General features: G+C 43.1%; 1 protein-coding gene across 1 annotated transcript; it reads right to left on the reverse strand.

Moving 5' to 3' along the window:
• Window positions 1-37,507: 37,507 nt before the first annotated feature.
• Window positions 37,508-92,473, reverse strand: LOC124765611 (potassium channel subfamily K member 18-like). Its single transcript, XM_047249139.1, has 6 exons — window positions 92,377-92,473; window positions 78,716-78,871; window positions 64,868-65,004; window positions 64,740-64,801; window positions 50,717-50,993; window positions 37,508-37,846 (listed from the first exon to the last, which is right to left on the reverse strand). The coding sequence occupies exons 1-6, from the start codon at window positions 92,471-92,473 to the stop codon at window positions 37,508-37,510; spliced, it is 1,068 nt and encodes a 355-aa protein (XP_047105095.1).
• Window positions 92,474-144,179: the final 51,706 nt, after the last annotated feature.

Below are 144,179 nucleotides of genomic sequence, written 5' to 3' on the forward strand. Positions count from 1 at the left end.
CAATGATACGATTCGCTGATGATATTGCTATCCTGAGTGAAAGTGAAGAAGAATTAAATGATCTGCTGAACGGAATGAACAGTCTAATGAGTACACAGTATGGTTTGAGAGTAAATCGGAGAAAGACGAAGGTAATGAGAAGTAGTAGAAATGAGAACAGCGACAAACATCAGGATTGATGGTCACAAAGTCAATTAAGTTAAGGAATTCTGCTACCTAGGCAGTAAAATAACCCATGACGGACGAAGCAAGGAGGACATCAAAAGGCATTTCTGGCCAAGAGAAGTCTACTAATATCAAATACCGGCCTTAATTTGAGGAAGAAATTTCTGAGGATGTACGTCTGGACTACAGCATTGTATGGTAGTGAAACATGGACTGTGGAAAAACCGGAACAGAAGAGAATCGGAGCATTTGAGATGAGGTGCTATAGACGAATGTTGAAAATTAGGTGGACTGATAAGGTAAGGAATGAGGGGTTCTACGCAGAATCGGAGAGGAAAGGAATATGTGGAAAACACTGATAAGGAGAAGGGACAGGATGATAGGACATCTGCTAAGACATGAGGGAATGACTTCCGTGGTATTAGAGGGAGCTGTAGAGGGCAAAAACTGTAGAGGAAGACAGAGATTGGAATCCGTCAAGCAAATAATTGAGGACGTAGGTTGCAAGTGCTACTCTGAGATGAAGAGGTTAGCACAGGAAAGGAATTTGTGGCGGGCCGCATCAAACCAGTCAGTAGACTGATGACTAAAAAAAAAAAAAAATAGTTAAAATATGGCTACCCGGCCACTGACCTTCTTGCGTGAACGCACACGCTGTGCTCCATCTCGTACGGGACTTGGTAGATTAATCTCCCACGAGTAATGAGTATGATGTGTAAACATCTATTAGGCGCACTACGAATGTAGTGGTGTGGACACGTTGGGAATGTGGGTCTCACGGGGAGCGTGCATGGGATAAGTCCCTGCAGGCGCACCACCCTCTGTGCCCTGTAAGTAGGAGATCATGGGTTCGAGTCCCGGTCGGGGCACACATTTTCAACATGTCCCCAATGATGTATATCAACGCCTGTTTGCAGGTAAGGTGTCGATTTTATTATTATTTCATTGTAAAGAAGCTGTACGGTCATCAATGGTATCTGTTCTCGTGGGAAGAGATACTACTTCCGTATACACATTATTGTATCACCAGATGTTACCACATTAAAACAGATTTTCCACTTATGGGCTACCTCATCTCTACGAATGTTAAACTCGATGTGCGACATCCTATAGCTCTATCTGGCATTTTAATCTGTCGTGATAGATTTATAAAAATATCCACAGAGATTTTGTCTTGTTTGAAAACGTCTTTAAGATGCGATTAAATGCGTTGTATTGCCACGTTTCGCCACAATTATTTCTATATTAATAGCAACAAAGTCTTTTTCGATTTCAGTAAATGCTAAATATTTTTCTCCATTAAAGGAATGATGGGTTTAATTAAACTGCATTGTTGCCGGCCGGCGTGGCTGAGCGGTTCTAGGCGCTTCAGTCTGGAACCGCGCGACCGCTACGGTCGCAGGTTCGAATCCTGCCTCGGGCATGAATGTGTGTGATGTCCTTAGGTTAGTTAGGTTTAAGTAGTTCTAAGTTCTAGAGGAACTCATGACCTCAGATGTTAAGTCCCATAGTGCTCAGAGCCATTTGAACCATTTTTTTTTTTTTTGAAATGCCTTGTTTTCTCCATTGCTGAACTGCCTATCCTAAATCGTAAATAGTAAGTTCTCACATAACATCTTCTATGTTGTTCACAGTTTAATACGTAGTATAATGTTCCGATTCCTTCGTAATTTCGTAGTTCTTACGATCTGGTGTTGAAAATTACGACACGCGTGTTTCCGGTTCTCATACTTTTCCAGTATCGAATAAATAAATATTTTGTAAGATTCAGAACTATTACTCCATACGCTATATTTCCCTAGGGCACCAGTAACGTCTATAACCATTGGTAAAGCAGTCTGTAGTGCTTACTGAATATATTTCTTCTACTTTTATAGTGGTAAATTTCATTTTCTGCGGAGTTAATTTCTTCAGGTCATTAATATTTACAATTGTTTATTCGTCTCATCCTTTACGTTGCAAATTATTCAGCATAGCTAAACATTTGTATGATTGCTATTCTTAATTGTACTAATGAACTTTTCTCACTATGCTAGGCAGGTATCTTTTACTACTCCCTTAGCAATTTTTCTCTACCTGTCTTGAACAATTACTCATGTTACACATCCTTAAATGTGGCCACTTATTGCGTTTCACATCAAAATGGGCTTCCTGCGTTAATATTGTCATTCTGAGGATATGTTGCAACAGCAAACTGAATTCTTATGACACTGTTCGTTTCATTGACATATTGGTGCGCTGCACCACTCCATAGTCTCTTACTCGCTATAGTTTTTCTCTTAAAACTTGCCCAATTAGCTGTGGACTTCATTTCAAATACATTTGTACAACGTGGGTCACTATTTCGTACTGAAGTCAGCTGCTGCTCATATTACCATCTTACCTAGCAGAAGGTTCGTTCTTCACAGCTATGTTTACGGAATCGTTGTTGTTTCTGTTATTGTATATTTTACCCTGTCACTTTCTGTCTGTTAATTACAGTGTATATAGCGTAGGACGGTTACAAATGCATATATTTTTATGTGTGGTACCTTGATATGTACGCATACGAGTGTTCTTGTTTTGTCTCTGTGTCGAACTGTCTTCCCCAAACACATCATAAGCTTTACGACCTGATGTTTCCTGCACTGACCTATCTGCATCACTAAGTGGTCTACGCCTATCAGTATAGACTAAACGTGTTTCGTCCACATATTCACACTTCAACGCCTGAACTGCTGACCAGGGTACAGTAAGCATTAATAGCTAGTATTTGGAGATATTAACCAACTTAAAAATATACGACCCGTAATAGCTATACTTATTAATCTTCAGATTACGTAAATATTGATGTAATGTTGTTCAGTACAGTCTCCTCGGTCATTAGTAGCAATATCTGAACATACATCTGTTACACCCTAAACATACAGGGAACTATAAATGATTCATTCGTTTTCAAAGCTCTATATTTTCCGAAGTATTACATCTACAAATATGGTTGACATCACCGACTTTGCGTTGTGCCCACCAGCTGCCGTTATGAGTGCAGTGCCTTCACAAAATGGCGCCAAAGTAAGAAAAGAGTTTTTGCGCGTTGGAATATGGGAGATGTTTGTTACAAAAGTGCAGCGTGCGTTGAGAATTAATTATTGAAAAGCACCGCCATGTAAACAGAGCATTGTGTGTTGTTATCGACAATTCATGGACGCTGGTTATCTCTCTAAACATTAATTTACCGATCGACCAAGTTTGTCAAACGCAGAGTGGAGAGAGTGAGGGAAAGTCCCAAACGTAGTTCAAAAAAGTAAATGGTCCGTACGAGCAACGAAAGTGGAACATCGCAGCAAACGCTGTGGACGATTTTTCAACGGCAGTTGAATTAAAAAAAAAAAAGTCTGCATCTCGTGCGACAACTAAAACCAGAAGACTGCGGCCGGCACCTTCAATTTTGCATCGTAATGCAGTAAACGCTTGAGAATGAACATTTCGCCTCCAAGTTGTTAATCAGTGACTAAGTAACAATGCATTTATCTCGAAATGTTAATCGCTACAATGTGAAACTATGGGGCACCGAAAATCCTCACGAAACTGAACGAGATTTGCCAGTGGTTCATGTACTCTCTGCTATGTCACTGCCGAAGATGTTTGGGCTACTTTTTTTTTCAAACAATGGAAGATCCAGGATGGAATTTAACAATATTATGAAAAGGAAAGATACTACTCACCATACAGCGGAGATGCTGAGTCGCTGATAGGCACAATAAAAAACCTGTCACAAACAAAGCTTTCAGCCTTTAAGCCTTAGTCAACAATAGACGTACACACACACACACACACACACACACACACATACACACTCACACACACACACACGCATATCAGACTGACACACAAGAGTGCAATCTCAGGCGACTGGTTTCAGTTGCCTGAGACTTCAGTCGTGTGTGTGAGTTGCATTTGCGCGCGCACGCATGTGTGTGTGTGTGTGTGTGTGTGTGTGTGTGTGTGTGTGTGCGTGTGTGTGTGTGTGTGTGTGTGTGTGTCTACGTCTTTATATTTTTAGTTATTTATTTTTGTGAGAAGTCTATATTGGATATATGGATATCTCTTACACTCGAAATGCTAATGTCTTTTTTTTTTGTGAGAAGTCTCTGACGGAAAAATCTTCCATTTTATTTTTTTGAGAAGATTGTGACGTATACCTAATGCTTCGAAATGTTGCTAACGTTGTTGTTTCCACAAATGACTTCTTATTCCGATAATTACATCTTCCATCAAGATGGGACAACCCCTCACTAGAGCATCGATGTTTGTCACTACCTAAACGACGAACTTCCGCACCCTGGACTGGGCTTGGTGATGAAGATGATGTGGCTCTGCTCCCTTGGCTACCCAGGTTGCCAGACCTAACGTCTTGTGGCTTTTTCCTTTCGCGGTACATTAAGGGATGTGCCAAGAACACTGAACAGCTCAGAGAATGCATCAGTGCTGCTGTAATGACCACTGATGAGATATTCTGTAAGGTTTCAGTGGGGACTACTAGTCTTTTCATTTCTATATTGTGAAATAACAATATAGAAATGCAACTAATGAGGAGGTATCCAATAGAGTTGGAGAGAAGAGAAATTTGTGGCACAACTTGACTAGAAGAAGGGATCGGTTGGTAGGACATGTTCTGAGGCATCAAGGGATCACCAATTTAGTATTGGAGGGCAGCGTGGAGGGTAAAAATTGTAGAGGGAGACCAATAGATGAATACACTAAGCAGATTCAGAGGGATGTAGGTTGCAGTAGGTACTGGGAGATGAAGAAGCTTGCACAGGGTAGGGTAGCATGGAGAGCTGCATCAAACTAGTCTCTGGACTGAAGACCACAACAACAACAATTATTATTTCATAAAAAAATGGTTAAAATGGCTCTGAGCACTATAGGACTTAACTGCTGTGGTCATCAGTCCCCTAGAACTTAGAACTACTTAAACCTAACTAACCTAAGGACATCACACACATCCATGCCCGAGGCAGGATTCGAACCTGCGACCGCAGCGGTCGCGCGGTTCCAAACTGTAGCGCCTAGAACCGCTCGGCCATTCCGGCCGGCATTATTTCATACCCTTGCCCATGTGAGCAGGGGTGGGCTGGCAGTGACACTGTCGCCGCTCTTCAGGCAAGAGACTGTATAAAATAAAACGTTACATAGATAAGAGACGAGGACAAAAGATGATGTTCACACATGACAAGAGGAAACAGTAGAAGTTAAAATATACAATTAATGTATAGTATCCCAAAGCACATTTACGTAAAATCCACATATAATTAAAATGACACTCGACAAAGATGTAGCACATAAGCACTGATGGCACTAATGAGAGCCACTTGGGACGATGATTCTAAACACACTGCACTTATATATGCAGAGCACTAAAACATGACTAACTGGATTAAAATTGGACCTGGCAAGAGATAGGACGTCAGAGAGGAGGAAGAGAGGAAATAGAGAACGGGGTTAGGCGGAGGAGGGGGACAGGAAGGAATAGTACACCAAGGGCAGGAGATGGGGTGGGGAGGTAGCAGCCCAGGAAGAAGCACAGGTACTGCAAAATGGATATGTGAGAAGGACTGAAGGGTTAGGGAAGACGAAACAGCAGATGGGAAGGGGAAGGAGAGAGAGCTCTAGGGAGGAGGGCAGGGGAAGAGGAGGGTCAAAGTTGGAAGGAAGTATAAATATCAGGGTGAAGCACATCATCTGGGATGGGAAAACGTCGAAAGTTTGTTTGGCAGAGGAGGTGAAGGGCGTGGAGAGAGAGAAAGAGTGCTGCACATTGGTAGAGGTGCGGCAGCAAGTGGGGAGTCGAGAGAAAACGAGACCCCTGGGGGTGAGGGGGATCAAGGCGGTGGTTGGTGTAGAGGATACAGATGCGTTCAAGGAAAAGAAGGAGATTTGGAAAGAGAATCGGGTCATAAACAGTCCTTGTGGGGGACCAGAGACATACAGAAAGTAGGTGGAGTGCTTGGCATTCATCGATTTGGTGCGCTTTATAGAATTTAGGAGGGACGGAGATCCAGGCAACACTGTCTTAATAAAGGATGGGACAGATCAAGGATTTGTAGGTATGAATGATGGTGGACGGATGCAACCCCATGTCCAGCAGGAGAGGAATTTCAGGAGGCAGAGTCTTCTGTGGGCTTTGCATTGCATGGTAAGGAGATGGCGAGTCTAGGTGAGGTGACAGTCTAGGGTGAGGCCAAGGAATTTCATTCTGGGGGTAAGTTGGGCAGGATGGTCATCGGTAGTGAGGTAGAAACCATGAACCAAAAAGAGGTGGTACATTCTGTAATGATTGCCTGGGTTTTGGACAGATTGATTCAAAGGAGCCACTGGTTACAACAAGTGGTAAACTGGTCTAGGTGAGTTTGGAGGGAGCGCTGGGACCGCTGAACAGTAGGGTAGAGGGCAAGAATGGCAGTGTCATCAGCATGTTGAAGGAGATGGATAGGTGTGGTAGGGTAGAAGGTATGGGAATTAGTATTACAAATTATGACATAGCAAGGATGGTGGGAGAGGAAAGAGGAAGGAGGCAGTGATACAGCTGAAGTTGATGGGAAGGACATAGGTCTGGGGCTTGAAAAGGAGTGAGGAATGCCATACAGGGTCACAGGCATTCTGGAGGTCGAGGGCAACAAAAATAGCAAGTGATGGGAGTTAAGTTGGAGAGAGAGGACACGGGTAAGGTTAAGGAGCTGGTTGTCAGTGAGGTAGGAGGACAGAAAACCACACTGTGTGAGACTGAGGGACTGGTGTTGAGTTACATGGTGATGGACACTGAATATGGAGATGAGGCATATGGAGCGATGGGAGAAGGTGTCAGAATGGGGTCTGTTGGGTGTAAGGAACATGATGTGAGAGATCTTCCACAAGCTGGGATAAAAGGCAATGGAGAGGAAGGTGGCAACGGCGGTGAGGAAGGAGAGAGGGAGTTCCTTGTGGTGGTGGTAGGTAATGCAATCATGACCAGGGGCAGTGTTCCATTTGGAACGGACGATGACTTTAATGTCTTAATGGTGCCAGTCCCTGCGTTTATTTGCTGTCAGAAGCTTTAGAACATGTCTTTGTAATTGTCAGTGGCAGTGGAATGTGTCCTGGTCACGAGTGCAGCCAGATTCACCGAGAAGGAGGACTGTGGAGGAATGGTAGGATGGTGAGGACGGATAGGTTTGGTGGGAATATGGGCCACGAGACCTTCAGAGACGGCCTTGAGGAGGAAGGACAAAGCGTGTGCGATGATATCAGAATGGGGAAGGGGGTGGCTTCAGACCTCGGTGTCGATGATTCCTGGTAAGCATTCCAGCTGGCGTGGCAGTAGCCGTGAGTGACCTTGGGAAAGGCGACAGAATGGGGAGCTGGGGAATGGTGAGGTGCAAAGGAGGTGGTGAGGAAGTAGTCACTGTCAATGGGATGAGGCGTTCCACAGTGATATACACAAGCAGGGTGGGGCAAGCGAAGATGAGATAGGGTATGCTGAGGCAGAGGGACAAGATTGCCTTGGAGGGTCGAAGGGAGGTAATGCCACCCATGGAGTGTGGCAGGGTTGCAGCTATGAGTGTTAAGGTCTGCAGCAGTCACGTAGGTGGAGAACATGTGGTCAAAGAGTAAGTCATATGGGATAGGAACAGCAACACAGACATATATGGTGGCACTGGTGACAGTGAGGGTGGGGAAAAAAGCTGAGTATAAGGTGTTTTGTAAGATCATACATCAGGGGTTATGGCCAGATGAAGCTAAAGGGTGGGGAGTATCGGTACAGTGAAAGGGATAGGGAGAGGTGTGGACCATGTGGTGAGGTTGGAGGAAGGTTTAATTGAGGATGAAGCATCGATCTGGTGCTGCGACAGGGTATGCATGAATAAGGGCTTATTGGCAGGAAAGGAGCGGATGTTTTGATGAGAGATATGACACTGTCGTTGTTTGAGGACAGAGAAATAGGAAGGAGAAAGAGGGGGACTGAGAGAAGCTCAGACGATGGTGTCGAGGTGAGTAAAGATGTAGTGGGCTTGGTTCTGGGAGTAGATGGCGTAGGCGTTCAGGTGGAAAACGGAACAGGCGGCGAGGGAGATCTGCTGGAGGGTGTGTGGGCATCAGGAGGGGTGAATGCTTTGAAGGACAATGGTAAGGAACCGGATGATGTTTTCAGTTGTGCGAGGGTGGCCAGAAGGAATTGTTGGAGTGAGGGTTTGATCAATGGGACAAATGGGGATGGTGAGCTCTGGTTTGGTGGGAGGAGGTTTTGCCTTACATTTAGTGGAAAAGGTGGAGGGAACTTCATAACATGTAGTACAGGAAGGAGGGGAGGCAAGGTTGGAACACTGTTTGAGTAAGTGACAGGCTTTGCAATTGGGGACAGGTGGAAGGATTTTTACAGGCGCAGATAAGGTGATCTTTATAGACCAGACACTTTTGGCGCCAGTAGGGGAGCAGGAAGGGTCAACAGGGTGGTGGCAGTTATAAATAAGGGCTCCCTGGGTAAACAGGTGGTCGATGGAGGAGGGAGATATGGTGAAGACATGCATAAGGAAGGTGGGCCCGGAGTCATTATAGATACAGTGGGTGGAACGGATTTCGAGGGAGGGATGGCATTCATATTCGTCAGCACCTCCACCTCTGTGGCCACAGGGTTGAGCTTTCTGATCACGGTAGTGAAGATTGGAGGATGACAAGGATGTTGGAGCTGCTGTAGAGAGGAGGGGGTGAGGAAGGATGCAAGAGTGTGAAAGGAGGGATTCCAACCCCCTGGATGGAGACTGCTATTTCATGGTGCCGGCTTTATAGCAAAAATTGGCGTGGAAATGAATGCGCATTGGCGGCTTTCATAGGATCGTCCTCTATCGAAATCCGCGCCCTCTGCAAATGCCGATCCATTTGTGGTCCTCAGGCGCATGTGTAAAGATTAGACTACATGTCCGCCCTGCAACGGAATGCGCGCTCGCGTCGCTAAAAATATGATGTCATTATGACTAAAATGTTTTCTCTCAGAAGAAATTAAAGAGATCACTGTGTCCCATGCCTTGTCCAGCTGAAATTAGCTGTCACGATTTATTTTGTGCTAGATATATTTGCACAGATTCTTTAATTACTGGATCCCAAGAGGATCACCCCAGGGCCAAGATTTTTGTGACAGAATAATCCATAGAGGGTCCCGTGGAAACTGATTGCGAAAGGTGAGTGTGGCGCTAATGTTCAACGTGGCTTTCGTGTATTGTGGTACGCTTTGCCGCACTGGCAAGGAATTTTGTAAATCCCGCCCTTCAGCAGACTCAGATCGTCCTCTACTGAACCGAGAAGGGCAATGATCTTCGCCGGTGGCCAGAAATTATTTTAACTTGGTGTTTCCATTGATTCCTGCCTACTTTAGACGTATGGCTACCGACGGTTGGAAGGAACGCTCCTTATCCTCTTATTGTTGTGGGTTGTCACGTTTTCTCCTTCTTAGTGCTGTAGTAATCTGCTGTGGAGTGTAACTATTGTAGATGTTCTAGCTCCTTTGTAAGCCTGTATCCATCACAGCTTTCGTAGTGCAGCCCTTTCCATGGCAGAAGAGTTTTTTATGGAAGACTCTGAGGAAGCAGAACTTGATTCGACAAAACTTAAACCGAACATCGATTTTGCGATGGAAATAGAGAAGGATGGTGGCTTATCGTTTCTCGACGTCTTAGTTACTAGTAGAGTGGATGGCTCATTAAGTCATCCTGTTTGTCCTCAACCTACGCATACTGACCTTTATATGCAAGCGTCGAGCTGCCCTCACACTGGAAAAGCTACTGGCGTCGTCAGAACGTTGGTAAACTGGGCTCATGTTACTTCTGATGGAGACAGTCTTACATAGGAGCTACAACTTCTACAGTCGATATTCAATAATAATTGTTACTCTCCACATCAGATTAGTCCAGCGCTAAGGAGGAAGAGACGTGATCACCCAGAAGATAAGGAGCTGTTGTAGTCCAGAGCATTCCTTCCATACGTCGGCAACCATTCCTCTAAATTAGGCAAGATTCTAAGGAAACATCAAGTTAAAGTAATCTTTCGGCCACCAGCGACGATTAGTGCCCTTCTCGGTTCGGTAAAGGACGGACTGGGTCTGCAGAAGGCCGGAACTTACAAAATTCCTTACCAGTGTGGTAAACTATACATAGGTCAGAGGATATGCACAGTACAATTCTTTTAGGATTCAGTAATAAAAGAATCTGTGGAAATACGCCTAGCAAAAAATCTTATAAATCGTGACAATGGCATTTAACTGGACAAGGCATGAGACCGTGTGATCTCTTTAATTTCTTCTGAGAGAAAACGTTTTATTCATAATGACACGTCTGACGACATCTGACGGTTGTTTTTAGCAACCCGAGTCGCATTTCGACAGAGGGCGGACACAGATGAAACAGTATTTGGAGAGGACGCGGATTGCGATAGAGGACGCTCTTGGGACGGCAGCCAATGCGCATGCGTTTCCGCGCCAAGTTTGCTATAAAGCCTACACCGTGAACTAGCAGCCTCTCTCCTCTTCCAGCTCAAAACCTTCGCCCTTCCTATTAACTACATCTGTCTGACCGAGTCCTTTCTTTCCCAACGTCCTTCCTACGTCTCCGTCCATAACACGGATTCCTACACCTTTTCCCCTCTGCCAGTGTGCCCCAAGGTCCCGTCCTCTCCCCTCTTCTGTACCTTTTCTTTACGGCGGAAATGCCGCCGCCTTCACCCCCCATCCACCTCCTCCAGTATGCCGATGACACCGCCTTCCTTGCCCTCATCCCCACCCTGCAGCGCTCCCCAATCCCATCTTGACCTGTTCACCATTTAGTGCAACTAGTGGTTGCTCAAGGTCAATCCTTTCAAAACCCAGGCGATCATTGTAGGCAAAACCACCCCTTCCTTCCGCCTCCTCGACTTCTATATCACCATCTAAGGCCATCCTATCGCCCTAAACCTCACCCTTAAGTACCTTGGCGTCACCCTTGACCGTCGCCTCTCCTGGACTCCCCATCTCCGGACGATCCAAGACAAGGCACGCTCCTGACTCTGTCTCCTCAAGCTCCTTTCAGGCCTTACATGTGGTCTGGAACCCTCCACCATCTTCCACACCTATAAATCCCTCATGCGCCCTACCCTCTGCTAAGCCGACCCTGCATGGATCTCCACCCCTCCTACCTTTTACAAATCCCTTCAAATCCTCGAATGCCATGCTGTTTGCCTCGCCTATCCCATCCATCTCCTCTCCCCCATGTGGATCCTGTACGGCCTTATCCCATTCCCCCACCTCCTCCTTTTCCTCGAACGGATACGGATCCTCTACACCTCCTGTAAACTAGATCCCCTTCACCCACTTGTCTCTCACATCCTCAACCACCCCCATCCACTGCCGTGCCTGTACTTCCACATCCCACCTGCTCTCCATCTCTCCACTTTCCTTACCCTCTCCCAAGGTGGCTTCCGCCAGTTCCCTCTCCCTGATGATGCCCTCCTCCCCTCCATCTACCCCTCCTATCAACTTTTATCCTCCCCTCCCATTTCCTGTTTTTTTTTCCTTAGGGCATCCTCTATCCCCTCTCTCTCCCTTCCCTCCCTCCTCCCTTCCTCCCCCCTCCTCCCCCAGGCTTCCCCTACCCCCCATACTTTCATTCCTCCCCCCATCTCCTCTGCTCCTCTGCCATTGGCATCTCTGCTCTCCCCTCTCCCTCCCCCACCACCTTCTTTCCCTCTTGGCAGGTTCCCGGACTCGCACACGTTAAGTGGACATTCGCGCGCCGGAGATCATCGCCATCAGTTTTTCGTGCATGTGCCATCGTGTTTGTGATTGTTTTTCGCCGCCCACGCTCCTTCGTTCACGTGTGTCGTCTAAATCATCAGTGTTTGTGCACAGTGCCGAGTGTGAACGGCTTCATTTTTTTTAATTATTGTATCTACTGCTTTTTAACTGCCATCGTGTTACTTTTCTGTCTTCATTGGTTTTCTATTTTATTGCATTTCTTGTGGCTAAAGAGCGGAGTAAAATTTTCTGCTGCCAGCCCACCTTGTATGAGGTGCAAAGTAACAATAAAGAAAAAAAAAACTAGCAGTCTCCAGTGGTGGACACTCACCTGATTGCGACAAGAAGTCAACAATATCCGGGTGCAATCCCGAAACCTCAAAGAATAGTCGGTACGACGAGAAAACTTCAAGATCCACACTGATAAGATGTTGCTATATGACGTTTGGAACGAGCTTGACAATCACTTGGGCGTGTCGTATGCAAAATGCAAACTTGATGAGTTTACAGTTCTATTCATACACAGATCGTAATTGTGTATTCAGTACTTTGGAAAACGTAGAATTATAAGACGAATGAATTATTTATAGCACCCTTGTATATATGGACCGAAAAGTAATGACCATTATCTACTGCGAGATCGAGTGCCGCCTGATGATATTGTCAGACCGTGCTGTGGAGCGGAGACAAATGGGGACTCATTCCACCACAGCATTATACGAGATCGATGATTGTGGCTGTCATCAGTCTGCTGAGTCCGGTATCCGAGGTAGAGATGAAGCGTGGATTTTCCCGTATGACCATTTCACGAGTGTACCGTGAATATCAGGAATCCGGTAAAACGTCAAGTCTCCGACATCGCTGCGGCGGGAAAAAGATCCCGCAAGTTTGTGGATGGTTTACGTTCAGCTGTTTGGTTCCCAGTCATTACAAACGGCAGAGTGTAAGGCTCGTATAGTAATATGGTCTCCTTCTCACACTCTTTTGTAGATAAGCAGCAGCTGTATACCCAATTACGTTATTGTTTTCTTCATCAACCATTCATATGCGGATTTTGAATGTACATTTTTTTTATTTTTTCTGAAAGGAAATTTTACTACCTCTGATGCAGCTTGTGTCTATGGATAGTAGAGTAAACATATATTTGGTAATATAATTCATTATCGGCCGAGAAAGTAAATGATAGTATAAACTATATTATCGATTATCGTATTAGAGATAATAAACTGCTGTTCTTGTGCCAGCTTCGGAGCTGTATTCTTCCATGCCAGTCCAAAATTTAAATATATGGACAATGATCCTGACTGTGAGCTGTTCAGAAATTTAGGATGGGCTGCACAGTATGAGATGTTTCTAGAACAACATAGTGGCCGGAAAGGTGATGATGACGATGGAAATTGCCGTGAATGAAACGGATAGGAAGAAATAATCTGTTTTTGTAAACTGTTCCACCTTTCAATGCTTCAAAATTATGAATACATTCCACAAGTATTAACATCGAACAGGTGTGACTACAAAGTGTCATTTAACAAACGAATTCATTAAGACTAACTTGATTTAATTTTTCTCTCCAACATACATCTTTCGAGTGCATGTGTTACGCCAGCGGCATTGTGTTCAGTAATAGAGTAACTGAACCGCATTCGACAAAGCTACGACTGAATGCAAGACAATGGTAGATAATATGGACACAAAAGCTCGTTTTAAAGTTACTTTGACAACAGACCTTAACAGGGAAGATATATTGTGGGAGTTATATGCATTCAGTACTCGGAATCATGTGACAGGCTACATGTCAGCCGTGCCTAGATAAAATGCTTGGACTTCACTCACTTGTTTAATTTTGCAGTAGCTACCAAAATTTTACGTTTCGTATTTGCTTTGCTTTGACTTGCCTTCATTTTCCTCATATCGCAAGGGCAGAGTGTCATCCACGTTTCTGGAGTTAGATCCTTATCCGTTGTAGCTACTTCGAAACCAGACGTCAAGGTAAATCAACATGAACGTTCTGTAGAATAAAGTGGACCATAGGGAAAATACTGTTTACTCAGTAGTTGTTATGTGAAATACAGAAGGATGGGAACGACAGGTACCAACCAACCTACAGGTGTACAAAGGAGAGCCAGTTACAGGCCGGAACCGCTCCGCAGACAGAATCGCGAGTTTCCTGCGCGGGCAATATAATGAGCCTCTTCTCCGCTACGGACGTCATTTTCCTCAGAGGTTGCCGCTAAACCGCCCCTGTGTCGCAGAAGGCAATGTACTTTTGCGCTGGCGGTCCCTACTGAGCTTTTAACTGAAATACAAAACAGAACCCCTATCACTTTCCCCTCTAGTAACCATTTTACAGTAATATACAGCGTATAACATGTAAGAAACGTTCCTCACGAACAAAACAAAATGTTCTTATATGTACATGGGTATGTAAACGCCATATTCCCAAATGATAATATAGTTTCTACAACTCTTCCTAGTAATTAATCAAGGAAAACAGAAAGACACCGAAAAAATATGAGTAAGGAACGATCGGTCACGAAGTGTAAACCACAATGAAAATCAAAACTGTTTCCTTTGCACATTTAGCTACACCTTCCAGGTACTTCTCTACATAGACTTAGACATTTGTCGGAGCGTTATACCAAATTTCCAACACCATCGTCATAAAAGGCAGCCACCTGTGCTTTCCGATAATTCTCTACGCTGGTCTATAGCGTGTAGTCTGCGCCAGAGTGTTGTTTTCGTATCCAGCTTTTCATATGAACAGAGATGATACTCAGGACGAGCCAATTAGGGCTGTTTTGTAGGTGATCGAACATTTCCCATCGAAAAGGCTGCAGGCTCGTCTTCACTGCCCCTGCAGAGTGTGGCTGAGAATTGCCATGAAGAAGGAAGTGCGTGGCAGTTGTATTAGGTGGGCTGCGTTCATTAAGGCGAAGCCTTTCATCGCGCCCACCTACTTGGTGGGAGACATTGTTGTTCTAGGCACCTTTACACGCTCACAACTGAAAAGAGCGTCTTGATGCGATCGACGTGCATACTAGAGACACTGCCCAAAACGTCTGTGAAAAGCCTCGTCAGATTGTCACAGTGGTTTCCATTTCATGAACAATGGTTCCCCACTTTCGGAATAGCACTCGTATAACAAAAGCTTTCTTATATGATATGTTCAAAATGCTCTTCGTTAGCAGTGATACATAAATCAGTCCGACGTCTCAATGAAACCTACATGCTTTAATGTAGTGCTGAAGTTCTGGCTATGATTTCGCAGCCTTCCAAAATGCCAAAATAAAGACACTCTGTATTTGGTGCCAGAGTTCAAAATGCAAGAACTTTCAAATGTCGCTTTAGATCTGGCGAACACGTAGGTCAGGAAATCTGCCTATATATTTGTGGTGTCACCGCCAGACACCACACTTGCTAGGTGGTAGCCTTTAAATCGGCCACGGTCCGTTAGTATACGTCTGACCCGCGTGTCGCCACACGGCAGGTCTAGAGAGACTTCCTAGCACTCGCCCAGTTGTACAACCGACTTTGCTAGCGATGGTTCACTGACAAAATACGCTCTCATTTGCTGAAACGATAGTTTAACATAGCCTTCAGCTATGTCATTTGCTACGACCTAGCAAGGCGCCATTATCAGTTAACTGATATTGATTCATGTACCGTCAAGACCAACGTTCTTCATTAACGGATTAAAGTTAAGTATTCCACCAGCTACGTCCGTTTTTCCAAATTCTAATTTCCTTGTCCTGTTCCAGACCTCACGCCAGCCTGCGTGAGCTAAAACGCGTGCCTTTCGGCCTCCTCTAGTAACACGGTGTTGGCTCTCCTGCCAACCAAAACAATATTATCTATCTGTCACGCAAACTGTTTCATAGAAGGGTACGGGCAATTTACTGAAATCTGGGCATCTTAAACATTCCATGTCACAAAGAGTTTTGCACGGTATGCTCAACGTTTTAAAGGAGACCGTTTCGGAAGAAGCCTTTCATATATCGCAGACCTCCACCACACTTGGCGTAAGTCATTTGTTGATCATAGACTGTTAGTCACAATCTTTTTTCTAGAAAGTAGGAGAGAGAGAGTGTCGCAGAGATACTGAAAGATCTCGACTTACACATTTTTGAAGACTGACGTAAACTATACCGACTGAGAAACATTCGAGAAATGGCTCTCAACGATGGCTCTATAAATATACTACGACCACCTACATGTCACTCTCACAGGGATCACGAGCACAGGATCACACTAATTACAGCATGAAGAGACGTTCAATAAATCACTCTTACCGCTCTCCGTACGTAAATGGCACGGGAAAAGAACTAATAAATAATACAAAGGGTCATACCCTCTGTCATGTACTTCACAGTTACTGTTATGGCCGTTATCCCGTACGCGCATACTAGCCACACTAGAGTATTGCGCGTACGGCCAAAATGTTCGTCAAGTTCGATCATGTTGCGTCATCATAGTAGATATGGTGTGGGGGTAGTATGCGGTGCCCCCCCCCCCCAACCCCCCAACCCCCCACACACTATTTCACTTGTAAATTGATCAGTATTATCGATTAAACATGCTGTTGCATCCTTGAGCACCCCGGTTCTAGATGTACCCTTGTCCGGTTCCCAGCTACGCTACAGATCAATGACTTGGTCAATGATCATGATATTGGATATTTGTCATCTGCGGACAAGAGTACATCATATGGTATGGTTATTTGATGGATTTGTGAAGTTTGATTTCTGGCGGTTTCGAACTTAGAATAGTTGGGTTTAGATTAAGCAACGAAAGTTAAAGTCCGTCAACATGGAATTCCGTATGGGACTTAGTGCAATTTTTAATCAGTCTTGAATCAGTTCGTCAATTGTTGATCAAATATGGTAATATTGCATATATCAATTACGGGGTGCTCAAGGGTTGTAATGGTGTTGTCATTTAATGTTAATTCAATTTTTCAATTTTGGCCGTTATCCCGTACGCGCATACTAGCCACACTAGAGTATTGCCATTTAATGTTACTTCAATTTTTCAATTTTGGCCGTTATCCCGTACGCGCATACTAGCCACACTAGAGTATTGCGCGTACGGCCAAAATGTTCGTCAAGTTCGATCAATATATAAAACAATATATAAAACAATTGAGGACGTCGAAATGACTACATCAGCTGCCGACAAGAAAAGGAATGTCATCAAATCTGTCGCTACACATTCGCTAGTGGATGGACCAGCTGTCTTCTGTGGTTGCAGACTCAACTTCAGCATCGACATCAATGATTCCTTTACCCATGGGAACGGATGGTTAACAGTTGCTATTGTACGTGGTGGTACAGGCGTACCTAATGTATCTGGACTGGAAAGCTTCGTGGATCGTGATATCATAGCCTATCGCACATATCATGTTACAGAAAAGTCGATGCTGAAGTTGAGTCTGAACCACAGAAGACAGCGGGTCCATCCAATAGCGAATGTGCAGCGACAGATTTGATGACATTCCTTTTCTTGTCGGCAGCTGATGTAGTCATTTCGATGTCCTCAATTGTTTTATATATTGTCTGTCTTGCACGACGACGATATCTTCTGTAAGGCATCTTGGCAGCGTTCAATGCAGTTGCCTGTGCAGCAGCAGCAACGCGAATGATCGGCTCCGCCGGCTGCGCTCGCTTTTATAGCCGCGCGATAGCGCGTGACCTTGATTCAGACTTTGAATATTTCACAGTGCCAGCCGAGCTTTATCCCGTTATCTGAAATAGTGTGTGGGGGGTTGGGGGGGGGGGGCACTATACACTACCCCCACACCATATCTACACTGATGAAGCAACAACAGCTAACTTGACGAACATCCCGCCGAACATCAGTCTTGAATCAGTTCGTCAATTGTTGATCAAATATGGTAATATTGCATATATCAATTACGGGGTGCTCAAGGGTTGTAATGGTGTTGTCATTTAATGTTAATTCAATTTTTCAATTTTGGCCGTTATCCCGTACGCGCATACTAGCCACACTAGAGTATTGCGCGTACGGCCAAAATGTTCGTCAAGTTCGATGTAAATGTGCTGCTATATCTTATCGAAAGGCTAAAACTTTCACCGAAGCCGGCCAGTATAAACGCTTGGTGTCAGAACTCGTTTCGGTTCCAGGATGCTTTGACGCAGAAGACGTTCTCTTCCGGAATATCGCCTAAGACAGCATACTACAGCAAGCATCGTTTGAGACATTTGTATTTTGTTAACGTGGGCTCATTCAGCCGGCAATCTTTGCTGCAAAGGTGAGACCGAAGCAAACCTCGAGCATTGTGTTTGTTTTCAGATGGTTAGGATCTATGATAATATTCAAATTAGGTAAAATCGTTTTCTTTTTGGATTCTATTTTACATGTGGATTTCGTATACAGAATACCTGGACTTTTTTACACTTTCAACTGACTCAGAACGCGTGGTAATCTGTATCCATTCCGGTGTCAGTCATCTGTAATTTCAAGTGACTTACAAGCAGCTCTTCCCACTCAGAATAACATTTTCAAGTGATTTGTAAGACCATTTGTTTTGTGATTCTAAGATATTGAGGGGCAGTATGAATTTGTTGGTTATTGAAGGTAATTTGATGATTGTTCTTTCCATTTTTGTGTTAATTTGTGGTGAAATCAGACTTTGGAGGCTTTTTTGAACTCATCTATAATTACTTAGTCTACTGTTTTCTGAAAAACCATACCTGCTATAGTTATTTAATAATCTTCTTTCATGGTGAGATACAGACATTCTTGTCATACATTGGTATGTTATTTTTCGTTATTTGATGTAATTATTGTGGTATAGTAAGTCAGTATAATAGATTTTTTCGTTTTGTTGTAATTTTTCTTTGTGATTACGTTGGGCAGCAGGTATTTGCATTAACCTAAATTGAACAGGTTCCGAGTTACCTATCATTACAGCTTTTGTATGAATATGAGAAAAACTTTAGGTTAATACAGAAGAACGTAGATCGACGCAAATAAATTAAGAAAGTCGTAGAGGACTAATACTGATCAAATGAAAGATGAGTATAAAATTTTAGGAGGAACATAGAAAATCAGTCAAAACGTAAAGCTTATGAGCTGAAAGAACAGATTGATGTAGGAGGTCAGGTCACAATCATTCAGGGAAAACCTGTACTTGAATTTAAAGACCACACAGTACAGATCATCCAAAAGACGAGGGGTGAGTCTGAGCTTGGGTTCCTTAAAGTAAATGAACAAATAAAGTAACTAAAGAGGAACAGAATATACAAGGTTTGGCTTTTGTCACGAATATTGCTGAAGTTGAATTAGTGGCAAAAAGGAGGAAAGGATGTAATTTCAGAAAAGGTGTATATATTTGCAGCTATTGTAACACAACTGTCTGAAAGTAAGATAGGAAACCCTGCTTGTACAGTGCCTGCGAGGGACAGAATTTTATAAAGAGCCAGCTCATTGTTAAAGGTTAATGTATGTCTGTCTCTCACTACTAATGAGCATAAAACAATAACTCATGTTTCCTTTGAGAAAATGTAGTATCACCAGTTTCTATAAAATCACTGTGCCCAGGATGAAGTATCCAGAGTCTCTGCCTGTGTGTTGTTGATAGTTTTCCTTGTGTAACCAGATAACCCCTGTGCACTCTTATTTTGTGTGACTTCTTTTCCGATAGGATCTTTACTGTTGATGAGCCGTCTGTCATTAGTTTCTCTATGTGAATGGCACATAAAGAAATAAAGGGTGTGTACTTCTCTTGTAGTGCTATTTTTCCATCTTTAAGAAGCAGTTTTCATGCTGTACGATTCTCCTTTATGAAAATGTTCCTTATATGATATGAGGAATACATACGGTTTTCTTCCTCATGGTTATTGAGGAAGAAATTTATGAGAATGTACATTTGGATCACGGTATTGTATTGTAGTGAAACATGGACTGTGGGAAAACCGGAACAGAAGAGAATCGAAGCATTTGAGATGGGGTGCTACAAACGGATGTCGAAAATTAGATGCATTGACAAGGTAAGGAATGAGGAGGTGCTGTGCAGAATCGGGGAGGGAAGGGATATGTGGAAAACACTGTCAACGAGAAGAGACAAGATGATGGCACGTCTGCTAAGACATTAGGGAATGATCTCTGTGGTACCAGAAGGAGCTGTAAATCGCATAAACTGTAGTAAAAGACAGAGATTGGAATACATTCAGGAAATAATTGAGGACGTAGGCTATTAGTGCTACTCTGAGATGAAGAGACTGGCGCAGAAGATGAAATTGTGGCAGGCCACATAACACCAATCACAAGACAGATGACTCAAAAAAAAAACATGATTGATTAGGAAGTGCCCAGTGCTCTTCCATGTAATAATTGATGAGTAACGTGCTTAGTGATTTTTCATGTGATAGTAGGTGTCCGCAGCTAGTAATGGTTATGCTTACTATCCGTTATTTCGTGTATTTTCCCTGTATTTATGCTTTCCTCTTTGCTGAAATAATTTTCTCTTGTGCCATTTTTCTGAGTGTTATGTCTGATGTAAGAAATCTGCAGTGGTTTGAGTATGGACAATTTGCCAAAAATGCATTTCCTAATGTATTCATTTGATTCTCGTTTTTCTCTAATAGTACCAGCTTTCTCTCATCATTATTTAATATATGGAGCTGATAATTCCTGCCTTGTGCTTGAAGAACTTTTATTAATGTTCACATGAGCGGATGTATCCTACAGACTGATTAGACTGACTTGTGTGTAGATTTGTTCAGTTTTTTTCTTGATACTTTATGAAATTATTACTTTTGCAGTAAATAAGTGAATTTTCTCAAGCAGAAACCAGTCCTTACTGGAAGTTATATTTAAGCATAATTTGAAATGCTGGACTGGATGAAGCAGTTCGTTATTCTGGATATTTATATTTTTCTTGATGTTTCTGTTCTGGCTTATGTGTACGCATCTGTTACAAGAGATTATTGTTCGTTCCTGTGTTCTGTCAAGTCAGTTCTGAATTTTAGAGATTGGAGCCCACTGGTCAGTGTGGCGTAAGTACATGACATGAAAAATGTCTTCTACAGTCCATTGTTATTTTCTCAGTAAGATTAAACTGTCAGGATGAATTTGTGCTATTGATATGATGGGAGGATACCATTTAATCCTCATGGGGATAATCCAGCTTCATATGTCATGGTTGCAGCAAATCTAAGGATGCCAGCTGTTAACAGTGTTGTTCAGATTTTCAGTTTCTAGCTCTATTCCTATTACGAGTACGTGTGTTAACATAGGTTCCTAAAATCAGCATCTTGCTGTTGAGTGTTCTGAAAAAGCTAAAGCCATCTGAAAATGTGATATATCAATGATAAATGGAAATGAAGTGTTGTTTATGACGATTTTATCTGAGTTGTTGTAACAGGCAAGGACTAATTTATGAGCTCTATCTTGCAATAATATTTCTCTTCCAGTGAAATTTCTTATGTATTATGATTGTTTTTCCAAGCTTTGATGGAACTGAATATAATTATTTGCAAACTTATTAGACCTGAGTCGAAACAAGGCCCCCGGAGTAGACAATATTCCATTGGAACTACTGACGGCCGTGGGAGAGCCAGTCCTGACAAAACTCTGCCATCTGGTGAGCAAGATGTATGAAACAGGCGAAATACCCTCAGACTTCAAGAAGAATATAATAATTCCAATCCCAAAGAAAGCAGATGTTGACAGATGTGAAAATTACCGAACTATCAGCTTAATAAGTCACAGCTGCAAAATACTAACACGAATTCTTTACAGACGAATGGAAAAACTAGTAGAAGCCAACCTCGGGGAAGATCAGTTTGGATTCCGTAGAAACACTGGAACACGTGAGGCAATACTGACCTTACGACTTATCTTAGAAGAAAGATTAAGGAAAGGCAAACCTACGTTTCTAGCATTTGTAGACTTAGAGAAAGCTTTTGACAATGTTGACTGGAATACTCTCTTTCAAATTCTAAAGGTGGCAGGGGTAAAATACAGGGAGCGAAAGGCTATTTACAATTTGTACAGAAAGCAGATGGCAGTTATAAGAGTCGAGGGACATGAAAGGGAAGCAGTGGTTGGGAAGGGAGTAAGACAGGGTTGTAGCCTCTCCCCGATGTTGTTCAATCTGTATATTGAGCAAGCAGTAAAGGAAACAAAAGAAAAATTCGGAGTAGGTATTAAAATTCATGGAGAAGAAATAAAAACTTTGAGGTTCGCCGATGACATTGTAATTCTGTCAGAGACAGCAAAGGACTTGGAAGAGCAGTTGAATGGAATGGACAGTGTCTTGAAAGGAGGATATAAGATGAACATCAACAAAAGCAAAACAAGGATAATGGAATGTAGTCTAATTAAGTCGGGTGATGCTGAGGGAATTAGATTAGGAAATGAGGCACTTAAAGTAGTAAAGGAGTTTTGCTATTTGGGGAGCAAAATAACTGATGATGGTCGAAGTAGAGAGGATATAAAATGTAGGCTGGCAATGGCAAGGAAAGCGTTTCTGAAGAAGAGAAATTTGTTAACATCCAGTATTGATTTAAGTGTCAGGAAGTCATTTCTGAAAGTATTCGTATGGAGTGTAGCCATGTATGGAAGTGAAACATGGACGATAAATAGTTTGGACAAGAAGGGAATAGAAGCTTTCGAAATGTGGTGCTATAGAAGAATGCTGAAGATTAGATGGGTAGATCACATAACTAATGAGGAAGTATTGAATAGGATTGGGGAGAAGAGAAGTTTGTGGCACAACTTGACCAGAAGAAGGGATCGATTGGTAGGACATGTTCTAAGGCATCAAGGGATCACCAATTTAGTATTGGAGGGCAGCGTGGAGGGTAAAAATCGTAGAGGGAGACCAAGAGATGAATACACTAAGCAGATTCAGAAGGATGTAGGTTGCAGTAGGTACTGGGAGATGAAAAAGCTTGCACAGGATACAGTAGCATGGAGAACTGCATCAAACCAGTCTCAGGACTGAAGACCACAACAACAACAACAACATTCATAGGTGAATGATGCGATTACCTTTTGTATTTGTACTGAATACTGCTGTCTCTAGGATTAATACAGAGGTGAATTAGTCTGATTGTTGATCCCCTCCAGATGGATAACGTGCCATTGCGACTCTGCAGTTTTGTTAATGTTAATTAGTAGGAAGTGTATGATTCCTTTACTTCTTTTCTCAAGGTGGGGGAAGTTACTGAGTAATTTTTTTCTTTTTTTGTTTTTTTTTTTTTTTGTTTTGTTTTTGCTGTGCTTGTTGAGTAAAATAGGGAAGTAGCCGAAAAGGCCACTCAGTGCTTAGGCATGTTCTAGGGTTCTCATGGATTAATGACTGATGAAATTGATGTAACCAGGAACTTGTGAAGTAATGTAGATTTATGAATTTTACCCAGTGTCTGTAATGATAGGACAATTCAAAGATTAGGATTTTTGTACTTCTCTAATGCTGGGAAGCACACAGCAGGGAAGAGAACAGCCCAGTTATTATTTGAGATGAGAAAAGAGGAGATATATGTTGAATGAACATGAGTGAGTAAACCCTTTTCTCAAATAAGCCACAATAAGGTTAAGAGCTTCTGCAACACAGAAATTGGATGGAGACTAATATTTATTTTGCAAAGCATACAAAGTCACACTTCTTATGTTTAGATATCGAGAAACTAATGTAAAATGACCAGGGAGTTGGCAAACTAAGATCTTGCTTCTGGAAACAAGTAATTGTTAAGAACAGCAACAATGAGGAGAGTATGAGGATTCTCCTTCCTCTGTGAATTTTGCTAAGTGATCATGATAACTGTTTTGAAGATAATAAGGTATGTAAATTTTGGATTAACCAAGAGGCGAGACATTCTAATTAACATATTCTAAATGATTTCCAAAATTTTTTGGAAATCTCCAGAGTGAATATTGATGTACCAAGGAACTTGTGAAATAATGTAGATTTATGAGTTTTTCCCAGTGTCTGTAATGATAGGACAATTCAAAGGTTTGGATTTTTGTAGTTTTCTAATGCAGGGAAGCACGCAATTGATGATTTAGGTTTTGAATGCTTTTGGGTATTTTTCTTTCCTTCTCCTTATAGTGACGCAGTTGAGAGTGATCTGAACCGGCCAATGTACCAGGGTGTCAGATTCTTTTTATTAGTTACCTTTTGCAGCTGTTCGCTGAGGACCTCGCCGCTGTGGTAAAACAAATTCCCGTCAGGTCACCGAAGTTAAGCGCTGTCGATCTGGGCTAGTACTTCAATGGGAGACTCCCGGTTTGCCAAGCGCTGTTGGTAAGCGAGGTGCGCTCAGCCCTTGTGAGGCAAACTTAGGGGCTACTTGATTGAGGAGTAGCGGCTGCAGTCTCGTAAACTGATATACTGCAGGGAGAGCGGTGTGCTGACTACATGCCCCTCCATATCCGCATCCAGTGACGCCTGTGGGCTGAGGACTACACAGCGGCCGGTTGGTACCGCTGGACCTTCATGGCCTGTTTGGGCGGAGACCTTTTGCAGTTGTTCAGCAAATGTGATTCAATGTTAATCTTAGAACTTTCATAGCGAAGCTCTGATAATAATTTTTCTTTTAGTTGTGTTAATGTTTGTCTTTGCTATAAAGTCTGTTAACATTTGAAAATGCACTAATCAGAGAATAATGCAGATGGAGAGGTAAAACTTGAGACATGGAGTTTTATTGGAAACGAGAAAGAGTGCAAAATCTGACCAACAGATGGTGCTGGACATCAAGTCAGTGAGACCCACAACTGCAGTATTTGGGCTACAGAAAATCTTAGAAATGTGAAAAGCCAATTCCCTGATGAGAAAGTTATGGTGTGGTCTGGGTTCACTACACGAATAGTGATCGGACCTTTTTCCTGAATTTTGAAACTGTCAGCATGATGGGCTGCGAGGAACGTCGATACGTTGCAGAATAGCATCATTCGTAGCCTGGCTGATGAACATGTGCTGGAAGGTGAGGGTTTTGCGGAGGATGGCAATCCACCCGATATTGCTACACATGTGAAAGATATCTTGCTCGTATCGTTTGGTGAGGATCTCTTGCTCAGCTGCCACTTCCATCATGCTTGGCCTCCCAGATCCCTAGACCTCAAGCCATGTGATTATTGTTATTGGGTTACCTAAGGTAGCAAGTCTACCGCGATCGTCCGACCTCACTAGGGATGCTAAAAGCCAAAATCCAACGGCAGTTTCTCACCATACCTACTGATATGCTGAGTGCTGCCTACATCATTGACCCACGGCTACAAGTATTGGTGATGAATGACGGCCGACATGTTGAGCATTTGATATAAAGAACATCCTCTTTGGTAAAAATCAATTGCTGTGCTAATTATTGCTTTTTTTATCATATGAAGCAACATCTGTTGGTCATTTTTTCCCCATTTTATTTGTTTCAATAAAACCCCATGTCATATTAGGCATGTGTCTCCTTTCTGCATATATTATTTCGTGAAGAACTGAATTTTCAAATGGTAATGAACTTTTGGGTCACCTTGTATTTTTTTGTATCTAGGCTTGAACTTACACGACTTCTTGGTTTCCTACAAGGCATATTCATGTTGTTTTGCCCGCGAAAGGCAAAGGTTCCGAGTTCGAGTCTCGGTCGGGCACACAGTTTTAATCTGCTAGGAAGTTTCATATCAGCGCACACTCCGCTGCAGAGTGAAAATCTCATTCTGGAATTTGGAGTTTATCGAAAGCCCACAACAACATATACGGTAGTTAACAGCCGCTCTTCTCATTCTACCGTTTTTCTGCTCCATGTTGCATCGCATTACAAGACCTTCAGTTAGAAAAAGACGAAGTTGATGAAGAAGTAAGAATAATAGGATCTGTTGTTACAAATAAAGCCGCAAGGAGTGGCTGCGTAGTTGGAGCGCCATGTCACGAATTGCGCGGCCTCTCACGCCGGTGGTTCGAGTCTTCCCTCAGCATGGGTGTGTGTGTTGTCCTTAGCGTAGGTTAGTTTAAGTAGTATGTACGTCCAGGGACCGACGACCTCAGCAGTTTGGCCCCTTAGGAATTCACACACATTTGAACATTTATAAATAACCTTTACAATCCAAACACGGCTAACCAAATGCACCAGAAGAAGCTGAATCCGAAACAATTAACAAAAAATAACTAAATCACGCTAGCTACAAACATCAAAGAAGAAAATCACAAATACACTGTCATGCCATACATCGGAACGATCTCAGATAAAGCAGAATGTAAGTTTCGTAAGCTCAACTTTCAGATTAGTTTCCAGCACGATGAGTGACATTATACGTCGCAAAATGGAGAATGAGCCCCATTTCTGTAAATCCGGAATTTACAAAATGAATTACGGAGATTACTATGATTTTACATTGGCCTAATGGGGCGAAATTTTAACGCGCGGTTTAAAGATCGCATCACACAGGGTGTAAGTAGTTCGTCCAAGTTTCGCATACGTTTGAGAGAAAGCATTCGCTCCGCATTAGTCATAACAAAACATTTTTTTAATCAGAGCAGGTAAGGAAAAAAAAGTTGACGAGGTGCGAGTAGGACTCGCGCACTCAGGGTTCGTACAAATTTAATTATGTACATTCTGTTAACTCATTCCTGGAATCGAGATTTCAAAGATTTTTGCGTGTTATCGATATCGATACTGACAAGATATTGGTCCCAGGAATTCCAAGACCGTATCAAAATCTCTACAGTAGTTCCTCAAACTAACTCAGACACACAAACAAACGCGAGCAGGGGATTTCAGCTTATATGTGTAGAGAGAGAAGATTTAATAAAATATTTTATTTGCTAGCTAAAACATGACTACAACTTACATTTTATGTTTACAAGCAATGAGTTCGTCTAGTATACTTTTGACGGATGATGAATACAACGAATGTTATGCAGGCAAAAGTTATTTCTTATATGATATAATCACTATTTAACAAGTTTCAGATTTTTTTACTTTACTTGTATTGAAACCCTTTCTTCCTGCCGAATGTGTTGATTCTAGGTCAATGGGAAATACGCTATAGGTTTTGATGAGAGAGTTTGTGTTAAAACGTGTGAATAAATGGCCGTATCTTTTGATTGCATTGACTAAGAAGCTTACAATTTTTTATGCCAGCAACGGTCCATAGGTTTTAGTAAGCGACAGATTTGAACTTGATACGCCTAAATATTTAAGAGAAAGAGGGCCTTGACAGACGGACAGACAGACAAGCTGATAAAAAATGAGAATAAAAATATTTTTTCTTGGTATGTAATAAAAGTTAGCGATTTTCGGATTTTTTTCATTTACCTACACTGAAATTTTGCTTATTGTCAAATTTAGTGATTCTGTGTCACAGGGAAGCATCCTGTAGGCTTTACTGAGAGAGTTTTCGAGTATAAAAATATGTGACATAAACTGTCGTATCGTTTCATTTAGAATCTTTAATTATTTACACCTGTAAGGCACTATAGACCTTAGTATGTGACATAACTTTGAACTTCATACGTCTAATCGCTTGTCAGAAATAGGCTTCTTAACAGCTAGACATATAGACAGAGGGCCAACAAAGCGATCCTCTAAAGGTGCCGATTTTACAGGTTATGCATGGAACCCTGAAAACCATAGATATCTTGGAAGAGGTTGAATTATATCTCAAAAAAATGGCTCTGAGCACTATGGGACTTAACTTCTAAGGTCATCAGTCCCCTAGAACTTAGAACTACTTAAACCTAACTAACCTAAGGACATCACACACATCCATGCCCGAGACAGGATTCGAACCTGCGACTGTAGCGGTCTCGCGGTTCCAGACTATAGCGCCTAGAACCGCACGGCCACCCACGCCGGCAATTATATCTCACAATGAGTACCTCATAAAGCAGCCAATACAATTTTTAAATGAGCATACAGAATTCTGAAATAGATTTTTAGGCAATTTTAATGGTATTTTACGTTCTATGTGAATTAGGTAACATGAGTGACTGATCTTATTGCCACACTGGACTCGCATTCAGGAGAACAACGGTTTAAACTTGCGTCCGGCCATCCTGATTTCCCTAAATCCCTTCAGGAAAATTCCGGGATAGTCCCTTTGAAAGGGTACAGCCGACTTCCTTCCTCATCCTTCTTTAATCCGATGAGACCGATACCGCGCCGTTTGGTCTCCTCCCCCAAATCAACCAACCAACATATTACCAGAGCGACACTTATTTTATACTGTAATAACGAATGTAAATTATTTTAGTATTTAACAATACTGTAAACATTTGTACAGTACTGTAATAATTTTAAGACTTTACTGATTTATGTGACATAGGATATTCAAATATCAGTATCGTTTAACTACAGTGGCGAGGGGCAGTAATGGTGTACCACTTCATGATTTGTGTAATGAACAGTAGTGGGATTTATGATTTCTGTAATAACAATAAGCATGAGTCTATTTTCAGCAAAGCCACACAAAAATGTGGCCTATAAGAAAAGGGTGTAATGCGACAACCTAGCATCAATGCAACAATTAGAATAAGAAACAACACTCGTCTTGCGTTAAAAAGTTGAAATGATGGAACCATTCTAACCACCGAAGATGTCAGTTTTATTCCATTAATGAACCATGCATATAAATTACATTATTCGCAAGTTTCAGCCTTACGTCATTTTCAAATATCTGCAATATAATATAAAAAGTATAGTAAATAGGTGAGACACACTAGTGGACGACATTACACTTGCTTATTACAGTTGCTGTTTAAATTCCTGATGTGATATTGGTGATGTGTGAGTCACATTTAAAAATTTTGTTTCTTGTTATTTTGCGACACATCTTCCCACATATACACATGTTGAATGTTACCATTACCAATCAACTTAAAAACGTAACATTCATAGCAAGTCATTTAGACAAAAACTTTACTAACAGGTAGCTTACTAGTCCTTGCACATTCATTTTAACAGCATACCGTGTACCTTACCGCACTCATACATAGATATCACTGTTAAAAATAACGGAAACCTACCATAAGCTGAAGAGAATGTTAGGACCTGCCATTTTGCAGACAGAAAGTTGCCGCCAGATGGAGCTCCAGTCTTGTGATCAGAGTTTATCGTTTCTGTCTATGTCATTATTTATTGTTAAACTTCTTACGCAAGAGACTTTTATAATACTTATAACGATCATAGGTAATTTGTTCCACGAAGTTTTTGCTCAAAAAATATCAACACGAGTTTAATCAGAGACCTAAACTCGAAAAAAGGAGCTTTAGTAATCACTATGTGGAGTATTCCTTTGGTGTCAGCAAGGGGCCGACATTGTAAGTTGGTAAGATATCTCACACAAGTCGTTTGCGAGAAGATTTAAACTTTTCCGTATGTGCGTTAATCTCTGTTCTATAATACTGTGATACCTGTTTCACCAAATGTTACATTAGAGCAACATTATTTTAGGGATATTTCTTCTAAACATTCAACCAAACATAATTACTGTCTAGGTAGCACAATACAGAGAAACTTTATCACGCTAAAACACTTACCTCGATTCTGAAGCACATGCTCCTTCGTATATACAAGAAAAAATTCTTATTAATCTTGGTGTCGTTTTTATGAGGAACTCTGTCTTGTAGTTCGTGACTTATTTCCACAAATTTCAGCAAATATTTTGCACAAAATTTACAGTTTTGGGATAGGACATACAAATGCAACTTAAAAGTAAAAATCCAAGAGACTTTTTTTCTTTTCTCACGTTTATTAAGGCGGTGCCAGTAATGACGATACAATGTCGATACAAAATACTTGTGTAACAACAGCAAAAGCATCAAAGAGCAGACTTACTACCAGCACACTTTTGGTTTTTCACATACAGTTAGCTTCTTAGGGCTGAATAATCTTGCCAGAATCATGATAACGTAACAGTTATACAGCCTATAAGTCTGCAAGCGCAGCCTGTTGTTGTTGCTGAAAAGGTTTAACGAAGGAAACAAGTATCAATCACGCAGTTATTCCAGATAAGATAAGAGCAGTTCTATAGCCTACTGAACATCTTTAGACATGTTAGCAAAATCAGAGTACTTAAGGCAAAGGAGTTTTCGTTGGCAACCAAGTACATTAGTGTTTTGTTTAGGATCACACAATATGCATAAAGCAAAAATGTTTATTGTTCCGGACTATATTTTCTCCTTTCCCTGATAATTTTCATTGGATAAATTACTGTTTTAGAGTTACAGGTCAACCAGTTTCTGGGTAGAGCAACATACAGTAGGAACACGAAATCAGTAGTGTATGCCGACATTCATTATTATGAAACTGAACAGAAAGACATACGTCCTTTAACACTGAATGCTGTTAGCAACAGTAGTGTTATGCTATTGATTTGTCACTTAATACTCAACGTTCTAATTAGCACGTAGCTTAATTAGAACTTTTTAATGCATTTGGCAATTATCAGAGTTGCTGAAGATATTACTGTTGTTAGTGTATTCTACATACTACATAGCTAGTGACACTTATTATTAATACATGCGATAACGTATTTTGCTTACAAAAATACTTGTCACAAAGCACTTACATCAATATTATTTCCATTGCATTCGCTCTGAAGCTGTAGCAGTTTATTACACACGAAACAGACGTTGAGCTGTACCACAAAGTCTTCAATGGGTTCTCAGATGAACCACTGTTTTGGTTAAACATTCGGCACACCGGACATTTTTAAGAGTTCTGTCTCGCAGGCACAGGGAAAATAAACCTTCCCTTGGACAATTGAGTTTGTTTGAGTTCTAATTCTTTCGGACTCCGTATTGAGGAACTTTGGCTTAATGTATTCCATTTTCTTCCTAGAAACAGTAGAAATCTTATTCTAAGCGCAGATATCTGTTACCTCCAGATGAAATTATTCAAAATATGTTGAATATTTTAAACCTGCACACCGAAAGTTAGCGTTTTGTGTTTAAAACTTTAACGAGATAGTTTGTTTTGTTCTATTAATAGCAGGTATAGATGAATGGAAGGTTCTGAATGTACAACAGAAGCAGTGTAGCTCTGAAAGGAAAAACCTTGTTAAATTTCTTTAAATGATTTCATGGCACTCGAATGAAGAATGGATAGTTAAGTTGTCCACTGCAGCTGCATCATTCAATGTTTAAAATTCGCAGGAGAATCAAGATTATTTTACCATTCCTCAACTATATTCAAAGGAACAACTACTCAGAGAAATTAGGGAAAGACATTTGCTGTGTTGAATGTAATTTAAATATCGTATAAGTTTGTGTACGTGTTGTAGAGAGGGAGACAGAAAGGTGGCAGGGGAGGGGGGGAGGATGGGATGGGTGAGAGATCGTGGTTTTATGTATGGATAAAAAGTTAGAAAATAATTCGACGGAAACTACTACCAGTACTTAAGAGTAGCTGTCTATTGCTTTTAATTGATAATGGACGGAGAAACTGACATATTTGTGAGAAGGTAACCATTATTTCAGATCAAGAATAAAAGTCGGTATCTTTCGTATTTAGCAACTCCTACCGGTATCAGCCATAAAGATCAGATAATTGCATCCCGAAAGGTATGGAAAATTACGATTAACAGCTCAAACGAAAGCTCACTGAAATTTCCTGGCAAACTGCGCGAGGAAGTGGGATTCGAAACTGGGACCATTGCCTTTCATCGGCAGTTGCTCTAGAGATAGAATTATCCATGCATGACTCACGACTAGCTCTACAACTCTATTACCGCCTGGACCTCACCTCCTGCCTTCCCCCGACGTCACAGAAGCTCCCTTGCACTGCTTGTGAGAACAGCACTCGTGAAGGAAAGGAACTGCCAGGATATTTTAAATCAGCGCACCTCTGTTACAGAGTGAGAAGACATTCTGGAAAGCTTACTGTCTTCTGAAATGGGCACTTTTCTTGTGCGGAAAAATATCCTGGAGGTAACCCACCATTCTAGTAACAGAAAGCAGAACGAGTCACATCAGACTCTTGTCCAGAGCTATTTAAAGGGCCCGGAAATTTCCTTGCACGTAAGTTTATAGTGCAGTGTATAGACATTTTCTCTCAGAGTTCCAGGAAACAAAATTTACAGAGATGACAATTAACGGTTCAGATTAACAGCTTGCATGCCACCTGAGAACTATTATTTGAGGCTGTACATGGTGCATCGAGCAGAACACTTCGCAGCCGTAACTGATATAATCCTCAAATAGTGCCTTCCACAACACAATGGTGGTGTTAAAAGCAAGCTGGCGTGGTATTGCAAGTAATCCTGGAGCAATAACTAAATCTGATACACCGCAGTACTGGTGTTACCCAATAATGTGACAAAATATACTGCCCAACAATGAAAATGTTTCGGACTATTCTCATTTATTTCCTACTGCTCATTTCAGAAATCACTGTAGAAATGACAGGTTAGCTCTTGCATTCCAGATACAATGACATGCCATTTTTCCCGATCAACATTTTTAGTTTGGAAATAATTTTGTTTCTGGAATTGTCACATCAGTTAAATGATAAAACACAACTCTCTCCAGCTGCTTGTAGTTTATCAACACCACTACTGTTGCTTTTACTTTCAGTTCGTATTGTTTGCGTTCCAGTTAGTGCAGAATTTCTAGTTCTAGAGTGCTTTTGAAGTGTAAAACTTGTTAAATCAAAACGACACGAAAATGCGTAAATTTAGTGAATAGTTTTTTTATATATTTGTGAAGGAATAACATTTTCGTCACAGAAACGCAATATGACGCCTCTTGTGAAGCATTATTTTTGTACGAAGGTATGGGACCGGGATAAATCATAAACTCTGCATATTGTTGCAACTCTTCCTCAGTTATACTGCGACAATGGATGAAAAATAAAAGAAAACCACCTATTGCTTGTGCTGCGCCTGTGGTTTGACGAGAGTCCACAAACCATACAGATAACTGCTATTTCTGCTTGATTCCACTTATAAAGATAGGACTGTCAATGAACAAAAGACGAGGTGTTCCATTCAGATGGTTTACCAGCTCTTACTCCACCTCAAAACTACGCACTCGAAGCAGAAAATTAAGACACCGTGGAAGAAGAAAAACTTTGTTTTCTTCTTAAAAAAGTTAAAAAAATAAAAAATCTCGTTGTTTGCTGCGACGTTAATGGACTGTTAAAAAACTTGAATTTTTATCATGATCCAACTGACTGGAAGCTATTCAAAGAGCCCTCCAAGCTTAGTCTGCAAGGTGTGATACTTCACAATGGCTACCGACTTTCTCGTTTACCTGTTCGTGATGCAGTTCACATGAAGGAGACTTGCCCCAGAATTTCAGTCCTCCTTGACTCCATCATATACTCTGAATACAACTGGGAACTCTGTCACAGTCTCAATGTCATCGCTGTTCACTACATTGTGATGCTTCTTATGTGCGTTCTACATCACACTATATTCAGTCAGACTCACCTATAAGAAACGCAGCGAGAAAAATGGCGTTGCCCAGTCTTTGGTGGACCCAAAAGATGTTCTTATTCGATCCCTTTCCGCAGAGCTAGGGTTCATGAAAAATTTTGTCTTAAGTATGATCCGAGACGGACGGGCGTTTGGAGACAATTTTTCTACATTAATTGTTGCAAAAGCCATAGAAGGTATTTTCGTTGGAACACAAATTAGACATCATGTAGGATCTTGAATTTGACCAAATTTTGGAATACAAAGGAAAGGAAGTTCAGGAAACCTTCATGCTATTGATGGATTTTCAGACATCAAAGGAGATGAAAATTACAGTGAGTGACAATACTTCTGCGAAAATAACATCAACTTGAATGCAACATGTCGCCTAAAGTCCATTTACTCCATTAACATCTAGACTTTTCCCTCTTATTTGACGAGTTGTTAGTGATGAATACAGAGAAAGATTGAAACAGGATATTTTTGTAATGGAACAAATATATCAGAGTGACTGATTACTTGTAATCTGTGTGTAGGAATTCTCTGGAAGCCACAACAGTCAAGTCAAAAGACAACGCTCTCATAAAGCCACCACATGATTATCTTCAGATCCAACCAGTTGCAGGATATTCTCCCTCCAGCTAAGAATTCCTAGAATGTACCTGTCATTAAAAATGTCAAATGTACTTTCAATTTTGCTGGCAAGTATAATCAAAATGTATCACTTGCTCTTAATCTATTAAAATAATACACTTACACGTGTAGTATATAATAGAAATTAAACACTTTTATGTACGCAAAATTCATTTTTCTCACCCCAAAGTTATTAGGATTTGGCTCATGAACTAAAGGAAACGAAAAAAAAGAAAAAATGTAAAGCAGTGAGCTCAGCATTAGATTCACTAATCAGATTTCCAGTAATTAGCGAAACTTATGTACATTGTACACAACTACATTGCTAAATGAAGGGTGACTATATTTAAACTTTCACTAATAGAACCAGAGTAGACAGAAAAGTATATCCAGTACGGGTACCCAATTTTATACGAATGATGGTCAGACTGTGCGCTGCAGGATTTTCATTGTTGGTAGTGTTCAATTTCATGGCTTGCTGTTGGGCGCTGACACTGATACGGTGACGAAGAAAGAAGTGGGACCTCCAGGACCAAGGACATACATCGTGAATGGCACAAGTTAGTGTGACCTGCTTCGCCAACTTTCAACCCCCCTTGTGTACAGGAAAAAAGTGGTTTGGAATCAATAGTTTTGATGCACGATGGAGTACCACCTCAAATTGCTCATGAGATCACTCGGTGACTGCGTAAAGCATTTGGAGCAAAATAAATCACTGGGCGATCATTCCGAACTACATGGCCACCAAGACCACCACATTTGAAATCGTGTGATATCTGGCGGTGGTCTTACATGAAAGTTAGGGTTTATGAACGAGACACTAACACACGTTGGTGGTCGTAGACGAGGAGAGCGTAAGAGATGACCAAAATCCCACCTGTGATTTTTCGGCCAGCAGTAAAGCAATCTCTAGTGATGTTCCTGGGTGTCGTGGATGCAGATGATCGCCGCATTAAACAGCAGTTGTAACCTGCGACGTAAACATGGTACAGAATTAACAAATGTTAGCCTCTCATGCGGAAATTAAGATGTGTCCATTTCAGTATATTAGATTTGCTGATGACATCATGAGAGTTGCATGCTCCGAAAAAGAAATGAATAGCATATTGCAAACATTATCAGATATTCAGAAATTAAAAGTGAACACATGTAAAACAAAAGTAATATTAGTAAAGAAAAATATGAGAGAAATTGAAGCCAACATGGAAATTGACAAGGTCAGATTTGAGCAGGTGAATCAACTTTGTTATCTTGGTAGTACAGTCACAAAGGAAAATGCATGATTAACTGAAGTGAAGAAAACGATAGCATTGGCAAAGCAGACATTAATGACTAAGAAAAACATTTTAACCAGCAAACTTATGAAAACATATGTAAGATGTTAAAAAGTCCTTGCAATATCATTTGAATGGAGTACTCTGCTCTAGGAAGTGAAAGCTGAATTCTGGATGGATTTGAAAGGAATCGACCTGAAACTGGTGCTATGTAGATTTGGTGGAAAATAACGAGAACTATCTGCACGGAGAGAAAAACCAACTGGGTGTCTTGGAGGAAGTCGGCGAAGGGAGAAGATTATTAAAGAAACCAGAAAAGCGACAAATAAAATTTCTTGGACATATATGAGACAAAAATCATTATCACTCATTTTCTTCAAGGGTAAGAAAGGTTGAGGAGGGCTTAGAATGAAGTATTTGAAAGGCATCGAGAAGATAGTAGGATGAGACAATTACGAGGAACTGAAACGAACAGCCAGTGACAGAAGAAAATGGTTGCACCGACAAGGCATTAGCCTTTAGAATGTGCGCGTACTTGATGACATCTTGAATTAAAGCATCATTGCCGTAAGACAGGGCTGAAAGAAAAAGCAAGAAATAACATCGCAATAAACTTATTCGGCTCTCACCGACAAATTTTAAGAACAACGGCATTACAAGTCTGTCAGACCGTCTGGTAGAAGTATGGCCACAACAAAAAAGTCGAATAGGCGGTAAAAGAAACTTTGAGGCTTATTACTGGATGTCTGAGTCCAACACTACTTGCCAAGGTATATCATCTTTCAAGGATTGCACCTCCAGACATTTTTAGTGAGGTTGATGCAAGTGCAGAAACTAAAAATCTGAAACTTCCTGGCTGATTAAAACTGTGTGCCGGACCGAGACTCGAACTCGGGACCATTGCCTTTCGCGGGCAAGCGCTCTACCAACTGAGCTACCCAAGCACGACTGACGCCCCGTCCTCACAGCTTTACTTCTGCCAGTACCTCGTCTCCTACCTTCCAAACTTTACAGAAGCGAGCTTCGCAGGAAAGCTTCTGTAAAGTTTGGAAGGTAGGAGACGAGGTACTGGCAGAAGTAAGGCTGTGAGGACGGGGTGTCAGTCGTGCTTGGGTAGCTCAGTTGGTAGAGCGCTTGCCCGCGAAAGGCAAAGGTCCCTTGTTCGATTCTCGGTCCAGCACACAGTTTCAATCTGCGAGGAAGTTTCATATCGGCGCACACTCCGCTGCAGAGTGAAAATCTCATTCTGTCAACTAAAAATCTGTTCTGAAAGCTAGTTGTCCATTGCATGATTATATACCAACCTTCCACAGATGGAGGTCAAGTAAAAACTTCACAAGAAGTATCGTCATCATCTTTCAAACTATTACATCCTAAATAAGAATAGAAATGTGTAGATCACGAGCTAAAAGCTTCTCCATTGGCCTCAGTCACCTGAAAATCTCTCCGCTCCCCACCAAGAAAATATGACTACACTGCTTGCTCTCAATATTTTACGCTGTGAGTCGAATAATCCGCACCAGAAATGGGATTTCCTGTCACTACGAGCGGGAACTCGCAGAAAGGCGGACCAGGGACAACTTGCATTGCACCTGGTTTTGCCCCCTACCCCGAAATGAGGAAGGTCATGTTCAGGCAGATCCAAATGCTCTTGAGACAACCTGCTTTTGGTCATCCATAGTGTCATCTCTGACGAATTTTTAGAAATGTTTTCATTAAGTTACTTGTTTTGAATTCTGTGATTTCTTGTTGAGATTCTCTGTGTTCATGCCACTGACACGAATAAAAAACTGTGCATAAAAGTGAAAGTAAAAAATGTAGCGTCAAAACTTGTCTTACAGCAAACAAGACCAAACAGGGAACACTTACAACATACTTAAAGAGGCCGAGCGACATTTTGGTGCGGAACAGATCCAAATACTGATCCCTGATGTTAGTTACGTCCTCATATGTTAACTGTGTGCTCTCTGGACACAGTCTAGATACGGCCTGCGTGAGGATTAACATTTAATGACAACCAATACATCAATCCATTTGGAACAAGATTCAATAAAGACCTCTCTTAAATGAGGGAAGACATTGATCTCGACAGTATTTTGATCCAACTGAAGCATGAGGGTGTGTAGATCTTCCTTATATGAGAAGATATATTTCAAATTGGAACAAAGTCAAGTAATCTCGCCGGCACTTCACTTGCATCCGGCGAGTGCTGGTGGGGTCTGAGAACTTGGGCGCCCTAGAGCCACTGGTCGGTGGGCGACCGTGTGACGGGGCGCGGGGGCCGGCGCTACCGCTTGAGCAGCCCCAGCGAGGCGGCGGCCTGGCGGCAGCGCGCCACCACCTCGGCCTGCACCAGGCTGAACGACATGGCGATCAGCACGAGGCCCAGCAGCAGGTAGGCGCAGCACGCCACCAGCTGCAGCTCGGCGCGCTGCTGGAACGTGCGCAGCGACTTGCCCGGCACCAGGTCGCCGAAGCCGATGGTGGACAGCGTGATGAAGCAGAAGTAGGCGCCGTCCAGGAAGCTCCAGTCCTCCCAGCGCGCGAAGATGGCGGCGCCCAGGCAGATGTAGCCCGTCAGCACGACCAGCACCAGCCACACCGGCACCCGGCTCTGCAGCGCCTCCTGCCCACACCACAACCACTCACATTACAGTCTACACATATACATATAGCTCTCCAATAGTCACCTGCTTTAATTACTTTCCGAACAGCGTTAGGCACAGGGAAAAAGTTCTCTTTGTGGATGAACGCAACATTGTTGACCTGTGTATCGACTCGTGCTACACCTTTTATTTAGATTGCATTGGTTTTCCTTTTCTTCCCCTGACATGTTTGTTTGATATGTTGTCTGTCATTAAGTGGCTGCTTGGTTGTCTTTTCCCTCTGCTATCAATATCTGCGTTTGATTCCGGGAAACTGCTATGGAGGAAGTGAGATCTTTGACCGGTTGTAACCTCGTGTGGTGGCGCGGAAGTAGGGGCGTGCGCTCAGACACGGGAGGGCAGTGTGGCTCGCCAGCGTGGACCAGGCGTGGTCGGTGGTACCGAGCCGCCGCGTAATGTATATCGGTTGTGTGTAACGAGCGGGTGGAGTTGACGGAAGAGCTCCCCGCGGGTTGGTTGTATACAGAATCGACACACGAGTAGTTGCTGTTCTTTTCACCTTGGTGGGACGTTGACAAGCTTCTTTAAGTCCTCCGTTTCAACACTGGAGTTTAAAAAGGAGACAACTAACATGAAGGAGCGGTCACTACCCGTCAACGTTGCAGAGAAGACCTGAACTCCGGTGGCAGAGCATGTTGTCGCGTGACCGTGGCGTGTTGGGTACACTGGCGACGCGTGCGCGGTCGGAGGTGTGGATCCTTGCCATTGGAGGTCGTGTACTGCCTGTTCGAGCATAATTGCAAGCTAAGTTAGTGGAAGTTTTAATCATTAAGTAATAAGTTTGCGTAACCAGTGTCTCTTCTGCCTTGTGGCCTCCGGCGATCGGGTTTCCTGTCCCCGGCACCGGTGTAATTGAAGACAGTATCTTTCCTCCTCCTCTCGTTACTGCCGGATGGGAGGTGTAGTTTTGGCAGTTTAATTGTTTCGCTATTCTGTCATGTGTTATGAGTAAATTCATGCTTCTTGTTGGTTGATCATGTGGTCGCTCATTCAGGACTGTGTGGTGTAACGTTTCCTTGCACGAGGTTAGCTCTAATTCTGTCAGCAAGTTAAGCCATCTTATAACAAGTTTCAGCTGGATAAAAGTCGGTGCAGTGACCAGCCTGAGAGTGTCAATGGTGTTTACGGGCGTATTTAAATTGGTTAGCATTTTGCCTAGCCTGAGCATCCCTGAGCGGATGAATTGTGGCCGCCTTATACGGGTCCGTCATATCTGTTATGTTCTAATGATATTCCAGGACACTCTTGTTTAAAAATCTTTTAAATCCCTCCATTCCTTTATTGCCATTAATCGTGTGTTTGCTGAGACCTTAGATTTTTTTTAATGGCGGTGTTGGTAGCTTCACTACCTCACCGTACTTTATTAACAAAGTTCTGTATTTATTTTAGTAGTCTGTTTACTAATGATCTTTAAATTTTTTAAACTGTTGTATTGCTATAAATTACTTGATTGCCATTAGCGGCGTGTTTTGAAAGGCTGTTATTGCCGTACTGTTAGCTTCTGTGTTTTTTTAAAAAAAGAATATTAAACTGTTGTATTGCTATAAATGATTTGATTGTCGTTTTTAAAAGAAATTTTTAAACTGTTGCATTGCTGTAAATTACTTGATTGCCGTTAGCGGCGTGTTTAAAAGGCTGTTTATTGCCGTACTGCTAGTTTCTGTAAGATATGAATAAAACATTTGTGTGTGAAAATCTCAACTCGACAGTAAACTACTAGAAATTTGGGCCCATTTCCCAACTTGTGGTGTGGCTTGTAGTAACCGTAACCACTGTAGGTGTCAATTGCGATTACATGTCAAACACCACATCTCCTAGTTGATAAAGCAATTGAAACCCTCAAGATGTTTACAGTTTCTCAATAAACAGTAATGTAACGCTAAACACAGCAATACTTTCCAAAATAATTTGAAAAGGCAAGGAAAAACGAGGAGGATTATTTTCCGTTTACTTGTGTCCACAGGCCTTCAATATTTTAGACAGGACAAGCTTTTCCACCAGGGCTGTTACTAAATGTCTGTATTCATCATGGTCGCGATTTTGGCCTATTATGGCATTCTCAAGAGAGAGTTCACTATGAAGTGGGTCAGTGCATATCGTTTTTCCTAACAGGACACTGCCCTAGTCTCAACTATGCTTACGTAGTCCATGTGCGCAGTACGGAAGGTTAGTGTCTTTTATTTCAGGTGAGCCGGAATGATTCTGTCATGATTTTATAAACCTTCAGGGATGATAGAGAAATGTAGATTTATCAATTTGAGGTAAGAGAACTTGTTCCGTAAGCGAGTCGAAAGTTAAAAGCTAATATCGTTCTTATAGACAGTGGGCCTCGTCTACTAATATCTGTTCGGTTTCCAGATTTCTTGACGAAGTGGTCTGAACTTTGTCTCTAAAAGGCGTAACTCAACAGCTATGAAACGATTTCAGTAGACTAGATGTATTTTACAGTAGCGGAGATGGTTCATAGCTATTAAGGTATGCATTTTAGCGCCCGTGATTACCATATTTTTCATTTCGAATAATCTTTCCTGTCGTATCCCTGAATATTGACTATTCCTTCTGGTATGTCCTCTATAAATAGCTAGTGTCCGCCAGAATAAACGAGATGTAGCCATACACATAGAGGGCACAACACGGCAACACCAGCTTCCAGAGAAGTGCAACGTAGTTATGGTCAGACACAACTGAGGGCGCACATAAGAAAGAGAATGTTATGCTTCCGCCTTAAGTCACCCAAGTAGTCCCCAAGTCGATATTGGTCACCTAATCACGAAATAACCGGACAATGATGAACCCATAGTGGTAATGTATTTGATTAGTAATCAAAACGTCCTCTGACCCGGATTCGATCCTCACCACCGCTTAAATTTCGAATAATAATTAACGGCAATAGCAGACGAAAACTTACATTATAAGAAGTCACCCCCATTCTGCCAATGGCCTTGTCATAGGGGGCAGAGGAGCGGAAAGACGTCCAGTGCAATCTCTTGCCCTTGGGTTGGGAAACTGCCACTAAAGATGGAAGAATCAGCACTGATCAATGGCATGAGGATGCAGAAGACGATGGAAACCACTGCATTAAAGACATATTGTACAATGTGTGACCCCACCACACATGGCCTGTAATTAAAATAATTATAAAAATTGGTGTTTACCTAGGTTTCAGCGTGGTTAACCACGCCTTCTTCAGAAAAATTTTATAAAACAGCTTGCCTAAATGGGCATAGTTAAATGCTAAAATAAACACCTACGGGGGCAAGATCCCACAATTTTTTTAAACAAATACTGTATATTTGTAAAAAAAATTTATGGGGTCTTACCCCTGTAGCTGTTTATTTTAGCCTTTGACTATGCACATTTAGGCAAGCTATTTTATATAGTTGTTCTGAAGAAGGCGTGATTACCCACGCTGAAACCTAGGTAAACGCCAGGTACTTTGTGCAATCGAGGCGGATTTTTATAATTATTTCGATACTTACGATTGCTGACGCACTGCAATGCTGAAAGTTCTGTAATTAAAAATCTGTCATGATGTTCTCTCCATTGCCAATCGATTTCGAAATAGTCCCCCATTCGGATCTCCAGAATTGCCAAGGAGAAAAAGATTGAATAACCAACGAGGGATAACGATCTACGACACGTGACATGGAATGTTGGAAGTTTCAACGTCGTAGAAAGCTAGAAAATCTGAAAAGGGAAATGATAAGGCTCAGTCAATATAGTGAGGGAAGAAACAAGGATTTCTGGTCAGATGAGTATACGGTAACATCAATAGCAGCAGAAAATGGTATATCTGGAGTGAACAGGAAAGTAGGACGGAGAAGGTGTTATTGTGAAAAGTACAGTGATAGGGTTCCCATCAGAATCGGTATCAGACCTATACCGACAACGAGAGTTCAGGTATACATGCAGACGTCGCAAGCCAAAGATGAAGATAGAGAAAGTATATGAGGATACTGAACCAGTAATTCAGTATGTAAATGGAGATAAAAGAACAGACATCACGCATTCATACAACTGATATGTCTAACTGGGAAATGGATCCAACTTCCTCTGTGCTGATGCACATATACGTCCGACTTCCTGTGGGAAACTCAGATTAGCGAATGGGAGTACAATGGTCAGGGACTGAGGATAGATGGCGCTCTGTGGGAATGTGGATTGGCCATGAGGCGTGCCGATATAGTCCACGTAGTTTCTATAGCGGTGTGTTCTATATGGCCCAATGGTTAAGGTACCTCTTAGTAAGAAGGATATCCCGGGTTCGAATCAGGGTCCAGTACACATTTTCACTAGTCGCGGCTGATTCCGCGTAATGTCCCGCTTCAGCTGACAGTAATGATACCCATCTATTTACAGTCGTGAATTGCCAAGTGCTACCAGCGGTCCAACTAGCATAATGACTTCGTGCACAGGGTTAAAAGTAATGTGGTACAATGATCGAGCAACTCCTCATAAGTCACACATTTCTGTAGTCACTGCTAAGTGACGCTTGAGGAGATGGAAAGAGCGACACCACTAGGCAGTGGATGATTGGAAAAGAGTGGTTTGGAGTGATAAATAACATAGATCCCTGTGGCAATCCGATGGAAGGGTCTGGGTTTAATGAGTGCTTACAGTGCCATCAAGTGCAACGCCAACAGTTAAGTACAGAGGAGGTAATGTTATGGTTCAAATGGCTCTAAGCACTATGGGAGGTCATCAATCCCCTAGACTTAGAACTACTTAAACCTAACTAATATAAGGACATCACACACATCCATGCCCGAGGTAGGATTCGAACCTGCGACCGTAGCAGCCGCGTGGTTCCGAACTGAAGGAGGTAATGTTATAGTATAGTGTTACGGTGTAGTCCCCTCACCGCACTTAAGAAAACGCCAAAAGCAGAAGGATGCGAATACATTTTACAGCATTACGTACTACGTAAAGGTGAGGAACTGTTCAGAGACGATACCTGTATCAGCATAACAATTCATCCTGTCATACAGCAGCATCTGTGAGGCAATGATATGTGGACAACATTTGGACTGCCGTGCCCAGAATCCAAATCTGCACCCATCGGAACACCTTTCGGACGAGTTAGAATATCGACTTCCCTTCAGCTGCCATTCCTCCATAGACATTCAGAGACATTACTGAAAGCGTCTCCAGCAGAGTTCAATATGTCAGAAAGGCGAAGGCTAGTCACACCCCAAATTAATGTCCACAGATAAGTGTAAGGATACTTTTGATCAAATATTGCAATCATTCCAAATAATTGAGACTCATTAAACAGTAATAAATATTACTTCCTTCAGAATTAGTGTTACGACAAATACAACTAGGTGACAGGAGTTAACTGTAAAAATGAATCACGGTTAACATGAAGAAGTGGTAAGATGAAGTAGCAATAACCTTAACAGCTAGAGCGTAATATGAAAAAAATGAAGCTAATGGAAGGAAAACTTAGGAGATGAATCACAAGAGAGAAACGTAAGACATTTGGTGTTGACAAACGATGGCGAAGAATGAACGTACCACACACTATATGGCAAAACGTGGATCTCTCAGGTAAGAAATCCCGGAAACAGACTAATCTGTTATGGTACAAATCACTGCATCAAGAACGAAAGGAAGCGGCCGCCAGACGAGAAAAGAATTTCACGAGAAAATTCTCACTCATTGAAGGAACAGATGCGTTAAGGTATCCATTGTTAATGAACCTGGCAATGAAGGAGAACTTTCCGAACGCATGACTGTCATCCATAGATTACGAAATTCATTAAACTTCCGATAGAGAAGTAAACGTAAGAACACCTGAAAGATTACGCTTTACGCCTGTTCCTACTGGCAACTCCTACCTACTAGGCAGTACTAGCAGCCATCTATAATCGTAGGACATGCGATAAGCAATTCGCCAATCTCTCTAGCCGTTATTGCCAATAGACGAATCCTGATGACGTCGCAGATTTCTTTTCCCAGGTCCTTCTGCAGAAAGTATGTCACAAAACTTTTCATCTTATGAATAAACAAAAGAATGTTTAATTGTCTGAGAGTCATTTCCATATAGGCAGTTAAGGAAATTAAGAAGGGAAAGCAACTCTGCGGTCACACTTGAAGACCAAACGAATACTTGTCATCCTTCGACAAATGGCGTCTCTGGACGCGATGTGTGTGCGCACGTTGTCAGCTTTCTGGACATTGGAGCGACCACTTCTCCATCAAGTAGCTCCCTGTCTGGCTCATTGAGGCAGAGTACTCTCCAGTCTCCCCCCCCCCCCCCCCCTCTCGCACAACCACCACTTCAGGTCAAGGGAGTAGTAATTAGCAGTACTGGGAGTTGAACTCCGGTCCCCGACTTGCCAGTAAAATAGATCAAAATAGTATATACGGAACAGAGCACAGTATTGAAATATGAAAATTAATGAATTGAGTTCTAAAGTGCCGCACACCTAAATATCAAACTAGCTGACAACTAAATGAAGAATCCATGTGACACGTAGAAGTGTCAGCACATAAAAAACGAGCCTCGCATGTCTGAGATATATTTTACAAGAAGAATGGCAGAGAGCTGAAGTTCTGTCTGGCCTGCCATAGAGTTTATCTTGAACGTAGTAAGGAACGAAGAAATCACTTGCAAACGGTAGCACGAAACGGAAGCTCATAAAGAATCCAAAGACCCATAAAGAATCCAAAGACCTTGTTATGTGTAATAAAATGTGACATAAACGGCTACGTGCATTGTTCCAATTTTTCGTGACAAGTGGGTATGAACACAGCTAAGAAAATGATAAGTTTCCTTAATCTAACGTTGTAACGGACGTGATACTGTGCTTCCAAATTCTCTCTCCTACGGCATTTTATTCAATCGGTTCGTATCGGTCAAATGCAAATTTTGTGAACGGAGTCTGTCATTGCTTTTCAATAAAAGTTTCAAATATGCACTTCCGGGAGAGGTGCTATGTGTTTGAAGGCTGATAGAAAGCTTTCGTTTGTATATTACATCAAAAGTAAATTGAGTTTGATATTGGGACTAGGCTCTGATAAAACTCTAAGACGACTGTTTTTTCCTCCTGTAACTCAAGTACTCACGTTCACGCAAAAATCACGGCTTTTAACTCAGTATAACGAAACGCATTTTATGCCTAACTGGCTGCGGAGACTTTCCTTCGTGCACTCGATACCCTCGTTTGCATACACAACGGCCTAATCCTTCGCTGATATAGGGCACATTTACCGCCCGGAACGAATTTGCTTCCGTCACATTTTCCGTGCAAGTGTGCCATAATAGCGACCTCCGTCCTCCGCTCCACCTCCGAGGCGTGAATAAACCGCTTTGAATAAAAGCAAGTTACGCCTTTCAGAAAGAAGAAATGGCTGAAATCTACATATTAGATAAACAAGTTCTAGTAACACACACTAGACAGACGAGTTGGAAGTGATTGCCACAACTACTGATGGCAGAGGGAGTTTAGCCATACGGCACGTGTCGCACGTGCTTAGGTGTCGCACGGTAAGCGGCCCCGTTGCCGTGCTGTCATCACTGACAAAGTATTGGCTGGATTTTTAGAACTTCTGAAGGATGTACTGGCCAAATTCTACTTATTAAGCCTAATTTTAGTTATTAAAAAGAGGTACAATAGTTTTATTTTCATATTTCAAACGTGCACCACAATATTATGGCCAAAATTTGCTTGAAGCTGTGTGTAGAACACGCCTAAAAATCATTTATTGTTATATTCTCTCACCAGATGACTTGGGTCGGTGAGTGAAAGTAAGGAAATCGGAGTCACTACAGATTAACGATAGTGTCAATCTTTGTTCCATATTCCTGTCATTAATTTTAGGTTCAGACAGAGTGTCTCCAAAATGGATTCTTCTAAGATGTTTCAATGCATTTCTGTAAAGTTTACGTGCGTATTTTAATCCTTAACCCAACCTACAGGCCAGTGCGCTCATTATTTCCCTCTCATTGTGGCACAGTTAGGTGTCCAGCTTCCACCACTAAGCAAAATGTAGTTGTTCGCGACGTTTTACAGTGTAGCTAAGTCCTTCGGAGCGACCTTTTTTTTCTTCTTCTTCTTTTTTGTACGGGTCTAAACTTAATACATTCATAATACTAAGCGATTTACTTTTCAACCCGAGCTTTAATAATTTATAACCAGAATGAGATTTTCACTCTGCAGCGGAATGTGCGCTAATATGTAACTTCCTGGCAGATTAAAACTGTGTGCCGGACCGAGACTCGTACTCTGGACCTTTGCCTTTCGGGGGCAAGTGCTCTACCAACTGAGCTACCCAAGCGCGACTCACGGCCCCTCCTCACAGCCTCACTTCTGCCAGTACCTCGTCTCCTACCTTCCAAATTTTACAGAAGCTCTCCTGCGAACCTTGCAGAACTAGCACTCCTGAAAGAAAGGATATTGCGGAGACATGGCTTAGCCACAGCCTGGGGGATGTTTCCGGAATGAGATTTTCACTCTGCAGGCAAAGGTCCCGAGTTCGAGTCTCGGTCCGGCACACAGTTTTAATCTGCCAGGAAGTTTCAATTTATAACCAGTTAGAGAGTCTATACAAGCCAGTGTCTAAAACGGAGGGCAAATTTCCCGGTAACTTTTTGTCTAAGGACTAGGTAGCGAAAGACTTCACAGCCAAAACAGTATGCTCTGCTGGCTGATAATTCAAATTATGGTAAAAATCTGGGACGATTGTTATCTTTGTCATTTTTTTTAGTGAAAGGAACAGTAAAAACATCTGGTCACTTAGTTTCAGTAAATACGCACCATGGGTACTAAAATTGTATCTCGATTTTGTTATGGAGTCGTGAAAGGCTAGGTTATGGCTTGAAGAAGTGCAACAAAATTTAAGTAGACATTACCTTCACATTTTACGCGGAAGTAAAATAATATTTTCAAAGAATACGAAAACATATTGCTAAATTCATCAGTGCAACGGGTCCTGCACAGCAACCAGTATGAACCGTTGTAAGTAGGGGGTTAGGTTTTTATGTTGGTAACACCATGTAGCGCTCTGTATGAAACTCACTAACTGTGCTGTATGCAGTCTGTGGCTGGTTGGACTCATTGTTGGAATATTCGCTTGTGTAGTGTTGGGCAGTTGGATGTGAACAGCGCGTTGCGTTGTGCAGTCGGAGGTGAGCCGCCAGCAGTGGTGGATGTGAAGAGAGAGATGCCAGAGTTTTGAGAGGTTGCTGTAAGAGGACGATCTGGACGTGTGTTCGCCAGAAAAAGGAAAATTGTAAAGATGAATGTCATGAATTTATAGATATATATATATATGATGTCTTTTGAACACTATTATGGTAAATACATTGTTTGTTCTCTATGAAAATTTTTCATTTGCTAACTATGCCTATCCATACTTAGTACCTTCAGTAATTAGAATCTTTTATTTAGCTGGTAGTATTGGCGCTCGCTGTTCGAATTACGAAGGTTTTTGTGAGGTAAGTGATTCATGAAAGGTATAGGTTATTGTTAGTCAGGGCCATTCTTTTGTATGGAATTTTGAAAGTAAGATTGCGTTGCGCTAAAAATATTGTGTTTCAGTTTGGTGATCATCAGAATACGTAAAGATAAAACTGTTTGAGTACGTTGAGTTTTGCTCAGCTGTTTGAAAATCGTATAACGTAGAATTTTACTAGCACAGTCATTCATAATTTTTCTAAGGGGAGGCTATACCGTCCGTAACTGAAGGTTACTTGACAGAGATTTAACAAAGCTAACATGACTTACTGCCGCTGATGAAAATGGAGGACTAGGAAAGTACTTTGAAACTTGGTCGTACTATTCCAACCATTGCAAACTCTGTAAGAACTAGGGAGCGAAAGGTCTGATTGAAAGTCCCCATTGCCACCAAAGAAGGTATCATTTCTTGTTGGTGAACGTGATCTAGTTCGCTACATTCCTGATCAAGCGAATCAAGTGCCTCTGGCCTGATGCCACGAGCAAATGAGCGTTCACTGTACCCAGTTGTGGTAAGACTGTTTGGGGATAAGTTTCTGGAAGCTACACGTGAGCAACTCCGATAATAATTATATAGTGGAACGAGGAAATGAGATTTGAGGATGGTTGAATGCCGAAAAGTGTAATCATAAAAAATAAAGTGAGACCAAGACAGCAAAATTTTGAGTACAACAATTGTGACAACAAGCAGAGTGCACGGAAAAGCAACTTGCAGTTGCTCTGATCAAACATTTCAAAGAATCAGAGGCTTGGGTTTGAATATTGTTGAACATTTCGGTCACTGCTCTACCCCAGTATTTCATTCTTTTACTTAAAATTCCAACGTCTTGCTCCGCCTTACGTTATTTGGAGACTTTATCCATATTCAAGAATTGGCTTGCTATTGTTGTTGTTTTCTTTAACTCTTTCCTCCACTATTAAGCGTTTTGTCAAGATGTGGCATCACGTATTGAACTCTACGTTGCAGCTGTATGTCAACGTGTGTAAGTGTCTGCATGACACACGCGTAATGAGCTAGCAATGCAGTACTCAAAATGCTTTCCACATAAGCATAAAGACGAAAATATGGAAAAGCTTTAATACAACTGAAAATGTAGAAAAACCCAAAACGGTCCTTACCATAAACAAAGTTAAAGGAAAACAAGAGTTCAAAGAATTTTACAAGAGATTTGCCGTATCTTTAATGAATGAGGAAATGACGCTAGAAACGAAAAACTGAGGCATCAGGTGAAGATAATGATCCAGGAATAGCATTTACCAGAGGGAAATGCATACGATGTATGTAGACACGCATTACAGGTTACCTAATTTCAGTTACTTTCTGTCAAAGCTAGCTTAATGTTTTTTTTTTATTTTAATTTCTATGGCCTCTGTACATTCTAGCATATTAATGATATGACAGTTGTCACCGTCGGGCAAGTCGGAGTTCGAAAATGAAGCAACAAAGTCTTAAACCCTTCGAGAATGTCTGTAGTATTTTAGAACGTAACGTTAGGCACAAAACACACTTTATATTACGGTGTAGTCATCATGTAACTCAAATCAACATGGATGACTTTGAACAGTTAATAAAATCATATAAAGCAGGAAACCAGGATCTTTGTCACGTTATTTCTTTTTAATTTACATTAATTGACCGGAGTGATATGTAATCGAAAGTGCGATGTAACGTCTTTGCTCGTAGGTAAGCAACTGCCTCTTTCACGTCCCACCAAGCGGGAGACTTTGTCACGCGACTTAACGGCAGCCAACATCAGATTGGTCTCAGTCCATACCTGGAGGATGGCCATCCGAGAGCAAGTGCTGGCAGTCATGTGGGACAAGGATGTTATGAATAACTGCCGGAGTTAAGTATTATTCTTATGGAGTGGGTGACGCCTTTCTATCTGTTTATAAGAACGAGAACCAAACCGTTCGGATTTGGTGGATGACAGTTTTGGAATTTAATCTACTTATGCCTAAAGAGTGGACTTAATGCATTGGCGCACGCTGGACGTGCATGGTGAGCACACTAGTATGCATACTGTGTGAACATTCGAAACAGCTAGGGCGTAGGGACCAATATACTGTGTGTTTTAGGCATGAGCTGGCTTGTTATTTAAAATGAGTTTGTGGGTCTCCTTAAATTACAGTGATAAATTATTTTATGCCACTCTTATTTTTTTGTATTGGCTTTGAGGACAGTTGATAATATATGAATATTACGAGTTATTTCCGCAATCTATTGTGTACTCATCATAAATCCAAGTTCAGTTTTCCTGTCTTAGTTGAAGCCACTTGGGCATTCACGTTCAAATTTTATTTATACGCTCGTAAATGGAATTAACCTCAATAATCTCAATTTAAAGTTAGGCTATGTACAATGCCAAAGTTTCTGTCTGCCTGTCCTAGAGATATTCCTGTCCATCGGGTTCAAGCAAGGTTTGTAATTTGTCAGTAGTATTTGTGCTGGCTTTGGTACTCACGGCTTTACTACTTGTTCTTTCAGCTAGACGTCGTCCTTTTAAATTTTATGCATACTCCTTTTATCGTTACCTATTTATTTCAGTGCTGCATTATAGTGGCCCACTGCATGTTCTAATAGCTAAATTTCTTTCATGTTGGATTTATTATTATTGAACATTCGTTAAGTGACAAGTTTTTCTCTCTCTTTTTACTTCATACTGTGCTTTATTTATTTTGGAAGCGAACCACCAGAGGGTGTGAAGCTCAACGGTTTGGTATCTCAAGGTAAATTGTTCAATTTATAATACTAAACTTACATTGTTCATTTGCTTGCATTCACTTGAATTTATCAGAGTATATATAACTATTTAGAGTACCGAAACTTCCTGGCAGATTACAATTGTATGCCAGAACGAGATTCGACTCGGGACCTTTACATTCGCCGGTAAGTGCTCAGTGAGCTACCCAAGCATGACTAATGACATGTCGTCACAGCTTTATTTCCGCCAATACCTTATCTCCTATCATCCCGATATCGAGTTTCGGTCCGGCACAGGGTTTTGTCTGCCAGGAAGTTTCGTATCAGCGCGCACTCCGCTGCAGAATGATAGATTCATTCTGGATATTTTGAAAATAAAGCTGTCTTTCTGTTTGAAATGTAAGATCTGTTGACCTGAGACCTTCCTGCTCCCAGCTGAACTTTTGCTGTAGTATTGTACTATAATGGTACTCCCTGGAGTATCCATGTGCTTTTCCCTCCTTCGTTCTGATGTATCCACAATCTTTATCGTAACAACGCGGTTCAAGCGTGACTGTCTGCCTATTGGTTCAGTGCATTAAGAAATTTATGTGGACAGTTTGAATAATTGTAAATGATGGCAAAGAGAATGTTTCAGATTGCAGCGGTCGACCATTAAGACGTACGTTGCTGTGCCTTGCGGCGTCGTGGTTGGCGCCCGAGACGGCGGAGTCGGCCGTGGCGGTGCAGGAAGCCGGCGTGGCGTCGGCGGTGACGTCAGGCTGGTGCGCGTGCGCATGCGCGTGCGACACGCGCCTCGGGGGCGGCGTGGGCGGCCGCTTATGGGGAAGCGTCTGCAGGTGCAGCTGGGGGCCGCCGCCGCCGGCCTGATGCTGCTGCTGCTGCTGCTCGGTCGGCCTCCAGATCAGGGGAACCCGCGACGGCGTGTCGTGCGCCGCCGCGCTGTGTAACACACCAGGCGACACGAGCCAGCTTCAGGGGCGGCAAAAACCTGTCACAGCTTTACACGTATCACAAAGAGGAGGCTAAACTACACGTGACAGCAGACCTAAGAGACACCGTTTGGACACAGTGTAGCGTGGCTGCCTTGCAAAGTGGGCGCCGAGCTTCAAGCGGCTCCTCGGTACTAGAGTGTGAGATAATATTGTGGGGAAGGCGAGCCAAAGGTTGCGTTTTATTGGCAGGACACTTAGAGGATGCAACAAGTCCACTAAAGAGACAGCTTACACCACACTAGTTCGTCCTCTGTTAGAATATTGCTGCGCGGTGTGGGATCCTTACCAGGTGGGACTGACGGAGAGACAGCTTACACCACACTAGTTCGTCCTCTGTTAGAATATTGCTGCGCGGTGTGGGATCCTTACCAGGTGGGACTGACGGAGAGACAGCTTACACCACACTAGTTCGTCCTCTGTTAGAATATTGCTGCGCGGTGTGGGATCCTTACCAGGTGGGACTGACGTAGAGACAGCTTACACCACACTAGTTCGTCCTCTGTTAGAATATTGCTGCGCGGTGTGGGATCCTTACCAGGTGGGACTGACGGAGAGACAGCTTACACCACACTAGTTCGTCCTCTGTTAGAATATTGCTGCGCGGTGTGGGATCCTTACCAGGTGGGACTGACGGAGAGACAGCTTACACCACACTAGTTCGTCCTCTGTTAGAATATTGCTGCGCGGTGTGGGATCCTTACCAGGTGGGACTGACGGAGAGACAGCTTACACCACACTAGTTCGTCCTCTGTTAGAATATTGCTGCGCGGTGTGGGATCCTTACCAGGTGGGACTGACGGAGAGACAGCTTACACCACACTAGTTCGTCCTCTGTTAGAATATTGCTGCGCGGTGTGGGATCCTTACCAGGTGGGACTGACGTAGAGACAGCTTACACCACACTAGTTCGTCCTCTGTTAGAATATTGCTGCGCGGTGTGGGATCCTTACCAGGTGGGACTGACGGAGAACATCGAAAGGGTGCAAGAAAGGGTAGCTCGTTTTGTATTATCACGTAATAGGCGAGAGAGTGTGGCAGATATGATACGCGAGTTGGGATGGAAGTCATTAAAGCAAAGACGTTTCTCGTCGCGGCGAGATCTATTTACGAAATTGCAGTCACCAACTTTCTCTTCCGAATGCGAAAATATTTTGTTGATCCCAACCTACATAGGTAGGAATGATCATCGAAATAAAATAAGAGAAATCAGAGCTCGAACAGAAAGGTTTAGGTGTTCGTTTTTCCCGCGCGCTGTTCGGGAGTGGAGTGGTAGAGACATAGTATGATTGTGGTTCGGTAAACCCTCTGCCACGTACTTAAATGTGAATTGCAGAGTAGTCATGTAGATATAGATGTAGATGCAGATTTACTCTGAGATGACAAAAGTCATAGAATAGCGATACGGACATATGCAGAATCAGGTAGTATCGCGTACATAGGATATAAAAAGGCAGTGCACTGGCGGAGTTGTCATGTGTTCGCTGGCCATACACGTGAAAATATAAAGGACCTCATTATGGCCGCACGACGGGAATTAACAGACTTTGAAAGCGCATTGATAGTTGGAGGCAGACGCATGCGACATCATTCCATTTCGGAAATCGTTAGGGAATTCAACATTCCGAAATCCACAGTGTCAAGAGTGTTCCGACAATACCAAATTTCAGGTATTGCCTCTCGCCACGGAGAAGGCCTGCACTTAACGACCGACAGCGTTTGTATAGAGTTGTCAGAGCTAACAGACAAGCATTACAGTGCTGCGAAACTCGGTGTTAATGGGCCATGGCAGCAGACGACCGACGCGAGTGCCTCCGCTAACAGCACATCGTCTTTAGCGCTTCTCCTGGGTTCGTCACCGTATCGGTTGGACCCAAAAGAGACTGGACAACCTTGGCGTGTCAGCCGAGTCCCGATTTCAGTTGATAAAAACTGACGGTAGGGTTCGACTGTGGCGCAGGCCCCACGAAGTCATGGAACCAAATTGTCAACAAGGCACTGTGCAGGCTGGTGGAGGATCCATAATGGCGTGGGGCGTGTTTACGTGGAATGCACTGAGTCCTCTGGTCCATCTGAATCGATCATGGATTAGAAATGATTATGTTCGGCTACTTGCAGTCCATTGACAGCCATTCATTGACTGCTTGTTCCCAAACAACGATGTCACCAAAGGCCACAATTGTTCGTGATTGGTTTGAAGGACATTCCTTAGGATCCGAGCGAATGATTTGGCTATCAAGATCGCCCGACTTGAATCCCCAAAAGTTCCACAATTACGGACGGCTATAGAGGCAGTATGGCTCAGTATTTCAGCAGCGGACTTCCAACGACTTGTTGAGGCAATGCTACGTCTAGCTGCTGCACTATGCTGGAAAAAAGGTGGTCTGATACGATATACGATATTAGGAGGTATGCCATGACTTTTTTCATCTCAGCGTATGCCTGAGGTTACCGCATGCAATGCTTTCTGAGACAATGGAACAAAATCACTAAGTGGGACGTCAGATGTAAATTGAGGATGTCGGAAAAATATTCAGCAATAAAATTCCACTGAGACACAGAATTGTGAAATATGCTTTGGATACTGTCCTTCAAAGTAACACCGTGAGGAACTGAAATTTAGAGTATGTAAAACCGAAGAGACAATGTATTTCAAGCGTGGTGCTAGAGGTAGACATGAAACATTAAGCTGAATGGTAAAGAAGCGATAGACGAAGTGAAACTCAACGTACGAACTTCAGAAAGTGAATTACGCATCTTGTCCCACGCTAAGATTTTTCCGTAACAAGAGTGGCACATTGTCACAAGAGAGTACATGTTCCGGGTGCTGCAGACGAAATTATGCTGCGGCACTGTTAATAGATGCATCACAGTGTGTGAACGAAGTAGCACGGTCACTGAAAGGTAGTCCTCATTGAAGTACGTAAGAGGAGTCTTGTGCGTAAGACATCTAATTTGCGCACATATTCACCGCGAAATTCTGGCGGTTTACGGGCCAAATGCGTTGTTGCGTCAAGCCTTACAGTTAGTAAGCAAACAATATGATGAATGCCGCACAGACGTGGTTGCCGCTGATGCGGAAGGGAGGACGTCGACATCGACCACCGAGGACAATGCCCAGGCAGTCGACGAAGAACACCTGGCGGGGAAAGAGATTTTCTTCTAACAATGAGGATGTTCACACAGTGGTCCTCAAATGGTGCCTTCACCAAGGAGTGCATTTCTGTCTTCGAAGGATTGACCGACTGAGAGGACATTTCGACCATTGTTTATAGAGACATGGTGACTATGCTGAAAAATTCTCTCATTTGTCTGTGTCTGTTTAAAGTGTACAGCTGCATTCAATGAAAGTTACTTGGTCTGACATAGGGACGTGTAACCAAGTTACTGAAGTCTCCTTGCAGTACCATGGAAGCGTAATAACACATAGAGAGTGATGCAAAGGGGACATAAACAGACTAGCACTTGCAAACAAAGCATTCTTTACCGCAAGTTGTTTACTACTATCAATAATCCGACTTAATGTTAGAAAGAAATTTCTGACAGTATGCATCTGGAGCAAATCATAGTATGCAGATTGAGATGAGGCAGTGATATGTTATCCCACTGTACACCGTCATCTCGGTGGTAGTATGTTGTTACATGAAAGTAATGGAGAGAAGTTATCGGGTCTAATATGTGTAGATGTATGTAAAATTTAATATGATTAAATTTGGTAATAAGAAGAATCACGAGTGAAGAATCACGAAATATTTTAATTTTAGTTTATGTTGATGATCATAATTAATTCGAGCCAGTGGTGAGCGCGAGCAGCCATTGCCGAGGACAAAGCATTAGAGTAATTCAGACTTCGATGATGAGAAGTTTTCGAAGTATGGAACGCTAATATGCATAGAATGAAGGGACGGACACCCCTTCACTACTTGGTGGAAGAGTCCAAGGGGCAGAAGATGGGAAGAAGGACAATAGTACATGATAAAGTTACAGATCGTCATAGTTAAATGGCAGGAGGAATACTGGCAGTTCTAAGAGTATTTCCAATGAAGTCAACCATTTAATCTAGTATTATATTAAAGCATTAATACTTTTTAAAGTGGATGGTGTGACGTCACTGACGGCCAGGACGGCCGATAATGGGGCAGACGCTCCATTGTTAGGGAAGAACGCGGCTGGAGTTGGAGGAGCTTGGATGTGCAGCGAACGTCAGCTCCACAGTTACGGTACGATAAGCTTTGTCTTTGATCATATTGAGTCAATAACGCCTAATCAATTGTTGACGCACATAAAGTGAATCTTTTGGTGTTTACAAAGTGTAGTTTCACTCGTGAGAACAAATGAACTTAGGCGAAGGTAGGTAACAAGCACAATTTATGCTAGGCGAGAAGCTTTCAGTCCAACTCATGTCAATAAGTAGCATACTTCGACTGTCCCAGTGTTCACTGTCTCATTATTGTGTTTATACCATTGCTGATGACCACTTGGTTACAATGGTCGGGTTAGTGGGTTAGTTTATTTTAGTTTCTTGGTGAATATCGACTTATTAAGTGCCAACAGTTCCTAAACAATCCTGGCGTTGTAGTTTGAAGTCCCGTGTGGCAGAGAGCATGAAGTATATTCTGCATAACTTAGCAGAGCTGTGGCAGCTTAGAACTTTACCTTCAAGGGCGAATAAATCATCGTCCATACTGGTAGCGTCGCGTCGGGAAGGATGAGTTTCGATCGTCTGAGATCTGTAAATTCTAATAAAAGTAACTGGTAACTTTGTGCAATTGATGTAATTAATGAACACCTGCAAAACTGGAGGACACTGGGCCTCAACAATATATTAAGTTTTCATCAGTTTTTTCTGGTATTTATTTATAGGTTTACCAACCACAAAGTGATGTTCTTTTACAATCATTCACTGTCAGAGGTCATATGTGAGAGCGCGACGTTGTAGCAGCTGCACTGCAGTTAAGATCAGGTAAGGTTAAAAGATTGAGGATGTGTGGTTGGACTTCAAAGACGTAGAGCCAACAGCCAGGTCTGATATTCCGTAGAGCCATGCACCACTGTTAACCTTCCGCCTCCTGAGGCAGGCAGTTTGCTTATGACTTGTTGTTTGTGGCGGTTTGGTCATCAGTTATTCTCTCTCGCTGTTAAGCAGTGGGCACTGCTTCGATAGGCATCAAAACATCTCAAAGGAAATTAATGTAAAATACGAGAGGAAGTATCGGAGAACGTTTCAAAATGAATCGTGAACTGTGGGGAAAACAGAATCGAAAGGTTAAGACGAGGTGCCACAAGAGGATGCTGAAAATTAAAGATGGTCAGAACTGAGTAGACTCTCCACAGAATCGACCAGAAAAATGTCGAAAACATGAATCAGAGAAACGGACTGCATGATAGGGCATCTGAAAAGATATTACGGAACAGTTTGCGCGCTAATGGAAGGTAGACATTTTTGGGGAAGACAGAGTGAAGTGTACATGAGACAAATGTGAATGTTAGATGTAAACGCTACTCTGAGTTGAAGAGACTCACACGGAAGACGAATTAGTGGCGAGAGAGTCAAATCAGTCAGAAGGCGGAGAAAACTGTGTTTTTACGAACAAATACAACATCTACGATACCCTAGACTATCGGTTCTGTAAAGAAGCTGATATTGATGTAGCAAAGGATGTATACTCTAGTCAGAGAAAGAGATAAGTCACTGAGCTCCGAAAGAGCTATTCTGTTGAATGTACGAAGGGGAAAGAGTTGTAACGCTTTATTCAAAGGAAATGTACGTAAAAGGGAAAGAGAGGTGACGCATTCTTAAGTGTGTTCATAGATCTGTGTTGAGTTTAGTAGTAATACGACATGTGAGAGGTTTGTAGATAACAGTTGTTATGCTTTTATTTCGTGTCGCATGTAACATCTCTGGAACATAGTGGAATGGCTGCTAGCTCAGTGTAGACAGTTGGAACCGTGTGCATATTTACCGAACTATACAGGGTACGTGAATGCAGCAGCTGGTGTGACTTGAAGCAGATGTGGCCGGAGTTAACAGCACCAGAGAGGAGCACTTAGTGGATCGGTGGCAGTTTAAAGAAGCAAAAATAGAAAATCAGGTGTTGCCGATTTTAAAGTAAGACAGGACGCTATGTAAGTTACCTTGTAAAGTGAACATTAAAACCACAGGCATAGCAAGCTGCTGGGACTGACGTCAGACGGAAAGTTTTGTTAATTGATTACGCACATAAGTGGAAACAGAGCAGTGCGCGCAACTTGTGTTTAAAATTTTCTTCTTACATCTTTGTACTTTGTCAGAATCATAGATATAAGGGATGATAAAAATCTTAGTCTCGAACACGGCTGACTTTCAGAAACCACGTTTACGTTTTAATGAAGGATTAAGGACTGCCAATCAGTTGCACTAATTTTATTATATTAACTTGGTTCTGATACCGACTAATGGGATCTTCATCAGAATAAGTTCTTGTTACATAGGTTCACATTGCACAGAGAGATAACAAAACCATATGAACTGGAGTGCCGTAAGAAGAAAATCCACGTAGCGACATAATCAGTTGACAAACTTTTCAGTCAGATGTCAGTTCTAGTGGCTTGCTATGCCAGTGGTTTTAATGTTGGCTTTACAAGATAACTTTTATTTATTTGACATGAGAACTTCAGCTTATGTGGTTTCGTTTTATCTCCATGCAAAGTGAATCTGTGTAACTACATTGTCCAGTCACGTTAATGTGACCATCTGTCAGAATCCTGAATATCTCTAGCAGCGTTGACCGCTGAGAAATATGCAAAATGTGAGTTAGTGAGGTTCTTGGAGATATTGACGGGGGTGTGGAGCCATCCCTATTCCAGTGTCGTATCCAGCTGAGCGAGAATTTTAGGTTCGTGACTCTAACAGCTCGATCGAGGTGGTCCCACGGGTTCTCGATTCGCTTTAAATCTGAGGAAGTTTTGTGGCCAGGCGAATTCGGGAAACTCGTCCTGATGCTCTTCGAGCCACGTATGTTCTTGAACAGTGCGAGCTGTGTCACACATTGCACTGTCCTGTTGGTGGATGCTATCGTGCGGAGGAAAAGCAAACTGCATGCAGGGTTCGACATGATTACCAACTTGTGTTTATCTATCGTGCGTTCCAGAATGACGAGATGACCTAGGGAAAGCCCTTCGGTCTTGACCCTTCCGACGATTGTTGAAGGGTGTTTGCTTTCACATGTTTCACGCCGTTCAGGCCAATAGCCTTCAGTCCGATGAAGCATTAGACGTGATTCATCTGAAAAGGCCATCAGTCACCCATCGGTGGACGTCCAGTAGCGACACTGGCGTGCAAATTTCAGCGTTCATCGCCGATGTGTAGCAGTCAGAATGGGTACACGAACCAGGTGTCTACTGCGGAGGCCCTTACGCAGCAACGTTCGCTGAAAGGTTGTTGACTCCTCAACAACACTGTAGGTAGCCCTTTGGTTCATCTGAGCGGTAGGTTGTTCAACAACTGCACGTCTATTCGCCCATACACATCTCCATGGCCGTCGCTCACCCCTGTCATCTAAGGCCCGTGGTGCACCACAGTTGCCTCAGTGCCGGTTTTGGATAGCTCTATTTTACCAGGCACGGTATACTGTAACCACTAACACTGATAGTTTACAAACTTAGCCGTTTCCAAAATCATTCAAATGTTGGCCCTAAAACCAGTGATCATGTACTTTTGGTCGTAAAATAAGTCGCTTCGTTTAAATATTACGAAAACTACTACACTGTTTTTCGTGTCCCCGCGACACGATTTATATATCCTCCACTGCTAATGATACGGTCTGCCGTCTGTATGTGGATATTACATGATCACGATGAACACTAGCGGTGGCGACTGCATTGTGATGAAGGTACCCTTTGGCGGTATCGAAAGCAGGTCAACTTGCAATAAAATCTGTGCAACTTGTTGAATTCTTGTATCCTTCATTAAAGCTTATATATGGATGCTGAAGGTCAGCCATGTTTATGATTGTTATTTAATTTTGTTTCATGACTAAATGTGATTTTGAAAGTGCGTGTGTAAGAAGGGTTGAACACAGACAACCAGGCAACTGGAACTGGACTCCCGAAATGTGGCGTGGAACTGTGCATGACATTCCACACGTTTGTGTTGTACGCTAAATAACGGTATCGTTTGTCTTCCCAAGCGCTACCTCTAACCCTTCAGATGGATAATATCAGAATTTGATCTTTTGTCAGTGTATGCCTTCACTCGTTCCATGTCCATTGTTGCTTGTTGCTAGGATCTACAGAATACGTCGAAAGAATGAAGAAGGAATGAATGTAAAACAGAGGTAAGTGCTGGAAATGATTGCGTATTTTGTCCATTACTTAAGTGTGTGTGTGGGGGGGGGGGTGGGGGGTTGCTAGATTACCCATGAGGCGCCTCCCCAGATGGCGGATAGGGGAAAACTTTCCACATATGATGGTACTGGGCAAATGAAACACCCATTGCGGACCAAATACTAACACAGGCCTAAACCCATTAGTGTCTTTTCTGGCATCCAGCGGCTAGGGGTCAGCGTCTGTTCACCGGCTGCTACAAATACGTCTTGATCTCGACAATCAAGTCTTTAACAACTGTGACCACCAACAGAGGTTACCACAACCACCTTGAACTTGAAAAAAATCATGATGGAACAACGGGAAAGATACCCACAACCGCAGGCCTCTGCGAATTTACTGGATTTTCCTGGTCATCAGATTTTGGGGACAAGGAACATCATGAAATAGAAAAGAGTCTGAGCTTCTCGGAACCTCCTCGCAAACATTTTATTGGCACACTCAACACCAATATTCTGGTTAAGATAGGCAAACATAAATCGCTTACTGATGTACTCGAAAAATTTCACATAAAAAAACCTCGCAATACAAGAGACGCGTTTTATTGACGAGAACCATTTTAACATGTAAAACTACAGCATATACAAAGGAAAACCTACTGGCAGGCGAGGAACACCAACAATGTTTGGCACAGGATTTGCAGTACATAAATATGTCACAGACATCATAGATTTCAGTTCAGTATCTTCACAATAATCATCAAATCAGGAAACAAAAGATGCACGATCATCAACGCACATGCACCTATAAACGATCACAACAGGAAGAGACCACAAGGAGTCGAAAACTTTCGGGAAGACATAGAAGAAATAACAAACAAAATACCAGAAAGACACGTCAAGATTGCACTAGGACATTTCAGGGCACAACTAGGCAAAGAGAAGAAGCACAAGCAAATGAGCCGGCCGTAGTGGCCGAGCGGTTCTAGGCGCTTCAGTCTGGAACGGCGCGACCGCTACGGTCGCAGGTTCGAATCCTGCCTCGGACATGGATGTGTGTGATGTCCTTAGGTTAGTTAAAGTAGTTCTAAGTTCTAGCGGACTGATGACCTCAGATGTTAAGTCCCATAGTGCTAAGAGCCATTTAGAGCCACAAAACAGAACCAAATTATAAGACCACATCAAGAATACATAAAGATAAACGAAGACAAAATTATTAAGAAGTTAATCAGAATACAACAGAGAAATGGACAGACTTGGCGAAGACAGTTCAAAGCAATGCGATGGGGTCAACCTCCTAGAAAAAGCAAACATAGCTGCTGGAATGCAACTTTTGATTAGGCAGTTGAACGAAGAGCTAAGGCATGGAAGTGTTTCAGCAGCAACAGAACAACGGAAACATGACACGATTTATACAAAGTACAAAAACAATCTTAGAAAGATATTAGAGCAGTGAAAAGGGCATACGACACAAACAGATGAAATAAAATAGAGGAGGACTCCAAGAAAAATTCTACCAGAAATTTCAATAGAACATGCAGGAAAAAAATTAATGGGGTATCAGCCTCCAAATCCCTGTTTCAGAAGAACAACTGGATCTCTAGAAACAAACTCTAAAGAAAATTACAATATTCTTAAAGAATAATTTGATGAACTCCTCAACTGTGAGAAAAATGGTTCAAATGGTTCTGAGCACTATGGGACTTAACAGCTGAGGTCTTCAGTCCCCTAGAACTTAGAACTACTTAAACCTAACTAACCTAAGGACATCACACACATCCATGCCCGAGGCAGGATTGGAACCTGCGACCGTAGGGGTCGCGCGGTTCCAGACTGAAGCGCCTAGAACCGCTCGGCCACTCCAGCCGGCAACTGTGAGAAACCCAAAGAAAAATTATACTTCACGAAAACACTATCAAACCCAGACTCGAAGCCGCCTACAATCACAGATGTAGAGGAGGTTATAAAATAACTAAAGAACAACGGAGCCCCAGGGGAAGATAGCATTATCGCCGACATCTGGAAACTCACAGACGAAAATATTACAAAGAAAATTCATAAAATTATCTTGGAAATATGGAGAATAGAGAAAAATCCACGGGAATGGAATTGCGCTCTGATTCACCCCCTCCACAAAAAGAGAGACAGGACAGACCCTAAAATTTAGAGAGGGATCTCAGTTCAACCAGTCACTCACAAAATTCTGTTCAAGGAGTTATTCTACAGACTGAAACCACAAGTGAATACAGAGGTAAGTGAATAACAGGCAGGGTTCAGAAAGGGAAGATCCTGTACTGAACAAATTTGGAACCTGCGAACACTCTTGAAGGTCAGACAGGCGAGCAATACTGTAGTTACATCTACATGATTACTCTGCAATTCACATTTAAGTGTTTGGCAGAGGGTTCATCGAACTACCATCATACTATCTTTCTACCATTCCACTCCCGAACAGCGCGCGGGAAAAACGAACACCTAAACCTTTCTGTTCGAGCTCTGATTTCTCTTATTTTATTTTGATGATCATTCCTACCTATGTAGGTTGTGGTCAACAAAATATTTTCGCATTCGGAAGAGAAAGTTGGTGACTGAAATTTCGTAAATAGATCTCGCCGCGACGAGAAACGTCTTTGCTTTAATCCATCCCAACTCGCGTATCATATCTGCCACACTCTCTCCCCTATTACGTGATAATACAAAACGAGCTGCCCTTTTTTGCACCCTTTCGATGACCTCCGTCAATCCCGCCTGGTAAGGATCCCACACCGCGCAGCAATATTCTAACAGAGGATGAACGAGTGTAGTGTAAGCTGTCTCTTTAGTGGACTTGTTGCACCTTCTAAGTGTCCTGCCAATGAAACGCAACCTTTGGCTCGCCTTCCCCACAATATTATCAATGTGGTCTTTCCAACTGAAGTTATTCGTAATTTTAACACCCAGGTACTTAGTTGAATTGACAGCCTTGAGAATTATACTATTTATCGAGTAATCGGATTCCAACGGATTTCTTTTGGAACTCATGTGGATTACCTCACACTTTTCGTTATTTAGCGTCAACTGACACCTGCCACACCATACGGCAATCTTTTCTAAATCACTTTGCAACCGATACTGGTCTTCGGATGACCTTACTAGACGGTAAATTACAGCATCATCTGCGAACAACCTAAGAGAACTGCTCAGATTGTCACCCAGGTCATTTATATAGATCAGGAACAGCAGAGGTCCCAGGACTTTAAGAAGGCCTATGACTCCATTGACAGGCAAACTCTCTTTAAAACACTAAAAGAACATGTAATAGGCAGAAAAACAAGGCACTGATAGACAGACGTTCACCGACACCACATACAAAATAAAATTTACGGGAGAAATCTCAGAAACATTTGACACATACAGGGGTCAGACAAGGAGATGGTCTCTCACCACATCCATTCAACATAGTCCTGAACAAAATTATCAAGCAGTGGGAAGAAAAAGTAAAAGGAATTCAGTTAGGAAGAACACGTGCAAACTAAACAATCTGAAAATGCCTAGCATTTGCAGATGACTTGGAAATACTCAGCAACAACAGGGAAGAAGCGCAGGAAGCCCTGGCATATTTACATGAAGTCTCTGCTAAAACTGAGTTACAGATATCATACTAGAAAAGACAATATATGGAAAGAAAGAACAACAGTGCATAAGTCATGCACTCAAGATACAGATTGGTTAATAGAGTGGAAAAATTGAAGTATCTAGGGAAATACACACAAATAGGAGGACAAAACAAGGCCTCCAGTACAGAACGAAGAGAAAAACTTCAGAAATCGTACAAACTCACATGGACGCACTACAATAGAAGAAACATCTCAAGACAGGCGAAACTCATGCACTGCAACACATTTGTACTACCAGAAGCCGTCTGTGCATCAGAAACTACCACAAACAGGCATCACAGAGACAGAAAAGATATAACGTAAATTCCTTTGAAAAATTTGTGGAGCAGTACATGGAGACGGTATATGGATGAAGAGGCCAACCAAAGAACTATACGAAAACACAGACAGACTCAAAGACATAATGAGAAAACGTCGATGAACAACACTATAGTCACAAAGAGACTTTCTGATGTAGTCAACAGCTCAATCAAAAAAACCGACTGGTTTCATGAAATAGAGGAAGACCTAAAACAAGCAGAAATCAATAGATGAAAGAGACAAATTCAGAAACAAAATTATGAACACGAAATTTGAAATAAAAGAAACGAAGAGACCAGGGTAAATATGGATATAACAAAGGAAAGAGGAACACAGTCAAAGAATGAAGTGATTTTGGGACGAGAAAAAGAATAAGAAAACTTGAAAAAAGGGGAAAAATTGAATAAACATATAACATTGAAGTTTAATCACTGTTTTAAGATCAAAAATGTATGATAATAATAATATATGTGATATTTGTTCTGTCAGACATATCCGAAAGAACAGACAGGGGTCAAGACACAAAACAGCGCCAGTAACAGTCAAGGCACAAAGCAGTTAATGACATTAGCTGCTGGCAGACACTGATTTAAATCGATGGCGGACTCTAACATTTGCGTCGAACTGAGATTCCAACCGTGGTTCCCCGATTAGTAGGCAGATGTGCTAACCATTGCGCCGTCTGGACACAGTGGTCATAGTAGCTGCACGGGCTACCCTGGTACACCTCCCGTCAGACCCAAATTTTCAACTTATCCACACACTACTAATGTAGTGCCCCTTCCCCATTATCCTCATTCCTCGCAGCATTTCACAGATTCCCTTAAGAGTTCTAGCTTAGCGTACACCCCTACTGAATAATCGGCTGTCCTCACCTTCTGGACATGTCCGAAAAAACAGACACCACATATATATATAATTAAGGTGAGGACGACCAAATTATCACTTCACTGCGGATGTACACCACGCTCGAACTCTTACAGGAATAGGCTAAATGGCCCGAGTAATGAGGATAATGGGGAAGGGGCGCTACGTTAGTAGTGTGTGCATAAGTTAAGAAGATGAGTCTGACGCATGGTGTGCTAGGGATGTCGGTGCAGTTATGACGGCCAGTGTGTCCGTATTGCGCAGTGGTCAGAGGATCTTCCTAGTAATAAGAGGAACCGAGTTTGAATCCTGGTCTGGAACAAATTCTCAAGTTTCTCCATCGATTTAAACCAATGCCCGCTGGCAGCTAATTCGTTAATTTCTTTGTCTCAGTTTAAATCAATGCGCAATGACAGATAATGTCATAAATTGCTTTGTGCCTCACCGTTAATGACGCTGAATTATCACAAGTGCGAAGTGAGCTGATTCACAGTGTGTAACAATGTCAACACCGACGGGAAGTGCAGCTCGACCGCAGTCGTAGTTGCTGCCTGCCCTCACAGCACGCACCTGCGCTCCTCCTCGTCGTCCTCGTCCTCGTCGTCGTCGTCGTCGTCGTCAGCGCCGGGCGCCTCGTCGTCGTCGTCGTCGCGGCGCTGCGTGACGAGCAGTGCGACGGTGCCGCCGCCCACGGGGGCCGGCCTGCGCAGCTCGCGCAGCAGCCGCGTCGCCGCCGCGTCCGGCGCGCCGCCACCCGCCTGCGACACCTGGTACTCGGCGCACTCCGTCAGCAGCTGACGCACCTGCACCAGCACCACCACCACTGTTATCCGAGCTACCAAGTGTGCATCACAACAAAAAGACGGACGTCATTTACACTGCATGAAGAAAAAGGGAAAACCGATCACCCAGGACGTATGGTCAGAAGTCAGTGTAACTTCTACACCTACATACTCCGCAAGGCAACTTATGGTGCTCGGTGGAGGGTTCCCTATAACACTAGTAGTCTTTCCTGTACCACTCGCAAATAGACCGAGGTAAAATAACTTTCTATATATCTCAATATCACCCTAATTTCTGGTATTTCATGTTCTTCGACTTAACGCCAAATGTACGCTGATAGCAGTACCATTGTCTTGCAGTGAGCTTCAAATGCTTGTTCTCTAAACTTTCTGAATAGTTTCCTTGGGAAAGAATGTCGCCTTCCCTCCAAAGGATTCCCATTAGAGTTCTCAAAGCATCTCCGTAGCACTTGCATGTCGTTCGGACCCGTTGGTAAAAAATCTAGGAGTCCTCCTCTGAATTGCTTCGATGTCTTCCAAGACACTCGAGCAGTACTCAAGAATGGATCGTACTAGTATTCTATACGCGGTCTACTTTTCACACTTTTTTAAAATTCTCCCGTTATACGTGCCCTACTACAACACTTATTACGTGCTCGTCTCATTTCACATCGCTTTCCAACGTTTTGCTTAGACATTTAATCTTTGTGACCCTCTCGAGTAGCACATTGCTAACGCTGTATTCAAACCTAATGAGCCTGTTCTCCTATCCATCTGCATTAACATTTTTCTACACTTATAACTAGCAGCCATTCATCACATCACTAGAAATTTTGCCTAAGACATCTTGAATCCTCGTACAGTCATTCACCATGATACTTTCCCATACACTACAGCATCATCAGCAAGTGACCGCAGATTGCTGTCCACCCTTTCCGCCAGATCACTTATTTAGAAAATAACAACACTCATACTATACTTCCCTGGGGCTTTCATGACGTTAGCCTTGTCTCTGATGAACACTCGCCATCGAGGACAAGGTAGTGGGTCCTGTTAGTTAAGAAGTCTTCCAGCGACTCACATATCTAGAAACCTATTTTGTATGCTTATACTTTCGTTAACAGTCTGCAGTGGCGCACCGTGTCAAATATTTTTCGGAAATCTAGGAATATCAAATCTGCCTGTCGCCCTTCATCCACAGTTCACAAGATATCATGTTCACTGAGCGATAGTTTCTAAAACAGCGCTGATTCGTTGACAGAAAATTTTCCTTCAAAGGTTTTAATGACTTTCGGAACTTTTGGACCTTGAAATGTGTCGATTTTAAGAGTTGAAAATTTCTGCTGGACTGGGACTAGAACCCGATCTCCTACTTTACGTGAGCGGTCACCTTAGCCACTTCGACCTTCGAGCACGCTACCCTTCCAACCCAACTTCCCAGCCTGTCATTCACTACTGACGTAGTGACACCTACCCATGAACCCCTGCCATCGGACATAGGGTGTCTTTTTGTTGGTCATCAGTCTACTGACTGGTTTGATGCGGCCCGCCACGAATTCCTTTCCTGTGCTAACCTCTTCATCTCAGAGTAGCACTTGCAACCTACGTCCTCAATTATTTGCTTGACGTATTCCAATCTCTGTCTTCCTCTACAGTTTTTGCCCTCTACAGCTCCCTCTAGTACCATGGAAGTCATTCCCTCATATCTTAGCAGATGTCCTATCATCCTGTCCCTTCTCCTTATCAGTGTTTTCCACATATTCCTTTCCTCTCCGATTCTGCCTAGAACCTCCTCATTCCTTCCCTTATCAGTCCACCTAATTTTCAACATTCGTCTGTAGCACCACATCTCAAATGCTTCGATTCTCTTCTGTTCCGATTTTCCCACAGTCCATGTTTCACTACCATACAATGCTGTACTCCAGACGTACATCCTCAGAAATTTCTTCCTCAAATTAAGGCCGGTATTTGATATTAGTAGACTTCTCTTGGCCAGAAATGCCTTTTTTTGCCATGGCGAGTCTGCTTTTGATGTCCTCCTTGCTCCGTCCGTCATTGGTTATTTTACTGCCTAGGTAGCAGAATTCCTTAACTTCATTGACTTCGTGACCATCAATCCCGATGTTAAGTTTCTCGCTGTTCTCATTTCTACTACTTCTCGTTACCTTCGTCTTTCTCCGATTTACTCTCAAACCATGCTGTGTACTCATTAGACTGTTCATTCCGTTCAGTAGATCACTTAATTCTTCTTCACTTTCACTCAGGATAGCAATGTCATCAGCGAATCGTATCATTGATATCCTTTCACCTTGTATTTTAATTCCACTCCTGAACCTTTCTTTTATTTCCATCATTGCTTCCTCGATGTACGCATTGAAGAGTAGGGGCGAAAGGCTACAGCCTTGTCTTACACCCTTCTTAATACGAGCACTTCGTTCTTGATCGTCCACTCTTATTATTCCCTCTTGGTTGTTGCACATATTGTATATGACCCGTCTCTCCCTATAGCTTATCCCTACTTTTTTCAGAATGACGAATAGCTTGCACCATTTTATATTGTCGAACGCTTTTTCCAGGTCGACAAATCCTATGAAAGTGTCTTGATTTTTCTTTAGCCTTGCTTCCATTATTAGCCGTAACATCAGAATTGCCTCTCTCGTCCCTTTACTTTTCCTAAAGCCAAACTGATCGTCACCTAGCGCATTCTCAATTTTCTTTTCCATTCTTCTGTATATTATTCTTGTAAGCAGCTTCGATGCATGAGCTGTTAAGCTGATTGTGCGATAATTCTCGTTCTTGTCAGCTCTTGCCGTCTTCGGAATTGTGTGGATGATGCTTTTCCGAAAGTCAGATGGTATGTCGCCAGACTCATATATTCTACACACCAACGTGAATAGTCGTTTTGTTGCCACTTCCCCAATGATGGAATGTTATCTATCCCTTCTGCCTTATTTGACCGTAAGTCCTCCAAAGCTCTTTTAAATTCCGATTTTAATACTGGATCCCCTATCTCTTCTAAATCGGCTCCTGCTTCTTCTTCTATCACATCAGACAAATCTTCACCCTCATAGAGGCTATCAATGTATTCTTTCCACCTATCTGCTCTCTTCTCTGCATTTAACAGTGGAATTCCCGTTGCACTCTTAATGTCACCACCGTTGCTTTTAATGTCACCAAAGGTTGTTTTGACTTTCCTGTATCCTGAGTCTGTCCTTCCGACAATCATATCTTTTTCGATGTCTTCACATCTTTCCTGCAGCCATTTCGTCTTAGCTTCCATGCACTTCCTATTTATTTCAATCCTCAGCGACTTGTATTTCTGTATTCCTGATTTTCCCGGAACATGTTTGTACTTCCTCCTTTCATCAATCAACTGAAGTATTTCTTCTGTTACCTATGGTTTCTTCGCAGCTACCTTCTTTGCACCTATGTTTTCCTTCCCAACTTCTGTGATGGCCCTTTTTAGAGATGTCCATTCCTCTTCAACTGTACTCCCTACTGCGCTATTCCTTATTGCTGTATCTATAGCGTTAGAGAACTTCAAACGTATCTCGTCATTCCTTAGTACTTCCGTATCCCACTTGTTTGCGTATTGATTCTTCCTGACTAATGTCTTGAACTTCAGCCTACTCTTCATCACTACTGTATTGTGATCTGAGTCTATATCTGCTCCTGGGTACGCCTTACAATCCAGTATCTGATTTCGGAATCTCTGTCTGACCATGATGTAATCTAATTGAAATCTTCCCGTATCTCCCTGCCTTTTCCAAGTATAGCTCCTCCTCTTGTGATTCTTGAACAGGGTATTCGCTATTACTAGCTGAAACTTGTTACAGAACTCAATTAGTCTTTCTCCTCTTTCATTCCTCGTCCCAAGCCCATATTCTCCTGTAACCTTTTCTTCTACTCCTTCCCCTACAACTGCATTCCAGTCGCCCATCACTATTAGATTTTCGTTCCCCTTTACATACTGCATTACCCATTCAATATCCTCATACACTTTCTCTATCTGTTCATCTTCAGCTTGCGTCGTCGGCATGTATACCTGAACTATCGTTGTCGGTGTTGGTCTGCTGTCGATTCTGATTAGAACAACCCGGTCACTGAACTGTTCACAGTAACACACCCTCTGCCCTACCTTCCTATTCATAACGAATCCTACACCTGTAATACCATTTTCTGCTGCTGTTGATATTACCCGATACTCATCTGACCAGACTCCTTGTCTTCCTTCCACTTCATTGACCCCTATAGTATCTAGATTGAGCCTTTGCAATTCCCTTTTCAGATTTTCTAGTTTCCCTACCACGTTCAAGCTTCTGACATTCCACGCCCCGACTCGTAGAACGTTATCCTTTCTTTTTCTCATGATAACCTCCCCCTTGGCAGTCCCCTCCCAGAGATCCGAATGGGGGACTATTCCGGAATCTTTTGCCAATGGAGAGATCATCATGACACTTCTTCAATTACAGACCACATGTCCTGTGGATACACGTTACGTGTCTTTAATGCAGTGGTTTCCATTGCCTTCTGCATCCTCATGTCGTTGATCATTGCTGATTCTTCCGCCTTTAGGGGCAATTTCTCACCCCTAGGACAAGAGAGTGGCCTGAACCTCTATCCGCTCCTCCGCCCTCTTTGACAAGGCCGTTGGCAGAATGAGGCTGACTTCTTATGCCGGAAGTCTTCGGCCGCCAATGCTGATTATTTATCATAATTTAGGCAGTGGCGGGGATCGAACCCGGGACCGAAAACGTTTTTGATTATGAATCAAAGACGCTACCCCTAGACCACGGGGTGTATCCATACTGAAACAAAGGACCCTTGGTCGCCGTCACCTTGTTAATATATATGTATCAAGAAACTTTTCCGTCTCAAGAAAATTTATTATATTCTGAGAATATATTCAAGAATTCTGCAGAAAACTGATGCTAGGAATATTGGTCTCTAATGTTGCGTGTCCGTTCTCTTACCCTTCTCGCACATAGGAGTCACTTGTACGCTACTTCAGTCGCGATAAATGCAAGATAAGTAAGGGGCCAATGCCCTACAGTACTCTTTGGACAAACGAACTGGGATTCCATCCGGACCCGGCTATTTATTTGTTTTCATCTCTTACATTTATTTCACTACGCCAAGGATGCCTATCACTATGCCCTTCATACGGGAGTCTGTGTGATTGCCAGACGACGGTATGTTTATACGATCTTACTGCGTCAACGATTTCTTCAACTCGGTTTTTCTTTTGGTACCTTCTGTTACCACGCCAGACTGGTCAACTAGTGAATGGACAGGAACCTTAGACCAGCTTAACGATAAGATCTTTCTCTGAGGTATCACGGTGACAGTTGTTGTGTTTCGTGCAGCGAACTTCTTACAAATGCACGAACCTCCAACATATTGAGTCAGTCGTTATTTGCGCATTCTCTTTTTAACCGAGAGTGCTACAGGCTTTACTTCCTCACCAAATTCGGAATTTCATTGTTAAACCACGGTGTGTCTTTTCCGTCGTTAATCTACTTAATCTACACATACCTCTCCGGGGTACGATTTACAACTCCTTTAAACTATGCCCATAATTCCTCTATGTCCATCGCACTGGAACTAAATGAGGAAAATTCATTGTGTAAGTGGGGTGCTAACAACTGCTTATCTGCTCTTTCTACCAGAAATAATCTCTTAGCCTTCTTAACTGATTTATTTATTTTAATAACCATTGTCTCCATGACGACATCATAGTCACTATTCCCTGTCTTTCTACTGGCTTAGTATACGAACATACCGTCGACGACTATAGGAAATCATTTGAGTTTCATTTCTCTGAGCCAGGTAGAACTGTCATCAGAATACATTAGTGTTGTTTGTTTTTAGTATTACTACCTGGGCTCTTACGGAGAAGTACGTGTGGGTCAAGAGTACTCATCGAACATACAGGTCCCTAAAGCAGAAGTTCACAATTCTCCCACAGGCAGCGCAGAAATCATCACCTCCTCAGTTTCACTCTGAAACCTCTGGCAGTCGTCCTCTTACATCTGCAGAAAAAGCGGTATGTCACTTTTCTACAATTTCGATATAAAATTTGCATAGTTTTCACTGAGGGTTACGTGAACCTTCATCTATTTAAAAGTTAGATAACCTCGGTATCGAAACTGGCGCTTTTAAGCTTCCAATATGACTTTAGTTGTGTGTGCTAGCTGCCAATTAGCGAAAAACAAAATAGCGGAAGGGGATAAAAGCACGCAGGTCTTACGGAATACAAGTTAGCAACGCATACTTGTACCGCACCAAGAAACGAGTTTTCACCCCATAAACTGTACTTCGACTTATTTAATCCCTTCCAGGGTATTCAAACATTTTTTTTTTGTTTGTGTTTGTTTACCTTGGATGCCTCATTATTCATCTTAAAAAATTTGAATTAATTTTTCTGTTCTTTCGTTTGGTAGTGGCTGTTTCAGGCTTAAGTACCGCTGAAGTACACTTCGAATACAACCACGTCTTCCATAGAGCAGTTTCTTTTCCAAAAGCCGGCCAAGCATGCCAACTCGACAGCCATTACCATCAAGCTCTTGGCAATGTTGAAAATGGGTGCTCTATACGCAAGCATTCAAAGGTACTGAGTTTTCAAAGCCTGCCTTAGGAAAAAGTTTTAAAACTGGTAAAGACAGTGAGCACCTCTGCCGATTCACGACAGCTGTTTCTTTGGAGGAAGAACAAGCAATAGCAGCACTGCATTTCACTCGATAGACATTTTTCGGCCTTATTGCAAATATGACATTTACTTTTCACTAGTACCGAATAATAAAGAATTTCTAATTTGTCTTTCCGTATATTTCTTTAATCCCCAGTTAGGGGTAAAACTACGTATTGCGTTCTCTTGCCCCATGCCCCAGTACTCTTACCCCACACAATGGCGTAAGAGTATGAAAAGTTATTTTCTTGGAATACACTTATTACTCCTCTAATAATAACTGGATGACAACGAAATTTTACACGATGTTACCAATATGTTAAATTACATTTTCCATGCATAACTGATCTAATGCTTCTGCAAGAGCCTTTCTTTCTAATATTTGGTAAAACAAAAATGCGTACTATGGCTACGAAGTCCTTCGCGACGTATTTCTTGAATAAAAATCTCTCGGTTTACATGCCGCGTCAATTCAGGGTAAAACTCCAAGCTTTCGACCACTACCTCCATGGTCGTCGTCAGGGCTAAAACTGACTGTCGTGAACTATTTTTTTTTCCTTTATTGATTTTCAATTCCCCCCGAAGGGGGCGGGCTGGTAGCAGCTTAGTACGCTGCTCTATAGTCTGCAGACTTTCATTTTAAAAAACGGAAGAAGAAAAGAAACAAGAAAAACAGGCGATAAATTGGAGACGTCAAGTGTAAAATGGCGGAAAAAGGCGGAAAGTTAAAACAGAAAGCAAAAGGGGTTGGCAACGTTAATAAAAGACACAGGAATGAGACAAGTAACATAGTACACACACAATTAAAAAACACGGCGACAGTCTGGTTTCTGTTCGCAAGAGATAAAAGGCACACCCAGCGACAGTATGATGGCCGTTCGCAACACTTCCCAAAAAACACAACACGGAACACTCACTGTAGAACACTCACTGTAGAACACTGCACGAAAGTGGCGGCACAAAGATGACACTCTCGAGCCAAAGGCAGATGGGAGGGGGGGGGGGGGCTGGAGGAGGGGGAATAACAAGGAGGGAGGAAGGAAAAAAACGAAAAAGGGGGGGCCAAGGAGGGAGAGGACTAATAAAGGGGGAGAAGGGCAGACGCGAGAGGTAATGAGAGGAGGCAGAGGAGGGAAATGTAAAAGGACTCGGGGGGGGAGAGAAGGGGGCAAAGAGAGGGGAGGTGGGGAAGAAAGAGGATGGAAGAGGGGAGAGGGAGCCCGGGGAAAGGACAGAGGAAAGGATGGGGAGTGAGGATCAGAGTTGATAGGAGGGATATATGGAGGGAGAGAGGGCATCATCCGCGAGGGGGAGTTGATGGAAGCCACCTTGGGAAAGGAGATGTAGGGTGTAGAGATGGAGGGCAGGGGGGACACAACAGTGAAGATGTGGCAGGGGGTGGGGATGGGAGAGGAGAGGAGCAACCAGGGGTGAGGGGGTTCAAGGTGGCGGGAGGTGTAGAGGATGCGGATATGTTCGAGGAATAAGAGCAGATGGGGGAAAGGAATGAGATCATAGAGTATCCACATGGGGGATGGGAGGCGTGTACGGAAAGTGAGGCGGAGGGACATATAGAATTTGGGAGGTGTAGATATCCAGGCAGGACTGGCATAACAGAGGATGGGACGGATTAAGGATTTGTAGATGTGGAGGATGGTAGAGGGGTGCAACCCCCATGTCCGGCCAGAGAGGAGTCGGAGGCGGTTGTGGGCTTTGGATTGGATGGAGCGGAGATGAGGGATCCAGGTGAGGTGACGGTCAATGGTGAGGCCAAGGTATGTGAGGGTGGGGGGTGAGGCGGACAGGACAGGAGCAGACAGTAAGGGAGAAATCCAGAAGCCGGAAGGAGTGAGTGGTACGACCTATGATGATAGCCTGGATCTTGGAAGGATTGATTTTCAGGAGCCACTGGTTACACCATGCAGCAAAAACGTCAAGGTGATTCTGGAGAAGGCGTTGGGACCGTTGGAGGGTAGGAGCGAGTGCGAGGAATGCGGTGTCATCAGCATATTGCAAGAGGTGTACTGGAGGGGGGGGGGGGGGGTTGGGACATATCTCCCGTGTACAGGAGGTAGAGGAGAAGGGAGAGGACAGAGCCCTGGGGCACACCTGCAGAGGGGTGGAGGGTGTGGGAATTGGCATTATGGGTGGTAACATAGGAGGGGCGGTGGGAGAGGAAAGAGGCCATCAGACGGATGTAGTTGATAGGAAGGGCGTAGGTTTGGAGTTTAAACAGGAGACCGGGCTGCCAGACACGGTCGTAGGCCGTTTTGAGATCAAGGGAGACAAAAATGGCGGAGCAACGGGAGTTAAGCTGGAGGGAGAGGAGATGAGTGAGGCGGAGGAGTTGGTCATCAGCAGAGAAGGAAGGTCGAAAGCCACATTGGGTGTTGGGGAGGAGGTGGTTTTGACGGAGGTGGTGGTGGATGCGCCAGGAAAGGATGGAGTCCAAGAGCTTGCTGAACACCAATGTGAGACAGATAGGACGATAGGAAGAGGCATCAGATGGAGGCTTGTTGGGTATGGAGAACATCAGGATACGGGAGGTTTTCCACAGGTCAGGATAGAAGCGAGTGGCAAGGATGACATTGTAGAGGGTGGCAAGGATTGAAAGGAAGGAGGGAGGGCAATGTTTGAGGTGGCGGTAGGTAATACAGTCGTGGCCGGGAGCAGTGTTGCGTTTAGTGAGCAGTGTGAGGTTGATGTCCTGTGTAGTGATGGGAGTGTTAAGTTCAGATGGTGGTGTGTGGCCCAAGTACTGGAAGCTAGGAGCAAGGGGAGGAACAGAGGTATTCGTACGGTCCATGACATCAGGGAAGAGGGAATAATTAAAGTGGGGATCATCTGAGATGGAAAAGACATTGGAGTGGGGAGAGGCAAAGTGATTGGCCTTACTGAAGTTGTCAGGAAAGGGACTGTCATTAAGGAGGAGAGGGTACTGGGGGGTGGGGCGGTTCCCAGTAAGGCGGTGGAAAGCAGACCAATACTTGGAAGAGTTTATGGGGAGCGTGGTGTTGAGTTGTGTACAAGTCTGGCACCAGGCACGGCGTTTCTTCGCAGTAAGCAGGTTGCGGATGCGTCGTTGTAATTGCCAGTGGCAGGTAAGTGTATCCCAGTCACGAGTGCGGAGAAAAGAGCGATAGAGGTGGCGAGACTCTCAAAGGAGAAGGACGGCCTGCGGAGGCAGGGCGGGGCGGTGAGGGTGGATGGCTTTAGTAGGGATATGGGTGGCGACGGCGGCAGACAAGGTCTGGTGCAGGAAGGCAGCAGTGCGAGAGATGTCATCAGGAGATTGGAGGGTAAGGTCGTGGCCGTCAACCTGGGTGTGAATGGAGTCCCGGTAGGCATCCCAGTTGGCACGGGAGTAATCATGGACAAGTTTAGGAGGGACGTCGGGGCGAGGAGCGTTGCGGGGATGGCGACCATTAGAGATAGTGGTCACTGCCAATGAGGTCAAGGACAACTGCGGTGATGCGCCCAAGGAGGTTGGGAAGGGCAAGGACTACATCAGGAGTGGTGTTGGATTCAGGTCAGATGTGCTGAGGCAGGGGAAACAAGTCTCCCTGGAGGGTGGTGAGAAACTGATGCCACCGCTGGAGGTCGGCAGGATCACGGCTGTGGATATTGAGGTCGGCGTCGTGAACTAGCGAGGCTCCCACTTTTATATGCGAAGGACGGCTTCTGATTGGCTGGAATACGTCATAGCAACATCAATATGGCGCGTAGTGACGTGGTGCCCTCTACTTCCATAGATGTAGTTTCTATCCCACGTTGCTTGCAGCGCCATCCCTTGAATCAGGGAATTTGTTTTGAACTCGATATTTGAGGAGGAAATGTGTACGAAAGGAACCCTGGAAATTACACTTACCAAGAGAGTTGTGTCAAGAGCAACTAGCATGAATGCCTCAACTCAATCGTATACAGTTATGCCGAGTGATAATCTGGATGGTAAATTGTCTGGAAATCTATTTATTTTGTTGTGAGAAGTCGGAGATGTTCTGTTCTCTAAGACTCTTTCTAGTGTGCGTGGTCTTGCAAGGGCAGGGGGAAATGTTTATCTTACAGCAAACAAGAGTGGGAAAGTAGTCATAAGAAAATGACAGCTGTGGTATGGGCACTGCTTTTGGTCAATATCTGGTGAAAATAAGTTGCTTTTGCTTGATTCCTGGTCGGCGTATAGAAATCTTCCTTCTTTAGAGCAAACTATCCTTCCTAAAATGTGTGTGACATTGCAGTTCATATCACGTGTAACCGCTGGACAAATTCGGCCTCCGAATGTTTTTCTCCGTACCTATAAAACATGTTATCTCTCTGTCTGGAGCCACGCCTTCAATGATAGCCAGTTTCATAATAAGTTCCACTTCAGACTGTTTCGCATTCGGCTGCTTGCCATCACATTTCATCAGTTCTCATCCCCTCGTTGTACCAATATGGTTCTATATGCATTCCTTAAGGGGCTCCGGAACGCCCTATACTTGCAATGTTAAAATAACGCTTATAAATTACATCTTTCCTCACAAAGTATTTGAGGTAGGAAGTTGAACTTTTTACAGATTATTTATTGGAATATAGGCTACTTAACACAGGGATCTTACAAAATTTTAGTTCAGTTATTAAAGATGATTTTTTTTCAATTGTAATGAAAATTCACAACATTTTTTTGCAATTTTTTATTTATATATTTAAAAATATACAGTTTTTTGGAAAAAGGCTGTGTTAAATTATGCAGAAGGTACTGTGTAACATTTACTGAAAGTTTGAAACAACTATGTTTGGAAGATCCTTAGAAAACATGTAATTAGTATGAGAAAATAAAAGTTTTGGGAATCGAGCGACAAAGATTGGATTAACTTTTTAGTGCATTCCAGGTCCATAGGATGGATTATCTTCATTCTCTGCAAACTCCTCCTCCAGCTTCCTCTTGTTCCTCCTCCTGTTTACTCTTGCTTGTATTTCTAGACTCTTTACAGCCCTGTCTGCAGCCCGAAGGCGTTCCTTGTCTAAAGCAAGCATCGCTCGTTGTTGTGTTCGTAGATTTTGCTACCATTCTCTTCAGTTGCAGTTACTGCAACACTGTTCCAAAAGGTGGTCATGTATGAACACTTATCACATTTCAGTTGTATTTCACTAGCAAGTGTTACGTGCTTTATTATGGAGAGTTCCAGACCAACTTCACTACAATGAATACATCTTACACAGTTTGAAAAAAATTCCTTTGAGAACCGACATATCAAATATTTCATTCACATCCGATTCGCCCATAAAACATTCATAGTTTTCACTCACTGAACCAAGCTTCTTCTGTGAAGTATTTTCTTTCCCACTTTGACTGCTATGGGCAGGTGTACTTGAGAGGTTAGGTTCACTCACTTGGTTATCGTCTTTATTGTTTACAGTAATAACACATACCTTTGGCTTTCCAACATTTCTCCTTTTCTTAAAAGCCTTCAGAGGATTTCTAATAACTTTACTTTTACTCATTATTATACTTCAACAAAACAGAGACTCAAGAAACAGAATTAATTACGTATATTTTCGAGATAACGACAGAGTAAATAAACATGAAACAATCGACAATCACACCAGCGATATATATTGAACCATCACAGGTTAGCCACAACACATACTTTATCTCACATCACTAAAATGTACCTGATGAACACGGACGTTAATAATAACACCATTTGACAGCAGTTTAACAGCGCCACAGTGGGTCACGCCCATGTAGAACACATTTCAAAAAAAATTTAAAAATAGTTATAGTCTTCGGAATTGAATAAATTATATATCTATTAAAAGGTAATAGTCTGCAGATTCAGAAAACGCAAAAAAGTAAAAATTGAACTTTTCATGATTTTGAGCCTTTCCGGAGCCCCTTAAGAGTGAATACCTAGCTGAATGTCCTGCACTGTTTGTAACTCCCAAAAAGTTCACCTTCGACGTTAATGGTGCGAACCTTTGTGGTCACTGTGGCGCATCATTTTTCACTGGGTGTTCATGGTGCAAGTTAATGGTTTGATTTGAACATTTCGTGAAGGTCGACGATGTCCGTTTTGTGAAGAGTAATACATATGTCCCATAATAGGTTACTCTCTGCACCTCTCGAACACTCATTTTCCGTCGCCCTCCTGATGCAAATGGTGAATCAATAGTAGCAAAATTTTTTCTTGTCATGATTATTAACATAGCACTTTCAAATAACCTTACTAAAGGTTGTGCTTGCGACCTCGCACACGATGGGTTCTTGTGATAACACAAGCTTTAGATGACTTATGCATATAAATAACCATTCAGTCTTTTGTCTATTGCACACAGATTATTTAATGATACATGGCGCCAATAAAAGACCATAGTAATAAAAGAGAAATAGTGGCCAGCAACATGCAATAAAATATTACACTGTTGGAGCAGTGGGCAAACAAATTCGCTACGAAAGTTTGTCGGTATTTTTTTCTGCTTTAGTGTCGAAAAATTTTGTTTATATCCGGCAATCTGTGCTCTGATGACGACATTATGGTGCACTAATTTCTATACAAATCTACTAACTCAAAGATGGGTTTTTCAAACCACTGATGTGTTTTCAAGAAATTTGTATGCAAAAAGCAATCTGTGGCAGTTAAATCAACAGTAAGCAAGTTAATCATTTAAGTATAAACATGACATATACAAGAAATGATCTGACGATCTCCTAAGTTAGTAACTTACGTAAACAGTTCTTACCAAAAGCTTGTTGAGAATGAAGCAAGCGAAGGGAGAGCTAAATTAGTCCATAGTAAATCCGATACTTTGCTTGACGTACGTCAGTGGTAGAGGCTAATTAAATACTTCTTGCTGCCTCTCTAAAGGGTCAGCTCCTAAGTAATCCGAGAACTCTACCGCACGCAAGTTGTGCGAAGACAATGCGCGCCTCACCTCGGGAGCCATAGGGCGGTTGCGACGCAGGGTGGCCGTCACTAGGGGCTTCTCTGGAGGCTGCCGCGACGGCGGGGGCGGCGAGGCGGCGGCGGGGGCCGATGCCTGGGCGGCGCCGGCCGGGGGCGGCTGTGCCGAGGCCCGCGGAGGCGGCGGGGGCGAGCAGCAGGCGTGCGCCTGCGAGTAGGCGAACTGGAACGTGTCGGCGAGCAGCGCGCCCAGATTGGACAGGCAGAGCAGCATCAGCGGCACGCCCACAATGGCGTACACCATGGTCGCCACCTTGCCCGCCGCCGTCTTGGGCGCCAGGTTGCCGTACCCTGCCGACAACACAGGCGATGCAGGCTGCACTGGCAGCACAGCTAATGTAGCGAATAGAAACAGGTGTGTGGACGACTGAAACAGGTCTTCTTTGTGAAATACAGTGGCGTAGGTGAAAACCGTTCTTACCGAACGTTATTGAGGTGTTCATCACTTTACAGATATTAAATGACTAAGTGTTTCTTCCTTTCGGAATTGAAGTCCATAATCAACATCAGCTTAAGATGTGAAACTCTTCTTCCCCTGAACCCCCCCCCCTCCCTCTTCCCGCACCCTCCCACCTCTCCGCCGTCACCTCCCCCCCCCCCCCACTCCCCCACAGAATGAATACACTATTGCATCAGTGGTGATTTGAAGACAAATAATCTCTGCAAGTCACCTTAAGTTATTTGGAATTCCCTTCCATATCTGAAACGCACGCTGGTTCCGATCATGAAGACTGCTGGTTGGAGGCTGGTATGAAATAATACGTTTCCTTTTGCTATCCATGCTCTATAGGTAAAAAATCAGACAAATAGACAGGACAGTCAAGGATCCGTACTTTACGCAAGTTGAGAACTGATACTCACCCCTGACACATTGCAAGATACCACGTGAGGGAGGGAGAAAGAGGTGTGCATTTTATTTAGATTTTTATAAATGAAATGCAGGGAGTGTTGTTCAACATAAAAATGGTGTATTCAGTGAAACTGCATTAAACTGTATATGCAATAATTATTGAAATTTTATCAAATTCAGTAAACATTCACTCACAAATTATTCAAATAATGATAAACAAAAATAAAGAAAATTGGGTCGCCAGATACTGTAGAAAGTATTTAAAAAAACGACAAATAGAACTCAATTGACACCAAGAGCTCACAACAAGTGAATTATATAAGGTGCCTGCCTTGGTATTTGCCTTTTCACATGAGCATTGTATGACTTCATTACAATTTAACATATAAATAAATTACACGAGATGGGTTGACCTGGTGTAATAAATGAGGAAGGAATAAAAAAAGCAGCTGAACATATGACTCTCTTAGCGGGCAAACGGTGAATACTGTGCCTTGCGTCTTTATGAGCATCTAACACATTGCAAGGAAATTGAAGAAAGCAAAAGCAGAATGTGCAGCTAGGAAAGTGGGCGTTTTCTGTATTACCATGTTCATAGCGTGGTCGGTGTGGCGGTGGAGTCGGCTGATTGCGTGCGGCTGCATCGAGACTCTGCCGGCGACGTAGTTGATAGCGTCTAACATGCCCTACGCTGAAAATAGTGACCGAAACCTGCTATTGGAAGTTATCATTACTGGACGACGGTATGCGTCCATCTGAAAGTGCAAACCTACTTGAAAGTGCATTAAACAAAGCTCAAAATTGTTCTAACAGTACTACCGTCATCGGACATGTAGTAAATCAAAATGATCCTGAGTGAAGCTCTTGATAACGCGCACAGTGAGTGAAGCTTTCTACTTGGATCTAACAAACTTTGCTCTCTACGCTGTTTGCAACGAATGCAAAGTGCATTGTCTCATGACAAGCGATAAGAGAATTGTTGCGATTTATCTGAAGCAGTCAAGAGTGAAATCCTGCCTCCTCAGAAGCAAAATTCGGAATCCCTAATACTAGTGCGCTCCTCGCACCTAGAGAGAGAGAGAGCCGCTCCCCTCCAGTGTCTTGTCTCCGCCCTTCCGTAAATTACAGGTTCGTTTGAGCAGTTACCAGAATGCGCCAGACAACAGGCTGTACTGCGCATGCGCAGCTACGATGACGTAGGCAGCCCGTGCTTGGTGCTTGCTCTGCTCATACGCTTTTCTTCGTCGTATTTCTGGTGGGGCATCACGTGACCATGTGTAGCCGTGCCACCCGTGCGGCATGTTGTTGAGAGGACATACTGAGTTGTACTTAGAGCAATTGTTTTATCATATCCCACACAGATAAAGGATGCAAATAAGGAAGCAGTTCTTGCCTTTTGAGTCATTTCAAAATTAGACTCCACAGCTCGAAGTACCATAAAATTTTTGACAGATTTTTTTTTTTTAATTCATGCTCTGCAATGTTGTTATGTAGCATTTCCAACACGTTTACATCTGCACATCACTGCAAAAAGCTACTAGGATGGAATACAAATTACTTGCAACAAAAAAAGAGAGAGTTTCTTGTGTAGCTTACACCGGAATAAAGGACAATAAATTTCATGACTATTTCAAAATGTGAAAAAATTAACATGGTTGTCTATGAGACAAAGAAACTGTACAACTGACAGTTTATACTCTACTCTAGGAATAAATATGAAGCTATGTGGGGAGTTAAAACGATAAGACATGGTATGCTGCCAGTCTAAAATTTAGCATAGAATGGCATTCTATAAATTTAAGACGTAAACACAAATTAAGAAATAACTTCAGGGCCTGAGGAAGTACGAGACAAGTGCCTTGTGATCGAAAAACACTTGCACAGAAGGCAGATCTATAAAATTCTGCTACAGCTGTCATTATATTTGAAACAAAATATTTAGTTCAAAACCACTGACCAAATTTGCCTACTTAGCTTCAAGTCACTGTTTACGTATGTTCGTACGTATATAGCATTAAGAGATCTTACAGTGTCATACAAGGAACAGGACATCAGAGACTACTCCAGCAGCATCGGAATTCCATAAACCGTACTAAATGCTTCATTCCGCTCTAATTGCACATTTCTATGTCCAGATGGACTCTGAAGTTCCTGATATTCAGCTTTTCATGTGGTTCTCGTGATACAAATCTTCTTGGAGGTCCAGTACTGTATTCTCATATTTGGTTCTTTATTATGGTATAACGTCATTCGTCCCAGAAAATGAAAATTTGCACTTTAAATTGAACGAGGTTGAAAGTAGCCAATAGCGCGGAATGAAACACTTCGTTTCGTTTCAAACAAACTAACTGCGTCAGCGGAAAAAAAAATTAACTCAAGCCAATTTCTCTATAAAACAGACATAAATAGCTTCATTAAGACATTAATGGTTGATTACTAATAACCTGGAAATAATATAAAATCAGAAAATTGAAACTACTAACTTATTTTGGTCTTTCATGGTTATGAGAACGTATATTAATTCACTTGATGGCTCCCGGCCACAGAAATCTATTTTGTTTTCATTTGACCTGTAAACGAAGACACGGCCACGGGTCACGTGAGGAAGGACCCCCCCTACTATAACTCAGCTTGCTCTGCGCATGCGCGAATCTGGCAGCTTGGGCGCGCCAGGAAAATTTTTCCGGGTAGCTTCTGGCGACTTGCTGCTACTGCTCGTACACCAAACAGCCACGCTCCAAGTAGCCAGAAGCGGGAGGAAGGCACTGCTCATACGCGAATTCAGCTCTGCGCATGCGCACGAGCCCGCTGGCTACTGCTCATACGAACCTTACGTATCTTGTACTATTTTTCAAAGCGAACATGAGATTCTTGCTAATGAAGAGGTCCGTTTCAAATTTTTTCCCCTCCTTGCCGTCGCATTCCGCGAGGAAAAGAGAGCCATACACTGTGTGAGACAGAGTATACAAATAAACCAAGACTTCTCCCTTTGAGTAATGCCGCTACGTTCCCAGGTGTTCTGCTCGCGGGAAACGGCCAAAATTCCCCGGGCCACTTGAGATTCTTGGACACCCAAGTCGTGCTGTTGGTATTCAGCTCGCCGCTCTGTCCGTGTTACCTAGAATCGTGGCAAAGCTGTTTTTCGCTCTAAGTTTATAGTTTCCGCTGCCTCGGGCACACGTGCGAATGTCCACGGCTTCCCTTGGCAGCGTGTTGACGTATGCAGCGTCTTCGCCTGTCGCTAATCCTCTGGGGGCCTGCCCTCTGTGAAGCGTGCCGACATAGGCGCACGACCGCCGCTCGCCCGTGGGCGCACTACCTGTGTCCACCTGGCCGCCAGGCTTCCCAGCTAGGAACGCATCAGAAGAATTCCTTTCATGCACAAAGTGTACGAAGTTTGCAAAGAGAAGAATCGTAGCCCTTTGCTTAATGACACAATAATTCCCTCCATCACACTTAACATATATTGCAATAAACTAATGACTGATTTTAAAAGCAATTATCTCCTTTAATTAAAAACATGAAAAGCTCTGACGCTTTTCAACATGTGTCTCCATATGTTGCATGAAGACTTTTCTTTTCGATATTCTCATGATGGGTTGTGCCCGAAACACGTCACTACATAAACATTTTTGAACGGAAAATGATCAGCTAGTCTAGCGACCTATTCAGCAGAGGCATAAGTCTCCTCAAATTTCTCAGGGAGTTAGTTACGTGACCTGCAGTGTGGAGGCTCGCATTATCCTACTGAAATATGTCATTTGTTTCTGTTGTCCGTGGTATGCTGTTAGTGGTAGCTTCCAGTAACCTGTTCCCATCGGTACGTGGAGGCACTTTGCCGGTGACCTCTGTTCGGATTACAGTTGTTGCCATCCGTATACTCGTGAAAGGCAATCGATCAACCCAACACCTTTTCATTGTGTAGTCCTTACGGAGGGACCCGCGGTCATTTATTCCCACACAGTAGTCGTTATTCCACCTCGTCCCCACTCGGTCTGCAGTCATTGAACTGCAATTAACTGATGTACGGTGTGATGCTTCTATGACCTCATGACATTGATTCGACCTTTCTCAGAGTCCGAGAAACGGCATTAAGCTGCACGTGTGCGCCGTCTGTGCCTGTTATGTTTCAGTCTCCAGCTGAAAAATTTCAGCAACTTTCGACTCACCCTATTCTTCACCTTACCTCATTACTACACTGAAAATAAGGATGTGATTTTGATCAACATATAGCGCAGGAATGGAGGTAATGGAGCATTTCGTAACGGCTGGTTAAGATGATCACAGTGCAACAATTTTCATTTCCGTGAGCGTAGCTAGTATGATGTGCCTTGGGTAGGTAGAGTGGATGAATTAGTGACAATTTCACGTTTCAGCAGAGATGGAGTACATAGCAGGGCACGACATGCTTGCACATAGCGTATATGGTAAGTGATTGGCCGTTTAGTGACGTTTTTGCTTTCGTTTCAGCCTAGGACGCTGAGATACTGTTCCCAGCCACATTACAACTCTGAGGAGAATTCGTCAGACAACAATAGGAAGTATAGTGAAGAGGAATACATCGTGTCCTAAGCAAGACACTAAAGCCCCCAGAAAACAGGGTAAGACAAGTACTAATGCGATGACGAAACCGAACTGCACAAAGACATACACGTGAAGTAAAATTAGTTCGCGGAAAGATTTGAAATGTAACCCACATGTAATGTGCGTTGTTTACCAGTATGAGGTACCAGTTTCTGACTAATTAAAGGACGTTTCCATTCCAACGCAAATTCTGATTTCCAAAATTGGAAATACAATAATCATAATTAATAAAGAACAACATTATCACTTCAAAAGGGAGGTAAACAAACAGAATATCTGATATTAGGCCAACGGAAATCCTCGTGAATGCCACGAAGACATTTCTATTCGTAGCCAATACAGCGAATAACAGTGTGCTGAGGGACTGGCATTTTCTGTCCATTTTTTAAAATTAAATTTGTACTTACGTTACAAACATTTCTGAACACTATTTCACATGCCCAACACTTCCTTGTTCCCATAACTGAGAAGACGACTACATAAAAATGTTTATTTCCCACATTCTGGTGCAACCTCACACACTGTACCACTGAAAATGAATCTGATTCGTCACATGCTTCCATGAAGGGGCATTTCATGTTTTGGTGACACCCTTTGGCCCCCAGGCTCCTTAATTTGACCACTTGTGAATGTTTCTGTAGTGAAAGCTCCAACCACATATCTAAGTTATAGGAGCCCGCCCTCTCTCCCCTTAGCCGACCTGAAAGAAGTAATCAAGCAGGAAGCGGTAAAAACTGATGGTGACAGCTTGGAACGCGTATATACTAACTTATAACGCAATATTGATATCTGCGTTCGAAAAAAATGCCGTGATCTGGCTAATAGTATCTTTAAATTTTAAGACGAGTAAAAACAGCAGCTAATTAAGAAGTTTTTCATCGAAGAAAATAGCTTTTTCACTGAAAACAGGTAGGCACCGTTATTTAAAAAAATAGCCGTTCGTCTTAGGTATGCGTCTCACCCATTTATTTCGGTATCTCCTCCCATGTACAGCTTGTAAAGTTGTGTGGTCTGTGAAACTGTTAAAAAGCCTCAAACTGGGCTACAAAAGCCACCTAAGCCACACCTCGTGGGTGAAGCGCGAGATTTTGAATATTAAAAACCCCTCTCACAGCACTTTTAAATATAAAAAATGACGTTCGTGTAAATTCTAAGTCAAAACAGTGTGAATTCTAACAGCATTAAACCTAGTAATTAATTTTTTCAGGCCTCATTACGAAACTACTGTGCTTGTAAGGGTTAAATATAGAGCGGCCTCACAACAAAATTGAAATCAATAAACGAGATAGCTGACTGAGACAGTGGCGTAAGAGAGTGAAAGGATGGTGAAAATTTCGCGTGCCCTGTAGAATGGTGACTTTTGTAGGCCAAACAGCCAATGCCGAGCAAAGGAAACCTCCATTCCGTTCGGCAATCAAACCTGAGGTTCTGCGTTCTAGAGGCAGCTCCGCTAGCCAATAGGCCAAGAGCTACTGACATGTTACTAAACGACACGTAGTTCAGAAGATACGACGCCATGAATGTCGAGCTGTGTGGAATCCTTTAGCGTTTTATTCGTGGGAATCTGATTCCTTAGAGCATCTGAGTGGCGGGATTACTGGTTCAGAGTAAAAAATGGAAAACTATGTAAAACATTAATCAGAAACATTTCAGAGGTCACAGACATGTCAGAGAAAAAAAATAAATGCCAATCGCGTGTAGTGTGGCGCATCAAAAATCTCCGTTTCCAGTTACTAGTTACGTCAATTAAAAATTGTAGTCAATAATGTTACAATGCCTTGTTCAAGTTTGACGGTATTTGTAATTCACAAGCGATGCTTCTCACAGTCGATTAGAATCAATTGGAAACCTTCTGACTAATTAAACATGTATGTCGGACTGTTTCTTGACCCAGAAAACCTGCCATTCTCCCACAAGGCATTTACCAACTCCGCTATACATACACGATTATGTACGATGCAGAAGCAAATCGATCGTCGCTTATTTAAAGGCGCCATTTCAGTGATGTATGGAAATTCACAAAAATATATCTCCATATTTCTAAAGTATTTACATTTCCATATAAATATGATGACAGTAATACTTCTATGACACTATGCAACTGTGAAAGTGTTAACTGTATGAAACTACATTGGGCAACAAAATGCAAGGATCACTTTTTCGAAACCCCGTAGTTGTCTCCCGTTGCGACATACACGTTTGAAATTTTGTTCAAAGTTGTCTTCAACCTTCCTCTGTATTTGCGCGAAACCGTGGCGCCCTGTGACGTCACCCTCGGGCTCAACGACGCTTCAAAGAGCAAGACAGCAACGCCAGAGTTCAGTGACTTGTAAGTTTCGTTAATGATGTCACATTGGCACCAAATCTCACTACAATTCTAGTCAACGGCAGTGTGAACGTGTTACACGATGGGAAAGTTTTTATAACTTGTCTTGGCCACACTTCACCCCTTCTTTAGACGCGTTCGCGACGGTGGTCAGAACTGCTATTCCCAGCGTTGCAGTCACGATGTTTTCCTATGACTGGCCGACGAAAATATTTCAGATACACCATCCCTCAGAATCGACACGAAGAGGCCCCAGAGAGTGGCATAAAGGGCGCCAATCAAATTACCCCTTTTCCTTGTGGTGTTGGTTCCCACACATTTTAGCAGTCGGAAACGACAGTTCGCAGTATGATGAACAAACAGCACCACATCCTTGATAGCCTTTGATACTGGATGACCTTTGAGAGAGACCGTTTGCCGTTTTATTGATGCGTGTGCGGATGTCACACACCCCCGTGATCTTGTTACATGAGAACGTGAATCAGCAGGGCTGGAAAAGCGTAAGCACCCTTTTCTGATTGGGATCAAGTTCATACTTCGCCGAATGGTTTTGGACCGTCCCTGGTAGTTCCCAACAGTACACTAGAGTAAAAATTGCGGTCACACTGCACTCCAAAGGAGTGCAATCACGTTCAGTGGGAATGAGCCCCACAAAATTCTTGTAGAAGTGTTGAAATGGTCGTAAGTGTAGAAGTGTCAAAGGTTCTCAAGAACATCGTCCCTGTAGCTCATAGCACTGCGAATTGTTTTTGACAGCGAAACACGTGGTACTCAACGCCTTAAGGAAAGGGGTGGTTTCATTGTCGCCCTTCATGCCAACCGCTTGGGCTTTTCCCTGTCGGTTCTGAGCGGCGGTGTGTCTGATATGTTTTTCTTGGACACTCATAATAAAACCGTGTGATTTCAACGCTGGACGTCGCGGTACTGAACTCCGCCGTACAGCCATCAAACAAGGGTTGAAATGTGGGCAGAAGTGGCTGTGATGATCTGTAAATCGTGTGAGGCGTCCACGATGGGGTTGTGCAGAATTGTGATAAAATTTGGTGCCGATGTGATATCATTAACCGATACGTCACATCGTCAAATGAACTTCTGAACTCTCGGTTTTTTTCCCTCTACGAACATTGCACGTAAGAACTGGCCTCAAGAATTGCGTTTATTTCTGTACTGCGAACTGTCAAAGCGTTTAAATTATCCCCTCTTTGCCAAGGACTTGTACATGGAGTTGGACTTGGACGGGACGCTCTGTGTCAAAGTTGAATACTCATGTAATACAGTATTTCTGCAAGTTATTGTGTTCTCTCATTATTTTGATTTCTCCCTCAAAACCCAAGCCTCGTGCCGACGGGATAAGAGTGCTTTTGTCGACGATATTTTCCTGTTGTTGTTGTGGTCTTCAGTCCTGAGACTGGTTTGATGCAGCTCTCCATGCTACTCTATCCTGTGATCCTAGATCACTTCAATTTCCTAGGAAATGGAAGAAAATTATAAGGAGCATGTGGGTGAACTGTTGTCATGTTATAAAAGCTTGTCCGTAACGTTTCTCTGAAATACACTTTCTTCATGCTCATTCACTGAAAATCGCGAATCAGTTGCTAGTGAAATTGGCGAGCAATTTCACCAGCATACTGCAGACGTGGAGAGGAGATATGCAAGAAATTGGCCTTCTGCTATTTCGGCAGACTACCGCTGCTAAGGATGCGCCAGATGTAACCTACAATTTATAAGGGCAGCAGAAACGGGTACCCGATTTACAGTTTCATTAAAATTTCTTTAAAATGTCGAGTCATAATGTTGTTTATTGTACTGAATCTCATGCGCTTTAATAGTAACTAACACCTTCTTCATTCACTATAAATTAATGGATTGCCCGTGAATTTTTGATAAGTTGTACAAGAAACTGTAAAACACAAGGAAAATTATTGAGTTTCTTTTGGTTTTCATTTCGTACAACCGCTTAGTGAGCTGAGGTATTGTAAGGATTTAAAAACAGTGTGAGCTTGTAAATAACATACAGCGATTACGTTCAGAAAAAAAGAGATTGCATCGGTTTTTATTCTTAAGGGGAATACGAGGTGAGGGTTGCCAGGGAGGCGAAATAACATGAATCCAATAGCCCATCTCGCAGGAGAAAGGAAACGCAGGAGAAAGGAAACGCAAAGGAGACTAGACCATTGAACGTCCCCTCTGACGGCGACTACGAACAGAAGAGAGCAGCGATTTGCGGCAGCAACTCCTAGAGGCCTACCACAGCCATCCATGTCACAAGCCAGAAGACCCTGGTGCGTGACTTGATTGGCAGGGCGACTCTGTTGATGATTCGGCCTATTCCAGCGTGAAATGGGGGACTGTTGATGCATCAGCAGAAAGGTGATGGGCGAAAAAGGCGATCTTTTTGTGAAATGTAAATAATAAAAATTTCTTACTTTTGAGATCGGGAGAAGCTTGTACACTTTATCAACTGTGTGAGATGATTTTTATTGAATTTTACTCTTTGAATTTTATTATTTGGTAACACACAAGTGATTATTTACTAGAGGTTTTCACAATTATTAGTAAATTTCCTGTACTAAACATTGAGAGAGGACGAGTCACTTGCCCACTATTTTTCATATTCAAGGCTATTGTTTAATGTTGATTTTACACCCAAAACATCGTTTTAGCGAGGCGGCAGGAAGTATCAACATGAGCAGGCGTTGATGGGAGTATCGACATTGTTAATGCATGTGGATCTTCATGGTGGCTCTCCTTCGAATAGTGTTTTCTGGAGTTGAGAACAAGCAGGCAGTTTGGTTATTTAATAGTAAATCCTGCAGTGGAGGTATGCAACTTGGAATCCACATGCAGATATTAGGAAAAGGTACATCTCGAATCACTTACCAGGCACAGAATACTATTCCCAAGAATGCAGAAAATGCTTTCGGCTGAAGACTCCGGAAAACTACCTATCTCGACATACCTGTTGGGCACCTCTAGCCACAGCAGGAGCAAGGGCATGAGGGAAATTTAGGTTGCCCGACCAAGGTATTTCGACAATGTCTTAAATATCTTTGTGAATTCGCGAGTTTCCATGTTCACTGAGGACCGGTCGCTGTCGAGGGAGCCGTCAGGGCAGGTCGGTGTGGCCGAGCGGTTCTAGGCGCCTCAGTCTCGAACCGCGCGACCGCTACGGTCGCAGGTTCGAATCCTGCCTTGAGCATGGCTGTGTGTGATGTCCTTAGGCTAGTTAAGCAGTTCTACGTTCTAGGGGACTGATGAAGTCCCATAGTGCTCAGAGCCATTTGAGCCATTTGTAGCCGTCAGGTTGTGTCATCCCTCTGCTTGACACTCTTTTCGGAAGACTCAGGCCTTCTAAAGAATTTTACGATGTAACGCAACATTTATGGCAGCTCTGAAATGGTACGTTGGGACACTAAACGACTAAACTCTTCTGGGGGCGGCTGCATGAGTACCATTGTGGTGTTTACCGAGATCTGATGCAATGCAAGGAAAGGGAAAACTTGTTCTCCTAACTCAGACTTCAGTCTCGAGAGGATTCTGGTCATGATTATTGTTATTGCATTATTCGTGCCCCATGATAAAAAGTTACAGGCGCCGCATATCACTGCTCCGCTGACACTTGAACCACGACCGACACTGGAGACAGCGCTACACATACAGAAAGGGGTATAGTACTCCTACTCCAGCTTGTTAGGGCAAGCAGAATTTCAGTCTCGCCACTTGTTCTCAGCTGCATCAACGTAGTGTGATTTCTGTGTAGAATAAATCCATAAAAGTCTTTCAGCGTTAGATAATGTCAGATTGTGTTATCCACGTTTTGAAGCAGAGTAAATAATTCAGTCAGAGACACGTTAGTCTTTGCCAACTAATCGCCGCCCAGCGAAGTATTAAGTATTTGTAGCATCTATTGGTGTTGCCACCAGATCATGATTTGTTTGTCATCACGCTTAACTTGTATAGTGTAACCTATTTTATGATCAATAAACTTGTGCCACACTTTTTATAAAAGATGAAGCCCATGTCGATAAAATAAATCACGTGTCATCATTTGACTACAATAATGACAGGGGTACAGTTCAATTAAATTATTTTGGCATTCAAAGTCATTTAGATGTCGATAAAAGTGATAACCTCTAAAGCAGGCTAACAACACCAACAACCACAGTCAAAGGGAAAAATAAATTTAATAGGTGCATGGGCCAGCCAGTGAAGTGGAACGTTTACTAGTAAAATTGTTACTATCAGGACGTAAACTCATAGTCGCCTGTAGCCTTTAAAATCGTACTGCACGACCAGTGCAGCCTTGCAGTTTGGCGACCGCTACCAGAATCCTAAATTGATGGCATCTTCTGTGACCGTCAGATGCATTTCCACTACAAGGTTTCTGTTTTCACTTATTGAAATTCAGTTGGTGCACCGAGGTAAATTAGTTTCTTGTTACCATGCGAATTTCTGGCGCTCAATACATTGATGATTTGTAAATATGTGTTTATTGTTTGTTCGTATTTTCATTCATTTTTTGTTGTGATTTCTGTGTCACTTGTTGGCAGTTCCTGACGAAGAACGCATGGGATGGGAGACTATCTGTGGCTCTTGCATTTTATCGTACATTAGGATTGTTTCATTTGATATGCGTTGTTGGGGATTAAGAATCAGTGGCACACCAGAGGAAATTTCAAGGTAGAATTGTGTGGCATTGCGACGAGGAGCAATTGAAATCTCGCGGGAGTAAAACCTTGAATACAAGCCCACTAGAAGCAAGGCACGTTTGCTCCAAAGTAGTGTGCATATTCGAAATTCGTCACAGATGGACCATTACTAGACTATTAACACTAATCAAGAGAAAGTTGCGGAGAATTCTCACTCGAATGTAGTAGCTGACATTGCAGACATGTCGAAAGCAGAATTTTCTGTTCATCACGAGTAATTTGGTCATACAAAGCAGCAAATCGACATGTAGACTCTGCAGGCACAGCAAGACGTAACGTTAGTGAGAGGGGAAGATGACGAAGAAAACCACAAAGAGGAAAGTAATCGAGTTCGTCTAGTCCCAGAGGTATTAGCGGAGCATCTCGAGGCCCTCATGCGATCCACATAGGAAGCGGAGGGTAAGAGATAGGAAGTGGAGAAGAAGATGCAAGAGAGAGAGAAGTTAGCTATGAAGGATTTAGAGGAATTAATCCCAAGGAAATGGAGAAGATGAAGGAATTGGTCACAAAGGAGACAAGGAGATACGGATGGTATCTTGTCAAAAATATAGAGCAGATTAAGAAGGAAGTTGCGAGTGTTAAGGAAGAGGTAGAAAAGTCAAGAAAACATCAATAGACAAGCGAGAGGTTGCGAATGAGGCAAAACGATTTCCCACTTCGGGAATATTAGTAGCCCAAGGAGCACGCAAGGACGCTTTGTTAGCTAAAGAACGAGTGAAACATGCCAAAAACGAAATATGCAAAACCAAAAAGTTTCTTGCCATGCTCCAAAAGCGAGGAAGAAAGATCGACCAGCACGCGAAGTGCATTGAACAGATCGACAACAAACAGGCAGAAATATCAGAGGTTAAAGAAGAGTAGAGTCGGATCACCTCACTGCAAAACGAGCTAGCAAAAGACATCCAGCAAGCACGTCCTCCCTCGGGCATGGGTGTGTGTGTTTGTCCTTAGGATAATTTAGGTTAAATAGTGTGTAAGCTTAGGAACTGATGACCTTAGCAGTTAAGTCCCATAAGATTTCAGACACATTTGAACATTTTTGAGCTATCGCTTGATGGACGTGTTGCGAAGGTTTTTCTCTTGGAGGCAACAAGGCGATCTGCTGCTGGTACTGTCGTTGTCGGTGTACGGCCCGACTGGAGTGAAAGTGACGCGTCGTCACACAGCGGCGGCACACTTGGCGGCAGCAACAAGCGCCGCTCCACGCTAGTATATTATTACCGACTGCCACACAAAGCGCAACATTGGCGGGCGGACAATAAAAGGGGAGAATAAAGGAGGCAGAGGAGAGAGTATCGGCTCACGTGAAAGGCCCGGCCGCTCTCACGCGCGTCTGCCACAAAAGGAAGGCCACTCGACGCCAGGCCGCAGCCGACGCCTGCGGCGCAGCGGTCATTACTGGAGACGGCGCGCCCGCGTGCCATTACGGCGCTCCGCCCTGGGCGCAGCCACGCGTCTTGTCCCGATCAAAGGCCACGCGTGTTTTAATTATTGGCCGTCATTAGCGGACCACCGGCAGCCGCTGGCGCAGCAAGCTGACGGCCGCTTCCAGCCGCGCATCGGAATGGGCGATAATGCCCGCCGTTACCTGCGCCGGGTCTGCGCCCGGCGGTTTTGCGAACGTGGCTAATGGATATGGACGCCGAGGGCCGCCGCTGTACCTCTCTGCCAGTTGTAAACAGCCTCAAAGGAGGGACAAAGGATCCCACGTTACGAGGATAGCCTCCGAAAATGAAAGTGGCGCACCTGGCCAAATAAATATCTTACAGACTGTCAAACACGAATAAATCAATAGAGTGCCACAAAGCTGAAACAAGTGAGCGGAATACGACGCAGAAAAATGAAATTACTTGGTACAAATGAAAGAGCATTGTTGTTGTAATTGTTGTTGTTATCAGCTGCTACAACTACGTGCAAGAAAATTAGAGGTGCGTGACGCGTTGTGCGCAGGCGGAGACAGCTTTGCAGCGGCGCCAGTGTATCCCCTGTCATTGTCTGTAAACTGAAGGTGGAGAGGGGAAGGAAGCAAAGGAAAGGAAAGGGGAGGGACCACTGCTGTCACCTGCGTGGGGACATTACGCGGAATCGGAGGCGCCGAGTGAAAAATGTGTACTGGACCGGGTTTCGAACCCGTGACCTCCTGCTTACCTTTTTTTTTTTTTTTTTTTTTTTTTTTGTAGAGGAGCTTGAAATTTATAAAGCAAAATATAGAGAACCAACCAACTGCTTAACTGGCAAAATTACTTTGTGCCCAATGCCTTCTTTGCTTTATTTCACAATGTTTTTCTACTAGGTGAGGTAACCACTGCGCCATCCGGGACACAGCGTCATCGACACTGCACGGCTTATCTCAGCTCCCCTCACGGTCGATCCACACTCCCATCGAGCGCCACCTATCCGCAGGCTGTGGCTATTTCCTCCACATTCACTCTTACGAGATTCCACCCTCAGGAGGTCGGACGTATTTGTGGATTCGCACTGAAGAGTGTGGATTCATTTCCCATCTAGGTTCAAATGGCTCTGAGCACTATGGGACTTAACTTCAGAGGTCATCAGTCCCCTAGAACTTAGAACTACTTAAACCTAACTAACCTATCGACATCACACACATCCATGCCCGAGGCAGGATTCGAACCTGCGACCGTAGCGGTCGCGCGGTTCCAGACTGTAGCACCTAGAACCGCTCGGCGACAACGGCCGGCTTTCCCAGCTAGTCCTATTAAATTGTATGAATGTGTGGTGTCTGCGCTTTCAGACATTTTCGAAACAACAGACACCATACATTCATATAACGCTGTCGTTGTCCCACTCTCCTACGCCAGCGGCTGTATACTTTTGTAAGAGGCAAAGTAGGGCTATAAGCGCCACATTGCACCACCGTTTCTGCTTCTTACTCTCCCTAGAATAATTTATATGCTCGGAAAATTAGTGCTGCAGTTATTAACGGTATACTTCTCACATTTGTTTTACGATACCAGTAATGAGCATCGCAATGGCCAAATATGCGCACCACTCACAAATTAACAAGAAAATTAGCGCTATATGTTATACGCGTGACCCATAGTACACGCTACAGGCAGACGCAGCAGACGGACGCTATTCACTATCGTGTCACGTGGTACTCTGCCTCTTGTTACTGCACATCGCCCGAACACCTGCCTTCGTGTGTGGACACCACTGTAGCTTCAGGGGTCACAGCGCCATTCTTAAGCATTCCTGTATACAAATACTGTATAAAGCAGGTGCGTCCAACCTTTTAGCTGACCTCGACTACACTCGAAAAAGATGAGTATTGTTCGGCCGTACTTAATACACTTGACACAAAAAAGGGGGATGGACGAAGGTGAGACTACCATCGTGTAGCAGAAGTTATCTTTACATAAACGAAATGCTATGGATTTTTCTTTTGTCAATCGTGTGAAGGATGCTCACTTCTTGGGCCACACTGATACCTGCTTTAGTCCTCATGCTGCCCACAGGCCGTGAGTTTGATACTTCTGGCATAAATAGTGAGGCTCCGTGGATTACATTAAAACATTATTAAACTGTCATTAATGTATGTGACACATAATAGAACATTAATCTCTGTAATGAATGTAGTATAATTTAGTTAATCTGCAATCTGTCAGACAAATAGCTTTATTTCGTCATAATACTTTAAAGCAGTAAAACTGTGAAGAGCAAGTAACGAAAACGATTACTGCAGCCTACATCCTTCTGAATCTGCTTAGTGTATTCATCTCTTGATCTCCCTCTACGATTTTTACCCTCCACGCTGCCCTCCAATACTAAATTGGTGATCCCTTGATGCCTCAGAACACGTCCTACCAACCGATCCCTTCTTCTAGTCAAGTTGTGCCACAAATTTCTCTTCTCCCGAATTCTATTCAATACCTCCTCATTAGTTATTTGATCTACCCATCTAATCTTCAGCATTCTTCTGTAGCAGCCCGCATCTCGTGGTCGTGCGGTAGCGTTCTCGCTTCCCACGCCCGGGTTCCCGGGTTCGATTCCCGGCGGGGTCAGGGATTTTCTCTGCCTCGTGATGGCTGGGTATTATGTGCTGTCCTTAGGTTAATTAGGTTTAAGTAGTTCTAAGTTCTAGGGGACTGATGACCGTAGATGTTAAGTCCCATAGTGCTCAGAGCCATTTGAACCAATCTTCTGTAGCAACATTTTTCGAAAGCTTTTATATATTCACAGCGTAGACACAGTAGACACAAACTGTACTTGGTGGAACTGTCAAAATCATAGACTACATGGAAAACCAGAGTGGTTAACACAGTACGACGTATGACATTCTCGTCACCTGGTCACGTTGCAACAAGAATGAGACGTTTATGCGAAACACCACAAGTAAAACACTAAAATGCACATTCTCGTCACCTGGTCACATTGCAACAAGAATGAGACGTTTATGCAAAACACCACAAGCAAAACACTAAAATGCACCTAACTATTTATCAGTTACTATGTAAGTCATCAGATCACGCAGAACTAAGGAACATCTTAAATTAGCTTTAACATAAATGATAACTCCTTATAAAATAATTGAGGAAATCATGAAAAATGTGTCCGAAGAGAGGATGCGCAGTTCTCCACAGGAGACTATCTATTCGTAGTTTCGTAACCATTGCACGGTCCACACACATTAAGCTGGCCATCGCCTACGTTCCGCCACGGTGCCCTAACCACTCGCAGACGGCAGATGGCACCTCTAACGATGGTGGCCTGGGGGAGGGGGAGGGGATGAGCGAAAAGGGAGCGACTTATCTCACATCTAAGTGGGCGTGTCCATTGCATTCGAGTCAAGAGTGGAAACATTTGCGAAACGGCTTTGTTTGTAAGCTGTTCGAGCTTCGGCGTGGTTAAAGTATACTGTGCATTGCAAAATGGCGCTATTCAAAACAGGCACCGAGGCAACTGTGGTGCACCACGGGCCATAGACGACAAGGGTGTACGGCGACTGAAGAGATGTGTGCGGACGAATAGATGTGCGGCCGTTGAGCAGCTGACTGCTGACTGCAGAGCAAGGGGCTGCCAGCAGTGTCTCCTCAACGAGCGTTCAGCGAATGCTGCTGCGTATCTGTCTCCGCAGCAGACGCCAGTTTCATGCCCCCATGCTGATTGCTGTTCAGCATCGACGAAAGCTGAAACTCGCCCGCCAGTGCTTCAACTGAACTTCCACTGACTGACGACGGTTGGCTTTTTTATACGACAGGTGGCCGTTATATTGTACGACGCGAGACGTCGGAAAGCAAATACGCTCCATATGCTAAGGTCTGGGGAATCTTTTCATGGTCTTTCCTGGGTTATCTTTTTACTCTGGAAGGCACAACCGATAAACGCAAGTATGCATCTATCCACTCCTACCATTCCCATGCCTATATACAATTTGTTTTTCCTCGGCACGATGGCATCTACTAGGAGGACAATGTAATGTGTCACACTTCACATAGTGTACGTCCGCGGCCGGCCGGTGTGGCAGAGCAGTTCTAGGCCCTTCAGTCTGGAACCGTGCCACCACTATGGTCGCAGGTTCGAATCCTGCCTCGGGCATGAATGTATGTGATGTCCTTAGGTTAATTAGGTTTAAGTAGTTTTAAGTTCTAGGGGACTGATGACCTCGGATGTTAAGTCCCGTAGTGCTCAGAGCCATTTGAACCATTTTTTTAGATCCAGCTTCCATTCACTACCTATTCATTCCTTATCCGATCTGCCATTTAAACTTGATTTGTCTGGTGTACCACACTGAAAATGCTTCTATCCCTCCTTCACTGTACTGTTTATCATCCACGTTTCACCTCCGTACAGCAGGCCAGGGTGGCCGATCGGTTCAGGGCGCTTCAGTCTGGAACCGCGCGACCGCTACGGTCGCAGTTACGAATCCCGCCTCGGGCATGGATGCGTGTGATGTCCTTAGGTTAGTTAGGTTTAAGTAGTTCTAAGTTCTAGGGGACTAATGACCTCAGAAGTTAAGTTCCATAGTGCTCAGAGCCATTCGAACCATTCACCTCAGTACAACGCTGCTACCTAGAGAAATATTAACTGAAGAGACTATGTGATATTTAAATTTTATTTGATTTTAGCACGTTTGTCTTTTTCAGGATAGGTAGTCTTACTACTGCCAAGCTACATTCTGCACACTCACGTTCATAAAAAAGAAATAACTGAACAAGTTGCACTACTAGAGACAGCATGTTCATATTCACAGAACACGTACATTAGTATGTTCTGCAGAAATGATTAGCATTTGAACCATTTCGGCCCACGGGTTCAGTGTCAATGTCGATATCGTGGCGCAATACCACCTGCCGGTAATACGTGCCTGGGGCTTTCATTGTCGTTATAAACCGAAGGTAATGGAGCAGTGTGACTTGAGTAGACGTGCAGGATGTCACTGTCACATCAGTGAGTTTGAAAGAGAGCGCTTTATGGGCATGAGAGGATTTGATGCATCCGTCAGGGAAACTGCTGCTCGTGTGGGACGAAATGTTTCGGCAGTGTAACGGGTGCGTGCAGAATGGTTCACGGACGAGAACGCGACGATATGGGTTAACCCCCTCCCCCTCGCCCCCCCCCCCCCCCAAGAGAAGATCGACACCTCACCCGAATGGCATTGCAGGAAGGATCTGCGTCCTCGTCAGCTCTGGCGCAACAGTGGACCACAGTTGGTGCGTATCCAGGGTATTGTGACCAGCGTGAGGACCCGGTGACCTCTAGTCAAACCACTTCTGCACAACATTTTCCAGTAAGACAATGCGCGAGCACATGTTGCTGCGCGAACACGTGCCCTCTTGGTGTCACAGTATGTTAGCCTTCTGCCCTGGCCCGCCAGATCACCAGACTTGTCGCCAATCCACAGTGTGTGGGATATGCTGAAACGACAGGTGCAGTGCATGGACACAGTGCCAACCAACACAGATGAACTTTCGAACCAGGTGAATGCAGCATGGGTGATTGTACCACAGGATGCCATTCACGTCTTATATGCGTCGATGGCATCACGCGTGGAACAAGTTACCATGGCCCATGGTGGACTCTGTGCCTCCTAGGCAACAGGATACATGCTGAACCGAGGTGACTAAAATGATAATCATTTCGGGAAAACATACTAACAACGTACATGTTCTATAAATGTTAACGTACTGTCTCTAGTCGTTCAAGGAGTTGTGTTTCCTTTTTTATGTTTTTTTAAACATGAGTCTTTCTTCTTTACATCTGACAAATAAATTAAGCATCATTTTAAACAATTGCATCAGTCCAGCGCTCTCTGTTCTTCCATGTACATTCAGTTATTTGTTTTCTTAGATTCCCATAACAAGATATAATGTGTTATCTGGGACATTGTTTTTCATATTGTCTCTACAGTCAAGAGAAAACATTTCGTCTACTCTGGCACATGAGACTCCTCAACTGGCACCATAAATGTCAGTGTCAGAGACTGTGAAGTTTGAAGATCCGAATTAGCGGCGTTAGCATCCATTGAAAACGTGTGATTGTAAAACAAACGTTTCACTTTAGCGACAGGTAACTGAGAAGTGTTCGAGGTGGCTGCATTATTTGAAATCATCTATGCTCGATGTCAAAATGTGAAAAAGTATGAAGTCGTTGAGTGAAAAATGTCTGTAACAAGTTTACATCACTTGAGACGTCACCGTGACCTCAATGCGTCTTTCAGCATCAAAGACGTAAGGGCCTAAAAACTCATACAACTACACTAGACACCATACAATAACTCTGATACTGCGAAATGGAGTGGATTTCTGCAGGCCAGAATCACCAAGCTTTCCTTTTTGACCATCAACTTAAATGAAACTCAACTTCGTTGGACATCCAGATATTTTATGTTTGCACCTTCACTGACGTCAGTCAACAGTTGATCACAAATTTGCATGGAATACACAATCCTTAGGAGTCTGAATTTGGTACAAATTAAATTTAAGTTTTCGGAGTATTCTTGGATCGCTTCCAGGTCTAATTTTTAAAGAAGAGGCAAGCTTTCTCATCGAACTACAATGATTAAGTGCAAAATGTCATTTTATGTGCCTGTAGCAATAGATGTAAGTGCTCGAATCTGGAGCATATTTACGCCAAGTAGATTTTGTCTCTGTTTAAGCCACATGAAACTACCTTTTAACGCCCAAGAGTAACGAATTTTATTTCGAATAAATTAGGGTTCGTTTAAATAACTCATATTTTTCCCTGTGTTGCTTTACCTAACTACAGCACATTTCTTCGGCTTTTGAGATCTGCGTTCATAGCATAGTAGACTAATGTATATGCGTCTACTAACCTTGAGATACTACTTCACACAATAGGAACCAGGGAGGAAACTGGCTGCTTGAAGATTCCTAACTCCATCCGAATGAGAAAAATGGAAGTCTCGAAGAGTCTGTCTATCACAATTCGCGAGAAAAATACGTAGCAGGTGTCCCCAGCGTCCAGTAACCCTCCCCATGATGTTCATATCACTCTGACAGACCATCCTGTACCTCAAGGTCTGCCAAACTTTTGATACAAAATATTTTTGTATCAGCTGACATCCAGTATCAATTTAGCACAAGAGCTCAGCTCATATTACTAAATGTTGCTTTCGATAGCATTTATTAAAAAGTTAATTTATTAGATAATGCAACCGAAACTAAATGACGGAACAGAAAAGCAAAAATAAGGTTCCTTAAATGTGTGTTTGGATGTAACTCATTGCGGAGGAGGAAACGTGAAGAGCTCTGAAACTTCTAGAGCTATGTAGCCTTTCTGATTACATGCAAATTATAAAATATGAAAAGACCCGAGGGGAGCACCTGACAAATACGTATGTGGCCGGAATTTTTAGGATGTTGCAAACCTACAACCGCATGACGGAATATTGAACCATAGACGACTGAATAAATAAAGAGCTCAGAATAAACAAAAAAAATTTAATTCCTTAAAAGTTCTATGACTTTTATTATTATTATTATTACTATTATTATTATTATTATTATTATTGTGTTGCTCTTCCTTCCTACCATCTGATAACCATATTACATTCCAACATTACATCTGACTTAATCAAGTAAAAACTTGAGTTAGGTCTCTGTAGGTATAGAAGTAAATGAAAGTGTTATGGTTTGCTTCAACGTCACATACCTTGGTTTCATAACATGTCACAATATCACAGAGCCCTGTCTACAATAAATCGGGTAAGATTCAATCGTGACAGCTTCTCTTTTCATTTTATTGCCTATAGATTCAGACACTTGAAACTGGAATAATTCAAAAGTTGCAGACTCAGTCATTTAATCTCCACTTGTACCAAGTTCCAGAAACATACAGAATTGCAAAAATTTTGGGTTCCATTCCCTGCAAGCCTAAGCGGACTTTTAATAACGAATGATAGAGTGGCTCTTAGATTCTGATGAGATTTATTTTAATAAAAAATGTTAAAATATGATCACATATCTGCAGATGAGACAGGATTACATTTTAGTGGTTATTGAAAAAGCTGCTTGTGCCTCAAAGAATAGTGACTGTACAAACCTGTTTGTGAAAATTGCTAGTAAAGAAAACTTTAATCACTACTTCTGTGCCTAGAAATTGAAAACCTATTCACCTTCTACTGCTAGTGAAGTAACGTTTCATTAGTTATTTGATAGTAGTATGTTCGTTAACATGTTTCAAAAAAATAGTTTTTGTAATTGTTGATGGTTAAATAATTACATTTAAGGCCAAATAAACACAAATTCATTTGATATTAATTAAACCCTGTTACAACATTAAACAGTCCTCAGATTCTAAAATACTGCAATTGTTCAAGGCTGAGAGATTTTTGGATAGTCAGCTCTCACTCAATTGACACTCAAGGTTCCATGCAATTCTATGAAGTAAGTTTGCATGAGATTCAACGGTTTCGATGAATAACCTGATTCAGTTTCTACCAAACATGTACTACCACCTCTACAATAACAAGACAGTGATTTAATTTAAGTTAGTACACTAAAAAGTAGCAGCATCAATGTTACCGATTACATTAGACTCCGTCAAGGTAGTAGGAGTTTTGTAATTGAAAGAGGCGTGTAAGGAGACTCGGAATATTCTAAGCAGTTGTAGTAGAGCTTATTAAATCCTTAAACCAGCAAAGTAAAGAAGGAAAGTGTGTTTTGGAACGTACTGGAACTACCTGTGTTTAGCTTATGGCGTTTCATCTTTCGTCTCCAGCTTAGCTAAACTTCGAGGACGAGGTATGAACTTACTAGTAAACAATCTGAAAATTTACTATAATTTCTTTCCTAGCATATACCTCGTCGTACGTGATCCCCTGTTTTAATGGTATTATAGACTTCTTTATTTTAACCTTGTGTGCGGACGTGCTCCCTGTCCCCGTAGCCGTCAGTTAACATAAGGGCGGGAGTTGTGCAACCATCTGTCTTTGAATCGTGTAAACCTTGTTCCGTGGCTCACCGAATTTTAACTGTTTGTATATCGTGTTTTCTGAGGCGAAGAATGAATACCATCCCACCACTACAAAATGTCCTAAAAACCACACTCCGGCCGACCGAAGCAGCAGCCCAACGGTCGTCAGTGTCGCTCATCCTTTCGACCTCAACACTCCACCCCTCGTCACTCACACCTTGTATCATACGCTAGAGAACTGCGTATTAAGCATGAACGCAACGACTCGATGGACATGGAAAGAAATAAACACAAAGGAAAAACGAGTGGGAGTGCTTTTGATAACTGAATATGGTATTCGAAGCTTGGGTTCCGATGAATCTGAGATGAAAGTTTGCAATCAATGTGTGTTACCACTTTGAGTTACAGCAGTAAGGCACGAACTTTCAGTGTGAAAACTATTGCAAAACTGGATTATCCAGAGCGATAAAATGAAAGGTACGTATTCGGAAGCACAAAGAGAGAGACAAAAAAGAAATTACAATGACACGAATACCCGTAGCTGCATAAAGACGTTGATATAAGTCAACGGGGACAGTTGAAAATGTGTGCCCCGACGGGGACTCGAACCCGGGATTTCCTGCGTACATGGCAGGCGCTCTATCCAGCTGAGCCACCGAGGACAGTGCGACTGCAGCGACGTATCTCTGGCACGCATTCCGTGAGACCCATATTCCCAACTTCTTGTACCGCACTATATTTTGCAGTTTCCCGTAAGAGTTCGGGCACTGTTTGAGCATCCGCACAGAAGAAGATGGTCAAATGGCCGGTGAGCCTTAACTATATATATATACAAAAAGGAAACATATTGATCAGCCAGCAGACTGGAGTTAAAGAGCTAATGGAAAATAAATTGAGGCGAGCAATACACGTAGCCAAGGGAAAGGCACAGCAATTGGAAGATACAACAAATTTGCTAAAGACACTACCTGCATTATGCTTGTCGGTCACCTTGTGGAATCCTGATGCACTGTCTTGGATGCTTCCCAGATATGACTCACGTTGGGCATCAGAAAAGTTCAAAGAAGAGTAGCTCGTTTTGTGCTATCAGCAAAAAAGGGAGAGAGTGCCACAGATATGGTACGCGATTTGGCGTGGCATTCATTGAAACAGAGGCACCTCTCACTGCAACAATATCTTTTCACGGAATTTAAATCACCAAGAAATGGAAATTGCAATAAAATAATAGATGTCAGATCCGAGTGTTCGTTTCCTTCACGTGCTAACCGACAGTGGAATGGTAGAAAAATAATCCGAAAGTGTTTAGATAAACCCTCTGCCAAACGCTGAAGTGCGAATTGCAGAGTGATCTTGTAGATGTGGGTGTTCGCTGCGTAACACAATTAAAGGATCACTTTCTCTAAATGCCGAAATTGTCTCCCATTGCGACGTAGAAGTTTTAAACTTAGCTCAAAGATACCTAAGACCTTCCTCTGTAATGTTAAATTAAATACCAAACTTATTTTATTTGGCTACCAGTTTTGGCGATTTACTACGCAATCTTCAGGCCCCTGACCAACGTGTAGAAAGATTCCACCTCGCTTCTGGTCAAAACAGTGCCTAGCATTCAAATACTGGTCAATCACTTCAACCATCACCTGCCGACAGATGACGGTTGAAGTGATCGCTATATCAAGAAGAAATCTACAGATACCAGAAGTTGAATGCTGACCCCTGTTTTGACCAGAACGAGGTGGACTCTTCCTACATGTCGGTCAGGGGCTTGAAGATAGCGTAGTAAATCGCCGAGGCTGCTAGCCAAATAAAACAAGTTAGACGGCCGATAGGTGTTTAATTTGACATCCTCTAGTGAACAGCAGAGTCCCGAAACCATCTTTGGAAAGATGTACATACAGAGTCTTCCTGTAATGATGGTAAAACGTTCAAATGGTTCACTACCAATCTGTCAACGCCACCGCGGAAGTGTATAACGACGATGCCATCGCACCCCATCTTACCAACATTTCACCCGCTCTTCACGTCTTTGCGTCCGCAGCTCGTGGTCTTCCGGTAGCGTTCTCACTTCCCTCGCACGGGGTCTTGGGTTCGATTCCTGGCGAGGGCAGGGATTTTTTCATGCTTCGAAATGAGTAGTTGTTGTTGTGTCGCCTCATCATTATCATACATCCCCATTACGGTCGGAGGAAGACTATGGCAAACCACCTCCGCTAGGACCTTGCCTTGTACGGCGGTATGGGGCTTCATCATCACGTCTTTGCGATGGAGGTCAGAAGCGAGGCCCTCGGCATTTAAATCAGGCGGTTTTCGTAATGGTAACCGAGGTAAACATTTAAGCTCGACGGGAAGAATCTCAGTGGGTGGCACAAAGCGAGTCAGTGAAGCCACCCTCTTCCTTGTTGCTCGCTGCCAGAAACGTCAGTTCACTGTGCGATGAACAACAGGACAACGTTTTTGACAACCTTTGCCACTACTGACACTCCCCACACTATTCAACCCTTCTTTAAGGATATCGTGGTCCAGCCTCCATGTTGGACGTGATACCCCGGTGGTGTACAGTGCGACCACAATTTTTGCTCTGGTGTACATGAAACCACTAAGTAAAGTTCAAAAATATTGAACGAAATCTGAACGCGATCAGAAGCGGTAGGGTTGCTTATACTTCTTAAACACTCCTGTTTTGCACCTTCCTGTGGCGTGAGCATGGGGAGTGTGACATTGGCACATGAGTGTGACACTGACATATGAGTGAATATCGCGTTGAAATTTCGTCGAGTAGTTTTTTACTGTCCCTGGCGGTTCACCAGAGCAAACATTGCGGCCACACTGCATCTCAAAGTGTTACAGTCATGTTCACGGGGGTTGTAGGACTATGATTCCTTGTAGGAGGTTTGAATCGTCTAGGGGTGGGGGGGTAAGGGGTGTCATCAGTGTCAAAGGTAGTCAAGGACGCCGTCCTGTAGCTTATTCCATTGAGAACTGTCTTTTTCGACAGCGAAAAGCGTGGGAATCAACGCCACAAGGAAGGGGGTGGTTTCATTGACGGCCATTATGCCACCCGGTGAGGTATTTTCGTGTTTATTCTGAGCGACCGTGTGTCTGATATGTTTCCCTCAGACACCCATTAGAAAATAGTGTGATTTCAATACTGGACGTCGCATTTATGAGCTCCATCGCAAGAGCGGCAAAAGAAGGAGTGAAATATAGGTAACACGGGTGTGACAACCTTCCCAACGAGTGACTCATCCGCACTGGCGCTGGGTATAAATGTGGTGATATGTGGTGCCAATGTGACTTCACTAACCCATCTCACACCTCGCAAGAACTTCTCAGCTCTGGTCTTCTTTTTGCATGTGTCAACACATGCCACTGCACTATCTTGGTGTATCTAGGTTACGTATCAGTATGACAGGTACACCCACCTTCAGCTGCAACTAGAAACTCTAGAGACTATGTAGCAGCGTTATCTCTTGCCATGACTGCATCGATTGACATTGTGTGGTCACCTTACCAGGTTCTTTATCAATAGTTGTTCGTTGATGTTTCCCACCGTTTCGTTTTTGGGCGCCAGTATCTTTGCGCTAAACTTAATGCGTTCATTTTATAATAAGTTTCAATTATGACATTTTAATCACTTCACCGATCCCATGGGAATAGTCGTCACGTTGACCATCCCATGTGAACAGTGATTTTTTTCGTAATGATTTTTTTCGTAATAAAACGTAGCCTACGTGTTAATTCAAGGTGTAGGCTGTCTCCATTCCAAAATTTAATCCAAATCCAACAAGCTGCTTCAGCGTGAAGGAGTAAAAAACATATTAAATCAATGAAGAAAGGAAATTAGCAGTTTCTAGTTTGCTGCAGCGAAAATTTTATATTATTTATACGTGCAACAACGTCATGTTCCCTCACACGTGTACCTATTACCTGCAAATAAGCTCGCATATAACAATAACACCCAGCCTCACTAAAAGCCTATCAAGTTCTACATGTAGAGGCACGTCGTCTCTGGGTCGTACAGGGTCTAGATGTCACCGTCGTGTGGCTTAAAGCGTCTCAGGAGTTACAAGATATGTGGGAACGCTAGCTTATTCTCACTTTCGCAATAAATATCGTCTAGTATTGGATAATGAACTTTACTATACGAGTATAGAAAAGCAATGTACGGGAAACTAAACAATAACTGTAAATAACAACATTAACTTCTCCGACAGCGGCAAAGATGCTTTTTATCGCCCTCGATGGTTTCGTCCATATACCGCGGCGAAGTATCCTGTGGCCGACCCAGATGCACCTGAGGCCCAGCGGCTTAAATGCAACGGGCTTGTATGGAAGTATGCGTTATACACTTTGAGGATTGTACAAGCATTACATTACTAACTGAATATTACACAATAAAAGCATTTTCACAAATAAGATACAGTTCAAAATTCAAAGAGTAAACAGCTTTTTTCTAAGTGTAATTACTGTTGTACATTTCGCGTTATGTTCTTCAAATCAAAAATGGTTCAAATGGCTCTGAGCACTATGGGACTTAACATCTGTGGTCATCAGTCCCCTAGAACTTAGAACTACTTAAACATAACTAACCTAAGGACATCACACACATCCATGCCCGAGGCAGGATTCGAACCTGCGACCGTAGCAGTCGCGCGGTTCCGGACTGAGCGCCTAGAACCGCTAGACCACCGCGGCCGGCTGTTCTTCAAATCAATGAATATGTCGTACTACACACTTTTGAAAGTAGTCTGTGTGTTAATTCAGGGTATAAGTTTATTCCATTCCATATTTCTGCCAAATCCGTCCATCCGTTTGAGCGTGAAGTAGTGACGTACATACTGACACACAAACTTTCGCATTTATAATAATTATGTGAGACTGACTGGGCACATCATGAGGAAAGGTCGCAAGAGGGGTTTCCATTACCTAAGAAGAATGCTGCTGCAAACTTTGTAGGAAATACTATAGTGTATTCACATAATGTGAAATATTTCAGTTGACAGACATCAGTGGTCGCAGCAGTGACACAACTTATTTTCAAAGCTTCCTGCGCTTTTTCTTTTTTTCGTGTCACGTTCTGAGTTGAGTTATCGTTCATGTGAATCATTTGTAGGCACAGCCCATTCTGGAGCCACATAGATACACTATAACCGTTTTTACAAACGGCAACGAACTAAAAAGGAAACCGATTGCCAAAAACTTCGCAAAATCTATTGCAAATAAAATCTTATGAGCGTCTGAAGGAAAAATGGACCATTTTAACGTACGTAGTCGTCTGCCGATGTTGGCGTTAGCGCAGCAGGCTACAGAAATGATATAAATGGAGCAATATCCTCTCTGTATGTGTTTACTGCTAACTCATCGCACGTATCGTTACTGCAGACTGAGAACGCAGCCGAGTCCCCGAATAGCCCTATATTCAGCTTCCGGTGTCCCCGCGGTGCCATCCAGGGCAGTGATTCCGCTATCAGAATCCCATCACGCGCCCATCCGCTCCCAGCCACCCCCTGCCAAGGGATGCTCGCATAAGATTTGAATTCTAAAGAGGGCGCTCAAACTGCGCTTCGTGGGACGAATACCTATAACTTGCGATAACTAAATTCCCTGTTGAACTGTACGGCGAATTTCGGCTGTTGCGACTATACTTACTGGCGTATATGTGCTCATTTGTAACCCTAACGCCTTTAAAATAGGTCAGTTATTTTCTTTGTGCTGTAGGAAATATTGTTTTGATTTCTACCGGTCTTAAAGGAATAGTTGATCCAGAAATATGTGGATTTGGCCTCGTTAGTGATTTTTTTTTGTTACACGTATCTAATAACTAAGAAGTTAATTATATGATGCGAAAAGGCTGCTTTCGTAACCCAGCATTTCCCTTTAAAACGGACTGACAAAACTGATGTTCGGTCTATGTCCTCTTCCCGGAAACGTTTTAAACATATTTTGCTATGTCTGGGTTTGTAATATTTTTCATGTATATAAAAGAAAATCTGCTTGAACGAGTCCATTGACGGACAATAGGTGATTCTTCCGCAGTTTGGACTATAATCAGAAGGATTTGTACACCTGTAAATGATGCAAGTTGGCGTTTCTTATCCAAACGCTTCCACGATAAGCTAATGGTTTGCCCCAACTAAAGCGCTGGACGTCGTTTTCAATTTTGTGAGTTCATGACAATTCCCCGTAGTATGGAAAAACCCGTTAATATATCCAAACAAGCCGTGATATAGTACGGATTAGTTCCGGGGATTCAGGGTTCTGCAGAGCACAAAATCATCTACTGAGGATGATTTTGGTAAACGAGGAAGGGATCCCTAGGAGGATAAGGAGTACAATAGATCATACGGACATGCATTTCCAGGGAGCTACACCCATTTGAATTTTGAGGTAAAAGATCTTTCTAGATTTCAGTAATTTTGAAAGCACAATACCGGACAGATGGGAACGTTCTGCCTGCAAGGCTGTTGGAAGACGTGTCTTTGGTGGTACAAAGGGTAAAGTGGCCACAACATAATCGTGGCCCAGCTCACTTCCGTATTTCCGTGCGCAGCCGTCTCGGCAGCATCTACCCCCACCACAAATTCAAGCTGAAACGGTGTTGATTATTTGCTGTCACAATTTCACTGTAACACTAGCGTACACAGAAAATGCCCACTTGCCTGAGACGTTCTCATGTGCACTTTCAGTCACAGAACCTTTTTCTGTAAAAGATCTTTTATCTCCACGTCTAACTGGGGGCACATCCATTGAATGGATTTGCGACCATCTGACCATAATATCTTTTTGCTCCTTATAGTCTCAGGGAAGGTTTCCTGCAGTTTGCTTTCATTAAGTAAAATCTCTCTGCACACAGACATGTTCGTTTACTTCTCTTGCATTTCTTTATTTTAATGCGTCTCTCTCTCTCTCTCTCTCTCTCTCTCTCTCTCACACACACACACACACACACACACACACACACACACACACACACACACATCGGTATTTTCCTATTCACACATTGAATGACACCATTCAAAACTCTCATCTCATTGAAGAATCACCATCACCACATAATAACTGAACATCGGTAATAGCAAAGTTCCTTTTCTGAAAACGTTTGTTTATTCTTTTGTCAGTGTATGCAAGAAACCAAATTACACAGACGTTTAATGAGTGAAAAATAGCATACGTGTTATTTCTGACGATCCACGTTTCAGACAAATATGGTAGAAACATTTATATTGATATGACACATCTGTACCGAAATACGTTTAGATAGCAACATTAATGAATATTATCCTCCGTATTCCAAGAAATCAATTTCGTCGAGCAAACGCTGAGAAAGTAAGTTAACAGCTTTACCAAGGTTACTAAAGTGCGTAAATACATTACAAGGGGCGATCAGAAAGCTTCAGTTTGAGGGCGTTGCTGCAGCGTACATGTAACGTAGCGAGACTCAGTAGCAAGTATGTGACCACCGACATGTAGGCAAGGGATTAGTGTGGCGTTTGTGTCATTCCGACGTGCGTGCGATAAATGGGAAAACATGAACTACGGCGACGTTATTACCATATGCCAGGATCAGTGTGCTGTTATTTTTTCCTTGGTTGCTGAAGGACAAAACCGGTAGGCATCTACCGGAGAACGGAGAATATGTACGAGGCAACATGTCCGTCCAAAACCATCGTTGTTGAATGGTGCAGGAAGTTCCGTGCCGGTCGCGATTTTTTAAGCCCTGAAGGAAGACATTTTCCCAGTTAATTTGCTTCGGACGAAGAACTGCGCTCCTAGGTACAGTCACGGTCGCAGGTTCGAATCCTGCCTCGGGTATGGATGTGTGTGATGTCCTTAGGTTAGTTAGGTTTAAGTAGTTCTAAGTTCTAGGGGACTTATGACCACAGATGTTAAGTCCCATAGTGCTCAGAGACATTTTCCTAGGTACAGTCATGGTTCCGTAGGAAACCGCAAACATTTTTCCATGAGGGCATAAACTGCTAGTCTGACATTAGAATAAATGTGATAATAGTTATGACGATTAGTCTTGAAATAATAAACAAGTTACATACTTTTCTCTATCTGTCACGTTTCCGTTTGACTGCCCCATATAAATTTACAGGTGGTTCATTGCGGTAAAACTCGATGACGGGCGTTCCTTCACAAAGCAAACTAAATAAACTACGCATGCTGTCTCGCAAATATTTACGGTTGTAATTACACGCAACCTTATATACAGTATCTTCATCGACGTCAAAACGCTGTTTTGATAAGTGAAACCTGTCAAACTTTCTGGCAAATGTAGAAGCAAGATAGTGTCAAAATGATATGTTGGACAAAAAATTAATCTCAACAATTTATATCAGATATGAGAACTTCTGAAGAACGACTACTTCGAAAATATGTGAAATTACAGCGAAAATAAAAGTTAACTTGTATTGTATTTTATTGTATGGAACTGGGGACCTAGAAACGGCGGAGAGGCTTCGTCCCCTCCGTAGCCCTCAGTGCTACACAACCCCACAACAGGCTACAGCAGTCCACTCACCCTACCGTCGCCCCACACCGAACCCAGGGTTTTTGTGCGGTTCGGTCCCCGGTGGACCCATGGTGTATGCGTACGTGGAGAAAGGGTTTGCGCAGCAATCGCCGACATAGTGTAACTGAGGCGGAATAAGGGGAACCAGCCCGCATTCGCCGAGGCAGACGGAAACCCGCCTTAAAAACCATCCACAGACTGGCCGTCCCACCAGACACCGCCACTAATCCGACGGGCGCCTTCCCGCCCGGAAAGCAGTGCGTTAGATCGCACGGCTAACCGGGCGGGCAAAGTCAACTTGCTTTCCGCTGATATTGAATTGCATAGATAAATTATTGTAAAGAAGACGTAAACAGAAATATACCAAAACTTGGTCCGGAATGTTTTTTAAATAGCTGATTACTCGCATGTTATTATATTAAGAGGTTATTTACTCATTTTTTACGTGAAACATAAATTGGGGTGTGTACAGGTGTCAGGTGAACAGTGCGTTTTTAATATTAAGTGGAGTCATACACTCTACTTTCTGTGGCAGTATTTCAGGCTTGTTTCAACATAACTCGCTAGGCCAACAGAAAATGAAAAAAAGAACACGGCGCTATAACAGATCGCTGTAAATTCTGATACTAATCTACTGCCTGAAATGCCTGTCAGACACAGAACATCATCGCAGCTATTTACAGATTTCTTCATCCGGCTACGCGAGACAAGATCTGTAACCGTTTGTACATGCATGAAACATAAACTTGAGAAACAGAGAAATTAATGTTATCTCAGATGAGTCATTCGACTTTGCTCGTGAACATCGAATAGACACTTGTACAGGGTGATTCCGTGATGACGTTATAAATTTCCAGGAATGATAGAGGCGAGAGATATAAAATGGTCGTATGGAATTGATGGCCGAGAGTCCTGGGGAAGTTGTCCGTCCCAGTTGCAAGTCTTCCCATTCGAGGCTACACTAGCCGACTTGTGTGTAGGTGAGGACGAAATGATCATGAGAACAACATTCAAGTGGGGAAAACTTCCGACGCGGCAGGGAATCGAACCAGGGCCCACAGTATGACACTCAGACGCCCTGACCACTCAGATAGGGAGGCTGTCATACAGACAAACAGATGTATCTGTTTGTGGTAAAGGACCAAGTCGCAAGGTAGAAGCTAGCAAATGAGCACTTGTTCAGCTTCACTACTGTCAAAAAATGGTTCAAATGGCTCTGAGCACTATGGGACTTAACATCTGTGGTCATCAGTCCCCTAGAACGTAGAACTACTTAAACCTAACTAACCTAAGGACAACACACACATCCATGCCCGACGCAGGATTCGAACCTGCGACCTTAGTGGTCACGCGGTTCCAGACTGAAGCGCCTAGAACCGCACGGCCACACCGGCCGGCCCACTACTGTCAAACACGCCTCTTCTGCTGAACAAGTGCTCATAGCTCTTAACGGGCGCACTGTAGAGCCCACTTTTAATGGTCTTTTTTTTCTTATATCGATCCATACTACCACCTTTGGAAGTTCCCTAGCCTACAGTCTTTTCAACAACAGTACCACTTCACGTAGTTCACTGTCAGAATATTAGGACGATTTTTGCTTATAACTTGCAATTCGGTTGTTTCCGGACCATGGTCTCTTGCCCCAAATTGATACATTTACCCTCCTCCATTATCCATCAAAATTTGTAACATAATCTCGGAAACACCCTGTAGAATAGGTACCAAACAACTACGATGCTCGCGCCGGCCGCTGTGGCAGAGCGGTTCTAGGCGCTTCAGTCCGGAACGGCGCTACTGGTACGCTCGCAGATTCGAATCCTGCCTCGGGCATGGATGTGTGTGATATCCTTAGGATAGTTAGGTTTAAGTAGTTCTAAGTCTAGGGGACTGATGACCTCAGATGTTAAGTCCCATAGTACTTAGAGCCGTTTATTTACTACGATGCTCGACTCTCAGCAAGTCAAACACAGTTGTTACGTGCAAGTAGTTGTCGTGCCCAGTACGTAGTTCTTTTCTTGTTCACAGAACATCGCATTAAATAATTTTTTACTTCCTCTAGCACTGCCTCATGGGACTGTCATTTTTTCGTGTCACGTCTTTCGTAGTGGTTCTTTTTTAAATTTTTCATCATATCACATGTGGTAAATGATTCTAGCTTCTGTTACAAATACGACTCAGTAAAGGATGTGCATATAAGTGACGGGAGTGTGAGTGGTGTATCCTGACCGAGGAAGTTCAAAGAAGTGAGATAAGACTGTGAACTTAACTGTCTAGACAGTATTAGACTATTGGAAGGTAGACTAGAGATGTCTCATTTAAAAGGGTCGTCTATTGTTCTTTGTCATATAATCAGGAAGCACTTCTGTTGTATCCACCAAATGCAGTCGGCGTCAAACATATAAATGTGTCAGAAGGGAACCCCCTACCACCGAGTAGTTGTTCCACGCAGCGACTGTACAGATTTCTCGCAGGGTCAAACAGGGTTAGATAACAACTATCCCAAGAAGGTATGGCAACAAAGATTATTGACAATTTATATGAGCTGTTCAAAGAGGTTTTACAATACTTAACTGAAGAATGAAGAATGTGCCTGGCAATGTACAAGATCCATGTTCACCTGTAGTGATCTTCTGTTAAACACTAGCAACAAACACTAATTCCTTTTTTTAAAAAACATTTAAAGATTCACAGATCAAACGACAAGATTTCAGAGACTTTCCTGGTCTCATAAAGATATGAATTTATGTATGTAGGATGAAACGGCGGGTTCGCTTCCGGGCCTTGGTACAAAGTTTCACTCGTCTTTTCAGTCTACATTCATGAAATTGAAAGATTTGTCTTCCAGAGCGGCGTTAGTCAACAGGTTCAAATTTACACAGACAATAAAGAACCCTAAAGTGTGTATTTTGAAAACATCAAAAAAATAGTCACCAATAAAATTTGAGGAAGTCAATATCATTGCGTTCTCTCACCAGTGGTCGGCCGGAGTGGCCGAGCCCTTCTAGGCGCGTTAGTCGGGAACCGCGCGACAGCTACGGTCGCAGGTTCGAATCCTGCTTCCAGCATGGATGTGTGTGATGTCCTTAGGTTAGTTAGGTTTAAGTAGTTCCAAGTTCTAGCGGACTGATGACCTCAGATGTTAAGTCCCATAGTGCTCAGAACCATTTGAACCATTTGTCATCAGTGGACGCGGGATTGAACCGTCGTCCTACGGTACTTCGTGCAAATGCTCCTGACAACAGGTGTTACCGCACTGATAGGTTGACAGCTGGGAGAGAATGGCAATATGTATCAGGAATTTCATCCCCCATTGCCAAGTCCTCACTCCATAGCTCACCAACATAGAAGGTACGGATGTAGCGGTGGAAACTGCCCAAGCGCCTTACTTAAAAGAGTGTAGCAAAACCCCCAAGCGCCATTTTGACTCCGGCGACCACCTCTTTGAACAGTTGCTATGTACTGAAGATCTTGGTATCATATGTAATATGTGTATGTATGTGTTAATAATCATTCACAAGTATTAGTTTCGAATCTCAAACTTCTCAGATTGAGATTCTCTACCCTAGATATAATTTGAATCTAAAGATTTAGCACGTCACTCTGCAAAACGATAGGATACAGAGGATGGAATAACTTTTATTCTGAAAAGCAACGACTTTTCGTTTCATTCACATTCATAATTGCGACTCTGATAAAGCGGACGACGTGTTAAAAACGTCAGGATTTTTTAAATATGATATGGTGTATTTCCTATCGCTACATTGTAACTTTTTTCACGGAGTAACATATATCTATTTAGACGAACAGCCGCAATTTTATGGCGACTCACGATGTTATAAACAATGAAACACTGCGAGCAGTTATCAGCGAGCAGCAATAAATCTGGCTCCAGGCGATAGAATATCGTGCAGAACAACTTCTGTTGTTGATTCTGGAAAGGCCGTGAAACATATTTATTTTACCGCTAAACATTTAGAGCCCACATTTACTACTCTATATACAGAAGTTATGACACGCGTTTCGTCTTTAACAATAGCCACTGAAACAAAATATCGTTACTGAGAATGAAATTATTTCTAGTTGCAGATGTTGTATGGATTAAATAAATTATATCGAAAACGGCTAATACAGAACTAACCTGTCGCTGTATTTGTATCTCCTAAATTTGTGTTGGAAACAAAAGAAGAAAGCACCTGCCAAAGTCATACCGTTCGCTTGGAGCACAGTTTTAATGGGATACTTAGTCCAGTCGGTTGCGTGTGTGTGCGGTAAGTAGTGATATTCCAGTCAGGAGACCTCCCACGCATATGCTAATAAGTTGCAGACTATCATTGCAGGGAGATTTATGCGATACTCACAAATCTGGTTGATTTTTGCAAAGGAAATTGGAAACTGGACTTAAAGTTCTGAATTAAATTGTTGCGATGTAGTGTATAAGTTGCAGCAGATTACGACTTGCTTTTTGTGTGGAAGATACCGAGTGGTTTTTCAACCACCATGGAATAGTATAAGATCCAGTCAATGAGAACGAGGCAGGTGGAAAAAGTAAGTAACCTGTTTATTATTTCGAAAGTTATCCCGATAACAGTTAATATATTACACGTAAATTGACGGTGAAGCGAGCACAAGGAAAGAAAGGGGAAGGGTCCACAGAAGTCAGCTGCATCTGGACATTAAGCGGAATCAGCGGCGACGAGAGAAAATGTGTACTGGCCCACGATTCGTACCCGGGATCTCTTGCTTACTAGGCACGTGCGTTAAGCACGTCTTTTGCCTTTTTTAAAATGATTATGGAACGTAGAAAATCCTACAACTGCACAGTTTGTAGCGAAATAAGCTTTAAAATATTACCTGCAAGGATCTAATTGAAAAATGACAATTAACGCCAGTTGCCAGTTAGATTCTTAGATTCAAACGCTCGTCCTTTATGTTCGTAAGCCGTCAGCCAAATTACTTTTTTGCTCGTGAACCTATCTTCTCATCGAGCTAATTTAATCTCCAAAAATAAAAGAAACGGAAATCTAATCTACCCCTACTTGGGACCGCCACTTTAACTCTACCATAAAAAAAACACTAACTATTCTCAAAAATTCTCCCTGGGGGTAGGGTCCACAGGTCTGTAATTCATTTTTGTTTTATTTGCTTAATATGTATAATTACATGATTACAATTATTAAATGTGTACAAATGAAAATGTTGTAAAACAAAGTGTTAAAATAAAAACGTGATTCAAGGTGTGAAGTGAAACAGCTTGGTATTTGCTTGCGCTACTTCAGAGGATGGAATCTCTCTTCAAGAAATGGTGCAACTTGAGTTTTCCTATCCACTGTCACTAGCGTTTTCTATGTCTACCAGTACCGTCTAAAATATCTGCAACAAACTCATGCTGCATTTCTAATGCCTTAATGAATGCAGCGATCCTGGAATCAGCTAATCGCTTTATCACTGCCTGATATTCAGGTCACTATGTCTTCGATGAGATGCTGCGCCGTACGTAACACTCAGCCTCGCATTGCCTAAAGTGCGTACGGTATTTCGGCATGCGTGCAAGACCACTGCGCCATCCGGAACACATTGTTACCGCAGCTGTGCGGGCAATCTTCGCACGCCTCACAGCCGACTCACATTCCACCTAGCGTCATCTATCCACAGTCCTTGTCCATTTCCTCCATGCTCGCTACTCAGTGATTCTCGCAGGCGGTCGGACGTTCTTGTGCATCTGCACTGAAAATGGATCCATTGCCTATCTGGAAGAATCAGTTATATGAATGTGTGGTGTCTGTTCTTTCGGATATATCCGAAAGAATAGACACACAGTGTGTGACAAGACAATGAGTGCCTACATGGTAAAATGTTTACGGTTGCTTCCGAACCATGATTGTACTCAGGATTACACCTCTTCGTCTGTAGGAAATCGACGGCCACGATTGTCTTTCTTCAGGGCAACAATGAGTGCCTACATGGTAAAATGTTTACGGTTGCTTCCGAACCATGATTGTACTCAGGATTACACCTCTTCGTCTGTAGGAAATCGACGGCCACGATTGTCTTTCTTCAGGGCTAGAAAAATACAGAAAGTTAATTGCGAGACAACGGGACTGTATGAAGGATGTGTAAGGGCTGCCCAGTGAAACTTCTCCAGTGCAGTCGAAACAACCTTGGCGACATGTGTCAGGCATTGTTCTGCAACAGAATGATGCCGTCTCTCATCACTTCTGGGCGTTTGGACTTGATTGTGCTCTTCAATTTCTGTAAAGCGTCCATGTACCGCTGCGCGTTAATAGTGGCACCGTCTTCTAGAAAGTCAATAAGCAGCGGGTCTTCGCAGTCGAGGAAGAGGTCATCACGACTTTCCCGGACCTGGCGTTCCTGTTGTTTCCACCAGGCTGCAGAGGTTTCCCTGGAAAGTCCTTACACTGCCTCCATACAGTCCCCATTTCTGCCCGTGCGATTTGCACATTTTTGGAGCCCTGAAGAAAGACATTCGTAGCTGTCGATGTGCTTCGGACGAAGAGGTGCACACCTTGGTCCAAACAGGGTTCCGTAATCAAGCGCAAACATCTTTCCATGAAGGCCCTGACAGTCTTATATCATAGGAGGATAAATGTATTAACAATTACGGCGATTGCTTTTGAAATAATAAAGAGCTTACTTACATTTTTTTCCATTTGATTGCCCCTTATGTTGTGAGCTCAAGTATTATTGGATCGCAATCGTAATCCGTTTTAGATATAAACCAGGGGAGCTGTACGAAACTTTCGCACTTTTACAGTTGTAAATAATGACAGTATTTGGAATAAATGTAGTCGTTGGGATCAGGGTAGTTGTGGGAATGAAGAGAAAGCGTCTTTAGAAAATGAATCGAATAATGTGAAACAATAATCACGAATTTATGATAAATCCTTGTAGACACATTTCCATGTGTCCAAAAATGTGTTTTGCATTCGGAGTGTTTGTCCCGGCTTGTACGACGGGCAGAGTGCAAAGACTGTCTGTAAGACCACAAAACCTATAACTTCAACTCGGCAAACATTTTCATTTACAGTAAGCAGATTAGGCTGTAGTATCAACAGGTAAATCACAATCAGGGTGACAATGACAAAATATGATTGTCGTTTCGGAAAGTATATTCGTTTAGAAAATTCAGCTTATACGACGGCCACATGTAATGAACTAATGCAATGCTGCATACAAATTATTAAGTTATTAAGTTCTTTCAAACAAGTAAAATGGTACTTGTAATATGATAATATGAAAAGGGAGTGACAAATAAGTTAGATTCGCGACATATGTGGACAAAGCTGGGCACCCAGGAAGCCTTTTTGCCTACGATAATTGTATGCCTCTTTTATGTCAAAATTTTCCATAAATAGTTAAGTTTTAGTGCAACATCTGTAGGTAATGTTAGAGGACGGTGACGAAACCTTTCTAACAATAACTCATTCATCCCTGTTCGATTAGTATGTGTCGAGGAAAGGGGTTGTTGAGTTGAGAAATGATATATTTGATGTTTGCTGCGGAGGCATATGATACGTGTGTAGAGAGTAGAACAGGGTCTGTGTTTATGATAATCCCGACGGGACAATAAGAGCAATTAGGACACTTTCGTCAGCTTACCGACAGTCGCTGTTCGCAAGCGTGGAAGAAGAAGGTGGGTCCATGATAGTGTTACCTCAAGTACCTTCCCCATGCACACTAATGTAGCTCATGTAGTACTCTGTGACTCGTGTCATTAGACGGAAGTGACGTACAACAATAGAGCATTCGGTTAAGCAAGGGATGCTGCAGGCATGCATGCATGCATTTGTGTGTGTGTGTGTGTGTGTGTGTGTGTGTGTGTGTGTGTGTTTGATTTCCTCTCAGAGAGATCACAATTCGTAGTGATGGACGGTAAATCATCGAGTAGAACAGAGGTGATATATGGCGTTCCGCAAGGCAGTGTCATAGGCCCTCCTCTGCTGTTCCTGATTTACATAAATGATCTAGGTGATAATCTGAGCAGCCCCCTTAAATTGTTTCCAGATGACGCTGTAATTTACTGTCTAGTAAAATCATCATACGATGATTTCCAATTACAAAATGATCTAGAGAGAATTTCTGTATGCTACAAAAAGTGGCAATTGGCACTAAACAAAGAAAAGTGCGAGGTCATCCTCATGGGTACTAAAAGAAATCCGATAACTTTCGGGTATACGATAAATCGCACAAATCTAAGGGCTGTTAATTCGACTAAATGCCTAGGAATTACAATTAAGAGCAACTTAAATTGGAAAGACCACATAGATATATTGTGGGGAAGGCGAAACAAAGACCGCGCTTTGTTGGCAGAACACTTAGAAGATGCGACAAACCCACTAAAGAGACAGCCTACATTACACTTGTCCGTCCTCTGCTGGAATATTGCTGCCCGGTGTGGGATCCTTACCAGGTGGGATTGGCGGATGGCATCAAAAAAGTGCAAAGAAGGGCAGCTCGTTTCGTGTTACCGTGCAATAGGGGTGAGAGTGTCACTGATATGATACGCGAGTTGGTGTGGCAGTCATTGAAACAAAGGCGGTTTTATTTGCGGCGAGATCTATTTACGAAATTTCAATCACCAACTTCCTTTTCCGAATGCGAAAATATTTTGTTGACATCCATCTAAGTAGGGAGAAATTATCAGCATAATAAAACAAGAGAAATCAGACGGAGAGATTTAGGCGTTCATTTTACCCAGGCGCCATTCGAGAGTGGAATAGTAGAGAAGTAGTATGAAAATGGTTCGATGTACCCTCTGCCAGGCACTTAAGTGTGAATTTCAGAGTAACCATGTAGATGTAGATGGTGTGTGTGCATGTTTGGGTCAGGACGTATGGACAACATCTGCAATGATTAAATGTGGTGATGTGATACAATCATGCCGCGCTTTGCCGAAATTTGTTTTCATAGGTGTGCCAAACTCCACAGACGCGCTGCCAAAGGGGCTGTGGCTAATACTTGGAAATGTTATCGCATGATCTAGATCATACTACCAACGAAGAAATCTGGTGTTGGCTAGTGCGCTGACCTCAGTTCCTTTACTGTGAGTGTGGTGGTGCTACGTCAGGCACAAATCTTGCATCCATTACATGTGTATGCATCTCACCGTTAGTATGTGTAGTATCAGTTTTCAGAACTTTCCCCATTCTGGGTATGTGATGATATGGGCAGTGGACGAAATTATTAATGCTGTACTTGTACCGATAGTAACTAAAAGCTACATTCGCAGTTACTAATGCGTACAGTGTAAGCCATAGTGCTAATGTCTACTTATGGTTTTACTTTTGTTGCTGTGAGGCCCATAAACACATAACGACTAAAGGAAGTAAAGGCGTGAAAGGAGTTTTGTGTTAGAATTTGCGCCGTTTCTCCTGGGCGATAAATCGCTCATGGGACAGCAGAAGCATCATCAAGAGCAGGGCTCATCTGGTCTGTTGTGTAGCGGAAGCGCTAGATAGCGCGACGTCGGCGGCGCCTTGCAGTAGAAAACCAGCCGAGGCTCCGCTTAGCGGACCTTTGTCCCAGCTTATCGCTGTGCTTTCCCCCTGCCCCCCTGCACCCATAAAGGCTGCTGTCACACAGCCTGCGTTGTCGACGGCTTTCTTCTGCCGCCTGCAATGAGGTTAGCGGAGGGCTGCGTTGCAGCTTGGCGGAATGGAGACGCCTTGAGTGTCTCTGCTCCTTCCCTCCCACCCCTCCCCCCCCACCCTCCCCTTCCTCTGACTACCAACCAACGCCTAAGACGCTCACTGGGTTGCAGTAACCGACACATTACTTCGGCACGAACTCCGCTGACTTTACGTTAGCAGCTTTAAAACGTCCCCATATAGGGCGCACCTCATCTACTGAGACGTTATTTGCACGCCGCGTCTCACGTCGTCACCTGGGATGGCAAGATCGACAAGATCATACGATGTCATCACGTTTGCAGTAGAAATACAGCACCAGCGAGAAGCAGCGACATAAACGCAGTAATACTATGACAGCATGCACGATGCTGCATAGTCGTTGCTCAGCGATGAGCTTCTGCCGGAAATTTATTTTTTAACCGCAGCCCTCGCCCGAGCTTGGAAATCAGCGCCGTACTGATTTTCATAGATGACGTTATTGCTTGTTCTAAGTATGTCTCAACAGAGGGCTATACGTTATCTTATAAATAATAAATATTACACTGAGGTGACAAAAATCTTAAGATAGCTCGTAATATCGTGTCGAGAAAGCATGGACTCTCTGAAGTCCGTATGTACAGTACCACTTCGTCTATCACTTCTTTAGGCTTTATCTTAATGTTTAACATCTATCTCTAGCACCACGCTTGAAACACATTGTCTCTAACGTCTTTCTTCTTCGTTTTTCCGTCATCTAATTTCAGTTCCTTACTCTGAAGGACAGTGTTACTCTGAAGGAGAGTATCAGAAGCATCTTTCAGAATTCTTTGTCAACATCCAGTCTCAGTGTAGATTTATTGTTAAATATTTTTCCGCCAGCGTCAATTTATATGTGACGTCTCACGTGGTGATTTTATGCCATTGTCTTAGAAACCATTACATGCGGTAATCTCAGTTTTATGCTGAGATGACATCGTATCGGACCTCGTTTTTCCCCGTCTAGTGCAGTTCCTCGACGTGGCATGGACTCAACAAGTCGTTGGACATCCCCTCCAGAAACGTAGAGCCATGTTGCCTCTATAGCTGCCCATAATAGCGAAAGTGCTGCCGGAGCAGTATTTTGTGCACGAACTGACATCTCGATTATGTGCCATAAATGTTCGATGGGATTTATGTTGGGCGATCTGGGTGGCCAAATAATTCGCTCGAATTGTCCTGAATGTTCTTTAAGGCCAATTGTCCTTCATAAAAATTCCGTTGTTGTTTGGGAACATGCGTGGTTGCAAATGGTCACCAAGTAGCCAAACATAACCATTTCCAGTCAATGATCGGTTCAGTCGCACCAGAGGACCCAGTCCAGGCCATAGAAACACAGCCTACACCACTACGAACCCATCACCAGCTTGCGTAGTGCCTTGTTGATAACTTGGGTCCATGGCTTCGTGGGGTTTGCGTGAAACTCAAACCAAATGAAGTCGGGATTCATCTGACCAGGCCACGGTTTTCAGCCATCTAGGGTCCAACCAATATGGTCACGAATCCAGAAGAGGCTCTGTAGGCGATGTCGTGCTGTTAGCAAAGGTGCGCGCACCGGTCGTTTTCTGCCATAGCTCGTTAATATCAGATTTCGGATACGTTCGTCGTACGTTCCATATTGATTTATGGTGTTATTTCACGGATTATTGCTTGTCTGTTAGTAGTGACAACTCTACACAAACGCCGCTGCTCTCGGTCGTTAAGTGAAGGCCGTCGCGCACTGTGGTGCCCGTGACGAGAGGCAACGCCTCAGGTTTGGTACTCTCGACAAAGACCTGACACTGTGGATCTCGGCATATTGAATTCATGCCTGTTCCCGAAATGGAATGTCCCATGCGTCTAGCTCCAACTACCGTTTCCCGTTTAAAATCAGTTAATTCCCGTCTTGCGGCCATAATCATGTTCTTCGTGCTACTCTATAAATACAACAACCAGTAACCTACCCACAACCCCCCCCCCCCCTTTTCGCTCACAGAAACATTTCCATTACCAAACTGAATATTATCTGGTACCCTAGGATATGGCCTCAAGCGATTCCTTCTTTTAGTTAAGCTGCATCATTAATTACTTATTTCTGCAATTAGATTCAGTACCTCATCACTAGTTGTTCCATCTACCCACCTAGTCTTCAGTATTCTTCTGTAACACCACATTTCAAAACTTGCTTAGCTTATTATTGTGACTACCGTATTTTCATATGACGACTCGATATGATCAGAAAACTGTGGGTAATCAGATCTGAAAATAATTATTACGGATTGAAATTAATAACGTGATCTATACAAAAAATAGATACCTAAACTAAATAAAAAACATACAGGACGATTCAGCTATCCTGCTGTTTCATTCAACACGCGGCGTTATATTTGTTACGTTATTTATCTGGCCTTCGAAAACAACACCCGAGATTTTCGTATTCTCTCAATGGCTACGCCATACTATTAGACCTACAGAAAAAATGAGCGGAAAATTTTTGTACGAAACTTAATGTAGCTAAATTTTGTTCAAAATCGTTCAAATGTCTCTGAGCACCATGGGACTTAACAGCTGAGGTCATCAGTCCCTTAGAACTTAGAACTACATAAACTTAACTAACCTAAGGACATCACACACATCCATGCCCCAGGCAGGATTCGAACCTGCGACCGTAGCGGTCGCGCGGTTCCAGACTGAAGCGCCTAGAACCGCTCGGCCACTCTGGCGGGCCTAAATTTTGTACTGAGATACGTCTTCATTGGAGGTCACGGTTTTCTACTTGTCCAAGATAAACGTACAAAAGTGACTTTCAAACGCACCTCCACCCGCACACTCATCCCTCACCAGTCAGAACATTTTGTGTGTTGTTCGTGACGCTCATTCATATCAGTCAACAAAAGTTTTCGACTTCAGGAACTACCCTCAATATTCGACCTTTTTTCGTCTCTAAATATTGGGTTAATACGTCACCTGCATAGTCAGATATTTCGTTAGCATTATTAATTTAAACATACAGTGAGGGTAATGAAAGGAAAACGATTTGTGTAAAACTAACTACGTTGATATTTGCATCCAGACTTAACCCTAACGATAACTTCAGTTTCCTAGTCAGAAGGTCTGACGAAAGCGATGATGTAATTGTTTATTTTATGCAGTTAAAATTCACGAAAACATACCCCAGTATCAAATTTAAATACATTAAATTTCCTACGGAGAGATAGTGTTCGTTTTTTTCTGTAGAACTAATACTTTGCGCTTAGCGAGCTAGAGAGTGTAAAAATCTCACATGAGACTTTTGAAGGACAGACATAATATTCCGGGTTGAAAAAATCGACATCGATATGGACAGCTGAATCACACTTTATACATTACTGGATTACTGAAAAAAGTTTACTGCGACAATGTCGAAACTTGTCGCGCTCTAATAATGTGGTACTTAACACTCTGCATAGGACACGCCTTCACGAGGTTCTTCTGTCCGCCTAGCCAGCCACATTTTTAGGCAGTACAGCTACGGATTTGACTGACTTATCCCAGCAAAGTTCGCTGGTTGCTGTATGCAAAACTACTGCATGTTTCAAGAGAGAATAATTTCTCACGCATATATTTTTGGTAATTTTTTTCTCAAAAGGGATTGACAAAGTATAATTTCGTACTCGGTGCTTATCATTTATACAATGTAATCAAATATATTAAAAGTCCAGTACCCATCTAGACGGTCTTGTTTGACTTCTCGGCATTTCCAGATTCCAACGTGCTGACGTCTGCGAAATTTGTAATGATGCATTTCAAACAACTAACAACTAGTAAGACATCGTTTAAGAATAAGAAAGGGAGGAAGTTTAGGGTCTAACATCCCAGCTACGGCGTGGACAATAGATACGGACTACAATTTCAGATACGCCTAAAGGATTTAATGGTGCAAACTTTTACTGTTTTGATTTCTTAGCAGTACTAATGGATGTATACAGGGTGTTACAAAAAGGTACGGCCAAACTTTCAGGAAACATTCCTCACACACAAATAAAGAAAAGATGTTATGTGGACATGTGTCCGGAAACACTTAGTTTCCATGTTAGAGCTCATTTTAGTTTTGTTCTTCCACCTACGCTCAATGGAGCACGTTGTCATGACTTCATACGGGATACTCTACCTGTGCTGCTAGAACATGTGCCTTTACAAGTACGACACAACCTGTGGTTCATGCACGATGGAGCTCCTGCACATTTCAGTCGAAGTGTTCGTACGCTTCTCAACAACAGATTCGGTGACCGATGGACTGACAGAGGCGGACCAATTTCATGGCCTCCACGCTCTCCTGACCTCAACCCTCTTGACTTTCATTTATGGGGGCATTTGAAAGCTCTTTTCTACGCATCCGCGGTACCAAATGTAGAGTGTCTTCGTGCTCGTATTGTGGACGGCTGTGATACAATACGCCATTCTCCAGGGGTGCATCAGCGCATCAGGAATTCCATGCGGCGGAGGGTGGATGCATGTATCCTCGCTAACGGAGGACATTTTGAACATTTCCTGTAACAAAGTGTTTGAAGTCACGCTGGTACGTTCTGTTGCTGTGTGTTTCCATTCCATGATTACTGTGATTTGAAGAGAAGTAATAAAATGAGCTCTAACATGGAAAAAAACGTATCCGGACACATGTCCAGATAACATATTTTCTTTCTTTGTGTGTGAGGAATGTTTCCTGAAAGTTTGGCCGTACCTTTTTGTAACACCCTGTATATTATTAATAATGTCAAAATTCATGAAGTTACATAAAATCTGATTTCCGCACACATTCAATGTAGTACAACGGCCTGTGTAGCACGGACAATATATTATACACTTCGGGATAAATGCATATATATGTTTGTCGTATCTTAACTATTATCTTTTAAATGAAAGTTATGGACTTGTTCCACTTTGTAGAAGGCCTTTTTGCTTAGGATTTGTCTTTTATTTTTTGCCATGTGCTACATCGTTGCAGTTCTCCACAGTATGAATCTACGGAACAAAAATTATAGCTGTGTGTCTCTTTTTCTGTCTATCACCTGACCTCAGAGGGTCTCTGTGTAAGACGCTGTTTTCCGTTGCTGACTCAAGCAGAAGTATTGAAAGCCTGCGATTGTATGGGCGTCCAGAGTATTGGGCACTGGGAGGAAATGTAGTTTTCCAGAATTTTCTTTCCACCCTATCTCTCGAGTTAGAACTATGCCTCTCAGCTTATGCAGCTTGATAAATTATGGAATATACTGGACCTGCAGTGTTCAGTAGCAGCAACTGCAGCAATATTATTCTACTGTGTTAAATTACGTGAGCTTAATCCAGTCCTAATGGGTCCGTTAACGACCGGAACGTATCCCGTAAGAAGGAAACAGGCAGGAAGTTGGTCGTAGGTTTGCAACAGGGAGAAACTGCTCTTTACAATTATTACTTCTTCCAACTTCTTTCTCAGCTTAGCGGGAAACATTTACGATTTTATATTTGGTTTTTCTAAATGTAATCATGAACGTCTCTCCGGGACATAAGTCTGTTGTAATTACAAATACACTTCATTGCCTGACTGTGTAGACTTTCACAATATGCAACAAGGAATGTTGCTACTGAACTGATTAATATAAATATATAGTCTTAATTTTTTTTTTAAATTTGTGGTATGGTCTTATGGGACCAAACTGCTGAGGTCATCGGTGCCTAAGATTACACACTACTTAATTTAACTTTAACTTACGCTAAGGACGACACATATACACAAACACACACACACACACACACACACACACACACATACACACATGCCCGAGGGAGGACTCGAACCTCCGATGGGGGAAGCTGCGCGGACCGTGACAAGACGCCTCAGACCGAGCGGCTACCCCGCGCGGCTATGTGATGTGGAACATTGCTCGTACAGTACAGTAATAAAAAAAGAAAATACGTACATAGTTTTAAACTATCTCGTAGTTGATAAATGAGACTAGTGTTTACCATAGTATAGTAAATGTTGCCAACAGAGACTTGGTGTCAGTGATGTTCCAGGTATCTTCAAGAAAAATGTACATTAGTGTTCGTGAAAATTGCACAGCGATGAAGAATTCATGCGACTGAAATGAACTTTATATCGTAGGTTGGGTACATGAAAAACACAAGTTATCTCTGAGGATTCAGTAAGATATTAAGCCAACGCTTGCTGCAATCATAGCCTTGAAAAGGAGAGACTTGGATTAACATAGTGACTGAATAACATTCTACACAGTTTATATGCTAGCCAATAAGGCGTCTAACGAGTTTGCCGGACAACCGTTAAAAGCATTTACCGACCAACCATATCAAAGATATGATAGGTCGGCAACATGTGACACCAACGCGCAAGCCAGGTAATCTGTAGTATCGGCCATTCAGTGGTGAAGTCCTGCAGTTTTGCTGCCAAAAGTGAGTGCAATTTTCCACCTGTAACATAACATGCGACGTTGTAACGACAAGAATAAGATAGGAGTCAAGTGCGTTATGTGAATATTAAGGTCTTAGCAGTTCCGTGTCCTCGCCACATAAATGTGTGTATGTGGTAGTAAATGTAACAGTGAAATGATGTAATATGTAGGTGATCCTATTTGCTTATAATACAAGGAGTGTGTGAAAAATTCGGTGAATGGTCTCGTATGTTTATCATGATGAGTCGCCCACACATACGCCCGCATCACCAGAGAGTCCGTTGCGACCAAGCTAACGGAGTCTGTGGGAACCTCTGTCGTCGCAAAATGGAGCTCAAAATTGACCAACGTGTTAATGCGCTACCAGTACAATTCGGAGGCCAAGTGAAAGTCAATGGCCTGGTGTTCATCGTCTTCCCCGCTTTACAAAAATGTCGGCTGACAAGTTTCAAGATTAAGACGACACTCATCGCATTTTCCGACAGCATGGGCTTCATCCATAACGAATTTCTACCCGATGGTGAAACTGTCAACAAGGAAGTTAACAAGGGAGTTGGGAAACAACCATTTCTAGGCGTTCGTCGGGTTCGACCGGAAATGTACCGGAGTGGACAGTAGGATTTCCTCCACGACAGCGCCCGTCCGCACATGGCTTTCCACGTGCTCAACTTTCTCGCTCAACACAAGTTAACTTTCTTCAACACTCTTCTTATTCTCCACATTTGCAATCGGCGGACATCTTTTTCTTCCTGCCTTAAATTCTCCCCGAAAGAGTTGCTCTTCGTAGATGTTGTTGATATCCAACAGCGCATGACTACAGTGCTTCTAGCAGTTCCGCAACAAGCGGCTGTTGACAGATTCCAACCGATATCAGTAGAGTTTTGTAGCTAATGGTGATTACTTTGAATGCCAGTAGTAATTTTTCCTCCTATCTACGTAATTCTGTAGCCCTCTATTCGTTCGAGCAATCAATCATTCATGATAGGAAACACAGTCATAGCTCAGTCACTCAAAATGACTCTGAAATTTTACTTGTTAGAATGAAATCAGGTGATGATTCTTCTTCTCTGCAGGCTCGTGCTTTGCGGCAATCTGCTAATCTGTACGAATAAAATGCCTCGTAATTTTGGGAGCGTTGTATAATCAGTCGGGAAACCTCATATCAAGCGGATATTTGGCTTTGATGAAGTTTAACCTTCCGAAGAAGTAATGGAGCTCTTGGATTATTAAATGCAGGTTCGTATCCAGTCTTTCGGAAGTTCCCTTCTGATTAAGAACTACGCAATATATCGATAAATATCATTAATTTTCAAATTTCAAACACACACCTTTCATTTGAAGGAGCAATCTATATATATTTCCTTGTAATCGTACAGTTCGTATCAGTTATCTTCTGTGATAAATCTCAATAATCAGATTACAGCTCTTCCAAACCAAGCTCAGGCTAATCGGCACGAAGACAATCTCGGAAGCTTTTTTTTTTCTTTTTTTTTAACAACCACCGGAGAGAGTACTACAAAGAATACTTATGCGCTCATGGCACAGCTATTGTATGAACTACTTTTTGCATGGATTCTGCGAGTATGAAGATAGAAAATTAGTAAACGTATTTCAAGGGTAGAATTGATCAGAATAATTCATCGAATATAAAGAGATATTACAATTGCCCCTCGCAGAGAGCAAAGTTAATGATAATACACTTTGCGAGCTAACAGAGAAAATTTGTTGGGTTGTTTATTCAAAAGAGGAATATTTTGAATTAGTAGAATTTTACTATAGAGAGTATGGGTAACATGTTAAGACAATAAGTTACGAGAATACGTCATTCAAGGGTAGAATTGTATCAGAATAATTCATCGAATATAAAGAGATATTAAACAGTGAAGTTTTTTTTCTTTCTATTTTTTTACTTCATTTTCTGAGAAAATTCATCGAACTTTTCAGACGCACCTCGTATGTTTTCGTACAAAAGTGTAGAGACTGTGATTTGGCTTACAACGACACTTTGTGCACGAAGGAGGCAGGCAGCTACGAAAGGAATATATATTATTGGAAATAGTCCGTTACCTGTTTGTCGTAGCATACCATTCATTTATTCATTCTTCCATTCATCATGATTCATAGATCCAGCTGAAAATAGGAATCCTTGGGGATATAGAACAGGCAAGACAACCAACAACAAAAGACAAGGACATCATGGACACTTAATCTATATACTATATTAACAATTGCGTAGTGCTATATATATATATATATATATATATATATATATATATATATATAATTTATAATTTTCTTTTTTGAGTCATCAGTCTTCTGACTGTGCCAACATCTTCATCTCAGAGTAGAACTTGCAACCTACGTCCTCAATTATTTGCTGGATTAATTCCAATCTCTGTCCTTCTCTACAGTTTTTGCCCTCTACAGCTTCTTCTAGTACCATGGAAGTCATTCCCTATTGTCTTAAAATGATTTCCTATCATCTTGTCGCTTCTCATTGTTTTCCACATATTCTTTCCTCTCCGATTCTGCGCAGAACCTCCTCATTCCTTACCTTATCAATTCACCTAATTTTCAACATTCATCTGTTGCACAACATTTCAAATGCTTCGATTCTCTCCTGTTCCCGTTTCCCCACAGTCCATGTTTCGTTACCATACACATATCAGTACCTTGGCCGCAAGGGTATCATTAGAAGCAAGAAGCAAACAAGTTGATTTCCATTTCAGCGTGGAAAAAGGCAATTTTATTTGAAAATTTACCTGCGATACAAAACACTGTAATACTTATCAACTTTGCTATCGTTGATGATCTTGTTTCTTATTACATGAGTATGCGTTCAAGAGTTTTTCTTTCCTGAGAGAATTGCTGTGATCAAAAGTCGAAGGCCATCTGAGGAATCACCGCTGACGAGAGAAGACTGATCCGTAGACACAGAACCTGTCAAAATCGCAGCCCGCAGACACTTAAGTTTTCACTTCAGTCGTTTATGTGACAGTCAGAAGGAGTATCTAGACACGAAACAACCGTGCTCAGTAGCCCCAAGAACCTAGATTTCTCCTTTTTAGAGCGTCCAGTGAAGGTCGGTCTGTATCCAATCACATAAGTAAAACCCTTAAATACTGTTCAGATGCGAACTGAGATTTATCGTGGTACCTTCCCCTCACCATATACACGTTGTATACTAGTTCCGCTAGCATTGTGGCTATGAAAAATAAAAGTCACGGATGATTTTCACAAAATCACCTTATTTATTATAAAGTCTCCCCTCGAATCAAAACACAGATGAAATAGTTTTCAAGTTGTTTTAAAACAGTCACTGGAGTCCATTTTTCGTATTGCATTTAGTACTGCAATGTAATTTTCTTGGATGTCCTTAATTGCGTCATAACGGTAACCTTTCATTGCCGACTTCAATTTGGGGAACAACCAGAAGTCGGTTCGGGGCAAATTCGGCGAAAATTGGGGATGATCCAGGACCGTGATCCATTTGCTGGCCAAAAACAGGGTACAGTCTTCGATTTGTGGGATAGGATGTCGTCATGGACGATGACCTAGGAACCTGCCTCCGTCATGTTGGGGTCGAACTCGACGAATTGTCGACCGCAAACGCTGGGAGACTCAAAAATCTTGATGTTTCCTTAATGCTGCACTGCCATTTTCAGACTAGTGTCAGACGCGTCCTGTTACACTCGCGGCCGGGTCGCCTACTTTGGCTTTCTACACAGGTGTTGTTGAAACTTCAAGGAACGTAACATCGCAACTCGCCAAAAGATAGCATTGCTCCTGGAATTTCACACAAGCGGTTCCAAAGAAAATGGTGCTCTCTGTGTAATGCATTGTCTGAGTCACTCTTCGTTTTGTTCAACAATATGCTTTTTCAGTACTGAAGAGTTTCACACGCCATATACCCAGTTCCTGCAATACAGCAATAGCGACCCTCACTGAGCGTATATAATGTGCAAAGGTCTTTCATAAGAGTTGGGGTCAGTATATAGCAGAATTCCTTAACTTCATCTAGTTCGTTATCACTAATTTTGATCTTAAGTTTCTCACTGTTCTCATTTTTGCTACTCTCATTACTTTCGTCTTCCTTCGATTTGATCTCAGTCCATATTCTGTACCTCTTACACTGTTCATTGCATTCAACGAATCCTGTAATTCTTCTTCATTTTCGCTGAGGATAGCAATGTCATATCCTTTCACCTTCAATTTTAGTCCGAATCTTGGACCTTTCTTTTATTCTCACCATTGTTTCCTCAGTATATAGGTTGAACAGTATGAGCAAAAGACTACATCCTCATCTTACACACTTTTTAAGCCGAGCACTTCGTTCTCGGTATTCCAGTCTCCTTGTTCCCTCCTGGTTTCTGTACATATAGTATATTACCCGTCTTTCCGTATAGCTTACTCCTTCCAAATCGCATCGAATGATGCCACTGGCGGAAGATGACGCGGCGACCTGTCGGAACTGATGGGCCCGCTAGGACCCGTGGACACATCTTACTTTTTGCAAATCACATGTACCATAACGCGACAGCCTATGAAATCATCTACGACGGTCGTTCAATAAGTAATACCGCACATTTTTTTTTTTTTAAAAAGCCATTAATATACATAGACAAACGTCCTTCTTGGTGCTTCACATTTGACGTTTCTTCTCTGCGCCGGTGAAGTTTCGAACCCTTCTGGCAGATGGCAGAGCCGTATTACAGCGTCAAAATGGCGTCTACGTTACAAGGAGCGGGCTGTTATTGAACTCTTGTATGCAGAAAAATAAACAGTGGTGAACATCCATAAATGTTAATGCGCAGTGGCGATGTTGCAGTTGATAGGAGTATAGTTGGGTGATCGGTAAAGAAAGTTACGGCCTCAGGGATTGCAGAAACAGAGGTGCATGATCAGCCACGGACGGGACGTCCTGTCACCGCCGCTGCTCCAGACATGCTGAATCGTGCGGACGCCATTATTCGTGCCGACCCGCGCATCACAACTCGACAATTGGCTCTACAGTTGTCGGTCAGCATTGGAAGTGCGTCTGCAATGATCGAGACTCTCGCATATTCAAAGAGGTGCCCACGATGGGTTCCACGTATGCTCGCAGCGGACCACAATATCAAAAGAAAAGCCATTTCATCTGAATTGTTGGAGCGTTGTGAGACCGACGGAGAGCCCTTTCTGTCACGGATCGTTACGGAGGACGAAAGCTGGGTGCACCACTTTGCGCCAGAAACGTCATGCATTGAAACCATGGCTACGCCTACAGGACAAGAGCTTTTACCAGGAGAATACATGCTCTTCCACAACGTTGGCGTACGGCCATGGAACGTGATGGAGACTACGTAGAAACAAATGCGACATGGACAAGACATCTTTGCCGGCCGGAGTGGCCGAGCGGTTCTAGGAGCTACACAGTCTGAAACCGCGCGACCGTTAAGGTCGGAGGTTCGAATCCTGCCTCGGGCACGGATGTGCGTGATGTCCTTAGGTTAGTTCGGTTTAAGTAGTTGTAGGGGACTGATGACCTCAGAAGTTAAGTCCCATAGTGCTCAGAGGCATTTGAACAAGACATCTTGTATATTGTCAACAAATCTGACTCTTAACAGTCAATATGATCTGAGAAAAACATGTGAGGCGTTACTTATTGAACGACCCTCGTGATTATATTCTTTGCAATCATCGTCTATACCTAATTGGAAATTATCGCTCTCTGTGTCACTCACTCTTCTGTATTTATGTACTGAGACTTATCATCGACTTTATCTATTTTTAAAAAAACGGGAGCTCGGGACTGAAGCAAGTTTTTGAAAATTGTTGGCCGAATCATAGCACGGTCCGTCTCCCTAGCTGAGTGATCAATATAGACGGCTGGTATGCGGAGGATTCTGGTTCGATTCCCGGTACTGCCAAGAATATATCCTTGATGGGAAGAATGGTACGCCGTGCACTTAGACCCTTGATGCCAACTGAGGAGGTGCATGACCGAGTAGTAGCAAGTGTGCTGACTACATGTCCCTCCATACCGCGTCCGAAAGATACCTCAAGACAGAGGATGACCCGACGTCCGGTTGACACGTTGTAGTGCTACAATGATGAAAATTAATATTACGACGATGTCAAATCTTATTTTCATGATTTAAAGTTTTGTGGCGGTGTTCGTAGCGACAAACAATTCGCGGTAGAAACGGCTTACGAAGTCACCGCCACACTTTTAATAGCGGGCCGACCGGTCCGCTGGAACAGTGAACAGAAAGATGAAAACCTAAACACTCTGATTAAATAAAAGTCGGTACTTATCTTTATTGACGAAGATACAGAAACACAATAGTGAACTCCGTGTCTACAGAAATATGTCTAGTTCGAGTCGGAGCGGCTAGGTCAGCGTCGGCTGACGACAAACAACAACTCTGCTGCGATGAACACACAACTGACTAGCAAGTACACAATTCGGTGGCGAGTATACAACTGAGCGGCGAATACAGAACTGTCCTAGCGCTCGCGACTCCAGCGCTTAAGAACCCAGAAGCCAGCGGTGGCGCGCGCAGACTTGCGGCGATTTGCTGTCTCGCTGGCGCTGCTTATGCGGACGGCGCCCGGACTTTGATACTGCCAACCTTTTGGCAGCGGGCGCGGGTGGCATTACTGGCTAGGATATAACATAAAGAAGTATTCATGGTATTAAAAATGTAATTATAATTTTATTATTTTCATTTTTTTGCTCAGTGTATCAAAGATTTTTTAGTGCACGGAATAAATTAGCATTGTTTGTACTAGGAAACTATATATGAGTGTTGAGGGTTAAGCATGTAATAATTCGATGTGAGACATTTTGTTGAGTCTGAATTTTGTTCTCGTACTGGTCGGTAGAGAAGGTAAAGTTCCTTAATCGATGTGAAGGTATAAAGGCTGTAAAAAGGAGAGAGAGAGAAGGTAAATACAAGTTATTCAAAACAAATATCTCTAAAGTGTAACGTCTTGTGATTTCCTCTAACTAAAAATAGCGTGGTCAAATCTGAGCCTGACCTGAATAACAGCGAAGAACATTTATGTTATCATATATTTTCTTCGTTTGATCACGGTTGTAATTCGCATGTTTCTTTTTGTTACGCGACGTGTTATGAATATTTTCATTATACGCGCAAAAGTGCACACAGCTTTAATCGAACCTGCGTCTTTCGGAAATGATAACGTTTAATCAGTACAATTACGCGAATACCGTCTAAATCGCAACCGTGATCGCAAAAGTGTTTCCTGGACCAAATAATTCTTAAAAAATGTGTATTCCCCAAAGCGAGCAGCATTGCACTATCGCTGACTCGCAACAATCGAAAGAGTAAAAACAGTGCTTAAATAAAATTGCCACCTTTTAATAATTATTATTATCCCATTAAATAAAGAAATAGTAATTCAGCGGCTATCCAATCAATAAACAGAGAGGGCAATTCAGTGGCAACCTATTGACAGGACTAGATTATATGTGTGGGCTAATGTGTGTTTTTTCTATTTGTTTCATGCTGTAATGAGCGGAAATCTACGACGACCCTAAGCACGACATTCTTGCTGTACCATTCCATCCCAGCGGCAGCAGAACGAAGCACTACAACGTCCTTGCAAGGAGATCGTTGATATTACTGTTCATATGACAATTTTCGGAAAATGATATGATCAGCTTACGAAAATCGGATTCTTACAACGTGTAATACCAAATGAAATCCATCTCACTTAATACGTTGGCAATACGAGTTGTGACAGTGTTTCGTGTCATCTTTGGAGAGGTGCGCTGGTGGGGTGGAGGAGCAGTTATTAACGCGCAGGCAAGTATGCTGGCAGGCAGCAGACGCGTGGCGGCTCGCGCAGACAAGCGGGTGTCAGAGCGAGCGTTAATCACGGCGCGCTGCCGTCTGACACGTGGAGTGTGCCGCGAGCGCGGGCCGCACGTGTGCTGATGGATGGCCGACGTGCCGCGCGGGATTAGTTTCACAAACACGGTCACCGGCGCCGCACCACAGCATACTGCCGCCGGCGCCGGCACGCAGACTGTTTTCCGCCGCGCTTCTGATTACCAGCCGACCGAGGCGACACAGTGGTGTCGGCCCGAGGAATAATTCCAACGAGGAGTTGCCGCAATGGGACGGCGTGTTTCACCCAGCAACTTCGTGACGTACGTCATTTCGATCCTCCTGCTCAATGCCACCCACCAAAACCCACCCACCCACCCACACATACGCACACTAAAAATGAAAACTGAGGAGCTCTTACCGGCCGTTGTGGCTGACCGGTTCTAGGCGCTTCAGTCTCGTACCGCGCGACTGCTACGGTCGTAGGTTCGAATCCTGCCTCAGGCATGGCTGTGTGTGATGTCCTTAGGTTAGTTACGTTTAAGTAGTTCTAAGTTCTAGGGGACTGATGACCTCAGATGTTAAGTCCCATATGGCTCAGAGCCATTTGAACCATTTGATGGCTCTGAGCACTATGGGACTTAACTTCTGAGGTCACCAGTCCCCTAGAACTTAGAACTACTTAAACCTAACTAACCTAAGGACATCACACTCATCCATGCACGAGGCAGGATTCGAACTTGCGACCGCAGCGGTCGCGCGGTTCCTAAGTGTAGCGCGCCTAGAACCACTCGGCCACTCCGGCCGGCCTGAACCATTTGAGAATCTCGTAATGTTTAACACGATGCAGAACAGAATGGAAAGTTTATCGAGGCCACTTTGTTTCATTATATGGTCACTGGCAAAAAATAGCAATTCACGACATGTGTTTTACAGATTTTAATTTTGGAAAATAAAAAGAAATGCTCACCCGTATACCAAATTAATTTGCGGAAACTATTTTCTCTATTTGAATCATGCCCTGCGGTAAATAATCGGACGAGTTTAGGATGGATTGCGGTGGTATGTAAGGATCAGTGGTAGTTTGATGAGCACTCCGTCTTCAGGCCACGAGTGGCCTACCGGGACCATCCGACCGCCGTGTCATCCTTGGTAGATGATGCGGTTAGGAGGGGCGTGGGGTCAACACACCGCTGTCCCGCTAGTAAGATGGTATTCTTGACCTAAGCCGCTACTATTCGGTCGAGTAGCACCTGTATTGGCATCACGAGGCTGAGTGGACCCCGAAAAATGGCAACAGCGCGTGGCGGCCTGGATGGTCACCCATCCAAGTGCCGTCCACGCCCGACAGCGCTTTACTTCAGTGATCTCACGGGAACCTGTGTAGCCACTGTGGCAAGGCCGTTGCCTAGTTTGATAAGACTGGTAAAAAAGCAAGAAAAAAACGTTTGTTTCGGAAATAGCTCACCTTACCTCTCTACATAGTTTCTTTTGACAGATGCACACTTAGTCCCGCGAACCCCCAGCTTTTTCATCCCGTTAGAGAAATAGGGTCTGTCAAACTCTGCAAAAATTCTCGTTGACTGCAACCATTGTTCCTCATTTGATTAAAATTTCTTACAGCTGTCCAAAGTTTCAAGTTTGGGAACAGGAAGAATCCACTTGGGGCTAAGTATGGTGAACAGGATGGATGAGGAACCATTCAAAGCCAAATTAATGCACTTTCGTCATTGTTATCGTTGATACGTTGGATGGTGCATTATCCTACTGAAAATATACATTTTGCCTGCCAACCTGGGTCTCTTTTTCAACCAATGCAGTTCCAAACGATCCAACAATGAAGCACAGAAGGGTTCTGCCTTTTTCCAAGTAATTTATGACGATTATTTCTTCGGAATCCCAAAAATCAGTGCCGACCACCTTAGCAGCAGACAAAATGGTCATTTCTTTCTTCGGTGCACTTTCGCCAGTTTTTATCTATTGTTGTGGCTGTTGTTTTGATTCTGGCGTGTTGTGATGTATCCACGTTTCATTAACAGTAAGAAACTGACGCAAAAAGGCAAGGGGATTGCGATTAAACATCACCAGACATTCTGTTGTAATGCTCTGCAAGACGTGGTTTTAGTCGGCTTTGAGCAATCGTTTCACCCACTTCGCACGCGGCTTCTTCATAGTCAATTTTCCTTGCAGGATAACATGCAGTCGCTCAGTTGAGATGCCTACACTCTCAGCAACCTCAAGAATGGTGTTAGGCCATCTTGTATAACCGTATCATGGATTTTGACAATGGTTTCCTTCGTGGTGACCTCATCTGGACGGCATGAGCGTGCTTCGTCTTCAGTGCTAGTCCGATCACGTTTAATTAATTACTCCAAAAGTAAATAGTCTTCAATGACGGCGCACAATTAGCATGAACTTCATCTAATACTGTTTAGATTTGCTCGGCAGGCCAACCTTTCAAATGAAAATGTTTAACAACAGCACGAAACTCAATTTTCTCCATTTTTAATCCCAGTCGACGCACTGACCAAGTCAGACGGCTGTCAACAATGAACTGTACTTTATTTAAATTCTTTATACGATGCTTGGAATAATCGAGTTTACCAACCATGAAGGTGCAAAAACATGTTCCATTCTTTCATGAGATTTTAACAGATTTTCCTAACCTCCCTCTTATATTAGTACTGTGATGGGAAACAGTACCTGCATTATCTACGTTTATCACTACACTACCGGTCATTAAAATTGCAACGTCGTGAGGGCTGGATCCAACAAACATCAAATTCTCGTATCTTAAACTACGCAAAAAATTTAGCTTTTATGCGCAACCGCACAAAGGAGGTAAGAGTAGCATCTTCTGTGTTCCGTGTATAAGGAAACTTTACTCTATCTGATCAAAAGTATCAGGACACTTATTAGTCCTCATTAATATGGTGTGTCCATCCTACCCTTTACGATGGCTTCAACTCTGGTGGGGGACACTTTCAGAGGGGTGTCTGAATTGTGGAGGAATAGAAGTCCATTATTCTTCATGAACCGAAACCAGAGAAGGCAGTGATGTTGGACTCTGGGGGCTGGAGCAGGAAAATATCCCAGGATGGACGGAGTAAGGAGAACGTAATAAGCAGACTAGCACAGGCAATAAGAGCATTCCTGAGCAAGATAATTCTGCTAGTATCAAACCTAGGCCTCAGTTTGAGGAAGAAATGTCTGAAAATGTACGTTTGGGGCAGAGCATTGGGTGGTAGTGAAACATGAACTGTGGGAAAACCGGAAAGAGAAAGAATCGTTGCATTTGAGACGTGGTGCTACAGACGAATGTTGAAATTATGTGGACTGATAAGGTAAGGAATGAGAAGGTTCTACGCAGAATCTACGAGGAAAGTAATGTATGGAAAGCACTGACAAGAAGAAGGGACAGAATGGTAGGACATCTGTTAAGACGTCAGGGATTAACTTCCACAGTTCTAAGGGAGCTATCGAGGGTAAGACCTCAAGGACAGAGATTGTGGAATACATCCAGCAGATAAACGAGGAAGTGGTTGGAAGTCGCTACTCTGAGATGAACAGGTTCGAATAGGAGAGGAGTTCAGAAGACTGATGGCTTAAAAGAAAAGGAATAAAAAAAGGAATGGAAGGGCTTGGGGACATGAGACCACTCTCCTGGCCATTGTCAGTTTTCGCGACCTTGCAGCCGCTAATATCTGGTCAAGTAGTTCCTCTCCTAGCATCAAAATGGTTCCAATGGCTCTGAGCACTATGGGACTTAACATCTATGGTCATCAGTCCCCTAGAACTTAGAACTACTTAAACATAACTAACCTAAGGACATCACACAACACCCAGCCATCACGAGGCAGAGAAAATCCCTGACCCCGCCGGGAATCGAACCCGGGAACCCGGGCGTGGGAAGCGAGAACGCTACCGCACGACCACGAGATGCGGGCTCTCCTAGCATCACGAGGTTGAGTGCTCCCTGTTACACCCCTTTCACCAACGAATGATCTCTGTCCGGACAGGGAATAATCGATCCCAGGTCCTCCACATGGCGCGAGAATCGGGAATCTCAAAAACGTCGGTGTTGCGAATGCTACATCAACATCGATTGCACCCGTACCATATTTATATGCACCGGGATGTGCATGGCGACGACTTTGAACGTCATGTACAGTCCTGCCACTGGGCACAAGAGAAATTACGCGGCGATGAGAGATTTTTTGCATGCGTTCTATTTAGCGACGAAGCTTCATTCACCAACAGCGGTGACGTAAACCGGCATAATATGCACTATTGGGCAACGTAAAATCCACGATGGCTGCGACAAGTGGAACATCAGCGACCTTGGCGGGTTAATGTATGGTGGGGCATTATGGGAGGAAAGATAATTGCCACCCATTTCAGCGATGGCAATCTAAATGGTGCAATCTATGCTGATTTCCTACGTAATGTTCCACCGATTGTACTACAAGATGTTTCACTCCATGACAGAGTGGCGATGTACTTCCAACATGACGGATGTCCGGCACATAGCTCGCGTGCGGTTGAAGCAGCATTGAATAGCATATTTCATGACAGGTGGATTGGTCGTCGAAGCACCAAACCATGACCAGCACGTCCACCGGACCTGACGTCCACGGATTTCTTTCTGTGGGGAAAGTTGAAGAATATTTGCTTTCGTCATCCACCGACAACACCTGACAACATGCGTCAGCGCATTGTTAATCCATGTGCGAACATTACGGAAGGCTAACTACTCGCTGTTGAGAGGAATGTCGTGACACGTATTGCCAAATGCATTGAGGTTGACGGACATCATTTTGAGCATTTATTGCTCTAATGTGGTATTTACAGGTAATCGTGCTGTAGCAGCTCGCGTTCTCAGAAATGATAAGTTCACAAAGGTACATGTATCACATTGGAACAACCGAAATAAAATGTTCAAACGTACCTACATGCTGTACTTTAATTTAAAAAACCTATCAGTTACCAACTGTTCGTCTAAAATTGTGAGCCATATGTTTGTGACTATTACAGCGTCATCTATCACATAGCGAAAAAAGTAGTCCAACTAAACCATTCATATTTCTTCACGTACTACACGAATATATAATAAAAATGGGGGTTCCTATTAAAAAAAAAAAAACGCTATTGATATCCGTTTGACTTATGGCAGCGCCATCTAGCGGACCAACCATAGCGCCATCTGGTTTCCCCCTTCAAGCTAGACAAGTTTCGTACTTTGTAGTTTTTTCGTTTGACGCTTATTTCATGACATATTTGCCCCGGTCACGATCTATGGACCATCCTGTATACTGGTGTGACAGAAGTCGTGGGATAGCCACATTCACTTATACAGATGGCAGTAGTATCTCTTAGACAAGTTATAAAAGGGCAGTACATTGTCAAAGCCGTCATTTTCACTCAGGTGATTCATGTGAAAAGGTTTCCTATTTGATTATGGTCGCACGACAGGAATTAATAGACATCTGGTGCAGCATCTCTCCACGGCTAGTGACGAAACCGTTTGGATGTTAGACGACTGGGAGACGATAGCTTGATCAGATCAGTTCCGATTTCAGTTGGTAAGAGCTGATGGTAGGTTTCGAGAGTGGCGCAGACCCACGAAGCCATGGACCTTAGTTTCTTTATGTCCATCCTTGTGATAGGTAATGCTTGGGAATTTTGCTATTGGCTTACGTAATAAAATGAAATACCTGCAGACGTTGCTTTGATGTTATTTTATTACATCGCAAACAGTTTCGGTGACTCAGCAGCATCTTCAGGCATTGCCTGACGTTGAGGGGTATACTCGAATCGCATACACGATGCCGTCAATAGCTAACATCTATCAACTAGCTTCCGTAGAATACTGTAACAGCGATGTTGTGTCTGCAGCTATCAACTACCAACTGCCACCTACATAAGGTGCAATGAGGCCACCGAACGCCTTCATGAGGTTCAGAAGCTCTGCAGACGATGAGAGAGGAGTGCAGCTGATGAGCTAGAACTGACCAGCGCAATAGTTCCAACTTTGCTCTATGAGATTCACATTCTCACTGGCCAGTCAATATGACTCTTATCTTCACCTCCAAGAACTTCGTCCAACAGAACGATCCAGTGCAGAGTGCGTGTGCGAATAAGGTGATGACAGGTGAACAACTTAGTGACGTGTGATGAAAAGGTAAATTTTTAATGCCAAACTACAATAAAACACTTCTCCCACGCTACACACTCACACACACACACACACACACACACACACACACACGCACAGACACAGACACACACACAAACATACACACAAATCCACATATACTTATTGAAAATATGGTGTTAGTCACGTTTGACACTACTCACACTTTAAATAAAATTTCATTACAGAAGTATCTGAAGAACTACAAAAGGGAACTCGTGTCTCTAATCATTGGACAAAACGTTTCAGAGATCTACTATTCATAATATTTTAAAAGTTGCACCACACATACTTCCTTTTCTTCTAAAGCAAAATAACTTTTTAACTTTCCTTCCACTCTATTGTCAAAATGTAAAATACACCCTATTAAAATATGGCACTCACTGCTCTGTAAGCCACAGATACTTCAACATGGGAGACCTGCTGGAGTGTAAAGCTGCGCTTAACAAATATACACTATGTGATCAAAAGCATCCGTATACCCCCAAAAACAAACGTTTTTCATATTACGTGCATTGTGCTGCCATCTACTGCCAGGTGTTCCATATCAGCGACATCAGTAGTCATTAGACTTCGCGAGACAGCATAATGGGGCCCTCCGCCAACTCACGGACTTCGAACGTGGTTGGGGTTGATTGGGGAAGGAGACTAGACAGCCAGGTCATCGGTCTCATCGGATTAGGGAAGGATGAGGAAGGAAGTCGGCCGTGCACTTTCAAAGGAACCATCCTGGCATTTGCCTGGAGCGATTTAGGGAAATCACGGAAAATGTAAATCAGGATGACCGGACGCGGGATTGAACCGTCGTCCACCCGAATGCGAACGTGGTCAGGTGATTGGGTGTCACTTGTGTATTACGTCTGCACGCGAGATTTCCACAATCCTAAACATCCCTAGGTCCAATGTTTCCGATGTGATGGTGAGGTGAAAACGTTAAGGGACACGCACAGTACGAAAGTGTACACTCCTACTTCGTCTATTGACTGACAGAGACCGCCGACAGTTGAAGAGGATCGTAATGTGTATTAGGCAGATATCTATCCAAATCATCACACAGGAATTCCAAACTGCATCTGGATCCAATGCAAGTACTATAACAGTTAGGCGGGAGGTGAGAAAACTTGGATTTCGTGGACGAGCGGCCACACATCACGCCGGTAAATACCAAACGACGTCTCGCTTGGTGTAAGGAGCGTAAGCATTAGACGATTGAACAGTGGAAAAACGTTGTGTGGTGTGACGAATCACGGTACACAATGTGGCGATCCGATGACAGGGTGTGGGTATGGCGAATGCCCGGTGAACGTCATCTGCCAGCACGTGTAGTGCAAACAGTATAATTCAGAGGCGTTGGTGTTATGGTGTGGTCGTGTTTTTCATGTAGGGGCCTTGCACCCGATGTTGTTTTGCACGGCACTATCACAGCACAGGTCTACATTGACGTTTTAAGCACCTTCTTGCTTCCCACTGTTGAAGAGCAATTCGAAGATGGCGATTGCATCTTTCAGCACGATCGAGTACCAAATGCGCGGCCTATGGCGGAGTGGTTACACGACAATAGCATCCCTGTAATAGACTGGCCTGCACAGAGTCCTGTCCTCAATCCTATAGAACACATTTGGCATGTTTTGGAACGCCCACTTCGCGCCAGACTTCACCGGCCAATATCGGTACCTCTCCTCAGTTCAGCACTCCGTGAAGAATGAGCTGCCACTCCCCAAGAAACCTTACAGCACCCGGTTGAACGTATGCCTGCGAGAGTGGAAGCTGGCATCAAGGCTAAGGGTGGGCCAACACCATATTGATTCCAGCATACCGATGGAGGGCGCCACGAACTTGTAAGTCATTTTCAGCCAGGTGTCGGGATACTTTTGATCATATAGTGTAACAGTCGCCCAAGAGTGTGGGAAGGCTACGACCATGTGAGATACATACTGCTGGACAGTTGGATTCGCCGACTGCACTGTCAAACACATTCTCACAGACTCATCGCTTCCCAGTAGCGAGACTGAACCAGCATTTGGGTTGCCCACTGTGACAGACTATGATTCCTGTAGAACTCTTCAGGTGAGACTTGCTCATTTAGTCGGATTCACATGAAACATCAAGCGTACGTAGGCGAGCGATTTTGCCGCCTGAAAGCAGTACAAGGTCAGGTGAATTTTTGGACGGCTGAAATCTGTCGGGCACGGAGCTCAGGGTACGCCGTGGCTAGATGACCATTCCAGGTAGGTGAGCCAGGCACAAAGACTAGTAGCGTGGCCAGATGTGGGTAAGTTCCATTACGGAGAGTTTTGACACGTCGATCGCTTAAGAGGACAGACAGTACTCCAAGAAATAGCGGTGTGTCAGACAAACTGTGAGAGCTTCTTACAGCTCTTTGAGAACCTACGGGTTGATTTTTTTATCGTGTACCAACTCTAGGGACTGAACGATGAGAGGAACGAACAAAAAATTCTAATGATCTTACGTCCGTAAATGCGTGATTTTCAGTCATACATTGTTACAGAGACTGTGGTCTAATACGCGGTGTAGCATGCAGACACAGTTATAGTATGGTTTCCACGTACCTCAACGAATGCGAGTACGTGCCGTAACATATTCTATCTCACACGTTCGCATTGACCAGGTTGCATATGAACAGTGTCAAAGGCAGCATGAATACGCTGCTCCAGTTTCTCCACATCTGGGCTGTGTATACACGACACTTTTTAGATGGCCCCTTAATCAGAAATTGCACGGGTTGAGATCCGGTGAACAAGCAAGCCACGCAACTGGACACCCTCGTCCGATCCATCAACCTGGGAGGACACTACTGACATGGGTCCGGACATTAACGGCGACGTCGGCTGGAGCACCATAATATAGCAGCCACATAACCCTTCGAATCAATAATGGCACTTCTTCCAGCAGGGGAGGCAACGTCACCCGCAAGAGACGCCGATAATTCTGACCCGATAGGCGATGCAGAAGGAAGACTGGTCCCGAAATACTGTCGCCAATTATCCCCTCACACATTCTATCTGCACCGATGCTGATGATTCACTGTCCCCATACCATGGGAGTTCTGCATACTATCCCACAGGTGACTGTTATGAAAGCTGAAGATACCACTCTGCGTAAAGATGGCCTCATATCTGAATAGGATGGATGACACAAATCCCGGAAAGGTGGTTTCCTGGTGAAGAAACTAATGACAGAACTGATCCTGATGTTGAAAATCTGACGCTAGTAAACCCTGCAAACGCTGTGAGTGATACGGGTACTAACAATTGTCCACACGGTAGTCAGGCTTACCCTGTACTGGAAGGTCAACTTCCTGCTACTGATACGGTGGTCACCTTCCACAATGTTAATCAGATTTTCCTCCAAGTCTGGTCGCCAAACATTTCGGATATGTCCTTCATGATTTCCTGCTTCCTGGAACGGCCGTGTCCCAGATAATCGGCGATACACTGTTGCAAACATTGAATGCTATGGTTGTTGTCGACGGGGCTAGGTCTCCTCATACAAGCTTGTTCAAAATGGTTCAAATGGCTCTTAGCACTATGGGACTTAACATCTGAGGTCATCACTTCCCTAGAACTTAGAACTACTTAAACCTAACTGACTTAAGGACATCACACACCCATACCCGAGGCTGGATTCGAACCTGCCACCGTAGCAGTTGCGCGGTTCCGGACTGAAGCGCCTAGAACCGCTCGTCCACAACGGCCGGCATACAACCTTGTTGCTTGCTGCCCACTGCCATTTCCCTTTCCGTAAGAAAACACCATGTCGGCAAGCTCTCGTTTCCGTGCACCATGCTGTATCACATCCACTACAAGGTGAGCCGGAAACGGAAGTGAATCGGACACAACGCTACCAATTACTATGGCAGATAAGGGCTCTAAAGCATGACGTATGAGGAACAGTACCACCCTCTAGGAGGATACCATACATCTGTAGCTACGGCAGCATGATACAGTGCGTATTAGACCGCAGTGCCGCGCGGGATTAGCCGAACGGTCTAGGGCGCTGCAGTCATGGACTGTGCGGCTGAACCCGACGGAAGTTCGAGTCCTCCCTCGGGCATGGGTGTGTGTGATTGTCCTTAGGATAATTTAGGTTAAGTAGTGTGTAA

Source organism: Schistocerca piceifrons, chromosome 1 (assembly GCF_021461385.2).
Source record: "Schistocerca piceifrons isolate TAMUIC-IGC-003096 chromosome 1, iqSchPice1.1, whole genome shotgun sequence".
NCBI classification, from domain to species: Eukaryota; Metazoa; Arthropoda; class Insecta; order Orthoptera; family Acrididae; genus Schistocerca; species Schistocerca piceifrons.

Excerpts from the sequence above, each read along its gene's own strand:
- LOC124765611 (XM_047249139.1), bottom strand. The coding sequence starts at position 92,473 with ATGGCACGCGGGCGCGCCGTCTCCAGTAATGACCGCTGCGCCGCAGGC. Across the intron at positions 64,802-64,867 it reads TGCGCGAGCTGCGCAGGCCG|GCGCCCGGCGCTGACGACGA; the intron begins GCCCCCGTGGGC and ends GACGACGACGAG. Across the intron at positions 37,847-50,716 it reads ACGCCGCAAGGCACAGCAAC|GAGGCGCTGCAGAGCCGGGT; the intron begins GTACGTCTTAAT and ends TGGTGTGGGCAG.